This window comes from Aquarana catesbeiana, linkage group LG02 (assembly GCF_042186555.1).
Source record: "Aquarana catesbeiana isolate 2022-GZ linkage group LG02, ASM4218655v1, whole genome shotgun sequence".
Lineage (NCBI taxonomy): Eukaryota > Metazoa > Chordata > Amphibia > Anura > Ranidae > Aquarana > Aquarana catesbeiana.
This window is the reverse complement of record NC_133325.1, coordinates 10,197,542-10,341,720: the sequence shown is the minus strand read 5'-3', so window position 1 is coordinate 10,341,720 and position 144,179 is coordinate 10,197,542. Positions and strand designations below refer to the sequence as shown.

Below are 144,179 nucleotides of genomic sequence, written 5' to 3'. Positions count from 1 at the left end.
GTTACTCCACTGACCGACAGCTTCTGCAGATCATGCATTATCTGCACCAAATGTAACCCAGGATGCACAGAAGATGCACAGAAGAAGCACAGAAGAAGCACCTGGCAAAAGCCCTATACCCCATTCCAGAGGATGTAAATTGATCATTCTCAAGTGCCAAGAAGTGGCAGATTCGAATACGCCCTAGTGGAAGTGGTCATGACTGCCAGGACCACAGCTAAGAAACTACTGAGTGAGATAGTATGTAGATTTGGGGTCCCAGAGGTGATATTGAGAGATCAGGGACCAGCCTTAACAACAACCCTTACTAAAGAGATTTGGGCAGCACTGGGGGTTCAGTTGGCACTACACATCCCATACCACCCTCAAAGTAGCGGGAAGGTAGAAAGGATGAATGGGACACTAAAAACAGGATGTTAAAGATGGCCCAAGAGACTAACATGAGTTGGCCAGACAGTTAGCCCATTGCCCTGTTCAGTGTCAGACACACCCCCGGGGGAAACATGCCCTATCCCCTTATGAAATTTTGTTTGGTTCAGCTCCCAGACTTGGTTGTTACTTTCCACAACAGTTACAGTTACAGTCTGATGTGTTGACTAATTATGTAACCACATTATCACGAGAATTAACCTGAATGCATGTCCAGGTGTTTTCTTCCATTCCAGATCCTGAATTAGATACAGGAACACACCAACTACTGTCTGGAGATCCTTGAGCCAAGTTATGATGGTCCATTCCAAGTTTTGGTGACCACAGCCACCTCAGTCAAGTTGGCCAGGAAGAACACCTGAATGCACGCTTATCACTGCAGGAGAGCGTGTTTTCGGGTGCTGCATATCCTTTTTCTGTTTGATCTAGGGGGGAGGGGCCCAGGAGGTGGCCATCACAAAAATGATAACATAATTACGTTTTGGTGTAACTCTTCAGGTACACATGTGACCACCTTTACCTTAGATTACTGTGACATAGTACCTTGTCCGTTTGACCCTTCATGGTGATGCCATTGGTACAGTGATATCCCTGACGGTAAGGACATATATGTATGCCACACAGACAGTTACTGGGGACAGAGTTGTGGTTTCTGTGGGGGCCAGTGGGTTGGAACACAGGGCCAGACTGGGCGACCACAGAGTGCATTAGACAAAAAAGATGAAAATAGAAAGCCCCCATATCCTAACCAAAGATACCCCTGATACATGTACTGACCCAGCACACAGTCAGAGGAGGAAGCGAGCAGCTCTCTCCGGAAGCTTTGATCCTCATGTATACATACATGTCATAGGGGTTACAAGGGGGGTCCCTGATGAATTTAAAGCCAGGGACCAGGTAAAAGCTGGTTTTGAGTCTTTGATCCCCATAACAACTGTCAGCAAGAATGTAGATTGGATTAACTACATGTCATGGTTATGCAATAGAGTTTGTCGATCAGCATACCTGTCTCCATGTGTTCATCTCTAGAGACCAGCTGACCCTCACCTGACAGCTTTTGTAACCTCTCCTCTAAGCATGGCCCCACCCCAGGCCCTATCAGGGAACCCTATATTAACCTGTGCACTGTAAGCCAGCAGTGCTGATCAACCACTGTGTGTTAGCCTCTGTGTGTACTTGCTGTGTTTCCTACATCTGATTCCTGTTACCGACCTTGGCTTGTACCTTACTTTCCTTGTTGTTCCAGCCTGCTGCCTCCTTCCTCTTCTCCTGTAGTCTACCGTGAGCGTGAGCTGTGAGACCCTGGGGGCCGCGACCTGGAGCCAGACTGCAGCGCAGTCCATCCTTACCTTTAAAGGCTCTGGTGAACACCTGCTGGCTCTTAGACTCCGCACCCTGGGGAATCTATGCTCTAGCTCCCAGTGGGATCTGTGTCAGTGATCCAGTAGACCTGCTTCCTGAACCTCCCAGGGTACAATCCACAACAGTCACCCGTAGGGTCCACTACCTTGCGGTGCACTCTTGATCCCAACGGTGTGCATCTGTCACCCAGCCTCTAGGTGACCTGACACTACACATATTATAACCAACAGAGATTTGTAAATTACTCTAAAGATGCCCTCCAGCGAATTGCTGACCAGTTATCCCCCACTTCCTACATGACATTCCAGGACCGGATGGCCTTAGACATGGTGCTAGTTGGGAAAGGAGGTGTTTTGTAAAATCATAGGAAAAAACGGGAACCTGTTGTACATACATTCCTGATAATATTGGCCCAAATGGTAAGGTTACTCTAGCTATAAAGAAATGAGAAGATCTGTCATTGGAGTTGAAGAACTCAGGTATCACAGACCCATGGGACCAATATTTTAGCTGGATGAGTGGGTGGCAGAAGGTGTTCGCCCAGATACGGGTAACGGTATTAATAATCCTGGTTCTTTTAGCCCTGATTTTATGCTGTATTCTACCTTTCGTAAAAAGTTAATGAGCAAGGCTGTAGACAATAGCACACCTACATTTCTCCACCAAGAAGAAGAGGACCCCCTTATGATGGAAGATGACAAACCCTTCACTCTTCTACAGTCACTCCCTGTCCATAATCTCACAATCCTTTAGGGTTTTAGGGATAGATAGCGCCTGACTGCACCTCTCCAGCTGTATCGAGGAGGGAAGTGAACAGTTGCTGCCCAATTCTATATACAGCCTAAAAGAGTTGCTGAGGAGAAGGGCCAGGCTAAAAGTAGGACCTTTAGTATTAGGGACAGAAAAAAGAAAATAGTCATTTTAGGGGGGATTGTGAAGGAATGTGATGTAGATAATAATAATAATAATCTGAAAATGTCTATTTTCTTATGTGCATACATATTTTTCTCCTTACTCATTATAGAAGTATACAGGTTTGCTCTGTTCCTATATTTTCTCAAGATGGCGGGTACCCCCTACATCCCACACATCAGAAGAACGCGGAACTGAAGATAAAACCAAGATCAGCCAGACCTCGTTATGAAGATTCTCCATTTTCTTTTTCTATCTTAACCAATGAGATGTACCTATTAGACTAACATAGCAATGACGTATTTGTGTGTATAAAACATTAACACCACCTTGAATAAATTAGAAGTGTAAGAAGTAACGGAGCTGAGCGTGTCTCAGAGTGTTTACTTTATATGCATGCATATCAACACTTTCAATTAGAGACAGCAGCAGATAACCTTGGGCTCGATTGGAGCTCTTAATCATTTCCATAACAGCAGGACCAGTATGAATGGACTTCATATTTTTTCTTTTGTCAGTTTAAGTGCAGAAAAGAATTTCTCGCACGGTGACAGGTTTACACATAATTAGACAGGCATGGGATAGATTTGGTTTGCTGGCAATGAATAGGCCGGCCTACAATAAATTCCACAAGTCATCAGAAAAAAATGTCTGAAAGAAATGAACTGACTTAATATTACGTTACTTTCCGAGGGCCGGGCAGAAGAGGAGATTGCAGGTTCTGCAAAATTAGCGGGCAGGCACGCTGGACATAAAAGCTCCTCTGGGAGGCCAGTATGGGCCCTACTTCTTTCCGGTGGACGTGACACCCCGCTACTAGTACCGGTCCTATCATCTGAGTGTACTGCACTGCTGGTGATCACCACTTCTCCAGGATGTACAGCGCTGCTGGTGGTTGCCTGCTCCTCCTCAGATCACCTCATTCTCTTTGTTGGGACCCTCTCCTCCTCAGATCACCTCATTCTCTTTGTTGGGACCCTCTCCTCCTCAGATCACCTCATTCTCTTTGTTGGGACCCTCTCCTCCTCAGATCACCTCATTCTCTTTGTTGGGACCCTCTCCTCCTCAGATCACCTCATTCTCTTTGTTGGGACCCTCTCCTCCTCAGATCACCTCATTCTCTTTGTTGGACCCTCTCCTCCTCAGATCACCTCATTCTCTTTGTTGGGACCCTCTCCTCCTCAGATCACCTCATTCTCTTTGTTGGGACCCTCTCCTCCTCAGATCACCTCATTCTCTTTGTTGGACCCTCTCCTTCTCAGATCACCTCAGAGGAGGACAGTGGGCAATATGTACAGGAGAGGAGTGTGGAGGGTATGACAGTGGGTGGTATGTACAGGAGAGGAGTGTGGAGGGTATGACAGTGGGCGGTATGTACAGGAGAGGAGTGTGGAGGATATGACAGTGAGCGGTATGTACAGGAGAGGAGTGTGGAGGATATGACAGTGGGCGGTATGTACAGGAGAGGAGTGTGGAGGATATGACAGTGGGTGGTATGTACAGGAGAGGAGTGTGGAGGATATGACAGTGGGCGGTATGTACAGGAGAGGAGTGTGGAGGATATGACAGTGGGCGGTATGTACAGGAGAGGAGTGTGGAGGATATGACAGTGGGTGGTATGTACAGGAGAGGAGTGTGGAGGGTATGACAGTGGGTGGTATGTACAGGAGAGGAGTGTGGAGGATATGACAGTGGGTGGTATGTACAGGAGAGGAGTGTGGGGGGTATGACAGTGAGCGGTATGTACAGGAGAGGAGTGTGGAGGGTATGACAGTGGGCAGTATGTACAGGAGAGGAGTGTGGAGGGTATGACAGTGGGCAGTATGTACAGGAGAGGAGTGTGGAGGATATGACAGTGAGTGGTATGTACAGGAGAGGAGTGTGGAGGATATGACAGTGGGCAGTATGTACAGGAGAGGAGTGTGGAGGATATGACAGTGGGCAGTATGTACAGGAGAGGAGTGTGGAGGGTATGACAGTGGTTGGTATGTACAGGAGAGGAGTGTGGAGGATATGACAGTGAGCGGTATGTACAGGAGAGGAGTGTGGAGGATATGACAGTGGGTGGTATGTACAGGAGAGGAGTGTGGAGGATATGACAGTGGGTGGTATGTACAGGAGAGGAGTGTGGAGGGTATGACAGTGGTTGGTATGTACAGGAGAGGAGTGTGGAGGATATGACAGTGGGCAGTATGTACAGGAGAGGAGTGTGGAGGGTATGACAGTGGGTGGTATGTACAGGAGAGGAGTGTGGAGGATATGACAGTGGGTGGTATGTACAGGAGAGGAGTGTGGAGGGTATGACAGTGGGTGGTATGTACAGGAGAGGAGTGTGGAGGATATGACAGTGAGCGGTATGTACAGGAGAGGAGTGTGGAGGATATGACAGTGGGCAGTATGTACAGGAGAGGAGTGTGGAGGGTATGACAGTGGGTGGTATGTACAGGAGAGGAGTGTGGAGGGTATGACAGTGGGTGGTATGTACAGGAGAGGAGTGTGGAGGGTATGACAGTGGGTGGTATGTACAGGAGAGGAGTGTGGAGGGTATGACAGTGGGTGGTATGTACAGGAGAGGAGTGTGGAGGGTATGACAGTGGGCAGTATGTACAGGAGAGGAGTGTGGGGGATATGACAGTGGGTGGTATGTACAGGAGAGGAGTGTGGAGGATATGACAGTGGGTGGTATGTACAGGAGAGGAGTGTGGAGGATATGACAGTGGATGGTATGTACAGGAGAGGAGTGTGGAGGATATGACAGTGGGTGGTATGTACAGGAGAGGAGTGTGGAGGATATGACAGTGGGTGGTATGTACAGGAGAGGAGTGTGGAGGATATGACAGTGGATGGTATGTACAGGAGAGGAGTGTGGAGGATATGACAGTGGGTGGTATGTACAGGAGAGGAGTGTGGAGGGTATGACAGTGGTTGGTATGTACAGGAGAGGAGTGTGGAGGATATGACAGTGAGCGGTATGTACAGGAGAGGAGTGTGGAGGATATGACAGTGAGCGGTATGTACAGGAGAGGAGTGTGGAGGATATGACAGTGGGTGGTATGTACAGGAGAGGAGTGTGGAGGATATGACAGTGGGTGGTATGTACAGGAGAGGAGTGTGGAGGATATGACAGTGAGCAGTATGTACAGGAGAGGAGTGTGGAGGATATGACAGTGGGTGGTATGTACAGGAGAGGAGTGTGGAGGATATGACAGTGAGCGGTATGTACAGGAGAGGAGTGTGGAGGATATGACAGTGAGCGGTATGTACAGGAGAGGAGTGTGGAGGATATGACAGTGAGCGGTATGTACAGGAGAGGAGTGTGGAGGATATGACAGTGGGTGGTATGTACAGGAGAGGAGTGTGGAGGGTATGACAGTGGGTGGTATGTACAGGAGAGGAGTGTGGAGGGTATGACAGTGGGCGGTATGTACAGGAGAGGAGTGTGGAGGGTATGACAGTGGGTGGTATGTACAGGAGAGGAGTGTGGAGGGTATGACAGTGGGTGGTATGTACAGGAGAGGAGTGTGGAGGGTATGACAGTGGGTGGTATGTACAGGAGAGGAGTGTGGAGGGTATGACAGTGGGCAGTATGTACAGGAGAGGAGTGTGGAGGATATGACAGTGGGTAGTACAATGGCCCCAGGAAGGAGTATCGGCATTCTGATGACATTTGGGGTCTATTCTCCACCATAAACCTGAATTCTTGGGGTGTCAGAACCCAGCGGGTTCTCCGGATGTTTCCCCCCTTATTTTGTCTCAGACACATCAGAGAACATGGTGGGAGATGAGTCTGAATGTCCTTCCTTGGAGGTAATATCAGATCCATTCTGAGGAACATTTAATGGTCAGCAATGAAGAGGAAACCAACACCGAGAAGAAGATTCTGAAGTCGGAGTTACTGAAGTCCCAGATCAGCAGAGAAGTTCCTCCAACATTTAGAGAGTGCGGAGACCTTCTTTATTAATGTGACCGACAGAGACAAAGTGTGAGAATACAATCCATATAGAGATATATATATATATATATATATATATACAGATGATTGATCACACGGAGGGGGAAGAGCCGGTCACTAGGGTTGCCTCCTCATCCCTTTAATCCAGGACACATATGAATTACACGAGTTCTGAGGCTGATTTAATGCAGATAAGGCACCAAGTGAGTTTAATTACCACCTTAATCAGCCACAGAACCTGTGTAATTAATGTGCGTCCTGGATTAAAGGGATGAGGAGGTAACCCTACCGGTCACAAATGATTGATATGTCTATAGAAGGGACAGGAGCCCTGTACCATGAATAGGACACTTACCTGTGTGGTGGGACATGGAGAACATCCCATGCTGTCCCTATGGTGGCCGTGTGTTCAGGACAGAGAATCGGATCTAAAATGGCTGAAAACAGGAAACGTGTTCCATGGACAGGAAGTGACATTTCGCACACGCTCAGTCCGGGATTTGTCCCATCAGGAGGATCTCTAGAATAACGGGACTGATATTACAGAGGGTGCAGTATGGAGAGCAGACACTAGATGGAGCCAGTCCACAGAGAGGAAAAAGGAAACAAGACGGAGACAATGGAGACATTTCTTCTAATCTATGAAACATTGTATCATCACATGGAGACCAATCACCGAGCTACAAGAAAATGGAAGACATCCCTCCCCCTTCCTGAGCTCCAAAAAAATGGAGGACACCCCTCCCCCTTCCTGAGCTCCAAAAAAATGGAGGACACCCCTCCCCCCTTCCTGAGCTACAAGAAAATGGAGGACACCCCTCCCCCTTCCTGAGCTCCAAAAAAATGGAGGACACCCCTCCCCCCTTCCTGAGCTACAAAAAAATGGAGGACACCCCTCCGTCTACGTGAGCTACAAGTAAATAAGAAAAAACCTCCCCCTTCCTGAGCTACAAGAAAAATGGAGGACATCTCCCCCTCCTCCTCCCTACATGGAGCTGAAGCCAGGCACAGAGGAGAGACTGAAGGAGAAATGTCCGGGGAGATGGGGGAGGGGTTCGGGAGAAGAGGACAGAGGAGTGCGGACAATGAGGAGTATGAAGGAGAAATGTCCGGGGAGATGGGGGAGGGGTTCGGGAGAAGAGGACAGAGGAGTGCGGACAATGAGGAGTATGAAGGAGAAATGTCCGGGGAGATGGGGGAGGGGTTCGGGAGAAGAGGACAGAGGAGTGCGGACAATGAGGAGTATGAAGGAGAAATGTCCGGGGAGATGGGGGAGGGGTTCGGGAGAAGAGGACAGAGGAGTGCGGACAATGAGGAGTATGAAGATCCTTCATACATTGTAGTCATCACCTGTAGATATGGTGGCCACCTCATCCCTTTAAACCCGAACACATATGAATTACTCGGGTTCTGTGGCTGATTAAGGTGATAATTAAACTCACTTGGTGCCTCATCTGCATTAAATCAGCCTCAGAACTCGTGTAATTCAGATGTGTTCGGGTTTAAAGGGATGAGGTGGCCACTCTACCTGTAGATGGAGAGAATTTCTCAGAACACGGAATGTCGGTGGAAAGATTGTGTTTAGTTTTAGGATTTGATTTTGGGATGAATGGAATTTACTGAACAAACCTCCCAACTTTTTTGGGATGGGAACGAGGGACCTATAAGGAGAAGTATGCAGGAATAGGACACGCCCCCTTGTCATGTTAAACCCACAAGGGCTTTATATTTTACCACAACTATTCCTTTATATCGGCTTCTGGAATTTACAAATGCAGCAATTTAGAAATCAGATGAAAGGTTTATCACTGGGAGACACTTTATGAAAGATAAATAGTGAATTTTATATACAAGTATAGAGATCAGACCAACATGAGGAGGAAAGAGGGACAGAGGGACATTTCTCCAAATCAGGGACAGTAGGGAGCTATGAATCTCCCCCAATCACGGGAAGACATTCCCCACCCCCCTCCTTCCAATCCCTCCACTCACTGCAACCAAATCCAACATCACCCCCCCACACAATGATCACCTTCCCCTCCCCACAAATATCACCTTCATCCCCTGAATCTCTAGGGATGGTCCCGATGTTCGACTCAAACATCGGGAATTTGTTTGTTCACAGAAGAACCGAGCATTATGGGGCGTTCGCGGCAAATTCAAACTCTGCGGAGCGACCCATAATGCAGTGCGTGATTGCAGTGCACTGACGGCTGCTGATTGGCCAAAGCATGCACCTGACCTGCATGGCCAATCACAGCGCCCTCTGCTAAGAGAGCCATAATTGGCCAAAGGCAGGGTGCCATTGGCCAATCATGGCTCAGGGGGCTAAGTCCACACCCCACACTATATAAGGCTGCCAACAGGGCGGCTGTATGTAGTGTGATAACGTGGAGAACGGGAGATCGATTAGGCAGGTTACTTAGTGGCATGCAAGCAGTTTACACTGTATGTATATATATATATATACACACACTAGTCAGTGTAGAATATATGTACAGTGCAGGCAGTCTAGCACATACAGTATATACAGTGCAGGCAGTGTACAGTATATAATACAGTATGTACAGTATTTAATACAGTATATAATACACTTCAGGCGGTGTACAGTATATAATACAGTATGTACAGTATATAATATACAGTGGAGTCGGTGTATAGTATATAATACAGTATGTACAGTATATAATATACAGTGCAGTCGGTGTACACAGTATATAATACAGTATGTACAGTATATATTACAGAGCAGGCAGTGTACAGTATATAATACAGTATATAATACACTTCAGGCAGTGTACAGTATATAATACACTTCAGGCGGTGTATAGTATATAGTACAGTGCAGGTGTACAGTATATAATACAGTATGTACAGTATATAATACAGTGTAGTGTGGTGTACAGTATATATAATACAGTGTAGTGTGGTGTACAGTATATATAATACAATGTAGTGTGGTGTACAGTATATATAATACAGTGTAGTGTGGTGTACAGTATATAATACAGTGCAGGCGGTGTACAGTATATAATACAGTGTAGTGTGGTGTACAGTATATAATACAGTGTAGTGTGGTGTACAGTATATAATACAGTGTAGTGCGGTGTACAGTATATATAATACAGTGTAGTGCGGTGTACAGTATATAATACATTGTAGGTGGTGTACAGTATATAATACACTTCAGGCGGTGTATAGTATATAGTACAGTGCAGGTGTACAGTATATAATACAGTATGTACAGTATATACAGTGTAGTGTGGTGTACAGTATATATAATACAGTGTAGTGTGGTGTACAGTATATAATACAGTGCAGGCGGTGTACAGTATATAATACAGTGTAGTGTGGTGTACAGTATATAATACAGTGTAGTGTGGTGTACAGTATATATAATACAGTGTAGTGCGGTGTACAGTATATATAATACAGTGTAGTGCGGTGTACAGTATATACAGTGTAGTGCGGTGTACAGTATATAATACAGTGTAGTGCGGTGTACAGTATATATAATACAGTGTAGTGTGGTGTACAGTATATAATACAGTGTAGTGTGGTGTACAGTATATATAATACAGTGTAGTGTGGTGTACAGTATATAATACAGTGTAGTGCGGTGTACAGTATATATAATACAATGTAGTGTGGTGTACAGTATATATATATACAGTGTAGTGCGGTGTACAGTATATATATATACAGTGTAGTGCGGTGTACAGTATATATAATACAGTGTAGTGCGGTGTACAGTATATATAATACAATGTAGTGTGGTGTACAGTATATATAATACAGTGTAGTGCGGTGTACAGTATATAATACAGTGTAGTGTGGTGTACAGTATATATAATACAGTGTAGTGTGGTGTACAGTATATAATACAGTGTAGTGTGGTGTACAGTATATATAATACAGTGTAGTGTGGTGTACAATATATATAATACAGTGTAGTGTGGTGTGCAGTATATATAATACAGTGTAGTGTGGTGTACAGTATATAATACAGTGTAGTGTGGTGTACAATATATATAATACAGTGTAGTGTGGTGTACAGTATATAATACAGTGTAGTGTGGTGTACAGTATATAATACAGTGTAGTGTGGTGTACAATATATATAATACAGTGTAGTGTGGTGTACAGTATATAATACAGTGTAGTGTGGTGTACAGTATATATAATACAGTGTAGTGTGGTGTACAATATATATAATACAGTGTAGTGTGGTGTACAGTATATATAATACAGTGTAGTGTACAGTATATATAATACAGTGTAGTGTACAGTATATATAATACAGTGTAGTGTGGTGTACAGTATATATAATACAGTGTAGTGTACAGTATATATAATACAGTGTGGTGTACAGTATATAATACAGTGTAGTGTGGTGTACAGTATATAATACAGTGTAGTGTGGTGTACAGTATATATAATACAGTGTAGTGTGGTGTACAATATATATAATACAGTGTAGTGCGGTGTACAGTATATATAATACAGTGTAGTGTGGTGTACAGTATATAATACAGTGCAGGCGGTGTACAGTATATAATACAGTGCAGGCGGTGTACAGTATATAATACAGTGCAGGCGGTGTACAGTATATAATACAGTGCAGTCGGTGTACAGTATATAGTACAGTGCAGTCTGTGTACAGTATATAATACAGTGCAGGTGGTGTGAAAAAAAATCCCCATCATATCCGGAAACCCACCAAGGAGAGGCAGACACTCACAGGCCACTAAAAGAGGGCAAGCAAGCTCTGTGTCTACAGTGAAAAGTGGTGGTCCCGGCCATGGTGCATTCTCTGTAGGTGGGGCACGCTTGTTTTTTTTTTGCTGCTGGCCGTGTTATTGTGTCAGATCATGCAGAAGAGTTGGTGGAGTGGATAACTAAGCCGTCCTCATCCTCCTTATTCTCTGTCACTCAGGCTCATGCTAGTTTGTCTTCCAATGTAGCTGCCAAAGCGGACTATTCCACCGGCTCCTTGTCCACAGTCACTCCTTCCATAGCCCCACCATCATGCATGGAGGAGTCCCCAGAATTATTCATCCACAGTGATGATTACATGCGGCTGGAGGATGCGCAGCAATTTTAAGGCTCCGATGTTGGTTTCCAGGTTGAGAAAGGGAGTAACATGAGCCTAGAGAGAGGGGGTGCCCAAGAAGGACAAGAAACTGACAGTCATGTTCCCCCAGCTGCAGCATACTGCCAAGTTTTCTCCAGTGATGAGGAGGGAGGGGATGATGAGGTCACTGACTCTACTTGGGTGTCTGAGAGAATAGAGGAGGAAAGTGAGGAGGAGGCACAACTCCAATGAAGCAGGATGTCCTCAAGGGGGCAGTTTAAGGGCAGCCACCCTATTGCATCACACCGCAGAGCTAAGCAGGTGCAGGGCGCTGCTGACTTCCCGCTGACTTCCAAAAGTTACTTGGTGTGGGCTTTTTTCAACACACGTACAGGAGATCGGACCATTGCTGTTTGCAATCTATGAAGCGGATCAAGCATGGCCAGAACACCAGCCGCTTGGGCACCACATGTTTGACCAGACATATGACCGTTGGCAACAGCACCTGAAAGACCCACATCATAAAAAAAGGCAGACTTCTCCCTGCTTCTCATCTGGGATCTCAACCCTACTATACCTCCAGTCCTCTCAAAAACCTGCACTGAGAGGAATTAAGGTATAGCAATAGGTGCCACATGTACTTGCAGCCAATCTGCTAGCAGTACACCACCAGTTGATTTCAGCAGGCAAATTTCGCTACCCCAGTTGCTGAACCGTCAAAAAAAATAATGTCCCAGCCATCCACATGCTCAGCGCCTAAATGCTAGCTTGGCCAAATTGCTAGCACTACAACTGCTGCCTTTTCAGCTGGTAGACTCTGCCCCCTTTTGTGAATTTGTGAAATGTGCTTTACCACTGTAGCAGGTTACAAAAAGAAATGTATTTTCACGGAAGGCCATTCAGGCTCTCTACCGTCATGTGGAAGGCAATGTTTTGGCCTTGTTGGAGAGGGTGGTCAGCAGCAAGGTTCATGTTACCGCTGACTCATGGTCCAGCAGGCATGGTCAGGGACATTACCTTTCCTTCATGGCGCACTGGGTAAGCCTGCTGGCAGCTGGGAAGGATGCAGGACAGAGTTCCGCCACCACACCTCCAAAATGCTGGTGGTGATTCTGCCGCCACATCTGTCTGCTCCACCCCCCTCCACTTCTACTTCGTCTATGGCCTCTTCTGCTGAATTGTCCTTTGAACCAACAGTGCTCCCTAAGCATTCAAGGGGCTAAAAGATGCAGTCAGGCTAAAAGATGCCATGCAGTGCTTCAGTTGGTCTGTCTAGGGGACAGGAGCCACACCGGGGTTTTGGGGCAGAGATTCTGTCAGCTCTGAAGGGGCAAGTTTAGAGGTGGTTGACACCACGCCATCTTGAGCCAGGAATGGTTGTATGCCGCAATGGCACCAACCTCCTCTCCGCCCTCCAACAGGGACACTTGACACATGTTCCATGCTTGGCACACATCCTGAATTTGGTGGTGCAGCGTTTCTTGACCAGGTACTCAGGCTTACAAAATCTTCTGAGGAAGGCCAGAAAAGTCTGTGGACATTTCTGGTGGTCATACAATGCCAGTGCTCAGCTAGGCTGACATTCAATGGGAATTCAACCTGTCCACCAACCGCCTCATTTGTGACATGCCCACTAGGAGGAACTCAACATTGGCAATGCTGCAGCAGCTGCACACACAGCAGAGGGCCCTAAATGAGTGGAATCATGGACAGGGCACTTGAGGCAGAACAGTGGGAGGAAGAGGAGGACTTCCTTTCCTCTCAACGCCCCCTTTATGCAGATAGCATTCCTGCGGGGCCATCAAACACACAGGAAAAAGAGAATTGTGTCAGCATGGATGTAGAGGATAACACGCAGCAGTCTTCAAGGGATGGTTTTTAGTCCCCAGAAACCCAAGGAGTTGTACGTGGCTGAGATGAGGTAGTTCCTGACAATGTCATTCTTAGTGACCCAGAGGACTCAAAATCTCCTGCCTCTGCAAACTTATGCTGCATGGGCTCCCTGATGCTGCAAAGCCTATGAAAGGACCCTAGGATTTGTGGTATCAAGGAGAGGGATCATTACTGGCTGGCAACCCTTTTTGATTCACGTTACAAGGGTAAGGTTGCAGAACTCGTCCTGCTTTCGCAGAGGGAGCTGAGGATGAAACATCTTCAGGAGGCCTTTGAAGAAAAGTTTGTGTAACACCTTTCCAGACCCTGGAAATTTCCTGGTGCTGGACAACGTGTTTCTGAGGCTTCGTTCGGTCAGAGGAAGGGCGGTGGAGAAGGTGGCCGGCTGACCGATGCTTTTAAACAATTCTTTAGTTCTCAGTGCCCATGGCTGTTAGGTTTAAGCAACCATCACCAGCGTCTGCATTATATGGTGCAGGAATATCTAGGGGCAAGAGCAAACTTGGAGATCTTTCTAACAGAGCATCCACTGGGTTACTGGGTCTTGAGGATGGACCACTGGCCAGAACTATATCAATATGCAATCAAGCTACTGGCCTGTCCTGCATCCAGCGTGCTTTCTGAACGGACGCTCAGTGTTGCTGGATGGTTTGTAACGGATCAAAGAGTGCGCCAGTCCACAGACTCCGTTGATAGGCTTACATTTGTAAAAATGAATCAGTCCAGGATCAGCAGCTATCAAGCTCCTGATGCTGATGTAACTGATTGAATTTGCTATATATCTGGGATCCCTTGAAGACTGCCTATGCTGCCTATCCTATGCCTGAATCTTTATGATGCTAGCTTCCAACAATATTTTTGTGTTGGTTTAGGGCACCACCAACACCCAAGGCCCTATTTTTCTGCCCCTGTTTAACAGGGGCATGTAATTAAAATGTTTGAAGTAATTTTTTAAAAGCAGGGCCCGTTCCTGCGCCCAACAGGAGTAACTGTGAGGGGTTAAAGTGTTGTGGCACCACCAACACCCAAGGCCCAATTTTTCTTCAGAGTATATAGTGCAGTCTGTATAGTATATATACTGCAGTTCAGAGTATATAGTGCAGTCAGTGTAGTATATATAATACAGTGCAGGGTATATAGTGCAGCGCAGAGTATATAATACAGTGTATTGAAGTAGTTAAAGGGAACCCTATGATAGATTTAGACAAAAAAAATGGCATGGGCACCCCCCACAATCCATACCAGACCCTTATTAGAGCAAGCAACATGGCAGGCCAGGAAAGGGGGGGGGAAGCAAGCACCCCCGCTCCTGAACCATACCAGGCTGCTTGCCCCCAACATGGGGGTGGGTGCTTTGGGTGCCCCCCAAAGCAGCTTGTCCCCATGTTTATGGAGACAAGAGCTTCTTCCCAACAATCCTGGCCATTTATTGTTGGGGTCTGTGAGCGGGGGGCTTATCGGAATCTGGAAGCCCCCTTTAATAAGGGGGCCCCCTGATTCCGGCCCCCCCTTTCTGAATGGGTAGGTTTACAATGTACCTGATACCCATTCACCAAAAAAGTGTCAAAAGTAAAAACCACAACAGACAGTTTTTGACAATTCCTTCATTAAAAAAAAAAGTGTCCCCCGATGTCCGCCTCGATGGGAGGCCTCCCGGCGACTGCTGCCTCTTGGCTGTGACAGCTGTCATATAGGCAAGGGCGGGGCCACCCGGTGAGGTAACTGAGTGACCTCGCCCCTTGGACATCAAATGGGGTCATCTGGTTACGTCAGCGGGTGGCCCCGACCTTGCCTATATAAGAGCTGTCAAAGGGAAAAGACAGCTGTTGGCGGGAGCCCTCCCATGGAGGCGGAGTTTTTTCGTTTTTTTTTTTCTATTTTTCGGGTCCGTCGGGTGATGTGATTAAAGATGGATGGACATCGCGGGACACTTTTTTTTTTTATAAAGGAATTGTCAAAAACTGTCTGTTGTGGCTCTTACTATTTGACACTTTTTTTGGTGAATGTGTAAGGGTACAATGTACCCGATACCCAGTCACATGGGATGGTCTGGGATCTGGGGTCCCCTTGTTAAAGGGGGCTTCCAGATTCTGATAAGCCCCCCACCCGAAGACCCCGACAACCAATAGCCAGGGTTGTCGGGAAGAGGCTCTTATCCCCATCAACATGGGGACAAGGTACTTTGGGGGGGACCCCAAAACACCCTCCACATGTTGAGGGCCTGGTATGGTTCAGGGGGGGGTGCTCGCTCACCCCCTCATCTTGTCCTCCAGGCTGCTTGCTCGGATAAGGGTCCAAGCAAGTATGGATTTTGGGGGGGACCCCAACGCCTTTTTTTTTTAATATTGGTGTGGAGTTCCCCTTAAAATCCATACCAGACCCAAAGGGCCTAGTATGGACTGGGGAGGACCCTACGTCGTTTTTTTCCCCTTGATTTTTCATCTATATTGCCGGGAGCCGGCGATACATTACAGACGCAAGCAAGTTTAAATTACATTTTTTCCTTTAGAAATGTAATTTTGCTGCGGGACTGTAAAACACATCACACAGATGCACCACTTTACAGGCAGACTAAGGGGACCCCCAGGCACGATATTTAAAGGAATATTTCATTTTTATCGTTTCACTTTAAGAATTATTAAAATCACTGCTCCCGAAAAAACAGCCGTTTTGAAAACTTCTTTTTGCATTGATCCATGTCCCCCTGGGGCAGGACCCGGGTCCCCAAACACTTTCTATGGCATATAAGCCTTTAAAATGAACTTTAAGCCTTTAAAATGATTTTTCACGTTTGTGTCCCATAGACTTTAAAGGTGTTCACTAGAACTTTTTGCCTGTTCGAGGTGTTCTGGTGCGAACCGAACCGGGGGGTGTTCGGCCCATCCCTACCAATCCCTGTGAAAAATTCCCCATAGCTCTATTTCCAATCTCCCCAATCACAGCAAGAAACTACCCATCCCCCTCCTTCCAATACCCCCACACCAGTCACAGTGTCTCCAATCACCTCCACACCAGTCCTAGTGTCTCCAATCACCTCCACACCAGTCACAGTGTCTCCAATCACCTCCACACCAGTCCCAGTGTCTCCAATCACCTCCACACCAGTCCCAGTGTCTCCAATCACCTCCACACCAGTCCCAGTGTCTCCAATCAGCACCACACCAGTCCCACTGTCTCCAATCACCTCCACACCAGTCCCAGTGTCTCCAATCACCTCCACACCAGTCCCAGTGTCTCCAATCAGCACCACACCAGTCCCAGTGTCTCCAATCACCTCCACACCAGTCCCAGTGTCTCCAATCACCTCCACACCAGTCCCAGTGTCTCCAATCAGCACCACACCAGTCCCAGTGTCTCCAATCACCACCACACCAGTCCCAGTGTCTCCAATCACCTCCACACCAGTCCCAGTGTCTCCAATCACCGCCACACCAGTCCCAGTGTCTCCAATCACCTCCACACCAGTCCCAGTGTCTCCAATCAGCACCACACCAGTCCCAGTGTCTCCAATCACCACCACACCAGTCCCAGTGTCTCCAATCACCACCACACCAGTCCCAGTGTCTCCAATCACCTCCACACCAGTCCCAGTGTCTCCAATCACCGCCACACCAGTCCCAGTGTCTCCAATCACCTCCACACCAGTCCCAGTGTCTCCAATCACCTCCACACCAGTTCCAGTGTCTCCAATCACCTCCACACCAGTCCCAGTGTCTCCAATCACCTCCACACCAGTCCCAGTGTCTCCAATCACCACCACACCAGTCCCAGTGTCTCCAATCACCTCCACACCAGTCCCAGTGTCTCCAATCACTACCACACCAGTCCCAGTGTCTCCAATCACCTCCACACCAGTCCCAGTGTCTCCAATCAGCACCACACCAGTTCCAGTGTCTCCAATCACCTCCACACCAGTCCCAGTGTCTCCAATCACCACCACACCAGTCCCAGTGTCTCCAATCACCTCCACACCAGTCCCAGTGTCTCCAATCACCTCCACACCAGTCCCAGTGTCTCCAATCACCTCCACACCAGTCCCAGTGTCTCCAATCACCACCACACCAGTTCCAGTGTCTCCAATCATCTCCACACCAGTCCCAGTGTCTCCAATCACCACCACACCAGTCCCAGTGTCTCCAATCACCTCCACACCAGTCCCAGTGTCTCCAATCACCTCCACACCAGTCCCAGTGTCTCCAATCACCTCCACACCAGTCCCAGTGTCTCCAATCAGCACCACACCAGTCCCAGTGTGTCTCCAATCACCTCCACACCAGTCCCAGTGTCTCCAATCACAGCCCCACCAATCCCAGTGTCTCCAATCAGCACCACACCAGTCCCAGTGTCTCCAATCACATCCACACCAGTCCCAGTGTCTCCAATCACCTCTACACCAATCCCACTGTCTCCAATCACCTCCACACCAGTCCCAATGTCTCCAATCACCGCCACACCAGTCCCAGTGTCTCCAATCACCTCCACACCAGTCCCAGTGTCTCCAATCACCTCCACACCAGTCCCAGTGTCTCCAATCACCTCCACACCAGTCCCAGTGTCTCCAATCACCTCCACACCAGTCCCAGTGTCTCCAATCACCTCCACACCAGTCCCACTGTCTCCAATCACCTCCACACCAGTCCCAATGTCTCCAATCACCGCCCCACCAGTCCCAGTGTCTCCAATCACCTCCACACCAGTCCCAGTGTCTCCAATCACCTCCACACCAGTCCCAGTGTCTCCAATCACCTCCACACCAGTCCCAGTGTCTCCAATCACCTCCACACCAGTCCCAGTGTCTCCAATCACCTCCACACCAGTCTCAGTGTCTCCAATCACCGCCACACCAGTCCCAGTGTCTCCAATCACCTCCACACCAGTCCCAGTGTCTCCAATCACCTCCACACCAGTCCCAGTGTCTCCAATCATCTCCACACCAGTCCCAGTGTCTCCAATCACCTCTACACCAGTCCCAGTGTCTCCAACCACCTCCACACCAGTCCCAGTGTCTCCAATCACCTCCACACCAGTCCCAGTGTCTCCAATCACCGCCACACCAGTCCCAGTGTCTCCAATCACCTCCACACCAGTCCCAGTGTCTCCAATCACCTCCACACCAGTCCCAGTGTCTCCAATCACCTCCACACCAGTCCCACTGTCTCCAATCACCTCCACACCAGTCCCAGTGTCTCCAATCACAACCCCACCAGTCCCAATGTCTCCAATCAGCACCACACCAGTCCCAGTGTCTCCAATCACCGCCACACCTGTCCCAGTGTCTCCAATCACCTCCACACCAGTCCCAGTGTCTCCAATCAGCACCACACCAGTCCCAGTGTCTCCAATCACCTCCACACCAGTCACAGTGTTTCCAATCATCTCCACACCAGTACCAGTGTCTCCAATCACCACCACACCAGTCCCAGTGTCTCTAATCACCTCCACACCAGTCCCAGTGTCTCCAATCACCTTCACACCAGTCCCAGTGTCTCCAATCATCACCACACCAGTCCCAGTGTCTCCAATCACCTCCACACCAGTCCCAGTGTCTCCAATCATCACCACACCAGTCCCAGTGTCTCCAATCACCGCCACACCAGTCCCAGTCTCTCCAATCACCTCCACACCAGTCCCAATATCTCCAATCACCTCCACACCAGTCCCAGTGTCTCCAATCACCTCCACACCAGTCCCAGTGTCTCCAATCACCTCCACACCAGTCCCAGTGTCTCCAATCACCTCCACACCAGTCCCAGTGTCTCCAATCATCACCACACCAGTCCCAGTGTCTCTAATCATCACCACACCAGTCCAAGTGTCTCCAATCACCTCCACACCAGTCCCAGTGTCTCCAATCACCGCCACACAAGTCCCAGTGTCTCCAATCACCTCCACACCAGTCACAGTGTGTCCAATCACCGCCACACCAGTCCCAGTGTCTCCAATAACCACCACACCAGTCCCAGTGTCTCCAATCATCACCACACCAGTCCCAGTGTCTCCAATCATCACCACACCAGTCCCAGTGTCTCCAATCACCTCCACACCAGCCCCAGTGTCTCCAATCACCTCCACACCAGTCCCAGTGTCTCCAATCACCACCACACCTGTCCCAGTGTCTCCAATTACCACCACACCAGTCCCAGTGTCTCTAATCACCACCACACCAGTCCCGGTGTCTCCAATCATCACCACACCGGTCCCAGTGTCTCCAATCACCACCACACCAGTCCCAGTGTCTCCAATAACCACCACACCAGTCCCAGTGTCTCCAATCATCACCACACCAGTCCCAGTGTCTCCAATCATCACCACACCAGTCCCAGTGTCTCCAATCATCACCACACCAGTCCCAGTGTCTCCAGTCACCACCACACCAGTCCCAGGGTCTCCAATCACCTCCACACCAGTCCCAATGTCTCCAATCACCTCCACACCAGTCCCAGTGTCTCTAATCACCTCCACACCAGTCCCAGTGTCTCTAATCACCTCCACACCAGTCCCAGTGTCTCCAATCATCACCACACCAGTCCCAGTGTCTCCAATCACCTCCACACCAGTCCCAGTGTCTCCAATCATCACCACACCAGTCCCAGTGTCTCCAATTACCACCACACCAGTCCCAGTGTCTCCAATAACCACCACACCAGTCCCAGTGTCTCTAATCACCACCACACCAGTCCCAGTGTCTCCAATCACAACCCCACCAATCCCAGTGTCTCCAATCACCTCCACACCAGTCCCAGTGTCTCCAATCACCACCACACCAGTCCCAGTGTCTCCAATTACCACCACACCAGTCCCAGTGTCTCCAATAACCACCACACCAGTCCCAGTGTCTCCAATCATCACCACACCAGTCCCAGTGTCTCCAATCATCACCACACCAGTCCCAGTGTCTCCAATCACCACCACACCAGTCCCAGTGTCTCCAATCATCACCACACCAGTCCCAGTGTCTCCAATCACCGCCATACCAATCACAGTGTCTCCAATCACCTCCACACCAGTCCCAGTGTCTCCAATCACCTCCACACCAGTCACAGTGTCTCCAGTCACCGCCACACCAGTCCCAGTGTCTCCAATAACCACCACACCAGTCCCAGTGTCTCCAATCATCACCACACCAGTCCCAGTGTCTCCAATCATCACCACACCAGTCCCAGTGTCTCCAATCATCACCACACCAGTCCCAGTGTCTCCAATCACCACCACACCAGTCCCAGTGTCTCCAATCATCACCACACCAGCCCCAGTGTCTCCAATCACCGCCATACCAATCACAGTGTCTCCAATCACCTCCACACCAGCCCCAGTGTCTCCAATCACCTCCACACCAGTCCCAGTGTCTCCAATCACCGCCACACCAGTCCCAGTGTCTCCAATAACCACCACACCAGTCCCAGTGTCTCCAATCACTTCCACACCAGTCACAGTGTCTCCAATCACCTCCACACCAGTCCCAGTGTCTCCAATCACCTCCACACCAGTCACAGTGTCTCCAATCACCGCCACACCAGTCCCAGTGTCTCCAATAACCACCACACCAGTCCCAGTGTCTCCAATCACTTCCACACCAGTCACAGTGTCTCCAATCATCTCCACACCAGTCCCAGTGTCTCCAATCACCACCACACCAGTCCAAGTGTCTCCAATCATCACCACACCAGTCCCAGTGTCTCCAATCATCACCACACCAGTCCCAGTGTCTCCAATCATCACCACACCAGTCCCGGTGTCTCCAATCACCACCACACCAGTCCCAGTGTCTCCAATCACAACCCCACCAATTCCAGTGTCTCCAATCACCTCCACACCAGCCCCAGTGTCTCCAATCACCTCCACACCAGTCCCAGTGTCTCCAATCACCACCACACCAGTCCCAGTGTCTCCAATCACCACCACACCAGTCCCAGTGTCTCTAATCACCACCACACCAGTCCCAGTGTCTCCAATCACCGCCATACCAACCACAGTGTCTCCAATCACCGCCATACCAATCACAGTGTCTCCAATCACCACCACACCAGTCCCAGTGTCTCCAATCACCTCCACACCAGTCCCAGTGTCTCCAATCATCACCACACCAGTCCCAGTGTCTCCAATCATCACCACACCAGTCCCAGTGTCTCCAATCACCACCACACCAGTCCCAGTGTCTCCAATCACCTCCACACCAGTCCCAGTGTCTCCAATCACTACCACACCAGCCCCAGTGTCTCCAATCACCGCCATACCAATCACAGTGTCTCCAATCACCTCCACACCAGCCCCAGTGTCTCCAATCACCTCCACACCAGTCCCAGTGTCTCCAATCACCGCCACACCAGTCCCAGTGTCTCCAATAACCACCACACCAGTCCCAGTGTCTCCAATCACTTCCACACCAGTCACAGTGTCTCCAATCACCTCCACACCAGTCCCAGTGTCTCCAATCACCTCCACACCAGTCACAGTGTCTCCAATCACCGCCACACCAGTCCCAGTGTCTCCAATAACCACCACACCAGTCCCAGTGTCTCCAATCACTTCCACACCAGTCACAGTGTCTCCAATCATCTCCACACCAGTCCCAGTGTCTCCAATCACCACCACACCAGTCCAAGTGTCTCCAATCATCACCACACCAGTCCCAGTGTCTCCAATCATCACCACACCAGTCCCAGTGTCTCCAATCATCACCACACCAGTCCCGGTGTCTCCAATCACCACCACACCAGTCCCAGTGTCTCCAATCACAACCCCACCAATTCCAGTGTCTCCAATCACCTCCACACCAGCCCCAGTGTCTCCAATCACCTCCACACCAGTCCCAGTGTCTCCAATCACCACCACACCAGTCCCAGTGTCTCTAATCACCACCACACCAGTCCCAGTGTCTCCAATCACCGCCATACCAACCACAGTGTCTCCAATCACCACCATACCAATCACAGTGTCTCCAATCACCACCACACCAGTCCCAGTGTCTCCAATCACCTCCACACCAGTCCCAGTGTCTCCAATCATCACCACACCAGTCCCAGTGTCTCCAATCATCACCACACCAGTCCCAGTGTCTCCAATCACCACCACACCAGTCCCAGTGTCTGCAATCTTTCTTGATCTACCTGACCTTGGCTTGGTATCAATAGATCCCCAAATTTTCCACTTTTTATTAGGTGATTGAACAGAACTGACTGGCATATTCAAGACTTTGGATAACTTTTTATATCCTTTTCCATCTTTGTAAAGTTTCATTATCTTGTTACGCAGGTCTGGATTTTGCAAAAGCATTTGACACAGTTCCCCATAAACGTTTACTGTACAAAATAAGTTCCGTTGGCATGGACCATAGGGTGAGTACATGGATTAAAAACTGGCTACAAGGGCGTGTTCAGAGGGTGGTGATAAATGGGGAGTACTCAGAATGGTCAGGGGTGGGTAGTGGGGTTCCCCAGGGTTCTGTGCTGGGACCAATCCTATTTAATTTGTTTATAAACGACCTGGAGGATGGGATAAACAGTTCAATCTCTGTATTTGCAGACGATACTAAGCTAAGCAGGGCAATAACTTCTCCGCAGGATGTGGAAATCTTGCAGGAAGATCTGAACAAATGAATGGGGGAGGGGCGACTACATGGCAAATGAGGTTCAATGTAGAAAAATGTAAAATAATGCATTTGGGTGGCAAAAATCTGAAGTCAATCTATACACTGGGGGGAGAACCTCTGGGGGAATCTAGAATGGAAAAGGACCTGGTGGTCCTAGTAGATGATAGGCTCAGCAATGACATGCAATGCCAAGCTGCTGCTAACAAAGCAAACAGAATATTGGCATTAAAAAGGGGATCAACTCCAGAGATAAAACGATAATTCTCCCGCTCTACAAGACTCTGGTCCGGCCGCACCTGGAGTATGCTGTCCAGTTCTGGGCACCAGTCCTCAGGAAGGATGTACTGGAAATGGAGCGACTACAAAGAAGGGCAACAAAGCTAATAAAGGGTCTGGAGGATCTTAGTTATGAGGAAAGGTTGTGAGCTCTGAACTTATTCTCTCTGGAGAAGAGACGCTTGAGAGGGGATATGATTTCAATTTACAAATACCGGACTGGTGACCCCACAATATATAAATACCGGACTGGTGACCCCACAATATATAAATACCGGACTGGTGACCCCACAATATACAAATACCGGACTGGTGACCCCACAATATATAAATACCGGACTGGTGACCCCACAATATATAAATACCGGACTGGTGACCCCACAATATACAAATACCGGACTGGTGACCTCACAATATATAAATACCGGACTGGTGACCCCACAATATATAAATACCGGACTGGTGACCCCACAATATATAAATACCGGACTGGTGACCCCACAATATATAAATACCGGACTGGTGACCCCACAATATATAAATACTGTACTGGTGACCCCACAATAGGGATAAAACTTTTTCGCAGAAGAGAGTTTACCAAGACTCGTGGCCACTCATTACAATTAGAAGAAAAGAGGTTTAACCTTAAACTACGTAGAGGGTTCTTTACTGTAAGAGCGGCAAGGATGTGGAATTCCCTTCCACAGGCGGTGGTCTCAGCGGGGAGCATTGATAGCTTCAAGAAACTATTAGATAATCACCTGAATGACCGCAACATACAGGGATATATAATGTAATACTGACACATAATCACACACATAGGTTGGACTTGATGGACTTGTGTCTTTTTTCAACCTCACCTACTATGTAACTATGTAACGAAGGTCTTTTGACTGTTCTTTTCTACCTCCTCATGGCTCAGTGTCTAGTCTGCTTAGTGCATCCATGTGAGAGATAACAAACTCATTGACTATTTATACACAGACACTAATTGTGATTTAAAAAGCCACAAATGTGGGAAAATAATCCTTTAATTGCCATCCGTGTGTGCCACCTTCTATGTCTGTACCAAGACCAAACATTCTGGGGTATGTAAACTTTTTATCAAAGGCATTTGGGTGATTTATGTTATTATTATGATTTAAAAAGGATCCAAAAAACTGATAATAAATGGCTTCATGTGATCGCTATCCTTAAATAATTTTTGGCACGATCGTCATATTTTCAATATCGATGCCAAAATTTCACAATTTCTGCCAGGGTATGCAAACTTTTGATGACAGACATCTCCCAGGAGCACTAGCGAGCACGGGCGCCGAGGGAAATGACATCAGGCGCCTTGGAGAGGAAGAGGCAGATTACAAGGGACCCCTAACAGGCCTGAAGAGGTGAGTACAAAAAAATTTTTTCCAAAGGTTTTCTTAGGTATTGAATGGAGTTGAATAATGTAAAAAACTGTATAATAATGTAAATCTTTTCTTCTATCTTTTCATGTGACAACACTGAAGAAATGACACTTGTCTACAATGTAAAGTAGTGAGTGTACAGCTTGTATAACAGTGTAAATTTGCTGTCCCCTCAAAATAACTCAACACACAGCATTAATGTCTAAACCGCTGGCAACAAAAGTCAGTACACCCCTAAGTGAAAATCTCCAAATTGGGCCCAAAGTGTCAATATTTTGTGTGGCCACCATTATTTTCCAGCACTGCCTTAACCCTCTTGGGCATGGAGGTCACCAGAGCTTCACAGGTTGTCACTGGAGTCCTCTTCCCCTCCCCCATGATGACATCACAGTGCTGGTGGATGTTAGAGACCTTGCGCTCCTCCACCTTCCATTTGAGGATGTCCCACAGATGATCAATAGGGTTTAGGTCTGGAGACATGCTTGGCCAGTCCATCACCTTTACCCTCAGCTTCTTTAGCAAGGCAGTGGTGGTCTTGGAGGTGTGTTTGGGGTGGTTATCATGTTGGAATACTGCCCTGCGGTCCAGTCTCTGAAGGGAGGGGATCATGCTCTGCTTCAGTAGGTCACAGTACATGTTGGCATTCATGGTTCCCTCAATGATCTGTAGCCCCCCAGTGCCGGCAGCACTCATGCAGCCCCAGACCATGACACTCCCACCACCATGCTTGACTGTAGACAAGACACACCTGTCTTTGTACTCCTCACCTGGTTTCCACCACACACGCTTGTCACCATCTGAACCAAATACGTTTATCTTGGTCTCATCAGACCACAGGACATGGTTCCAGTAATCCATCTCCTTAGTCTGCTTGTCTTCAGCAAACTGTGGACTTTCTTGTCCATCATCTTTAGAAGAGGCTTCCTTCTGGGATGACAGCCATGCAGACCAATTTGATGCAGTGTGCGGCGTATAGTCTGAGCACTGACAGGCTGACCCCCCCCCCACCCCTACAACCTCTGCAGCAATGCTGGCAGCACTCATACGTCTATTTCCCAAAGACAACCTCTGGATATGACGCTGAACACGTGAACTCAACTTCTTTGGTGGACCATGGCGAGGCCTGTTCTGAGTGGAACCTGTCCTGTTATACCGCTGTATGGTCTTGGCCACCGTGCTGCAGCTCAGTTTCAGGGTCTTGGCAATCTTCTTATAGCCTAGGCCATCTTTATGTAGAGTAACAATTCTTCTTATCAGATCCTCAGAGAGTTCTTTGCCATGAGGTGCCATGTTGTACTTCCAGTGACCAGTATGAGAGAGTGAGAGCGATAACACCAAAGGGAGGGAAAATGGCTAATTGGGCCCAATTTGGAGATTTTCACTTAGGGGTGTACTGACTTTTGTTGCCAGCGGTTTAGACATTAATGGCTGTGTGTTGAGTTATTTTGAGGGGACAGTAAATTTACACTGTTATACAAGCTGTACACTCACTACTTTACATTGTAGACAAGTGTCATTTCTTCAGTGTTGTCACATGAAAAGAGAGAAGAAAAGATTTACACAAATGTCACCGAGGGGTGTACTTACTTTTGTCAGATACTGTATATATATATATTACACACACACACAGTGACAGTCCACTCCACAACATGTTTTAGGGCCTTTCTGTCCACTTTTATTTAAGAAGTTAAAGATTCACACAAGAATAATTTCCCTGGCAGAGGTTCTCACCATCAGTATGTCAAAACAAACAGTAGGGCACCTCGTGGCTCTTCTCAGGCCTTCTGCCTTGGTTCTCCGGACACACACAGTCCCAGTGCTCCAACCATTGAACCTTCCTGAGCTCTGACTGTTTCTCCTGCTGCCACATCTTTACAGGCCCGGCCTTTCACTGTCCCACCATGGACAGTACAGAGCAATGCTCTTCCTTGCACAGACGGACCCCCTCGGGAGGGTGGGCCCACTAACCTCTACTCCCACCTCTAACATAAGCCCGGTGCTCACCATGGTTGTTATACACTAAAGAGGAATGAAATATCCTACAAGAAACATGGACAAAATTACCAACGACTTGCACAGGAGACGGGAGGGGGCGGGGCTCGGGGAACGGACATTTCCTGAAGAAATATTTGCTAGAAAAGTTCAGAATTACCAGTCAATAAAAGAATCATTTGTGGAATAGAAAAATAGTCAAGTAAGCATTAAAAATACCGAACGATTCTGCGCTTTTACCACTGAATGACGGCTACGGTGCGGTAGATGTCCTCCCAGAACTCCGCCCTCTGCGGCCCACATCGGGCATGCTCTGTGACCCCTGTGTCCTTCGGACAAAGCTGGAAACAGATCTGGCTAGAGAGTCAATCACAGCGGCCCTTTACCATATGGTCAACTGTGTCCAATCACAACTGGTCACATGTAAACATACTTGCCACTTATCGCCATTCCTTTCCGTGGGAGAAAAGGAAAAGGAGAGCCCCTAACTAGCAAACCTGTCAGCACATCGTACACACTGTTCAACAGTGCAGCCTATGAGTGCCCCCATCAGTGGAGATTATCAGTGCAGTCTATGAGTGCCCCATCAGTGGAGATTATCAGTGCAGTCTATGAGTGCCCCATCAGTGGAGATTATCAGTGCAGTCTATGAGTGCCCCATCAGTGGAGATTATCAGTGCAGTCTATGAGTGCCCCATCAGTGGAGATTATCAGTGCAGTCTATGAGTGCCCCATCAGTGGAGATTATCAGTGCAGTCTATGAGTGCCCCATCAGTGGAGATTATCAGTGCAGTCTATGAGTGCCCCATCAGTGGAGATTATCAGTGCAGTCTATGAGTGCCCCATCAGTGGAGATTATCAGTGCAGTCTATGAGTGCCCCATCAGTGGAGATTATCAGTGCAGTCTATGAGTGCCCCATCAGTGGAGATTATCAGTGCAGTCTATGAGTGCCCCATCAGTGGAGATTATCAGTGCAGTCTATGAGTGCCCCCATCAGTGGAGATTATCAGTGCAGTCTATGAGTGCCCCATCAGTGGAGATTATCAGTGCAGTCTATGAGTGCCCCATCAGTGGAGATTATCAGTGCAGTCTATGAGTGCCCCATCAGTGGAGATTATCAGTGCAGTCTATGAGTGCCCCATCAGTGGAGATTATCAGTGCAGTCTATGAGTGCCCCATCAGTGGAGATTATCAGTGCAGTCTATGAGTGCCCCCATCAGTGGAGATTATCAGTGCAGTCTATGAGTGCCCCATCAGTGGAGATTATCAGTGCAGTCTATGAGTGCCCCCATCAGTGGAGATTATCAGTGCATCCTCATCTGTGCCACCTCTTCAGCACAGCCCGTCAGCGTCCCCCTATATCAGCGCAGCCCGTCAGCATCCCCCTATATCAGCGCAGCCCGTCAGCGTCCCCCTATATCAGTGCAGCCCGTCAGCGTCCCCCTATATCAGCGCAGCCCGTCGGCGCCCCCCTATATCAGCACAGCCCATCAGCGTCCGCGGTCGGCATCCCCCTATATCAGAGCAGCCCGTCAGCATCCCCCTATATCAGCGAAGCCCGTCAGCTTCCCCCTATCAGCGCAGTTCGTCAGCGTCCCCCTATCAGCGCAGCTCGTCAGCGTCCCCCTATCAGCGCAGCTCGTCAGCGTCCCCCTATCAGCGCAGCTCGTCAGCGTCCCCCTATCAGCGCAGCTCGTCAGCGTCCCCCTATCAGCGCAGCTCGTCAGCATTCCCCTATATCAGCGCAGCCTGTCAGCAAAGAACACTTACTTATTTGATAAACCAAAACGCGTTTTTTTTTCCAAAATTTTCCCTCTTTTTTTTTTTTGCTAAAAAACATACCCTCATTGGTGATTAAATACCACCAAAAGAAATCTCTATCTGTGTGAAAAGAATTATAAAAATTCAATTTGGCTACAGTGTTCCACGAACGCGCAATTGTCATTCAAAGTGCAACAGCGCTAGAAACTGAATATCATCCTGGGCCGGAAGGGGGGGGGGGTCCAGTAGGCAAGTGGTTAAGCAGTGGATTCTGAGCAATAACTGGGAAGGTAATAAGGACATCCAGTCTTTTGTACCTGATGGAATGCCCAGACTTGTGGCCAGTTGGGCTTAAAAGTCATTGTCAAAAGCAACCTTCTCAATCGTTTCAACGCAGATGAATCCTTGAAATAACTTTCTGGTCTCATGGAACCCGCTGCTAATAATTTCTATATCTACAACTCATGATACATTAGTGTGATGGTCAGTGGGAAGAATGTTCCTTACATTGGTGGTCAGTGAGAAGAATGTTCCTTACATTGGTGATCAGTGAGAAGAATGTTCCTTACATTGGTGATCAGTGGGAAGAATGTTCCTTACATTGGTGATCAGTGGGAAGAATGTTCCTTACATTGGTGATCAGTGAGAAGAATGTTCCTTACATTGGTGATCAGTGAGAAGAATGTTCCTTACATTGGTGATCAGTGAGAAGAATGTTCCTTATATTGGTGATCAGTGAGAAGAATGTTCCTTACATTGGTGGTCAGTGAGAAGAATGCTCCTTACATTGGTGATCAGTGAGAAGAATGTTCCTTACATTGGTGATCAGTGAGAAGAATGTTCCTTACATTGGTGGTCAGTGAGAAGAATGTTCCTTACATTGGTGATCAGTGAGAAGAATGTTCCTTACATTGGTGATCAGTGAGAAGAATGTTCCTTACATTGGTGATCAGTGAGAAGAATGTTCCTTACATTGGTGATCAGTGAGAAGAATGTTCCTTACATTGGTGATCAGTGAGAAGAATGTTCCTTACATTGGTGATCAGTGAGAAGAATGTTCCTTACATTGGTGATCAGTGAGAAGAATGTTCCTTACATTGGTGGTCAGTGAGAAGAATGTTCCTTACATTGGTGATCAGTGGGAAGAATGTTCCTTACATTGGTGATCAGTGAGAAGAATGTTCCTTACATTGGTGATCAGTGAGAAGAATGTTCCTTACATTGGTGATCAGTGAGAAGAATGTTCCTTACATTGGTGATCAGTGAGAAGAATGTTCCTTACATTGGTGATCAGTGAGAAGAATGTTCCTTACATTGGTGATCAGTGAGAAGAATGTTCCTTACATTGGTGATCAGTGAGAAGAATGTTCCTTACATTGGTGATCAGTGAGAAGAATGTTCCTTACATTGGTGATCAGTGGGAAGAATGTCCCTTACATTGGTGATCAGTGAGAAGAATGTTCCTTACATTGGTGGTCAGTGAGAAGAATGTTCCTTACATTGGTGATCAGTGGGAAGAATGTTCCTTACATTGGTGATCAGTGAGAAGAACGTTCCTTACATTGGTGATCAGTGAGAAGAATGTCCCTTACATTGGTGATCAGTGGGAAGAATGTTCCTTACATTGGTGGTCAGTGAGAAGAATGTTCCTTACATTGGTGATCAGTGGGAAGAATGTTCCTTACATTGGTGATCAGTGAGAAGAATGTTCCTTACATTGGTGATCAGTGAGAAGAATGTTCCTTACATTGGTGATCAGTGAGAAGAATGTTCCTTACATTGGTGATCAGTGAGAAGAATGTTTCTTACATTGGTGATCAGTGAGAAGAATGTTCCTTACATTGGTGATCAGTGAGAAGGATGTTCCTTACATTGGTGATCAGTGAGAAGAATGTTCCTTACATTGGTGATCAGTGAGAAGAATGTTCCTTACATTGGTGATCAGTGAGAAGAATGCTCCTTACATTGGTGATCAGTGAGAAGAATGTTCCTTACATTGGTGATCAGTGAGAAGAATGTCCCTTACATTGGTGATCAGTGGGAAGAATGTTCCTTACATTGGTGATCAGTGAGAAGAATGTTCCTTACATTGGTGATCAGTGAGAAGAATGTTCCTTACATTGGTGATCAGTGAGAAGAATGTTCCTTACATTGGTGATCAGTGAGAAGAATGTTCCTTACATTGGTGATCAGTGAGAAGAATGTTCCTTACATTGGTGATCAGTGAGAAGAATGCTCCTTACATTGGTGATCAGTGAGAAGAATGTTCCTTACATTGGTGATCAGTGAGAAGAATGTTCCTTACATTGGTGATCAGTGAGAAGAATGTCCCTTACATTGGTGATCAGTGAGAAGAATGTTCCTTCCATTGGTGATCAGTGGGAAGAATGTCCCTTACATTGGTGATCAGTGAGAAGAATGTTCCTTACATTGGTGGTCAGTGAGAAGAATGTTCCTTACATTGGTGATCAGTGGGAAGAATGTTCCTTACATTGGTGATCAGTGAGAAGAATGTTCCTTACATTGGTGATCAGTGAGAAGAATGTTCCTTACATTGGTGATCAGTGAGAAGAATGTTCCTTACATTGGTGATCAGTGAGAAGAATGTTCCTTACATTGGGGATCAGTGGGAAGAATGTTCCTTACATTGGTGATCAGTGAGAAGAATGCTCCTTACATTGGTGATCAGTGAGAAGAATGTTCCTTACATTGGTGATCAGTGAGAAGAATGTCCCTTACATTGGTGATCAGTGAGAAGAATGTTCCTTACATTGGTGATCAGTGAGAAGAATGTTCCTTACATTGGTGATCAGTGAGAAGAATGTTCCTTACATTGGTGGTCAGTGGAAAGAATTCCCCTTACATTTGAGGTCATTGAGAAGAATTCCCTCCTTACCGATAGCTAAAAGATCAATGGTGTCAGTAGGAACTTATCTGAGAAGTAGAAATTACTCAAGAAAATGCTAGCAACCTCTGGAGGAACCCTGGTGAGGCGATAGGGAACCATCTTAAAAAAGGAGATGTGGGTTTAGATGGGTTTACCTGGAACACTCAAGCGCCAATGATGTAGCAATAGTCATCAGAACCTGGGAAGATCTCTTCCAACAAGACTACGGAGACTTGGCAACAGACCACTTGACTACTACCAAGTCTGCGGTACTGAGGCAAGATCTGACAATGAAGGAAACACTTGGGGGTTAAAGGTCTATTTGTGTATGATGCAAATATAATACATATTCAGTCATAAACAAAGGATGAGAGCATAGTTCAGTCTTTGATGATCAAAAAGACTTGGCAAAGGCGTGTGTCTGGTAGACATAAATGGTAAACTCTATACAACCATCCATTTTATTCCAGTTTCCAAAGATTGTAGCAAGTCCCAAAGTATGATAATATAGTTTAATTTTCCCATTAGCTTAGAACATGAGAGGGGTGAGACAACCCAAACCCTATCAGAAATGTTTATCTGCTACCTTAATAACATTACTCTACTTTCTCCCAGAGTTTCAGCTTTGTAGCCAAAAAGTAAGACTGTGACTCCCTTGGTGTTTGATAAGCTCTGACTTCACTCTAAAAGATTTAAATCGCCTTCATAACACGGATGTGGCTGCTCTCTGGTGTGACCTCCTTTGGTGTCTCAGAAGATGAGTCTTCACTGCAAAAGCTTTGTCACAGTCAGGACACGGATACGGCCGCTCTCCGGTGTGAAACCTCTGGTGTACCAAAAGATCTGACTTTGTTGCAAAGCCTTTATAACATTCAGAACAAGCGTAAGGCTTCGCTCCAGTGTGGACTATCTGGTGTGCTTTAAGGCTTTTCTTCGCTTTGAAAGCTTTGCTGCATTCAGAACATGGATACAGTTTCTTTCCAGTGTGACATTTCTGGTGTTGGATAGAATCTTCCCTCCTTGTAAAAGTTTTATCACACTCACAACACTGATACGGCTTCTGTCCCGTATGAATCCTCTGGTGTATGGTAAGATTTGACTTGTCTGTAAAAGCTTTATCACATTCGGAGCATTGATATGGCTTCTCTCCGGTGTGAACCCTCTGGTGTTTGGTCAGCGCCTCCTTCCTTTGAAACGTTTTGTTACACTCGCTACACTGAAATGGTTTCTTTCCCGTGTGAACCGTCTGGTGCGCTATAAGCTGGGCCTTCACGCCAAAAGATTCGTCACATTCACTGCACTGAAAGGGCTTCTCCCCGGTGTGGACCCTCTCATGTATGAGAAGATGTGCCTTCAGTCTAAAAGATTTGTCACATTCAGAACACTGATACGGCTTCACTCCAGTGTGAACCATCTTGTGTTTGAGAAGATTGCCCGTCAATGCAAAAGATTTACCACATTCAGAACACGGATATGGTTTCTCTCCAGTGTGACTCCTCTCATGTCTCACAAGATGTGACTTTACGCTAAAAGATTTGCCACATTCAGGGCACCGATATGGCTTTTCTTTTGTGTGAACCTTCTGGTGCCCGGTAAGATTTGCTTCCATTGTAAAAACGTTACAATCCAAAGAAGATATATCTTCTCTTGTAAAAGCTTTTTAACTCTCACAACACTGATATGGCTTCTGTCCCATATGAATCCTCTGGTGTATGGTAAGATATGACTTGTCTGTAAAAGCTTTATCACAGTCAGGGCACTGATATGGCTTCTCTCCAGTGTGAATCCTCTGGTGTATGGTAAGATATGACTTGTCTGTAAAAGCTTTATCACAGTCGGAGCACTGATATGGCTTCTCTCCGGTGTGAATCCTCTGGTGTTTGGTCAGCGCCTCCTTCCTTCGAAACGTTTTGTTACACTCGCTACACTGAAATGGTTTCTTGCTGGTGTGAACCGTCTGGTGCGCTATAAGCTGGGCCTAAAAGATTTGCCACATTCAGGGCACTGATATGGCTTTTCTTTTGTGTGAACCTTCTGGTGCCCGGTAAGATTTGCTTCTATTGTAAAAACGTTGTTACAATCCAAACAAGATATATCTTCTCTATTGTGCGACGTCTCTTGGGTATGTATGGGTCTGACGTTATTGTAAAGCCATTGTCACTTCCAAGGAAGACTTCTCTCTTGTCCTCTGAGGTTGGATCAATGAGGGGGGTCTTCAAAACATTTATGTGAATCCTCCGGTGATCTGGAGTAAAGCCTTTCAGTCTCTCAGAACATCCATATAACTCGTCTCCAATGTGACTTGGTTGTGCTTACGAAGACCAACAAACCTGTCAATCCACCTATATAGAGATAAAAAATAAATGAAAAGTCAGAATTATATCAATATGACTAAACTAAAAGTTACTTCTTATGTTTTAAACTTCCATTACTGAATATATTTAATACATAGACTATCGGTCTTGAGAAAGATGGACTAAACTTCATCGAAACATTGACAATGAAAAAAAAAAAGCTTCTGCTTGGATCTACCTCCTCTGAAAGACCCACAAGTGCCTCTATACTAGTTTTGGATTAATACATAGACCATGTACTGTACATGGTCATCTTTGTATCGGATTGTGGACACCATATTCTTCCCATTAGCTGGTGTGGTAAAGCGCCTATTACAATGTTCTGCAGGAGAATCTCATCTTTGGTCTCAGAGCATTGTGCTGTATTTCTAGCACAGGGCAGGAGAAATCAGATGCACCAAGTTTTACCCCCCCCCCCCCTCCGTGATATCAGCATTGTGAGGGTTTGGCTGTTCTTTGAAGATGACTTAAAGTGTTAAAACCCCTATATTTATAGCAACTTTCCTCAGTACTTACCTTGTGCGCTCCTCCTACTTCAAAACCAGACCAATTTTGACATTTCTCACATATATCTCAAATGTTAGTGTACACAAACAATATATTACTCACTTTTTTTGGTAATATATAAATGATGATGTTGCACCGAGTAAACAGATACCCAGCGTGTCACGATTTAAAATTGTGGACGCCCCGTGGAATGGAAACAAACTACGGTACCTAAAAAAACCAAAAAACTCCATAGGCCACGCTTTAAAGTCTTGCCAGTTCCCAGTTTTTGGGTGGCTCTGTTGCTTTCCCGGGTCCCACAGCACCACCCTTACATGCGTGCTCCTGGAAGAGTGGGATTCCAAGCTATGCCGCCGCCTGCAGAGACCGACGGGGCATGTGTTGTTGCCATGGTGGCAGTTGAATTATGAGACATGCGGTCCTGAGGAGGAGAAACCAGGTGACTTTCTCTGAAGTGATGAGTGTTCACTACCCTACCGGAAGTTCAGGAAAACCACGCACAGGAACACAGAGAACAAAATAAAACACATGTCTCTGGACACTTCTTAAAGAAAGCACAAGACTGGTTCAGACCGATGGGTTATGCTCTACTTCTAGGTGATTGGACGCTGGCAAAATAGCAAAGCTGTAACCCAGCCCTGCATAACCCCTCCCAATCCCAGCATGCCCTCAGTTTTTTACAGTGTCCATAGGTAATGGACAGATTTCTCCCTGCTGAGAAATTGATCTTCTAGTATGTTTGTTGTCCTGCTGATACCCCTGAAGGCTCTTTTCACAGCCGCATTTATCTAGATCAGCCTCACAGCACTTTGATGGACTGTACTCTGACCCCGCAGGTTGGTGGACAAGGCCTGTAAGGTTACTGGTACTGGACCCCACGAGAAGCACTCACCCTAGAACACCACTGCAGCAACATGAGAGAGTTTATGGGGGGGATACAAGTCCAGGACAGTAGTCCACTGTGGTGGAGCCAAGATCCTGAAGACACTTGCTGTAGTGACCAGGACCTGAGGAAAAGATTGAGCTGGGTTTTTAGGACATGCAGCTTTACGTCTGAAGACTGCATTAGTAAGTGCCCCTTCTTTGAGTCCCAGTGTGCTTTTCACTTGCCCTTGGGCAGTGGGAGATGAGTGGCTGGTATAGGCACCTTGTTCAGTTTCAAAATTGACACACATTTTTACACTGGGACTTTGCACTTTTGTGGGCAGTCCCTTTCCCTTACACATGCGTAGGTCCACTTTTGGATCATACTGCACATGCGCACACCATCTTGCTGGTGATGTTTTTTCCACCCAGACACTGGCCACACAAGACACCACTAAAGAAGCTCCCTCTAAATGCTAACAGCACATGAGGTTCTTCTGCTTTTGGGACCCAAGGCCTCCAGACAATGGGACACCAAGAGGCCTCCATCTCCAGGTCTAGATCACAAGTACCCTTGGTAAATAGTTTAGCTAAGCCCATGGAGGAGGTTATACATGAGTGAGTGGGGGGCACCTGTGTACGATAAAGGAAAACATGGCCTGTTGGGAGTACTTGAGGACAGGGTTGATAACCACTGGTCTAGAACAGGGGTATTGAATTAAAATTTCAGTCAGTCATTAAAATTTTCTTCCAGCTGAGGTCCAAATATCATGTCGGTACCGTTGCGCATTTTCGTATGTGCCTGCAGCACCATATGGCTTGGTGCGACATGATCAAAAAAAAAAAAAAAAAAAAAAGGGAAGAAGGGGGAGGGGGGTCAAGGACTTCTTTCTCCATGTTTCTTACAGGTAGTGCTGACCTACCCACGATGTGTGCACCCAATACACATTCACAGATCTGAACCCATTCACACATCACATCAAGATCCCCTCAGCTCCCACTTTACATCACCCCTGCACCCCTTTTCACACTTCCTTGACATCAACCCCCAACAGTACTGTCCTCTGCCCCCATTTACATCAGCCCCCACATTATTGTCCTCAGCCCCCATTCCACCCCCCCCCACACACACTATTGTCCTTAGTCCCCAATTCCACTCCTCCCCCACAATACTGTCCTCATTGCTCCCCACAATACATTTCTCAGGCCTCTCCACATTACAGTCCTCACCCCCCCCCCCCACATTAGTGTCCTCACCCCCCTGTAACTTCGCCCCCTCCCTCACTGTCTTACCTTACAGACCGTAGATCTGCACAGCATGTTTGGATGGAGGGCGGAAGTTGCAAGATAGAGCTTACAATCTAGAAGGGAATCACTAATGATCGGGGCCCTCTGATCCCTCCTGTATTGAATTGTATTGTAATTGTACTGTCTTCCCCGATGTTGTAAAGCGCTGTGCAAACTGTTGGCGCTATATAAATCCTGTATAATAATAACAATTATAATAGTGATTGGTTGCTAGGACTGCCCTTCATCCTAGCAGCCAATCAACTGCTTGCTAACCTCAGGCAGCTCCACCCTCTATCCAGACCTGTCCTGCCTCCTGCGGTCGGCTCTCTGAGTGACGGCAGGGAGAAGAAATGGCTGCTAAATGGAGGAACCGGGGCAGTCTGAATGTGAATGCGACGCAGTCTGCATTTGGCCCACCATTTAGTGATGCCCGGTCTAAAAAGGTACAGATGATGGGATACGAGCCTGTTTGGCTGGGGAAATTCCCTATTGGTTCAGGAGACATGGTTATAGGAGGAAACTTAGCTGCCAATCAGTGTTTTGGAGCTCAGGGTGATTAGACTGTCCTTTCAGCACTGGACCCCCTTGTGCTTCAGGGTTACCCAACCAGGGTGCAGTCTGACAAAACCACTGCAGTGGTGGACATCAACTACCAGGGCAGCAGAAACTCTCTCAAAAGAAACAGAACTCATTCTGGCCTGGGCAGAACTTTATGTTATGGGCCTTGTCCAGGCAGCAGGCCGAGGCATTGTCATACAGGAAGAGGCAGGTAGCGGACACTGGAGAAATATCGACATTTATGGTAGATATGGAAGCACTTTTCTATACAGAGGCCAGGCTGGGAGGGACATTGAGGACAATAGTATTGGGTGTCACGTGGAATTCTGTTATTGGTGAATATACAACATTTCTGGGTTGTGGCCTGTTTGGGTAGGAGGGATGATAATCAGAGAAATATCTTTCATGTAGTCTACTTAGTTGGGCGAACAGTTCAAGTTGAGCAAAAGTTCAGCCTGAACATCGCCTGTTCGCCCATTCAGTGAACACCGAATATGCAGGGTGCTCGGTGGTATATGTGCCCCGAGTGCTGCACAGTGCATTCTAAGCCCTGATTGGGCAAAGCCTTGCCCAATCAGGGCACAGTGAAAAGCTGGTTGTTAAGGAGCGGGCCAGGAAGCCAGACGCGGCGTCCTTAACAACGGATAAGTCAGTAGCTATCAATGGGCTAACCCGTTAACAGCTGAATGAAAATAAAAAAAAACCGACATTGGGGTCCCCCCAATCCAGGTCAGGCCCATTGCGTCTGATATGGATTTTTAAGGTAAACCCCATGGCAAGTTTAAATAAAATAAAAAAGGAACAAATGGTGTGGGGCCCCCCCACCCCCAAAATACATACCAGACCTTTATCTGAGCATGCAGCCTGGCAGGTCAGGAAAGGGGGAGGTCACATGCCCTCAACATGGGGGGGGGGTGCTTTGGGGTAGGGCCTCTTACCCACAACCCTGGGTGGAGGTTGTGGGGGTCTGCAAGCAGAGGACTTTTTGGAATCTGGAAGCCCCCTTCGAGCCACACCAGAAAGGCAGAGGGAGATTAGGTAAGTAAACAAGTGGCTGAAGAGCTGGTGTAGTAAGGAGGGGTTTGGGTTCCTGGAGGACTGGGCCCACTTCTCAGTCGGTAACCGGTACTATAGAAGGGACGGACTGCACCTAAATGAGGAGGGTGCAGATCTGCTGGTAAGGAAGATGGCCAAAAAGTTAGAGGGGTTTTTAAACTAGGCGATGGGGGGGGGAGGGTCCAGAGGTAGAGATAGCCAGCGCGGAAGATATTCCAGAGGGTAGTATTGGGGGCATTAGTGGTAGGTTGACCAAAGCACAAAAACACAAGGTGAGTATAGTAGCAAGTCCTAGTTGCAATCTCAAAACACCCAATACGAGGACAATATGCGACCGGTCTAAACTATGTGGCATGTTCACCAATGCCAGGAGCCTGGCGGACAAGATGGGTGAACTAGAGATACTGTTATACAAGGAGGATTTGGATTTTGTGGGAATTTCAGAGACCTGGTTCAACAGCTCTCATGATTGGCTGGCAAACATTCAAGGGTATACCCTATACCGCAAGGATAGAGAGGGTAAAAAAGGGGGAGGGGTATGCCTATATATCAAGAATAATGTACATGCGAATGTGAGAGATGACATCACTGAGGGGGCTAGGGAGGAGGTGGAATCCTTATGGGTAGAGCTCCAAAGGGATGAAGCTAAGGGGAAAATAATACTGGGCCCCCTAACCTGAGGGAGGAAGTGGAGACGGATCTCCTATCACAATTTGGATTAGCAGCAAGGATGGGAAGTGTTATCATAATGGGGGATTTTAATTATCCAGACATAGACTGGGCGGAGGGAACCGCGCATTTATTTAAGGCTCGCCAGTTCCTTAATGTCTTGCAGGACAATTTTATGGGTCAGATGGTAGACGCACCAACTAGAAATAAAACATTACTAGATCTACTGATTACCAACAATACAGACCTGATCACAGATGTGGAAATACGGGGCAATTTAGGTAACAGCGATCACAGGTCAATTAGTTTCAGTATAAATCACACAAATAGGAAACATGAAGGGAACACAAAGACACTGAATTTCAAAAGAGCCAACTTCCCTAAACTACAAACCTTGCTAAAAGGCATAAATTGGGATAAAATATTAGGAACAAAGAATACGGAGGAGAGATGGGTTTGCTTTAAGAGCATATTAAATAAGGGCATTAGCCAATGTATCCCATTGGGAAATAAATTTAAAAGAGCGAACAAAAGTCCTGGATGGCTTAACTCCAATGTAAAAATGCATATAAAAGCAAAGGAGAAGGCCTTCAAAAAATACAAGGTTGAGGGATCATCCACAGCATTCAGAATTTATAAAGAATGCAATAAGAAATGTAAGGGTGCAATTAGGACGGCTAAGATATAACATGAAAGACACATAGCGAAGGAGAGCAAAAAAATCCCAAGAAATTCTTTAAGTATGTAAACAGTAAAAAAGGGAGGACAGACCATATTGGCCCCATAAAGAATGAGGAAGGACATCTGGTTACAAAGGATGGGGAGATGGCGAAGGTATTGAATTTATTCTTCTCCTCAGTCTTCACGAGTGAATCGGGGGGCTTCAGTAACCAAAACTGCAGTGTTTATCCTCATGACACAACACAGGAAGCACCTACATGGCTAACAGAGGACAGAATTAAAATTAGACTTGAGAAACTTCACATTAATAAATCACCGGGACCAGATGGCTTGCATCCGAGGGTACTTAGGGAACTCAGTCAGGTGATTGCCAGACCATTGTTCCTAATTTTTACTGACAGTCTACTGACTGGAATGGTACCAGCTGATTGGAGAAAAGCCAATGTAGCACCAATATTTAAAAAGAGCCCAAAAAACATCCCTAGGAATTACAGACCAGTTAGCCTAACATCAATAGTATGTAAACTCTTGGAGGGGATGATAAGGGACTATATACAAGATTTTAGTAATAAGAACGGTATCATTAGCAGTAATCAGCATGGATTCATGAAGAATCGTTCTTGCCAAACCAATCTATTAACCTTCTATGAGGAGGTGAGTTGCCATCTAGATAAAGGAAGGCCCGTAGACGTGGTGTATCTGGATTTTGCAAAAGCATTTGACACAGTTCCCCATAAACGTTTACTGTACAAAATAAGGTGCGTTGGCATGGACCATAGGGTGAGTACATGGATTGAAAACTGGCTACAAGGGCGTGTTCAGAGGGTGGTGATAAATGGGGAGTACTCAGAATGGTCAGGGGTGGGTAGTGGGGTTCTCCAGGGTTCTGTGCTGGGACCAATCCTATTTAATTTGTTCATAAACGATCTGGAGGATGGGATAAACAGTTCAATCTCTGTATTTGTGGACGATACTAAGCTAAGCAGGGCAATAACTTCTCTGCAGGATGTGGAAATCTTGCAAGAAGATCTGAACAAATGAATGGGGGAGGGGCAACTACATGGCAAATGAGGTTCAATGTAGAAAAATGTAAAATAATGCATTTGGGTGGCAAAAATATGAATGCAATCTATAGACTGGGGGGAGAACCTCTGGGGGAATCTAGGATGGAAAAGGACCTGGGGGTCCTAGTAGATGATAGGCTCAGCAATGACATGCAATGCCAAGCTGCTGCTAACAAAGCAAACAGAATATTGACATTAAAAAGGGGATCAACTCCAGAGATAAAACGATAATTCTCCCGCTCTACAAGACTCTGGTCCGGCCGCACCTGGAGTATGCTGTTCAGTTCTGGGCACCAGTCCTCAGGAAGGATGTACTGGAAATGGAGCGAGTACAAAGAAGGGCAACAAAGCTAATAAAGGGTCTGGAGGATCTTAGTTATGAGGAAAGGTTGTGAGCTCTGAACTTATTCTCTCTGGAGAAGAGACGCTTGAGAGGGGATATGATTTCAATTTACAAATACCGGACTGGTGACCCCACAATATACAAATACCGGACTGGTGACCCCACAATATATAAATACGGGACTGGTAACCCCACAATATACAAATACCGGACTGGTGACCCCACAATATACAAATACCGGACTGGTGACCCCACAATATACAAATACCGGACTGGTGACCCCACAATATATAAATACCGGACTGGTGACCCCACAATATACAAGAACCGGACTGGTGACCCCACTATATACAAATACCGGACTGGTGACCCCACTATATACAAATACCGGACTGGTGACCCCACAATATACAAATACCGGACTGGTGACCCCACAATATACAAATACCGGACTGGTGACCCCACAATATACAAATACCGGACTGGTGACCCCACTATATACAAATACCGGACTGGTGACCCCACAATAGGGATAAAACTTTTTCGCAGAAGAGAGTTTAATAAGACTCGTGGCCACTCATTACAATTAGAAGAAAAGAGGTTTAACCTTAAACTACGTAGAGGGTTCTTTACTGTAAGAGCGGTAAGGATGTGGAATTCCCTTCCACAGGCGGTGGTCTCAGCGGGGAGCATTGATAGCTTCAAGAAACTATTAAATAATCACCTGAATGACCACAATATACAGGGATATACAATGTAATACTGACATATAATCACACACATAGGTTGGACTTGTGTCTTTTTTCAACCTTACGTACTATGTAACTATGTAACTATGTAACATGGGGGCCCCCCAGATCCCATCCCTCCCATGTGAATGAGCATGGGGTACCTACCCCTACACAGAAAAAAAAAAGGTAAAAAATAAAGACAGGGGGCAGTTTTTGACAATTCCTTTGTTTTTTTTAATAATGTGCCAGTGTGGATCCATTGTCAATCACCATACCCGCCACCAAAAAAAAAAAAAAGGGGGCTTCCAGATTCCAATAAGCCCCTTGCCTGCAGACCCCCACAACCAAAGCCCAGGGTTTTCACGACGAGGCAGAGCCCCCCACCCCCAAACCACCCTCCCCATGTTGAGGGCATGTGGCCTAGTATGGTTAAGAAGGGTGGCGCTCACTCATCCCCCCTTTCCTGACCTGCATGCTTGGATAAGGGTCTTGTATGGATTGGGGGCAGCATGGAGTCCCCCCCCAATCCATACCTGGCCCGTCTGGTATGGATTTTTATGGAAACCCCACGCAAAAAAAAAAAGTTTAAACATTTTTGTATTGCCAGCAATTTAAAATGTCATTAAAAAAAATAATCAGTTTTTCTGCAGCAGGTTCTATACATGGTACAGATGTGCCCCTTTACATGCAGACTATGGGGACCCCCAGGCACTATATTTAAAATAATTTTTCAATTTTATTTTTTCACTTTAATCATCATAAAAATAAATAAAATAAAATAATTACTGCTCCTGAACAAAAACAATCTTTAAAAAAAACAAAACATTTTTGCATTGATACATGTCCCACAGGGCAGTACCCGGACCCCCATACCATTTTTATAGCCAATAACTTGCAAATAAGCCCTCAAAATGGGGGTTCCATAGACTTCAATGGGGTTGGAGGTTTGGGTCCGAACTTTTGCGATGTTCGAGAGTTCTGGCGTGAACCAAGGGGGAGGGGTTTCGGCCAACTTTACTTACTAAATCAGAAGGAATTTGATCAAGGCCATGGCCACCTGGACAGAGGAGTGCTGTGCGATAAAACGAGGCTCTGCCATGGTGTGAGATCACAAAATGGTTGGGAAAAGGGACCCTGGGATTGCATGTGTGCAGCGTGTGCGACTCTAGAAAATATATCATGGAGCAGATAAAAAACTTTTTTTACAGCTTGCTCTGCATTTTTGCAACCCTGGATGTGGCTCCAAAGTTTAGAAATTTCAAAGTGTCTTGGGAGGGAATATATTCCAAATCCAGTGTTGCTCTCCCAGACTTCCTCCAGGCACCTTGGACTCGCTAGCAAACTCAGCATCCTCAACCTCCCAGACCCTCGCTTGGTCTTCCAGGTCCATGTAGCTGTCCTGATTTTAAAAAGGCCTTTGGCAGAAGTCCCCCCCCACACAAAGGATGCAGTTGCTGCTGTGTGCCCTGTCAGGGAGACCTGGTTGTTCCCATCAGAGACTGCATTGCTTGTGTGGGGGACCTATGCCCAAATAGGCTAGTTGGGGCAGATATGTGGGCCTGGGAAAACTATGAGAGGGTCTGGGAGGTTGAGAAAGCAGAGGTGGCTAGCGAGTCCAGGGTGCTGGGGAAAGTCTAAAAGTCTCAGGAGAGAGAGTAAACCCAGGGGGGCTGGAGGAACCCTATTTGAGGGCCAGGAGTGGGCCCGTGCAGCGAGGTAATGCAATCCAGGCTGACAGAGCCTAAATATCCTTAACAGAGCAGAAGTACTGCTGAGAAATTTGTGCTGGGGCATATGGGGAGTGAGAAGATTTGAACTGGGAGGGCAAAGATTTGTGTCAGGGGGAGGGATTTCAGCAGGGGGGGGGCGTGGATTTGTACTAGGAGGGAGGAAAGGGGATTTGTGCTTAGGGGAAAGCATGCAGATTAGTGCCCCCATTTTTTGGGGGGAGTTTTGATGACACATAATCATACATTTTGGGGGGGCCATTCCTGGTTCCAGCTGGCGTGGTGTGAACCACCTCTGGGCCTGTCCTTGCAGAGCTGCAAGAATCTCTGCTCCGGTGTGGTTCCTGTCCCCCAAACACACCAGCTGAAGCACTGCATGGCACCTTTTAGCCGGACTCATTGACAAGGCCTTTGAACGCTTAGGGGGTACCTGATGTTCATAGGACAATTCTGCAGAGGAGGGCATGGAGGTGGCAGAGGAGGAGGAAGAGAGGGTAGAGCTCACAGGTCTGGTATCATCACCACCAGCTGTATGGAGACGTGGGAGCACAACAAGCTGCAGCACTGAGCCCTGTCCTGCATCCTTTCGAGTTGCAAGCAGCGTTACCCAGTGTGCTGTGAACAAAATATATAATCTCTGCCCATGCTTGCTGGACCACGTGTCAGCAGTAAGGTGGATTTTACGGCTGACTGCATTGCCCAACGATGCCAGAACATTCCCTTCCACGTGATGGTAGAGAGATGGAACGGTCTTACGTGAAAAGTAGTAGCGACTGGGAACCTGCCATTGTGGTACAGCACATTGTGCAAATTCACGGAAGGGGGCAGAATCCACCAGGCTGAGAGGCAGAAGTTGGAGAGCCAACAGCTTTGACAAGCTTGCATTCAGGCGCTGGGCATATGGGTGGCAGGGACTGTATTTTTTTTCTGCTGCAGAAGATGGGGCAGAGAAATTTGCCGGCTACAGTCTACTGCTGGTGGTGTGCTGCTGGTAGATGTGCCGCTAGGACCTTGGACACCCTGTGCTATACCATCATCCCTGTCAGTGGAGGCTGCTGAGAGGTAATGACTCTGTATAGCAGGGGCAGACTGAATTGGGTAAGGAGGATGAGGGACAGATTTTTGCCCCTTTTGTGTGGCTTTTAGTTGCTCTTGCCAATGGGCTGAGTGGTTGGACATTAAAGGCCTTGTTAGGCATGTGGTACCCAAATGGTTGGTTTTTTGCCATGTTTGATGTGCCTGTGACACAGTTTGCAGATAGCAACAGTGCGATCTGCTGTAGATGTGCTGAAAAAGGCCCAGACAGCTGAGCTGTGGGGGATGGGCCGGGAGATAACAGCTGCAGAATGTGATGGAATAGGGTGGCTGCTCTCTACTCTTTCTTGATGCCGACCTCCTTGGGACTGTGCCGCCTCACCTTCAGTTTCCTCCTCTGCTCTGTCACCCAAGTCTCATCAGTGACCTCATCATCATCTCCTCCATCATCATTACCTCTGGAGACAACTTGGCAATATGCTGTGGCTTGGGGAACATGAATGCCAATTTGTCTACCAGTGTTCCTCCCTCTCTCTAGGCTCATGTAACTGTCATCCTCAACCTCAGAAGCAGCATCTGAATCCAGTAATGGCTGAGCATCATCAAGAAGCAAGTGGCTGACGCTGTGGTCAAATAACTCAGCTGACTCCTCAATGGCTGATGTTGGGGCTATGGCAGGAATAGATGTGGACAAGGAGGCAGGTTTATCCACTCTGGCAACTGCAGGGGACTGCACACTTGTCTCTGCTTGTGTGACAGAGGATGAGGAGGATGAGGAAGGTTTAGTAAGCCAGTCCACCACCTCCTCTGCATGCTGTGGCTGGATAGCACGGGCAAACTCACTAAACAGAGGAAATGATGCCCTGCCTGAGGACCGACCACCACGTCCACCTTTGCCTGTGGACACATTTGTTGCTGGCCCCCTTACAGTGCCAAGGGAACGTCTGCCTCTCCTTGTTGTCCTCCCAGACATTATTGGGAGGGAGGAGGCGGTGCTTATAAGCAAATGTAAAGAAGAAGTTGAAATCTGTACATAGATTCACTTTAATCAATGTAAAGAGGTGTTTGGTGCCCTTTAATTTGAGTACTCACACTACACAGACACACTCCACGGATACAATATAATATACTGCAATATAATGCGCCAAACTTACAGTGACACACAGAACTATATGGCGTTAAACTGGCAGTAACGCAATCAAATAGACTTTGTTCAACCGTTACTACAGTGAAACTATCTGAACTGTCCCTACTCTAGCTGCACACTATGCAAAGCTGAATGATGGTCCTCCTCACTACACTCACACTATTCCTAGACTGACACTAAACTAATATTCTACACTGACAATTGAAGTAAAATAGCACAGTATAGCACACTAACTAACTAATAGCACTGAACAGAGCCCTGTTCTATCTCTCTCCACCCCAAAATCACACTGAAAATGGCTGCCATTGAAAGAATACTTTTATACTGTGGGGAGGGAATGAGCCATGATTGGATAAAGTCATGATGACAGTGTCCAATCATGACTCTGACAGATTGATCACACGGAGGGGGAAGAGCCTTTCACAGATGATTGATCACAGGGAGGGGGAGGAGCCGATCACAGATGATTGCTCACACGGAGGGGGAGGAGCCGATCACAGATGATTGATCACACGGAGGGGGAGGAGCTGATCACAGATGATTGATCACATGGAGGGTGAGGAGCCGATCACAGATGATTGATCACATGGAGGGTGAGGAGCCGATCACAGATGATTGATCACACGGAGGGGGAGGAGCTGATCACAGATGATTGATCACATGGAGGGTGAGGAGCCGATCACAGATGATTGATCACACGGAGGGTGAGGAGCCGATCACAGATGATTGATCACACGGAGGGGGAGGAGCCGGTCACAGATGATTGATCACACGGAGGGGGAGGAGCCGATCACAGATGATTGATCACAGGGAGGGGGAGGAGCCGGTCACAGATGATTGATCACACGGAGGGAGAGGAGCCGGTCACAGATGATTGATCACACAGAGGGGGAGGAGCCGATCACAGATGATTGATCACAGGGAGGGGGAGGAGCCGGTCACAGATGATTGATCACACGGAGGGGGAGGCTCCGGTCACAGATGATTGATCACACGGAGGGGGAGGCTCCGGTCACAGATGATTGATCACACGGAGGGGGAGGCGCCGGTCACAGATGATTGATATGTCTATAGGAGGGACAGGAGCCCTGTACCATGAATAGGACACTTACCTGTGTGGTGGGACATGGAGAACATCCCATGCTGTCCCTATGGTGGCCGTGTGTTCAGGACAGAGAATCGGATCTAAAATGTCTGAAAACAGGAAACGTGTTCCATGGACAGGAAGTGACATTTCGCACACGCTCAGTCCGGGATTCGTCCCATCAGGAGGATCACTAGAATAACGGGACTGATAATACAGAGGGTGCAGTGTGGAGAGCAGACACTAGATGGAGCCGGTCCACAGAGAGGAAAAAGAGGAAACAAGACGGAGACAATGGAGACATTTCTTCTAATCTATGAAACATTCTATCATCACATGGAGACTGATCATCGAGCTACAAGAAAATGGAGGACATCCCTTCCCTTCCTGAGCTGCAAGAAAATGGAGGACACCCCTCCCCCTTCCTGAGCTACAAGAACATGGAGGACACCCCTCCCCCTTCCTGAACTACAAGAAAATGGAGGACATCCCTTCCCTTCCTGAGCTACAAGAACATGGAGGACACCCCCTCCCCCTTCCTGAGCTATAAGAACATGGAGGACACCCCTCCCCCTTCCTGAGCTACAAGAAAATGGAGGACATCCCTTCCCTTCCTGAGCTACAAGAACATGGAGGACACCCCCTCCCCCTTCCTGAGCTATAAGAACATGGAGGACACCCCTCCCCCTTCCTGAGCTACAAAAAAATGGAGGACATCCCTTCCCTTCCTGAGCTACAAGAACATGGAGGACACCCCCTCCCCCTTCCTGAGCTACAAGAACATGGAGGACACCCCCTCCCTGAGCTACAAGAAAATGGAGGACACCCCTACCCCCTCGTGAGTATTGTCCGTGATATTTTTTTATTTGCACTAATAGACAATTGTTCAAGACAAGATTTCGGGGTGTGTACCCCTTCTTCAAAGTCCCAGCAGTATTAATACTCAAAGTTTTAGCAGAATGTTAAAAAAAAACAATCTCTGAGGGAAAGAAATGAAAAGAAAACAAAGAGCTACAAGAAAATGGAGGACAAATTCTTCCCTTCCTGAGCTACAAGAAAATGGAGGGCAAATTCTTCCCTTCCTGAGCTACAAGAAAATGGAGGGCAAATTCTTCCCTTCCTGAGCTACAAGAAAATGGAGGACACCTTCTCCCCATCTCACAGCTGCAGACAGAGACAGACGAGAGAACGAATAAGAAACTTCTGATGAGATGGGAAGGATGGGGGAGGGGATCCAGAAGAATGTGTGTATGATGATCCCTCCACCACGTTGTATGTAGAAAGAAGGAGAGAATTTCTGTTATTATTTCCAACAATTTCGATAGTTGGGAAGATTTCATTTTAGGTTTTGATTTTGGAGAACGGAGTTCACCGAACAAATGCCCCCAATCACTGCGAGAAATTCCCCATCCCCCGGGTTGTCCCCATGAATGAAAAATTCCTTTCAATATAGTGCCTGGGGGGGTCCCCTTAATCCACCTGTAAAGTGGGACATCTGTACCATGTATAGAACCTGCTGCAGCAATAATTGCATTTAAAAAGCCAAAAAAGGATATTTTCTCTGCAAGCTTTCTTTATTTTGCTCAGCAACAGCTGGAGAGCCAGAAGTGTGTATGATGAGGTCATAATGTAGTGCGCTGGGAACAAGATTAGAGATATTTTGCATACATTCTGGTGTCTCTTCCACAGACTTTGGATTTCTACTTCTGTAACGGGTGCAGAAAGATTGGTCTTTGGGTGTCGGTGGCGCCTTCACGCTAGAGTTGCCACCTCATCCCTTTAAACCCGAACACCTTTGAATTACACAGGTTCTGAGGCTGATTTAATGCAGATGAGGCACCAAGTTAGTTTAATTACCACCTTAATCAGCCACAGAACCCGAGTAATTAATATGTGTTCAGTTTTAAAGGGATGAGGTGGTAACTCTACTTCACACCGTAACCCTATAGAGGTAATCTTGATGAAAGCAAGAATTGGCCTTGCTGTCAAAAATTGCAATGATATGCACCTGTCAGGCAGGTGTGGAAAAATAGTTTAAGAGTACATGCCCAGCGTAGGGTTGCCACCTGTACGGGATTCACCCGTACAGTCTGGGTTTTGAATGATGTGCCCGGGTTTTGTGCCCCTCCGAAAACGGGACACATTATTCAGACCGGATCGTGGCTCATAGCTGGAGAGAGGATTAGGTGTTCTCCTCCCTCCAGCCTGCAGGTGGCAATAGAGAGCCGGCACAGACTGAAAAGTCTCAGCAGCACTGCCGAGGAACGAACACCGAGTGTGTGAAGTCTGAAAGGGAAACCAGGAACTTCTTTGCAGTCAGTGAGTGAGTACCGGGGGGAAAGGGGCTGTCATGTGGACTTTTCCCCCGGATTACCTGATGTTGCATTCGCCCACTGCGGCTCTAAGGTGTAGTGCTTCCCACCCGGGTTCCTGTGTGGTCTTCAGAGACCCCGCATTCTTGTACAACGTTCTTCGTGCAGGTATAGTCACCAGGGGATCCATCATTTTCGGGGGGTATTGGTTGCAGCTGCACTGTCTCAGCTCCTCGGGGAGGTCCTGGCGTGTTGGTCCATAGAATTAGGAGATAGGGGAATTAGTGGGTGTGGGGGTTCTTAGCTTTTAGGGGGGGGGTGTCAGTAATGGAATTCTTGTATATTTTGTGCATTTGTTGTTATTCCCCTTTTATAATAAACTACATTAGGAGGTAGCCTTTGGCTGTGTTGTGGAAATGTTATGAAGATGTTTGTTGTCAGATGTCCCCCGGTGTCAGTTTTGCTGTAATGCGCTCATGTGAGGGTATTCACACATACAGACGTTGGTGGAAGACCAATGGATGTGGAAACCTTCCCGTGGACATGGCAGATCTGTTTGCTCTTTTAAGGATGTTTGTTTATGTCTCACCAAGGGACTGGCCACTCCATGACGATCGCATCTAAACTCCTATGTAAGAAGATCTGCGTACATGGGAACCATAGTATAACCATACAAAATGATGGCCCACTGAGCCATGATAGAGTACGGCTCGCGTCATTGGTAGCGGTGGGAACGTGCACACGATCGTGTTCAGAGCCATGTGCTTGCCACATGGTTTTGCACACGTCACTACTGCATTCCTATTTGAATATACACATGTGTGTGCGATTGGTTCTTTCGAATGAATACAAGTGTCTGATTGGCTGATTCTGAAGCCACCACCTTCTTTTGTTATCCATGTGTTTAGTATAAATAAAAAGGAGCCTGACTATTCTCTGGAGGATTCGGCTGAGCTCCACGTGATAACAGCGTCTGTGTTCCCGGCATTATATAAGAGCTGTATTTGTGCTTTTAAGCGCAAAGAAATGATCTGCTTATAGGGAGAAGCTTAGATTTGAGCATTATTTTCTTTTTCTATAGGGGAGAGGATCTGTACTAGAAGCATTATTTTGTTTTTCTATGGTATATGCTGTGTTTACACCCTGTCCGTATTTATGGGCGGCACCCCTAATTATCTATTCAATCAGGTTCCCAGGCTTTTCTTTTTTGCCCCGGTTCACACTACTACGACCAGAGACGTCGCATGTGATTCGCATCCGCACCTGCGGTGCCGATCGCATTCGATGTCTGAGGGATGGGAGTTCAGCCATACAGTTGTATACAGTTATATGGCTGAACTTGCATTAGATTGGCAGGAAAAAAAGTACAGGCCCCCCCCCCCACTGAAACCAGATGACATGGGTGTTTCCTGTGCGAGTTCAAAGTTTGCACTGCGATCTGTGAACCGATCTGGGGGTGTCATTAACATTGTAATGAAACCCGCAGCGGTTTGCAGAGGGCTGAAGTGCACTGCCTGCGGGAGAGATGCGATGCGGGAACCCGCACTGATTCCCGCATCGCATCACTGGGAACCTAGGCTTAATGACAGACCCACCCTCCCCCCCCAAGCACAAATCCTCCAACCCAAATCCCCCTTCCCCAGGATAGATTTTCCTCCACCACCCCCAAATCACCCCTCCCAGCACCACCTTTCTTTCCCATCTCAGCACAAATCCCCACCCACCTCAGTCCCACCCCCTCCCAGAACAAATCCCCACCCACTTCAGTCCCACCCACTTCCAGAACAAATCCCACCCACCTCAGTCCCCAACCCCCAAAACAAATCTCCACCCACCTCAGTCCCACCCCCTCCCAGAACAAATCCCCACCCACCTCAGTCCCCAACCCGCAAAACAAATCCCCACTCACCTCAGTCCCACCCCCTCCCAGAACAAATCCCCCACCCACCTCAGTCCCACCCCCTCCCAGAACAAATCCCCACCCACCTCAGTCCCCAACCCCCAAAACAAATCCCCACCCACCTCAGTCCCACCCCCTCCCAAATCAAATCCCCACCCACCTCAGTCCCCAACCCCCAAAACAAATCCCCACTCACCTCAGTCCCACCCCCTCCCAGAACAAATCCCCACCCACCTCAGTCCCACCCCCTCCCAGAACAAATCCCCACCCACCTCAGTTCCACCCCCTCCCAGAACAAATCCCCACCCACTTCAGTCCCACCCACTTCCAGAACAAATCCCACCCACCTCAGTCCCCAACCCCCAAAACAAATCTCCACCCACCTCAGTCCCACACCCTCCCAGAACAAATCCCCACCCACCTCAGTCCCCAACCCGCAAAACAAATCCCCACTCACCTCAGTCCCACCCCCTCCCAGAACAAATCCCCACCCACCTCAGTCCCACCCCCTCCCAGAACAAATCCCCACCCACCTCAGTCCCACCCCCTCCCAGAACAAATCCCCACCCACCTCAGTCCCCAACCCCCAAAACAAATCCCCACCCACCTCAGTCCCACCCCCTCCCAAAACAAATCCCCACCCACCTCAGTCCCCAACCCCCAAAACAAATCCCCACTCACCTCAGTCCCACCCCCTCCCAGAACAAATCCCCACCCACCTCAGTCCCACCCCCTCCCAGAACAAATCCCCACCCACCTCAGTCTCCACCCCCAGAACAAATCCTTTACCCCTCCAATCCCCCCCAGCACAAATCCTCTTCTACCTCAGCAACTCTCCCTCACAACATAGCCCCCCATTCCAGTAACCTCCCACCCCCCCAAAAAAAACCCCTAGCACAAATCCTCCTTACCGCCAGTCACCATTCCAACCAAATTTCTCTCTCCCCCATCAAAGCACAATTCCCCCCATCTCAATTTCTAGAAAAAATCCTCTCCCCCACCCCACTACTCTGTTCCCACTGTCACTGTCCCCCCCCATTAGTGTGACTCCTGTCATTGTGCTCCCCCTTGTCACTGTGTGTCCTCATCACTGTCCTGCACTGTTTACCAAGGCTATTACCAGGTGGAAGCCGCTGACAGGTAAGAAGCTGGAGCCGGAGGCGGAGCTGTCTTTCCCTGGAGGTGGGGCGGAGCTATCTTTCCTCTGAGGCAGGGGCGGAGTTGTATTTCCCCAGAGGTAGGGGCGGAGCTGTCTTTCCCGGAAAAGGGGGCGGAGCTGTCTTTCCCAAAGGTGGGGGGTGAAGCTGTCATTCCCCGGAGGTGGGGGGCCGAGCTGTACTTTATTGGAGGCAGGGCAGAGCTGTCCTGCATTGGAGCCAGAGACAGGGGGGCGGAGCTGTCCTGCACAGTTACCAAGGCTACCAAGGCTCCTCTTACCAGAGGGAGCTGCTGACAGACATCAAACCAGAGAGGAAGGTGGGGGTGGAGCTGTCCTCCACTAGAACCGGAGGCGGTGGGGGGGCAGAGCTGTGAAGAGCTGAGATTCCTGGGACTCCAACCCAGATCCGCGGGACCCTGTGACTTACTTTAAATCGCGGGACAGTCTCGTGGAATCCGGGACAGTTGGGAGGTATGCTAAAAACACTGCACACGTACCACAGATAATGAACAAAGAACAAATGGACATTCCCATTACCATCCCCCCATACATTTTTTCATCTAATCTGCCAACAGTTGTTGGCGAATGTAAGTCTGGAATCTCTTAGATTCCCACCTGCCAATCCTTTTTACTGCCGCCTCATCCAACCCACATTGGGCGGCTTCCGTGGCCGCCCCGATGCGGAAGGAGCGCGAGACGTATTGTGTGTAGTTCAAACCCGCTGCCCAAAGGCTTTTCCGAAAAACAGCTACAAACTGAAATGCCAATAAATAAGACCCATCCCCGTGTAACAAGAATGGCCCTTCCATGACCGGGCAAACTGCCAATAACTCCCTCACCGCCCCACCGTGCAAACCGGGGAACCCAGCAGGGGAAACAGCTGCACACTCACTTCTTTCCCCCCTTGGTCCGTCTTTGACCTGCGCAGCCTTAACAGCACCCTGGCTTCCTTGCAACTCATGTCCCGTGCCGTAAATCCACCTGCTACCCTCTTAGATGGACTTACTAACACCCCAATACAAAATGCCCTGAAAACGCTACCTTAAATAGGGAGACCTCGTAACCCAATGTACACAAGGACCCCAAATGATTACAAATGGCCTGAAGATTCGAAAAGGACACGGGACGCCTAGTATCCTTGTGCTTTGTGTAGCTTCCGATACCCCTTAACTGACTGGCAGACCCAAAAATCCTTTGTTAAATCTGCCATGCCCTGTAGTTTGAAGAATAAAGCTAAGCCAGCCAGCTTCTGTTCAATGGCAGACACTGACCCACCTCATTCCATGTTCCTGCACATGAAATACAGCACCAGCAGCCTCACCTCCACACCCTCCTGGTCCGCCCCGGCTTGCCCAACCAAACCCAACCATTCCTGCCATACCCTGGAGTAAGGCCGCCCACATGGACTCACTCGCCAACCGTCTGATCCATCCAGCGGTGACTCCAAGGCAATCTCCCATAGCCAACCCGGACAAGGAACCCCCTCCTTCTCTGCCGACGGAGCCAACTCTATGAACCTGTTCCACTGAAACCGAGATAAGGAGTCAGCCAAAGTGTTGTCGACACCCGGCAGATGAACGGCATATAGAAAGATGTTTAATTGCAAGCACTGCAGCACTAAGTGGCGCAGCAGCCGTATTACTGGCTGTGACGACGCTGAGATGCGGTTGATGACTTGCACCACTCCCATGTTGTCACAGTTCAACCTAATCTTCAAGTTCTGACAAGACTCACCCCATATCTCCATAGCCAGAACCACCGGAAAAAGTTCCAGGAGCACTATGTTACGAAGGAAACTCGCTTCCACCCAGAACCTTGGCCAAGGTTCCGCGCTCCAATGTCCCTGATAATAGGCCCCATACCCAGTAGACCCCGCTGCGTCTGTAACTAGCTCCAAGTCAAAATTACTCACCGATTCCCATGACAGTTGAGGTATGCCTACTGCATCTGGTGGAACCCCTAGCTACTACCAGGGCTATTAGAACTCTTCTTACTCTATTGTTGTTTTATGCCAAAAAGAGGATTATTCTCTCCTGGAAGAGTTCCTCAGCCCCAACCTTGGAGTCCTGGAAGGCATTGGTTAATAAGGCAGTACCATTTTATAAAGCCACTTATTTAAGTAGGGGGGGCACTGACCAAATTTGACAAGGTGTGGGGTGGTTGGATGGCATCGGTGGATACGGCGTCAGACTAATTACAGATAACATATCGCTATTGATATTGGTGTATGAGGCCGCAAAGGAGGATGTATATGACTAACATACAGGAGAAATATTGATAACTCTGCATTAGGACAACTGGTCGCTTGTAGGGGGGAGAGTTACCTATTCATACAAAATTCTTAGTGCTGGGGGGGGGGTGGGTCATGCTTTCTGTATTTAGCACCACGACCCAAGCTGTTAGACAGAGAGGGTGCAGTGTCTCCTAGTGCCTTCCTCCAGTCTGGAGGCCAACTTGGACAGTATATATCTGGGCAAAAGCTTAGTTGTTTGGGGGGGAGGGAGGGAGGAGTTCTCAACTTATGTTTGTGTTTTTGTATGTAAATGTCCACCGGCAATTGTGTTATAGTCGGTGGCTGTCGGCCGTATGTGGCCTGTTGTTATCTGTATGCCTTAAAAAATTAATAAAAAAGAATTTCCAAAAAAAAAATTACTCACCAGGCCGGACATCCAGACCGATTGACCGTTATATAATTCCAAAAACGTGTGCCACACTTTCAAATCCTCTCGATGTTCCTTATTAAGACGAATAACATGGGTCGGGGCCTTAATCCCTGCTGTAGCCGCCGACAGCTGTCGGAAAAAAACCATACCAATCGGGATAATGCGATAGGCAAAATTAAACTTCCCCAGCAATGACTGTAACTTCCGAAGCTGAACTTTGTGCTGTCCCAAGATCCCACAAATCTTCAACTTGAGCGCCAATAATTTATCCTCCGGCAGGCGGCATTCCATGGAGTCTAGAACTATGCCCAAGAAACTGATCTCTGTAGTCGGGCCTTCAGTTTTATCCCTCGACAATGGGATACTGAACCTTCCCGCGATGTGCTGCAATGTGGAGAATCGCACACATATTGGATGAAGGCGGCCCCACGCAAAGGAAATCATCCAAATAATGGATAACGGAATCCAGGTCCGACACGTCTCTAACCACCCATTCCAAAAAAAGCTGAACATTTCAAACTTGACACATGAAATGGAGCAGCCCATGGGCAGGCAGCGATCCACATAAAACTCCTCTTGCCAGCAGCCAAGAACTGTCCGGATGTCCTGGAAGCAAGCGAAAAGCGGATTCAATGTCAGATTTCGCCCTCAGCGCCCCCTGCCCATATCGCCTAACCCACCTAACAGCTGCGTCAAAAGAGGTATAGGACACCGTACAAGCTTCGGGGTCTATCGAATCATTAACCGAACACCCTTTGGCAAAAGACAGATGGTGAATAAGGCGAAACTTGTGCGGTTCCTTCTTAGGCACTACCCCCAGAGGTGAAACAACCAGATCCTGCAAAGGCTTCACCGAGAACGGCCCGCCCACGCGACCCAGTGCCACTTCCTTTGCCAACTTCTCTGAAACTACCCCCAGATACTGCAGAGCAGATCGCAAATTCCTTGCCATAGGCGGGACATTTGACAGGCAACATGGGATCCTAAAACCCTCCAAGAATCCCACGGCCGAAAGTTTTGCCACTCCTCGTCCAGGGTATCTATTTAGAAAAGGTTGCATCCTTTCCCTCCTCACCGGTGTCATCCCTCTTGTTAGCAAACTCAGCGGCACGGACACCTTTTTTGAAGCATCAGGACACGGGGTGTGAACCCCCACAGCTGGCGCACTCATGCTTGAAACGGCAGGACACCCCCAAACTTACAGGAGCCCTCGTTATACTGCCAGCAGATCCCCCATTTTTTCCCAGCCGGTAGTCCCGAGGAAGGTGCACCCCCGGCCCCCCCCCCTGAAAAAACTGACTTGGGGCCCCAGCCGAGGACATCAAGCGCATCCAGAGGCTGATGTCTTTATGATCCCATCGAAGCGACGTCCGGACTGCCCTGCGCTGCCTAAACTGTTCATCATACCGTAACCAGGCCGACCCCCCCATATACCCGACGAGCCTCGCTGATGGCGTCCATGTAACAGAAAAAAGCCGAACAATGTTCCGGGTTCCTTTCACCTATAACGCTCACCATAATGGCAAATGCCTGTACCCAGTAAGTGAGAGTCCGCGGAATCAATCTGTACGTCCATTTCTCCTCATCCTCCTTCTTGGAGCCATCGGGCTTGACCCTATCCAAATAAAATGTTTCCAGAGACAGTAAGGAGAAGATCTCCACATACTCACCCTTGCAAATTTTGTCCCGGACCTCCTGCCCCCAACGGTCCTTCAAAGCACACGTACACTTCACAATTTGCGGCATTTGCAATCCTAACCACATCCTTCCTGCCCATGACCTCCTGCAACGCTCCCGCTTCATCCCCAGCTTTTGAACTCACTGACACTGCTTCCAAGGGGGGCGCCGGAGGCTCCGCAGGGGCCAGCGGGACAACCGTGACCTGGGATGGGGTAGGTGGGGGCCCCTACATTCTGGCCCGTCCCCCTGCCATCTGCACTACCCCCTACAACCAGTTGTACCCAAGGTGACACCTGAGGGAGCTGACCCGTTCCCCCGCAAAACACTGGACTAAATCCTGCAACCCTCCCAGCAAATCTAGCAGCTGCACCTCTGTCCCAGAACTAGCAGGAGGAGCGTGGGCCAGCTGCCGCGGCCGCAGGTGACTGTGACGTCGCTGTACTTGCCACAGCCGCACTCCCATCCCTCACTTCCAACAAACCACACAGTGCAGCATTTAAGGAAACATTAGCACCAGCTCGGAGAAAACCCCCTTCCCACAGTGCAACCATTACCGTATTGCAGCTAACCGTTCTAACTGGAATACACCATAGGGGCACATATTACCGATGAGCCCCCCAACACTTCCATCTCGTATGTTTTCTGACACCATCAAAGACCATAAACCCTGCCATTACTCCACTGCTATGGCGAAACCGATTTCACTTCACCTGAGATTAAACAAAAACAAACAAACAAACCAACACCACAGGCATGGTGGGTGGGAAACTGCTTCCTCCTTTCTGCCCCTTCCTCTGCTGCCCAGAAGTCCCGCCTCCCCCTTAATAAACACTGCTCCTCCCACTCTGTCTTCTTCAAGCCGTACCATCCCCTTCCTTTCACACTTTCCTGCATAACCATTTGTTGTCTCCCCTCTACACTTTCATGCCCGGCCCTGCACTACATTCTTCTTTCTCTTTTTGTTCCGGGCCTCACTTTAAGCACCTCCCGGGTGACACTGGGTTCACCTTTCATCGAGGTAATAGTCAGAGTAGAATAGATAGGTTTTTTTTTAAGGAGACCTCTGCTTTCTCACCCCCAGTGGTGCAGGCAGTAGAGTTCTCTGATCACTGTATGCTATCTGTGGTCCTGAATGCTTCAGACGCCCCTCAGAGGGGCAAGGGCATCTGGAGATTGAATTTGACTCTACTCAAGGAAGAACATGTTAGACAATCCTTTGAGGAATTCTTTCAGGCACAGGTGACCATCCTGGACTTTTGTAGCAGCAAGGCTGAGTGGTGGGAGCTGACCAAAAAGAGGATTGCTGGATTCTTCAGGGGCCTAGCCAATAGAAAGCAGTTTAATAAATACATGACCTACCAACGTTTACGGAGGAAGCTGGATATTCTTGTCTCGAGAGGAGGAGATCCTGGGGCAATCTCCGAAGTGAAACTCCTTCTCAGGAAGTGTCAATATGACCGGCATGCCTCTTTGGTTCTGGAGAGGGACTATGGGAAGTACCACTCGCCTGACCCTTACCAGAACTGCAAACAAGGTGTAGCAGTTAAAACAGTCGTTGGCCTTAAGGACAGTACAGGTTCCTTGACAAAGTCCAGGTCAGGGATTCTGGAGGTCGTGAGGTCCTTTTATGCTGACCTTCTTGGGAGGAAAGAGCTTGACCGTGACAGGATGGAAAGCTTTTTGGACTCTACTCCAGGTCTAAATGATGAAGATGTTCCATTGATGAATTTGACAGAGGAGATCACAGTTGAAGAGGTGATGAGGGCAATTGAACAGCTTGCCATCAAAAAGTCACCTGGACCGGATGGCTTGATGGCTGAGTTTTACAAAGCCTTTAAGTCTATTCTGGCCCCACATTTGGTAGAGGTTTTTAACAGTTGCCTTGCTGAGGGGGTGCTTCCCCCTTCCATGAGGCACTCAGCTGTGATTCTTCTTTCAAAGGGTAAAGATCCTTCGATGATTGAGAATTGGCGCCCCATCAGCCTTCTTAATGTCGATAGAAAGATACTGGCAAAGATATTTTTCTGGCGCCTATCGTCAGTAGCAGAGTCTTTGCTTTCTCGCCATCAGCACTGTTCGGTCCAGGGTAGGTGCACCTTCACAGCAGTTTTAGCTGTCCGGGAGGCCTTGGAGTGGTGCAGGGCTGCAGGCTGGGGAAAGTATTTGCTGACATTGGATCAGGCAAAGGCTTGTGATCGCGTTAACCATGAGTACCTGTGGTTGCTCCTTAGTAAGTACGGTCTGCCGGGTGGTTTTGTCGATTGGTTGAGAGTCTTGTATAAGGGGGCAGAAAGCTTTCCTCTTGTTAATGGTTGGGTTGGGCAGTCCTTTGAGGTTAGCTCTGGAGTGCGTCAAGGTTGTCCCCTGAGTCCAGTGCTCTATGTGTTTGCAATCGACCCTTTCATCAGGAGGCTAGAGAGCGGCATGTTGTGTGGGGTGCCAGTGGGGCTCCCAGGTGAGCCGCCTTTGAGGGTTGTTGCCTATGCGGATGATGTGTCGGTGATTGTCACCGGGGCGGATGAAGCAGAGGAGGTGGTCTCTCTGACATCACGGTATTCTGAAGCATCAGGCTCCAAGATCAATCAGGAAAAGAGTGAAGTTTTCTGGATGGGAAAGGAAGGTGAGGGGTTTGATCTCCCGGACACCTTTCCAGTGCCCCAGGAAAGAATTAAGATTCTAGGCATTGAATTTGGACCCGGCGATTATGGCCTCAAAAGCTGGGAAGGCAGACTGGAAATTGCCAATACTAAGGTGGTCAGTTGGAAGAGATGGAAGTTATCTATGAGGGAAAGGGTTGATCTGATTAAGACTTACCTGATTCCGATCTTCTTGTATGTCAGCTTTGTCTGCATCTTGCCAGTGTCTCTCTATGCTAGGGTCAGTAGTGTGTTCTTCCAGATGTTGTGGGGGAACAGACTGAACCCCATCAAGAGGAATGTCACCTATCTATCCAGGAGGGAGGGTGGCTTAGGTATGGTCAACCCAGTTCTTTTCTTTTCGCTGCTATTTCTCAAATTTAACATTGGTAATATGCTTGCAGTGGAACCTCCTGGATGGGTAGGCATTTTTAGATCTTGGTTTAGGCCTTTTCTGCGACTTTGGGAAGAAGGTGGCCAAGTGAAGAATCTCAGGGGTCATCGTGGTCAGCTACCAGCCTATGTCGCTCCGTGCCTGAAGTTGCTGCGGCAGTGGCGGCGATTGTCGGCTGAAGATCTCAGATAGTTTCCGAGGAAAGTCCTTATGAGTCGAGTCTTGAGCGAAGTCTTTCATGACCCACTGGTCTTAAGGGATTGCCCAGGCCCAGTTTTAAGGGCAGGGTTAAGACTTATTAATTTGGACAGAGTACCCCCTAAATTCAGCAATCTGGCCTGGTTGTGCTTCCATGGGAGGCTCTATGTTAGGGGCAATTTGAAATTCCGCAGTGGGATGGATCGTAGCTGTCCTCGGGAGGAGTGTGCAGGTGAGGAGGAGACTATGGACCATTTTCTGCTTCATTGCCCTTTTAACATAGAGGTGTACAAACAGGTGGGGCGGGCCCTCGGTGTTCCTTTCCTCTCCAGGCTGGGTTATGCTGAGTGGGTGTACGGAGCATTCAATACTGGTGGGGTTTTTTGTTTAGATACACTTTTTCTAGTTAGCCTAGTAGTCCGTTATTTCACTTGGAACGCACGGTGTCAGGTCAGCATTCGGCATAAAATCCTTCCTGTTCAGGTGGTGGTGTATGACATTCTGCATGAGGTGGAGAAGATTCGGGTACTTGAGAGAGACAAGCGGAGTCAGGGGGCTTGGTTGAAGGCGTGGAGGGGTTTCAAGCCTCCCTGACTGCCAGGAGTCTCTTTCCCGGGTGTGGCTGTCTGTCTCTTATCACCCTAGATTATTATTTTTTGGATTAATTTTTGATAAATGGCTGCGTACATAGGTGATGGGTTGTGCCTCTTAGGCCCTCTCTGCTGCTTTATGTAAATAATTTTGGTAGTGGATTATGTATATATTGTATATATTCTGAACATGGATGTGTATTCCTTGGATTTCTGTTGACGTTTTATACTATGGTTTTGTTTTTTACTTTTGTATAAAATTGGTTGCTTGATTCTTTTAATAAAAGATCAATAGTGTCCCATCATTGGTGTCAGTGGGAGGAATAGTGTCCCATCATTGGTGTCAGTGGGAGGAATAGTGCCCCATCATTGGTGTCAGTGGGAGGAATAGTGTCACATCATTGATGTCAGTGGGAGGAATAGTGTCCCATCATTGGTGTCAGTGGGAGGAATAGTGCCCCATCATTGGTGTCAGTGGGAGGAATAGTGTCACATCATTGATGTCAGTGGGAGGAATAGTGTCCCATCATTGATGTCAGTGGGAGGAATAGTGCCCCATTGTTGGTGTTATTGAGAGAAATTGGTATCAGTGGAGGGAATTATGCCCAAAAGGGTCAAGAAAAACCAAGGGATTGAGCTTCATAATCCCCCCTCCAGTCAGCCTTCAAATGCTTCCTACAGGACAGATTCTGACCACATTCCCCTACATTTAGAGAGGCACACAGATAATGACCACATTCCCCTACATTCAGAGAGGCACACAGATAATGACCACATTCCCCTACATTTAGAGAGGCACACAGATAATGACCACATTCCCCTACATTCAGAGAGGCACACAGATACTGACCACTGTAATGATTTTTCATTAACAATTTTTATTGAAGGTGAACAGAAATAAACAATACATATAAAGAGAGAAGCAAATGATGCAGCATGGACCTCTGGAGGCGAGAACATCGGAGGTTGCACACCACACCTCCCCAGACACTTCCACCTTCATAGGAATTTCTGACCGCTATGTCCGCCATCTTCACAATTTAGCCTTCATGATCTGTAAGAAAAAGTAATTGTTACTGTAATGAACTGATCGCCCACTTGATTGCCCTCAGCCGATCTCCACCATGAGATAACACTCAAGTCTCCTACAGGATGTGAAAACTGCTTTCCCTTAAAGCACTGTCCTAAGAACCGTGGTAAATATTTTAAGCTGAGCCTGGGAACCGAGATAAGTATCTGAGGCTGAACCCGGAACCAGGAACAGTATCTGAGGCTGAGCCTGGGAACCAGGATGAATATCTGAAACCTGACCTAGGAACTGGGATCAGTATCTGAGGTCAAGCCCAGGAACCAGCATTAGTATCCCAGGCAGAACCTGGGAACCAGGATCATTATCCAAGGCTGGTCTTGAAAACCAGGATCAGTATCCAAGGCTGGGCCCAGGAACAAGATCAGTATATGAGTCTGGGCTCCGGTACTGGGACCAGCATGCAAGGCTGGGCTGAGGAACCAGTATCGGCATACAAGGTAGGTTCATGTTCAGTTGTGCACATGGAGTATTGTATACAAATCAACAACAGGTCACATGACTCTCCTTTTATCTATTATTGATTTGGTTTCAATGTTGTATCGTAGTGTCATTTCAGGTTTTTTGTTGTATTTGGTTTCTTGCCATTACTCAGAAACTGACTCCAGGTCCTTGGCCTGGCCTTGGATACTGATCCCATTTCCTGGGCCCAGCCTCAGATACTGATCTCCCTTTCTGGCCCCTGCCTCGGATACTGATCCCCCTTTCTGGGCCCGGCCTCGGATACTGACCAACCAAATTTACCTGTCTAACCGTATGTTAAAGGCAGGGGTTTAGTTAGCACACATTTGCAAACGCATGTGAAAGCTGCAAGGCCTCGTCAAGGCACCCTGTATTACTTGCAGTCCTAACACTAAATTTATAAGTGTCTCCACAGTGGAAGCATATGCATTGAATGGATAGGTGTGAGACAGGTGAGCCAGGAGGCCGCCCTAGCCCCCTTAAAGGGACAGGACACACACTGGACACCCAGCAAAAGCAGCAGAGGCGTCCAGTGTGTCCCCGACCCAGATATACAAACTGTAACAAGACACTGGTCACCGCCCACACCCATAACTGGCCTTCACAGTAAGGAGCACATGGAGGGCATATACATACAAGAAAAAGACAATTCCATAGCTCAACTCACCAACCAGTCTGCTGACCAACCAAATTTACCTGTCTAACCGTATGTTAAAGGCAGGGGTTTAGTTAGCACACATTTGCAAACGCATGTGAAAGCTGCAAGGCCTCGTCAAGGCACCCTGTATTACTTGCAGTCCTAACACTAATTGCCTCCTGGCTCACCTGTCTCACACCTATCCATTCAATGCATGTGCTTCCACTGTGGAGACACTTATAAATTTAGTGTTAGGACTGCAAGTAATACAGGGTGCCTTGACGAGGCCTTGCAGCTTTCACATGCGTTTGCAAATGTGTGCTAACTAAACCCCTGCCTTTAACATACGGTTAGACAGGTAAATTTGGTTGGTCAGCAGACTGGTTGGTGAGTTGAGCTATGGAATTGTCTTTTTCTTGTATGTATATGCCCTCCATGTGCTCCTTACTGTGAAGGCCAGTTATGGGTGTGGGCGGTGACCAGTGTCTTGTTACCGGCCTCGGATACTGATCCCCCTTTCTGGGCCCAACCTCAGATACTGATCCTCCTTTCTGGGCCCAACCTCAGATACTGATCCCCCTTTCTGGGCCCAGCCTCGAATACTGATCCCACTTCCTGGGCCCGGCCTTGAATACTGATTCTACTTCCTGGGCCCAGCCTTGGATACTGATCCTGCTTCCTGGGCCTGGCCTTGGATACTGATCCTGCTTCCTGGGCCTGGCCTTGGATACTGATCCTGCTTCCTGGGCCTGGCCTTGGATACTGATCCTGCTTCCTGGGCCCGGCCTCGGATACTGATCCCCCTTTCTGGGCCTGGCCTCGGATACTGATCCCACTTCCTGGGCCTGGCCTCAGATACTGATCCCACTTCCTGGGCCCGGCCTTGAATACTGATTCTACTTCCTGGGCCCAGCCTTGGATACTGATCCTGCTTCCTGGGCCTGGCCTTGGATACTGATCCTGCTTCCTGGGCCTGGCCTTGGATACTGATCCTGCTTCCTGGGCCCGGCCTCGGATACTGATCCCCCTTTCTGGGCCCGGCCTCGGATACTGATCCCCCTTTCTGGGCCTGGCCTCGGATACTGATCCCACTTCCTGGGCCTGGCCTCAGATACTGATCCCACTTCCTGGGCCCAGCCTTGGATACTGATCCTGCTTCCTGGGCCCGGCCTCGGATACTGATCCTGCTTCCTGGGCCCGGCCTCGGATACTGATCCTGCTTCCTGGGCCCGGCCTCGGATACTGATCCTGCTTCCTGGGCCCAACCTCGGATACTGATCCTGCTTCCTGGGCCTGGTCTCAGATACTGATCCTGCTTCCTGGGCCTGGTCTCAGATACTGATCCTGCTTCCTGGGCCCAACCTCGGATACTGATCCCGCTTCCTGGGACCGGTCTCAGATACTGATCCTGCTTCCTGGGCCTGTCCTTGGATACTGATCCTGCTTCCTGGGCCTGGTCTCGGATACTGATCCCCCTTTCTGGGCCCGGCCTCGGATACTGATCCTGCTTCCTGGGCCTGGTCTCGGATACTGATCCCCCTTTCTGGGCCCGGCCTCGGATACTGATCCCACTTCCTGGGCCCGGCCTTGAATACTGATTCTATTTCCTGGGCCTAGCCTTGGATACTGATCCTGCTTCATGGGCCTGGCCTTGGATACTGATCCTGCTTCCTGGGCCCGGCCTCGGATACTGATCCCCCCTTTTTGGGCCTGGCCTCGGATACTGATCCTGCTTCCTGGGCCTGGCCTTGGATACTGATCCTGCTTCCTGGGCCCGGCCTCGGATACTGATCCCCCCTTTCTGGGCCTGGCCTCGGATACTGATCCTGCTTCCTGGGCCTGGCCTTGGATACTGATCCTGCTTCCTGGGCCTGGCCTTGGATACTGATCTCCCTTTCTGGGCCCGGCCTCGGATACTGATCCTTTTCATAGGCCCGGCCTCGGATACTGATCCCCTTTCTAGGTCTGGCCTCAGATACTGATCCTTTTTATAGGCCCGGCCTCGGATACTGATCCCCTTTCTAGGTCCGGCCTCGGATACTGATCCCCTTTCTAGGTCCGGCCTCGGATACTGATCCTTTTTATAGGCCCGGCCTCGGATACTGATCCCCTTTCTAGGCCCGGCCTCGAATGCTGATCCTGCCTTCTGGGTCCGGCCTCGGATACTGATCCCCTTTCTAGGTCTGGCCTCAGATACTGATCCTTTTTATAGGTCCGGCCTCGGATACTGATCCCCTTTCTAGGTCCGGCCTCGGATACTGATCCCCTTTCTAGGTCCGGCCTCGGATACTGATCCTTTTTATAGGCCTGGTCTCGGATACTGATCCCCCTTTCTGGGCCCGGCCTCGGATACTGATCCCACTTCCTGGGCCCGGCCTTGAATACTGATTCTATTTCCTGGGCCCGGCCTTGAATACTGATTCTATTTCCTGGGCCTAGCCTTGGATACTGATCCTGCTTCATGGGCCTGGCCTTGGATACTGATCCTGCTTCCTGGGCCCGGCCTCGGATACTGATCCCCCCTTTTTGGGCCTGGCCTCGGATACTGATCCTGCTTCCTGGGCCTGGCCTTGGATACTGATCCTGCTTCCTGGGCCCGGCCTCGGATACTGATCCCCCCTTTCTGGGCCTGGCCTCGGATACTGATCCTGCTTCCTGGGCCTGGCCTTGGATACTGATCCTGCTTCCTGGGCCTGGCCTTGGATACTGATCTCCCTTTCTGGGCCCGGCCTCGGATACTGATCCTTTTCATAGGCCCGGCCTCGGATACTAAACCCCTTTCTAGGTCTGGCCTCAGATACTGATCCTTTTTATAGGCCCGGCCTCGGATACTGATCCCCTTTCTAGGTCCGGCCTCGGATACTGATCCCCTTTCTAGGTCCGGCCTCGGATACTGATCCTTTTTATAGGCCCGGCCTCGGATACTGATCCCCTTTCTAGGCCCGGCCTCGAATGCTGATCCTGCCTTCTGGGTCCGGCCTCGGATACTATCAGCAATGCAGTACATTTTTTTAACTATTTTTTTACATACTTTATCTTCTTTTTTTTATGAACACTGTAACAGCAATCTTTTGAACAATTAAGAAAGGTTTTCTATTGGCATGCTGTGATTGGCTACAGCTCATCACATGGTACAGGGTGCAGTGATTGGCCCAGGTACCATGTGATATCTGTGGGCCAATCACAGCATTGCTACAGAAAGCACAGCTGTTATGAATGAAAGTCATTCATAACAGTTGTGTATACGTTGTGGTCATGTGATCGCATAGCGATCACGTGGAGCAGCTGGGTACCAGGAACTGTAATCCGCTGTGTCCACCAGTTACGGGAGCGGCGTGCTGCGCGCCCTAGCGCGCACGTGCAAAGCAATGTATAGAGAGTTGTATACAAGGTCTCCAGGGTTTGGGTCTCATTTACTTCTGTCCTGTAGAACCATCTGCTCTGATGACCCAACTAGAAGATCCAAGGTGGAAACGAAGGAGGAGATGGAGCAGAAACATGACAGGCAAAACAAGACAATGACACTTTACACCCCCTCACCTTCATCTGGGTTCGTCCTCTCAGCCTCTGAACTTTCCGGTAAGACAGATGTTGCCTCAGACGTGGCAGGTATGTTTTCTGATGTTTCAACAGAAGGAGGAGCCTCTTCGGATAGAATTTCTGACTGATTGGTCAAGGTGATGGACTCTGGGGGTGCCTCAGAATCCTCTGCCACAGCCGGCTCTCCAACCACTGCAAGAAAAAGAGACATACTGAGAGATACGGGTCCATCTCTGAGGTCAGATGATTCAGAACCCTCTGTTAAAACCGGCTCTCCTACCATTGCAAGAAGAAGAGACATACTGAGAGATACAGGTCCATCTCTGAGGTCAGATGACTCAGAACCCCCTGCCACACCCAGCTATCCAACCACAGCAAGAAGAAGAGACATACTGGTCCATCTCTGAGGTAAGATGACTCAGAACCCTCTGCTAAAGCTGGCTCTCCTACCATTGCAAGAAGAAGAGACATACTGAGAGATACGGGTCCATCTCTGAGGTCAGATGACTCAGAACCCTCTGCTAAAGCTGGCTCTCCTACCATTGCAAGAAGAAGAGACATTCTGAGAGACATGGGATCCATCTCTGAGGTCAGATGACTCAGAACCCTCTGCCACCGCCAACTCTCCAACCACAGCAAGAAGAGACATATTGAGAGATACAGGTCCATCTCTGAGGTCAGATGACTCAGAACCCTCTGTTAAAACCGGCTCTCCTACCATTGCAAGAAGAAGAGACATACTGAGAGATGCAGGTCCATCTCTGAGGTCAGATGACTCAGAACCCCCTGCCACACCCAGCTATCCAACCACAGCAAGAAGAGACATATTGAGAGATACAGGTCCATCTCTGAGGTCAGATGACTCAGAACCCCCTGCCACACCCAGCTATCCAACCACAGCAAGAAGAGACATATTGAGAGATACAGGTCCATCTCTGAGGTCAGATGACTCAGAACCCTCTGCCACACCCAGCTATCCAACCACAGCAAGAAGAAGAGACATACTGAGAGATACAGGTCCATCTCTGAGGTCAGATGACTCAGAACCCCCTGCCACACCCAGCTATCCAACCACAGCAAGAAGAAGAGATATACTGGTCCATCTCTGAGGTAAGATGACTCAGAACCCTCTGCTAAAGCTGGCTCTCCTACCATTGCAAGAAGAAGAGACATTCTGAGAGACATGGGATCCATCTCTGAGGTCAGATGACACAGAACCCCCTGCCACAGCCAACTCTCCAACCACAGCAAGAAGAAGAGACATACTGAGAGATACTGGTCCATCTCTGAGGTCAGATGAATCAGAACCCTCTGCTAAAGCCGGCTCTCCTACCATTGCAAGGAGAAGACATACTGAGAGATATGGGTCCATCTCTGAGGTCAGATGACTCAGGACCCTCTGCCACAGACAGCTCTCCAACCACAGCAAGAAGAAGAGACATACTGGTCCATCTCTGAGGTAAGATGATTCAGAACCCTCTGCTAAAGCCGTCTCTCCTACCATTGCAAGAAGAAGAGACATACTGAGAGATAATGGGTCCAACTCTGAGGGCAGATGACTCAGAACCCTCTGCCACACCCAGCTATCCAACCACAGCAAGAAGAAGAGACATACTGAGAGATACAGGTCCATCTCTGAGGTAAGATGACTCAGAACCCTCTGCTAAAGCCGGCTCTCCTACCATTGCAAGAAGAAGAGACATACTGAAAGATAATGGGTCCATCTCTGAGGTCAAGGCCAAAAGAGACCCCTGAGCCTCCTAGAGAAGAATTTAAGGATGCAACCAAAACTTCTTCTCAGACACCATTGCTCAGCCAATGAAAGCAATGCTAGTTCTGGGGGCGGAGCGCACCTTGGTTAGTGTTAGCAATGCAATGTACCTGCCCCAGAACAAAGCCCCGCCTCCAGGAGTCAGGAAGTAAAAGCCTCGGCTGTGCCACATAACATTTGGAGATAGGGTGACATCATACCTGGAGCTGGGGGCGGTACCACTTCTGTGGGGGACCAGATGGTCAGGCCGGTGATCCTCTCCGCGTTCCATTGTGTTGCCGTCACTGCCAGGGGCTCCTCCTCTTCCTCCTCCTCCTTTTCCTGGTGCAAGAGAAATGAGATTTGTATCACTGAGCTCACTGACCCCCTCCCCCCATCCTATTATACCAGAAATAATGTCCGGTGTTAGGTTGTACCTACAGGGGGTGCACTGAGCGCCAATGTCCCGGGGCCCATGAGAGCAGGGGGTCCTACCAAGATGACTCCTCCCCTTTATTTCCTAGCTCACATGACAATATCTACCAGTCCTTAGATATGATGGTCGCATTCGTTTTCTTTTTTCATATTCCTGTCATCACAAGGGTGACAACCTTCACTCACTGTACTGTAACTATGAAGGGTTGTCACCCTAAGACAGGACTACAGAATGCACCCCCTGTCCCTGGGACTTCTGTCAGCTCTTGTGTGATTGGCTCACTACCCCTCCTGGAAGTCTGCACAGAGCTGCAATACCAATAATAAGCATCCCCTGAATTGTGTTCACATTCACCATCACTGGGGTTCCTGTATTTACACCTCACACTGACCTAGGCATAAATCTGAAGGACAGCCCACTTGTGTGCAAGCCCCGCCCCCTTGTGTCATGTGATTATTTTAGTAAAACTACAGCTGGACACTACTGGAGGAAGCAAGCCGACTGCTACCGATCAACGGTTGAGGATTCCTGGACTATAGAGAGTCTTCTGACTCCTCTCACCATCTCCTCTGCCTGATGAAGGGGGAATGGTGAGCTCCTGATGAAGGGGGGGATGGTGATCTCCTGATGAAGGGGGGGATGGTGAGCTCCTGATGAAGGGGGGGATGGTGAGCTCCCGATGAAGGGGGGGGATGGTGAGCTCCTGATGAAGGGGGAATGGTGAGCTCCTGATGAAGGGGGGGATGGTGAGCTCCTAATGAAGAGGGGGAATGGTGAGCTCCTGATGAAGGGTGGAATGGTGAGCTCCTGATGAAGGGTGGAATGGTGAGCTCCTGATGAAGGGGGGGGGGGGGGTGAGCTCCTGATAAAGTGGGGAATGGTGAGCTCCCGATGAAGGGGGGAATGGTGAGCTCCCGATGAAGGGGGGGGGAATGGTGAGCTCCGATGAGGGGGGGGAATGGTGAGCTCCTGATGAAGGGGGGGGGGATGGTGAGCTCCTGATGAAGAGGGGGAATGGTGAGCTCCTGATGAAGGGGGGGATGGTGAGCTCCCGATGAAGGGGGGAATGGTGAGCTACCGATGAAGGGGGGAATGGTGAGCTCCTGATAAAGTGGGGAATGGTGAGCTCCCGATGAAGGGGGGGAATGGTGAGCTCCCGATGAAGGGGGGGGAATGGTGAGCTCCGATGAAGGGGGGGAATGGTGAGCTCCCGATGAGGGGGGGGGAATGGTGAGCTCCCGATGAGGGGGGGGGGAATGGTGAGCTCCTGATGAAGGGGGGGGAATGGTGAGCTCCCGATGAAGGGGGGAATGGTGAGCTCCTGATGAAGGGGGGAATGGTGAGCTCCCGATGAAGGGGGGAATGGTGAGCTCCCGATGAAGAGTGGGAATGGTGAGCTCCCGATGAAGGGGGAATGGTGAGCTCCCGATGAAGGGGGGGAATGGTGAGCTCCCGATGAAGGGGGGGAATGGTGAGCTCCTGATGAAGGGGGGGAATGGTGAGCTCCTGATGAAGGGGGGGGAATGGTGAGCTCCTGATGAAGGGGGGGTTGGTGAGCTCCTGATGAAGGGGGGAATGGTGAGCTCCCGATGAAGGTGGGAATGGTGTCTCCTGATGAAGGTGGATGGGGGGGAATGGTGAGCTCCTGATGAAGGGGGGGGATGGTGAGCTCCAGATGAAGGGGGGACTGGTGAGCTCCTGATGAAGGGGGGGTGGTGAGCTCCTGATGAAGGGTGGAATGGTGAGCTCCTGATGAAGGGGGAGAATGGTGAGGCTCCTGATGAAGGGGGGGTTGGGTTGGTGAGCTCCTGATGAAGGGGGGGGTGGTGAGCTCCTGATGAAGGGGGGGGGGGGTTGGTGAGCTCCTGATGAAGGAGGGGTGGTGAGCTCCTGATGAAAGGGGGGGGGGGGGGGTTGGTGAGCTCCTGATGAAGGGGGGGATGGTAAGCTCCTGATGAAGGAGGGGGGTTGGTGAGCTCCTGATGAAGGAGGGGGGTTGGTGAGCTCCCGATGAAGGGGGGGGGGTGGTGAGCTCCTGATGAAGGGTGGAATAGTGAGCTCCTGATGAAGGGGGATGGTGAGCTCCTGATGAAGGGGGAGAATGGTGAGCTCCTGATGAAGGGGGGGGGGGGTTGTGAGCTCCTGATGAAGTGGGAATGATGAGCTCCTGATAAAGTGGGGAATGGTGAGCTCCCGATGAAGGTGGGAATGGTGTCTCCTGATGAAGGTGGATGGGGGGGAATGTGAGCTCCCGATGAAGGGGGGAATGGTGAGCTCCTGATGAAGGGGGGAATGGTGAGCTCCTGATGAAGGGGGGGATGGTGAGCTCCTGATGAAGAGGGGGATGGTGAGCTCCTGATGAAGGGGGGGGTGGTGAGCTCCTGATGAAGAGGGGGAATGGTGAGCTCCTGATGAAGGGAGGGGATGGTGAGCTCCCGATGAAGGGGGGAATGGTGAGCTCCTGATGAAGGGGGGGGGATGGTGAGCTCCCGATGAAGGGGGGAATGGTGAGCTCCCGATGAAGGGGGGAATGGTGAGCTCCCGATGAAGGGGGGGTGGTGAGCTCCTGATGAAGGGGGGGGGGGAATGGTGAGCTCCTGATGAAAGGGGGGGGGGATGGTGAGCTCCTGATGAAGAGGGGGAATGGTGAGCTCCTGATGAAGGGGGGGGGAATGGTGAGCTCCTGATGAAGGGGGGGGGGATGGTGAGCTCCTGATGAAGAGGGGGAATGGTGAGCTCCTGATGAAGGGGGGGGGTGGTGAGCTCCTGATGAAGGGGGGGGGGGTTGGTGAGCTCCTGATAAAGTGGGGAATGGTGAGCTCCCGATGAAGGTGGGAATGGTGTCTCCTGATGAAGGTGGATGGGGGGGAATGGTGAGCTCCTGATGAAGGGGGGGATGGTGAGCTCCCGATGAAGGGGGGAATGGTGAGCTCCTGATGAAGGGGGGACTGGTGAGCTCCTGATGAAGGGGGGGATGGTGAGCTCCTGATGAAGAGGGGGAATGGTGAGCTCCTGATGAAGGGGGGGGGATGGTGAGCTCCTGATGAAGGGGGGGATGGTGAGCTCCTGATGAAGGAGGGGGATGGTGAGCTCCTGATGAAGAGGGGGAATGGTGAGCTCCTGATGAAGAGGGGGAATGGTGAGCTCCCGATGAAGGGGGGGTGGTGAGCTCCTGATGAAGGGGGGGGAATGGTGAGCTCCTGATGAAGGGGGGGGGGATGGTGAGCTCCTGATGAAGGGGGGGGGGATGGTGAGCTCCTGATGAAGGGGGGAATGGTGAGCTCCTGATGAAGGGGGGGGATGGTGAGCTCCTGATGAAGGGGGGGATGGTGAGCTCCTGATGAAGGAGGGGGATGGTGAGCTCCTGATGAAGAGGGGGAATGGTGAGCTCCTGATGAAGAGGGGGAATGGTGAGCTCCTGATGAAGAGGGGGAATGGTGAGCTCCTGATGAAGGGGGGGAATGGTGAGCTCCTGGTGAAGTGGGGGAATGGTGAGCTCCCGATGAAGGGGGGTGGTGAGCTCCTTATGAAGGGGGGGAATGGTGAGCTCCTGATGAAGGGGGGGGGGGATGGTGAGCTCCTGATGAAGAGGGGAATGGTGAGCTCCTGATGAAGGGGGGGTGGTGAGCTCCTGATGAAGGGGGGGAATGGTGAGCTCCTGATGAAGAGGGGGGATGGTGAGCTCCTGATGAAGTGGGGGGGAATGGTGAGCTCCTGATGAAGAGGGGGAATGGTGAGCTCCGATGAAGGGGGGGTGGTGAGCTCCTGATGAAGGGGGGGGAATGGTGAGCTCCTGATGAAGGGGGGGGGATGGTGAGCTCCTGATGAAGAGGGGGAATGGTGAGCTCCTGATGAAGGGGGGGTGGTGAGCTCCTGATGAAGGGGGGGGGGGTTGGTGAGCTCCTGATGAAGTGGGGAATGATGAGCTCCCGATGAAGGTGGGAATGGTGTCTCCTGATGAAGGTGGATGGGGGGGAATGGTGAGCTCCTGATGAAGGGGGGGGATGGTGAGCTCCCGATGAAGGGGGGAATGGTGAGCTCCTGATGAAGGGGGGACTGGTGAGCTCCTGATGAAGGGGGGGATGGTGAGCTCCTGATGAAGAGGGGACTGGTGAGCTCCTGATGAAGGGGGGAATGGTGAGCTCCTGATGAAGAGGGGGAATGGTGAGCTCCTGATGAAGGGGGGGATGGTGAGCTCCCGATGAAGGGGGGAATGGTGAGCTCCTGATAAAGTGGGGAATGGTGAGCTCCCGATGAAGGGGGGGAATGGTGAGCTCCCGATGAAGAGTGGGAATGGTGAGCTCCCGATGAAGGGGGGAATGGTGAGCTCCCGATGAAGGGGGGGAATGGTGAGCTCCCGATGAAGGGGGGAATGGTGAGCTCCTGATGAAGGGGGGGAATGGTGAGCTCCTGATGAAGGGGGGGTTGGTGAGCTCCTGATGAAGGGGGGAATGGTGAGCTCCCGATGAAGGTGGGAATGGTGTCTCCTGATGAAGGTGGATGGGGGGGAATGGTGAGCTCCTGATAAAGGGGGGGATGGTGAGCTCCAGATGAAGGGGGGACTGGTGAGCTCCTGATGAAGGGGGGGTGGTGAGCTCCTGATGAAGGGTGGAATGGTGAGCTCCTGATGAAGGGGGAGAATGGTGAGCTCCTGATGAAGGGGGAATGGTGAGCTCCTGATGAAGGGGGGGTTGGGTTGGTGAGCTCCTGATGAAGGGGGGGGTGGTGAGCTCCTGATGAAGGGGGGGGGGTTGGTGAGCTCCTGATGAAGGAGGGGTGGTGAGCTCCTGATGAAAGGGGGGGGGGGTTGGTGAGCTCCTGATGAAGGGGGGGATGGTAAGCTCCTGATGAAGGAGGGGGGTTGGTGAGCTCCTGATGAAGGAGGGGGGTTGGTGAGCTCCCGTTGAAGGGGGGGGGTGGTGAGCTCCTGATGAAGGGTGGAATAGTGAGCTCCTGATGAAGGGGGGATGGTGAGCTCCTGATGAAGGGGGAGAATGGTGAGCTCCTGATGAAGGGGGGGGGGGGTTGGTGAGCTCCTGATGAAGGGGGGGGTGGTGAGCTCCTGATGAGGGGGGGGGGGGTTGGTGAGCTCCTGATGAAGTGGGGAATGATGAGCTCCTGATAAAGTGGGGAATGGTGAGCTCCCGATGAAGGTGGGAATGGTGTCTCCTGATGAAGGTGGATGGGGGGGAATGGTGAGCTCCCGATGAAGGGGGGAATGGTGAGCTCCTGATGAAGGGGGGAATGGTGAGCTCCTGATGAAGGGGGGACTGGTGAGCTCCTGATGAAGGGGGGGGTGGTGAGCTCCTGATGAAGAGGGGGAATGGTGAGCTCCTGATGAAGGGAGGGGATGGTGAGCTCCCGATGAAGGGGGGAATGGTGAGCTCCTGATGAAGGGGGGGGATGGTGAGCTCCCGATGAAGGGGGGAATGGTGAGCTCCTGATGAAGGGGGGAATGGTGAGCTCCCGATGAAGGGGGGGTGGTGAGCTCCTGATGAAGGGGGGGGGGAATGGTGAGCTCCTGATGAAGGGGGGGGGGATGGTGAGCTCCTGATGAAGAGGGGGAATGGTGAGCTCCTGATGAAGGGGGGGGGGTGGTGAGCTCCTGATGAAGGGGGGGGGGGATGGTGAGCTCCTGATGAAGAGGGGGAATGGTGAGCTCCTGATGAAGGGGGGGGTGGTGAGCTCCTGATAAAGTGGGGAATGGTGAGCTCCCGATGAAGGTGGGAATGGTGTCTCCTGATGAAGGTGGATGGGGGGGAATGGTGAGCTCCTGATGAAGGGGGGGGATGCTGAGCTCCCGATGAAGGGGGGAATGGTGAGCTCCTGATGAAGGGGGGACTGGTGAGCTCCTGATGAAGGGGGGGATGGTGAGCTCCTGATGAAGAGGGGGAATGGTGAGCTCCTGATGAAGGGGGGGGGGATGGTGAGCTCCTGATGAAGGGGGGGATGGTGAGCACCTGATGAAGAGGGGGAATGGTGAGCTCCTGATGAAGAGGGGGAATGGTGAGCTCCTGATGAAGAGGGGGAATGGTGAGCTCCCGATGAAGGGGGGGTGGTGAGCTCCTGATGAAGGGGGGGGGAATGGTGAGCTCCTGATGAAGGGGGGGGGGATGGTGAGCTCCTGATGAAGAGGGGGAATGGTGAGCTCCCGATGAAGGGGGGGTGGTGAGCTCCTGATGAAGGAGGGGGAATGGTGAGCTCCTGATGAAGGGGGGGGGGATGGTGAGCTCCTGATGAAGGGGGGAATGGTGAGCTCCTGATGAAGGGGGGGGATGGTGAGCTCCTGATGAAGGGGGGGATGGTGAGCTCCTGATGAAGGAGGGGGATGGTGAGCTCCTGATGAAGAGGGGGAATGGTGAGCTCCTGATGAAGGGGGGGTGGTGAGCTCCTGATGAAGGGGGGGGGGATGGTGAGCTCCTGATAAAGAGGGGGAATGGTGAGCTCCTGATGAAGAGGGGGAATGGTGAGCTCCCGATGAAGGGGGGGTGGTGAGCTCCTGATGAAGGGGGGGGAATGGTGAGCTCCTGATGAAGGGGGGGGGGGGATGGTGAGCTCCTGATGAAGAGGGGGAATGGTGAGCTCCTGATGAAGGGGGGGTGGTGAGCTCCTGATGAAGGGGGGGAATGGTGAGCTCCTGATGAAGGGGGGGTGGTGAGCTCCTGATGAAGGGGGGGAATGGTGAGCTCCTGATGAAGAGGGGGGATGGTGAGCTCCTGATGAAGTGGGGGGAATGGTGAGCTCCTGATGAAGAGGGGGAATGGTGAGCTCCCGATGAAGGGGGGGTGGTGAGCTCCTGATGAAGGGGGGGGAATGGTGAGCTCCTGATGAAGGGGGGGGATGGTGAGCTCCTGATGAAGAGGGGGAATGGTGAGCTCCTGATGAAGGGGGGGTGGTGAGCTCCTGATGAAGGGGGGGAGGGGGATTGGTGAGCTCCTGATGAAGTGGGGAATGATGAGCTCCCGATGAAGGTGGGAATGGTGTCTCCTGATGAAGGTGGATGGGGGGGAATGGTGAGCTCCTGATGAAGGGGGGGGATGGTGAGCTCCCGATGAAGGGGGGAATGGTGAGCTCCTGATGAAGGGGGGACTGGTGAGCTCCTGATGAAGGGGGGGATGGTGAGCTCCTGATGAAGAGGGGACTGGTGAGCTCCTGATGAAGGGGGGAATGGTGAGCTCCTGATGAAGAGGGGGAATGGTGAGCTCCTGATGAAGGGGGGGAATGGTGAGCTCCTGATGAAGGGGGGGGTGGTAAACTCCTGATGAAGGGGGGAATGGTGAGCTCCTGATGAAGGGGGGGGTGGTGAGCTCCTGATGAAGAGGGGGAATGGTGAGCTCCTGATGAAGGGGGGGGGGATGGTGAGCTCCCGATGAAGGGGGGAATGGTGAGCTCCTGATGAAGGGGGGACTGGTGAGCTCCTGATGAAGGGGGGAATGGTGAGCTCCTGATGAAGAGGGGGAATGGTGAGCTCCTGATGAAGGGGGGGAATGGTGAGCTCCTGATGAAGGGGGGGGTGGTGAGCTCCTGATGAAGGGGGGAATGGTGAGCTCCTGATGAAGGGGGGGGTGGTGAGCTCCTGATGAAGAGGGGGAATGGTGAGCTCCTGATGAAGGGGGGGGGATGGTGAGCTCCCGATGAAGGGGGGAATGGTGAGCTCCTGATGAAGGGGGGGGGAATGCTGAGCTCCCGATGAAGGGGGGGGTGGTGAGCTCCTGATGAAGGGGGGGGGGGAATGGTGAGCTCCTGATGAAGGGGGGGGAATGGTGAGCTCCTGATGAAGAGGGGGAATGGTGAGCTCCTGATGAAGGGGGGGGTGGTGAGCTCCTGATGAAGTGGGGAATGGTGAGCTCCCGATGAAGGTGGGAATGGTGTCTCCTGATGAAGGTGGATGGGGGGGAATGGTGAGCTCCTGATGAAGGGGGGGATGGTGAGCTCCTGATGAAGAGGGGGAATGGTGATCTCCTGATGAAGAGGGGGAATGGTGAGCTCCTGATGAAGAGGGGGAATGGTGATCTCCTGATGAAGAGGGGGAATGGTAAGCTCCTGATGAAGGGGGGGATGGTGAGCTCCTGATGAAGAGGGGGAATGGTGATCTCCTGATGAAGGGGGGAATGGTGAGCTCCTGATGAAGGGGGGGGTGGTGAGCTCCTGATGAAGAGGGGGAATGGTGAGCTCCTGATAAAGGGGGGGGATGGTGAGCTCCCGATGAAGGGGGGAATGGTGAGCTCCTGATGAAGGGGGGGATGGTGAGCTCCTGATGAAGAGGGGGAATGGTGAGCTCCTGATGAAGGGGGGGTGGTGAGCTCCTGATGAAGAGGGGGAATGGTGAGCTCCTGATGAAGGGGGGAATGGTGAGCTCCTGATGAAGGGGGGGGTGGTGAGCTCCTGATGAAGGGGGGAATGGTGAGCTCCTGATGAAGGGGGGGGTGGTGAGCTCCTGATGAAGAGGGGGAATGGTGAGCTCCTGATGAAGGGGGGGGGGTTGGTGAGCTCCCGATGAAGGGGGGGATGGTGAGCTCCTGATGCAGGGGGGGGAATGGTGAGCTCCTGATGAAGGGGGGGGGGAATGGTGAGCTCCTGATGAAGAGGGGGAATGGTGAGCTCCTGATGAAGGGGGGGTGGTGAGCTCCTGATGAGGGGGGGGGGGGTTGGTGAGCTCCTGATGAAGTGGGGAATGATGAGCTCCTGATAAAGTGGGGAATGGTGAGCTCCCGATGAAGGTGGGAATGGTGTCTCCTGATGAAGGTGGATGGGGGGGAATGGTGAGCTCCTGATGAAGGGGGGGGATGGTGAGCTCCCGATGAAGGGGGGAATGGTGAGCTCCTGATGAAGGGGGGGCTGGTGAGCTCCTGATGAAGGGGGGGATGGTGAGCTCCTGATGAAGAGGGGGAATGGTGAGCTCCTGATGAAGGGGGGAATGGTGAGCTCCTGATGAAGGGGGGGCTGGTGAGCTCCTGATGAAGGGGGGGATGGTGAGCTCCTGATGAAGGGGGGAATGGTGAGCTCCTGATGAAGAGGGGGAATGGTGAGCTCCTGATGAAGTGGGGGGAATGGTGAGCTCCTGATGAAGAGGGGGAATGGTGAGCTCCTGATGAAGGGGGGAATGGTGAGCTCCTGATGAAGAGGGGGAATGGTGAGCTCCTGATGAAGGGGGGAATGGTGAGCTCCTGATGAAGGGGGGGTGGTGAGCTCCTGATGAAGAGGGGGAATGGTGAGCTCCTGATGAAGGGGGGGGATGGTAAGCTCCCGATGAAGGGGGGAATGGTGAGCTCCTGATGAAGGGGGGGGGGAATGGTGAGCTCCCGATGAAGGGGGGGGGGGTGGTGAGCTCCTGATGAAGGGGGGGGGAATGGTGAGCTCCTGATGAAGGGGGGGGAATGGTGAGCTCCTGATGAAGAGGGAGAATGGTGAGCTCCTGATGAAGAGGGGGAATGGTGAGCTCCTGATGAAGGGGGGGGTGGTGAGCTCCTGATGAGGGGGGGGGGGGTTGGTGAGCTCCTGATGAAGTGGGGAATGATGAGCTCCTGATAAAGTGGGGAATGGTGAGCTCCCGATGAAGGTGGGAATGGTGTCTCCTGATGAAGGTGGATGGGGGGGAATGGTGAGCTCCTGATGAAGGGGGGGGATGGTGAGCTCCCGATGAAGGTGGGAATGGTGTCTCCTGATGAAGGTGGATGGGGGGGAATGGTGAGCTCCTGATGAAGGGGGGGGATGGTGAGCTCCTGATGAAGGGGGGAATGGTGAGCTCCTGATGAAGGGGGGGCTGGTGAGCTCCTGATGAAGGGGGGGATGGTGAGCTCCTGATGAAGAGGGGGAATGGTGAGCTCCTGATGAAGGGGGGGATGGTGAGCTCCTGATGAAGAGGGGGAATGGTGAGCTCCTGATGAAGTGGGGGGAATGGTGAGCTCCTGATGAAGTGGGGGGAATGGTGAGCTCCTGATGAAGGGGGGAATGGTGAGCTCCTGATGAAGGGGGGGGTGGTGAGCTCCTGATGAAGAGGGGGAATGGTGAGCTCCTGATGAAGGGGGGAATGGTGAGCTCCCGATGAAGGGGGGAATGGTGAGCTCCTGATGAAGGGGGGGATGGTGAGCTCCTAATGAAGAGGGGGAATGGTGAGCTCCTGATGAAGGGTGGAATGGTGAGCTCCTGATGAAGGGTGGAATGGTGAGCTCCTGATGAAGGGGGGGTGGTGAGCTCCCGATGAAGGGGGGAATGGTGAGCTCCTGATGAAGGGTGGAATGGTGAGCTCCTGATGAAGGGGGGGTGGTGAGCTCCCGATGAAGGGGGGAATGGTGAGCTCCCGATGAAGGGGGGAATGGTGAGCTCCTGATGAAGGGGGGGATGGTGAGCTCCTAATGAAGAGGGGGAATGGTGAGCTCCTGATGAAGGGTGGAATGGTGAGCTCCTGATGAAGGGTGGAATGGTGAGCTCCTGATGAAGGGGGGGTGGTGAGCTCCTGATGAAGGGGGGGGGGATGGTGAGCTCCTGATGAAGAGGGGGAATGGTGAGCTCCTGATGAAGGGGGGGTGGTGAGCTCCTGATGAAGGGGGAGGGGAGGGGGGGGGGTTGGTGAGCTCCTGATGAAGTGGGGAATGATGAGCTCCTGATAAAGTGGGGAATGGTGAGCTCCCGATGAAGGTGGGAATGGTGTCTCCTGATGAAGGTGGATGGGGGGGAATGGTGAGCTCCTGATGAAGGGGGGGGATGGTGAGCTCCCGATGAAGGGGGGAATGGTGAGCTCCTGATGAAGGGGGGGCTGGTGAGCTCCTGATGAAGGGGGGGATGGTGAGCTCCTGATGAAGAGGGGGAATGGTGAGCTCCTGATGAAGAGGGGGAATGGTGAGCTCCTGATGAAGGGGGGAATGGTGAGCTCCTGATGAAGGGGGGGGTGGTGAGCTCCTGATGAAGAGGGGGAATGGTGAGCTCCTGATGAAGGGGGGGGATGGTGAGCTCCCGATGAAGGGGGGAATGGTGAGCTCCTGATGAAGGGGGGGGATGGTGAGCTCCCGATGAAGGGGGGAATGGTGAGCTCCTGATGAAGGGGGGGGAATGGTGAGCTCCCGATGAAGGGGGGGGTGGTGAGCTCCTGATGAAGGGGGGGGGGAATGGTGAGCTCCTGATGAAGGGGGGGGGAATGGTGAGCTCCTGATGAAGAGGGGGAATGGTGAGCTCCTGATGAAGGGGGGGGTGGTGAGCTCCTGATGAAGGGGGGGGGGGGGTTGGTGAGCTCCTGATGAAGTGGGGAATGATGAGCTCCTGATAAAGTGGGGAATGGTGAGCTCCCGATGAAGGTGGGAATGGTGTCTCCTGATGAAGGTGGATGGGGGGGGAATGGTGAGCTCCTGATGAAGGGGGGGTGGTGAGCTCCTGATGAAGAGGGGGAATGGTGAGCTCCTGATGAAGGGGGGGATGGTGAGCTCCTGATGAAGAGGGGGAATGGTGAGCTCCTGATGAAGTGGGGGGAATGGTGAGCTCCTGATGAAGTGGGGGGAATGGTGAGCTCCTGATGAAGGGGGGGGTGGTGAGCTCCTGATGAAGGGGGGAATGGTAAGCTCCTGATGAAGGGGGGGGTGGTGAGCTCCTGATGAAGAGGGGGAATGGTGAGCTCCTGATGAAGGGGGGGGATGGTGAGCTCCCGATGAAGGGGGGAATGGTGAGCTCCTGATGAAGGGGGGGGGAATGGTGAGCTCCCGATGAAGGGGGGGTGGTGAGCTCCTGATGAAGGGGGGGGAATGGTGAGCTCCTGATGAAGGGGGGGAATGGTGAGCTCCTGATGAAGAGGGGGAATGGTGAGCTCCTGATGAAGAGGGGGAATGGTGAGCTCCTGATGAAGGGGGGGGTGGTGAGCTCCTGATGAGGGGGGGGGGGTTGGTGAGCTCCTGATGAAGTGGGGAATGATGAGCTCCTGATAAAGTGGGGAATGGTGAGCTCCCGATGAAGGTGGGAATGGTGTCTCCTGATGAAGGTGGATGGGGGGGAATGGTGAGCTCCTGATGAAGGGGGGGGGATGGTGAGCTCCCGATGAAGGGGGGAATGGTGAGCTCCTGATGAAGGGGGGGCTGGAGAGCTCCTGATGAAGGGGGGGATGGTGAGCTCCTGATGAAGAGGGGGAATGGTGAGCTCCTGATGAAGGGGGGGATGGTGAGCTCCTGATGAAGAGGGGGAATGGTGAGCTCCTGATGAAGTGGGGGGAATGGTGAGCTCCTGATGAAGGGGGGAATGGTGAGCTCCTGATGAAGGGGGGGGGTGGTGAGCTCCTGATGAAGAGGGGGAATGGTGAGCTCCTGATGAAGGGGGGGGGGTGGTGAGCTCCCGATGAAGGGGGGAATGGTGAGCTCCTGATGAAGGGGGGAATGGTGAGCTCCTGATGAAGGGGGGGATGGTGAGCTCCTAATGAAGAGGGGGAATGGTGAGCTCCTGATGAAGGGTGGAATGGTGAGCTCCTGATGAAGGGTGGAATGGTGAGCTCCTGATGAAGGGGGGGTGGTGAGCTCCTGATGAAGGGGGGGGGGGATGGTGAGCTCCTGATGAAGAGGGGGAATGGTGAGCTCCTGATGAAGGGGGGGTGGTGAGCTCCTGATGAAGGGGGGGGGGAGGGGGGGGGTTGGTGAGCTCCTGATGAAGTGGGGAATGATGAGCTCCTGATAAAGTGGGGAATGGTGAGCTCCCGATGAAGGTGGGAATGGTGTCTCCTGATGAAGGTGGATGGGGGGGAATGGTGAGCTCCTGATGAAGGGGGGGGATGGTGAGCTCCTGATGAAGGGGGGAATGGTGAGCTCCTGATGAAGGGGGGGCTGGTGAGCTCCTGATGAAGGGGGGGATGGTGAGCTCCTGATGAAGAGGGGGAATGGTGAGCTCCTGATGAAGTGGGGGGAATGGTGAGCTCCTGATGAAGTGGGGGGAATGGTGAGCTCCTGATGAAGAGGGGGAATGGTGAGCTCCTGATGAAGGGGGGAATGGTGAGCTCCTGATGAAGGGGGGGGGTGGTGAGCTCCTGATGAAGAGGGGGAATGGTGAGCTCCTGATGAAGTGGGGGGAATGGTGAGCTCCTGATGAAGTGGGGGGAATGGTGAGCTCCTGATGAAGTGGGGGGGAATGGTGAGCTCCTGATGAAGAGGGGGAATGGTGAGCTCCTGATGAAGGGGGGAATGGTGAGCTCCTGATGAAGGGGGGGGTGGTGAGCTCCTGATGAAGAGGGGGAATGGTGAGCTCCTGATGAAGGGGGGGGATGGTGAGCTCCTGATGAAGGGGGAATGGTGAGCTCCTGATGAAGGGGGGGGAATGGTGAGCTCCCGATGAAGGGGGGGTGGTGAGCTCCTGATGAAGGGGGGGGGGGAATGGTGAGCTCCTGATGAAGGGGGGGGAATGGTGAGCTCCTGATGAAGAGGGGGAATGGTGAGCTCCTGATGAAGGGGGGGGAATGGTGAGCTCCCGATGAAGGGGGGGTGGTGAGCTCCTGATGAAGGGGGGGGGGGGAATGGTGAGCTCCTAAAGAAGGGGGGGGAATGGTGATCTCCTGATGAAGAGGGGGAATGGTGAGCTCCTGATGAAGGGGGGGATGGTGAGCTCCTGATGAAGGGGGGGGAATGGTGAGCTCCTGATGAAGGGGGGGGGGGGTTGGTGAGCTCCTGATGAAGTGGGGAATGATGAGCTCCTGATAAAGTGGGGAATGGTGAGCTCCCGATGAAGGTGGGAATGGTGTCTCCTGATGAAGGTGGATGGGGGGGGGGAATGGTGAGCTCCTGATGAAGGGGGGGATGGTGAGCTCCTGATGAAGAGGGGGAATGGTGAGCTCCTGATGAAGGGGGGGATGGTGAGCTCCTGATGAAGAGGGGGAATGGTGAGCTCCTGATGAAGTGGGGGGAATGGTGAGCTCCTGATGAAGTGGGGGGAATGGTGAGCTCCTGATGAAGAGGGGGAATGGTGAGCTCCTGATGAAGGGGGGAATGGTGAGCTCCTGATGAAGGGGGGAATGGTGAGCTCCTGATGAAGGGGGGAATGGTGAGCTCCTGATGAAGAGGGGGAATGGTGAGCTCCTGATGAAGGGGGGGTGGTGAGCTCCTGATGAAGGGGGGAATGGTAAGCTCCTGATGAAGGGGGGGGGGGATGGTGAGCTCCTGATGAAGGGGGGGGAATGGTGAGCTCCTGATGAAGAGGGGGAATGGTGAGCTCCTGATGAAGGGGGGGGTGGTGAGCTCCTGATGAAGGGTGGAATGGTGAGCTCCTGATGAAGGGTGGAATGGTGAGCTCCTGATGAAGGGTGGAATGGTGAGCTCCTGATGAAGGGGGGGGGTGGTGAGCTCCTGATGAAGGGTGGAATGGTGAGCTCCTGATGAAGGGGGGGGGGGTGGTGAGCTCCTGAAGAAGGGTGGAATGGTGAGCTCCTGATGAAGGGGGGGGTGGTGAGCTCCTGATGAAGTGGGGAGGAAGTGAGGGTAAATATCCCCAGTGGGGGGACATAGACAGCTACAAAACCCTGACAGAGGCTCTAACCCCTCACCACTCCATCCAAAGTTAAATAAGACATTTTGTCCGGAGTTTGGCATTCATTGGCTGGTAACCGTGTCCACCTCTACAGGTCGGGGACCCTCCCCCACCACTGCAAACACGGCACAGCAATACCTAGAGCACCCCCCACCCCCACCCCCCATGTCATGCACCATCCCGGGAACACAGCACACCACTCCACCCACATCCGGTGTCACCGTGTCCTCCGCCATCACAGATACTTCAATGGGGTTCCTTCCCCCGGAGCGGACACTGGACCGACTGCTCGGCACTTTCCCGGGACGAGGCGGCTAAACAAACCAACCAGATCAGGGGGTTACCTTATCTAAAGGGTGACTCCGCCCACAAATCGGGTCTCTGAGCTATCCATCATCCACCCCTCCTCTATTCATAGAAGGGACACAGGATCTATGGAGGGGGCGGAGCTATCCATCATTCACCCCTCCTCCATTCATTGAAGGGACACCAGATCTATGAATGGAGGGGGCGGAGCTATCCATCATCCACCCCTCCTCCATTCATTGAAGGAACACGGGATCTATGAATGGAGGGGGCGGAGCTATCCACCATCCACCCCTCCTCCATTAATTGAAGGAACACAGGATCTATGAATGGAGGGAGCGGAGCTATCCATCATCCACCCCTCCTCCATTCATAGAAGGGACACAGGATCTATAGAGGGGGCGGAGCTATCCATCATCCACCCCTCCTCCATTCATAGAAGGGACACAGGATCTATAGAGGGGGCAGAGCTATCCATCATTCACCCCTCTACCATTCATTGAAGGGACACCGGATCTATAGAGGGGGCGGAGCTATCCATCATTCACCCCTCTACCATTCATTGAAGGGACACCGGATCTATGAATGGAGGGGGCGGAGCTATCCATCATCCACCCCTCCTCCATTCATTGAAGGGACACAGGATCTATGAATGGAGGGGGTGGAGCTATCCATCATCCACCCCTCCTCCATTCATTGGACACAGGATCTATGAATGGAGGGGGTGGAGCTATCCATCATCCACCCCTCCTCCATTCATTGGACACAGGATCTATGAATGGAGGGGGCGGAGCTATCCATCTACCCCTCCTCCATTAAGTGAAGGGACACAGGATCTATGAATGGAGGGGGCGGAGCTATCCATCTACCCCTCCTCCATTCATTGAAGGGACACAGAATCTATGAATGGAGGGGGCGGAGCTATCCATAATACACCCCTCCTCTATTCATTGAAGGGACACAGGATCTATGGAGGGGGCGGAGCTATCCATCATCCACCCCTCCTCCATTCATTGAAGGGACACGGGATCCAAGAATGGAGGGGGCGGAGCTATCCATCATCCACCCCTCCTCCATTCATTGAAGAGACACAGGATCTATGAATGGAGGGGCGGAGCTATCCATCATTCACCCCTCCTCTATTCATTGAAGGGACACAGGATCTATGAATGGAGGGGCGGAGCTATCCATCATCCACCCCTCCTCTATTCATTGAAGGGACACAGGATCTATGAATGGAGGGGCGGAGCTATCCATCATTCACCCCTCCTCTATTCATTGAAGGGACACAGGATCTATGAATGGAGGGGCGGAGCTATCCATCATCCACCCCTCCTCCATTCATTGAAGGGACACGGGATCTATGAATGGAGGGGGCGGAGCTATCCATCATCCACCCCTCCTCCATTCATAGAAGCTGTAGTACGACTTCAGTAAATGGCATTGCTGGGAAGAAAGGGGGGGGCAGAGTCAGGCTCTCCTTATGATTGGTTGTCTCTGCTCTCCCGGGGAGGGGGAGGGGTATCAGCACAAGGGACTCATCACACTAATTCTAAGTTATGTCCCTTGTGCTGATCTTTTAGGATTAAATCTCCCAGACAGTCTCTCACCTCGAACAGCCACAAGAGGGGAAATATGGAACAGCAAATACATAAAAGTCTGAAGAGCCATCATGGCGGATTACCTGTTCCACCTGGACGTAGGTTCCGTGCTGCTCACAGCCGATGTCAAAGATGTACTTCCCAGGACCGAGCATCTGAGGAGAGACACAGCGCTGTGATTGGACAGGATTGATACCTCGGGGGAGGGGTAGAACTGATTATATCTCATCCTCCTCTCTACAATCCTCAGTCCTGATTCAAGCAGTGGGAGGAGTTATGCAAATATCTAAATCCTTAGATGAGTGGATGGCAATCCGGAGGAGTGGGCGGTCCTAGGCAGGCTGTATTTACAAAGGTAACGCCCACATATGATGCTGAGTCTCCATTATTGGAAGAACTGACCTCCAATGAATGAAAGGGGCGGGGCCAGAGACAGTCAGGCTGGGAAGAAGGAAAGAGCTGGATGATATTGGACGTCTTCCAGCCAGGAAAGGAGGCGGGGCTCTATCTGACTGGCTGCAGCTTCTGATGCACATGGTGAGAAGCTCACAGTGTGCAGAGATATCAGAGGAAGACGTTTCAGTCCAGGGGGAGGAGCTGGTGCAACAGAAGGGGAGGAGCCGGAGAGGATTAAAGATGGAAAATAAAATAAATTAAAACAAAAAAATCTTCAAAAAGGTAACTGTATAGAAGAGAGTGCTGTATGAGGAGCTGGGCCAGCACTGGCAGAGACATTCACCGTACTATAGGAAGGATCTATCTGGTGAATGCTCAGATCTCCGTCATGATGGATAATTTACTTTAAAACAAAACAAATAAAACTGTGATGTCACTGGTCCAATGGGAAGAAGGGGAGGAGTTAAGCCCCTGCAGACGGGGCCCTCCCACACACTGTAATGTTTCGGGAAGGAGGCGGAGTTACTCACCGTGGTGTTGGAGAACTTCCCCTGGTATCGGTGATTCAGGTGAACGAGTTCTCCGGCTCCATCCTGCTTACCGTTCACCCAGGTGCCAACATACTTCGATCCCGTGTCCGTGTACGTGTACACGCCTTGTCCGTGCCTGCGGGGGAGGGGGACACGGAATATAGGACAACAGACAAGACACTGAGAAGTCCCTCCATACTAAAGGAGAGCCAGGAACATACACAGCAGGGGCCAGCAGAGGGGGTAGAGACAAAGAGGTGCCAGCAGGGGGCAGCACAGAGGGGGTGGAGACAAAGAGGTGCCAGCAGGGGGCAGCACAGAGGAGAGTGGAGACAAAGAGGTGCCAGCAGGGGGCAGCAAAGAGGGGGTGGAGACAAAGAGGTGCCAGCAGGGGGCAGCACAGAGGGGGTGGAGACAAAGAGGTGCCAGCAGGGGGCAGCACAGAGGGGGTGGAGACAAAGAGGTGCCGACAGGGGGCAGCACAGAGGGGGTAGAGACAAAGAGGTGCCAGCACAGAGGGGGTGGAGACAAAGAGGTGCCGACAGGGGGCAGCACAGAGGGGGTGGAGACAAAGAGGTGCCGACAGGGGGCAGCACAGAGGGGGTGGAGACAAAGAGGTGCCGACAGGGGGCAGCACAGAGGCGGGTGGAGACAAAGAGGTGCCAGCAGGGGCCAGCACAGAGGGGGTGGAGACAAAGAGGTGCCGACAGGGGGCAGCACAGAGGCGGGTGGAGACAAAGAGGTGCCAGCAGGGGCCAGCACAGAGGGGGTGGAGACAAAGAGATGCCGGTAGGGGCCAGCACAGAGGCGGGTGGAGACAAAGAGGTGCCAGCAGGGGCCAGCACAGAGGGGGTGGAGACAAAGAGATGCCGGTAGGGGCCAGCACAGAGGCGGGTGGAGACAAAGAGGTGCCAGCAGGGGGCAGCACAGAGGAGAGTGGAGACAAAGAGGTGCCAGCAGGGGGCAGCACAGAGGGGGTGGAGACAAAGAGGTGCCAGCAGGGGGCAGCACAGAGGGGGTGGAGACAAAGAGGTGCCAGCAGGGGGCAGCACAGAGGGGGTGGAGACAAAGAGGTGCCGACAGGGGGCAGCACAGAGGCGGGTGGAGACAAAGAGGTGCCAGCAGGGGCCAGCACAGAGGGGGTGGAGACAAAGAGGTGCCGACAGGGGGCAGCACAGAGGCGGGTGGAGACAAAGAGGTGCCAGCAGGGGCCAGCACAGAGGGGGTGGAGACAAAGAGATGCCGGTAGGGGCCAGCACAGAGGCGGGTGGAGACAAAGAGGTGCCAGCAGGGGCCAGCACAGAGGGGGTGGAGACAAAGAGATGCCGGTAGGGGCCAGCACAGAGGCGGGTGGAGACAAAGAGGTGCCAGCAGGGGCCAGCACAGAGGGGGTGGAGACAAAGAGGTGCCAGCACAGAGGGGGTGGAGACAAAGAGATGCCGGCAGGGGGAGAGTGCTCCTCTGAATACACTGTGTAGGATAGTCATTGAAGGACATTACCTCTGATGGGAGAACCAGTCTCCGCTGTAGGTGTCTCCATTGGGGTAGGTGTAGACTCCTTGTCCCTGCCGCTGGTCATCCACCCAATCACCTGCAGGGAGAGGAAAGGACGGCGGTTTTTATGGTAACCGGCTGAGGACTGAGATTATTTTAGAGAAATGCTCAGAGTTGGTCATCAACTCCAAGCTTTTATTGCAGAAGAAGACAGTGAAAGGGGTCCCCAATCTTCTGCAGTTACCTTCATACTTGGATCCATCAGGATACATGAAGGTCCCCACACCGTGTTTCCGGTTCTGGTAATACTCTCCTATGTACCGGGAGCCGTTCTTGAATCGGTAAGTTCCCTGTCAATGGAAATATTGATTACTGTTCTACACATACACAACAGGCCTCATCTATGGGGTCCCTTACCCCTCCGGGGCTCTGCCACCTGTGTTGTGCCAGGCATGCCAGCAGTGAGTGGAGGACAGGAGACCTCAGTTTCCCTCTACCACCTTTTAGATATACAGTATGTGGGCCAGATGTGACACTGCGTTCCCCTAAGTGACTGGAAACCAATGGGGGGTACCCAACTTCCCGACCTCTGATCCACCACCATGGGGTCCACAATCTCCCATACCTCTGTTTCCACCAGTGATTGGTCCCCAATATCTCCTACCTTAGATTCCACCACTGGAGGGGTCTTCTATTTCCCATCCCCCCAGGTCATGAATTGCCCATATCTAAAATTCCCCCACCATGAGGGACCCCACCGTGGGGTCTCTAATCTATCCTGCCTCTGATTCTACAATGGTGGGGTCCCCAATCTCTCCTACCTCTGAATGCACAACTGTTGAGTCTCCCAGGGTCCCCAATCTTTTCTGCCTTCAATCCTGCCACCATGAGGGTACCCAATCTCTCCTACCTCCAATCCCACCGCCATGGGATCCTCCATTTCCCCTCACTCTCATGCCACCATTGTGGGTTCTCCTACATTCCCCACCTCTGATCCTACCACTGTGGGGTCACCAATCTCTTCTACTTCCGATCCTACCACCATGTGATCTTCAATCTCTCATGTCTTGGATGCCACCATTGTGGGGTCTCCTACATTCTCCACCTCTAATCCCACCACTGTGGGATCCCCATTATCCTCTACCTCCAAACCTACCACCATGGGATCCCCAATCTCTCCTGGCTGTGATGCCACCACTGTGGAGTCACTTGCCTTCCTCACCTCTGATCCCACCTCTGTTGTATTGCCAATCTTTCTTGACTCTGATCTCATCTCTATGCAATCTCCTACCTCCCCTACCTCTTATCACACAACTGTTGGGTCAACAATCTCTCCTACCTACCCCACCTCTGATCACATCACTGCGGGGTCAACAATCTCTCCTACCTCCCCCACCTCTGATCACATCACTGTGGGGTCAACAATCTCTCCTACCTCCCCCACCTCCGATCACACCACTGCAGGGCTCAACAATCTCTCCTACCTCCCCCACCTCTTATCACACAACTGTGGGGTCAACAATCTCTCCTACCTCCCCCACCTCCGATCACACCACTGCAGGGCTCAACAATCTCTCCTACCTGTCATCGCAACACTGCAGGGATCCCTAATTTCCCAAACATCCTATCCCCCTACCGTGGGGTACCTTCAATCCCACCACCATGAGGGTTTCCAAACTCCTCTACCTCCAATCCCACCACCGTGGGATCCACAATCTTCCCCAACTCTGATCCCACCTCCATGGGGCATTCAACCTCTTCCCCTTCCAATCCTACCACTGACGGGTATCAAATCTCTCCTTTCTCCCATCCCACCACCGTGGGGTCCCCAATTTCTTCTGGCTCTGTTGCCACCACTGTGGGGTTTCTTACCTCCTCCACCTCTGATCACACCACTAAGGGGTCCGCAATCACCTCTGCTTCAGATCTAACCACCATAGGGTCCCCAATCTTTCCTGCCTTGGATCCCACCACCATGAGGTTCCCAATCTCTTCTACCTCCAATGTGGAGTCTCTTAGCTTCCCTACCTCTGTTGCGTTGACATTATTTCTGAACTCTGATCCCATCACTATGGAATCTCCTACAACCCCCACCTCCGATCCCACCACTGCGGGGTCAACAATCCCTTCTACCACCCCTATCTCCCATCCCAACACTGCAGGGGTTTCTAAGAAACCAAACTTCCCATCCCCTCACTGTTGGGTGAGGAGGCGTGTGGGAGGAATGTGATGGCCCATAGAGGTCACTTCCCATCAGATGGTGTAAGAGGACTTCAGGATCACCCCTTGTATGGAGGGATTGCTGCATGAGAGTGGACGGAAGATGTATGGAGGAATGAGCACTCACCTGGCCATGTCTCTTCCCTTTCTCATATAACCCTTCATAGGTGTCACCGTTCGGCAACCGTGCTTTACCCTGACCATGTCGCTCCTCCACTTCATTCCGCTCCCCTTCATATTCCTGGAAGAGAAAGAGACATAGAGGTGAGACCCCAACACCTGGAGAGACATAGGGGTGAGACCCCGACACCTGGAGAAACATAGAGGTAAGACCCCGACACCTGGAGAGAGACATAGAGGTGAGATCCCGACACCTGGAGAGAGACATAGAGGTGAGACCCCGACACCTGGAGAGAGACATAGAGGTGAGACCCCGACACCTGGAGAGACATAGTGGTAAGACCCCGACACCTGGAGAGACATAGAGGTGAGACCCCGACACCTGGAGAGACATAGAGGTGAGACCCCGACACCTGGAGAGAGACATAGAGGTGAGATCCCGACACCTGGAGAGAGACATAGAGGTGAGACCCCGACACCTGGAGAGAGACATAGAGGTGAGACCCCGACACCTGGAGAGACATAGTGGTAAGACCCCGACACCTGGAGAGACATAGAGGTGAGACCCCGACACCTGGAGAGACATAGAGGTGAGATCCCGACACCTGGAGAGAGACATAGAGGTGAGACACCGACACCTGGAGAGAGACATAGAGGTGAGACCCCGACACCTGGAGAGACATAGAGGTGAGACCCCGACACCTGGAGAGAGACATAGGAGGTGAGACCCCGACACCTGGAGAGAGACATAGAGGTGAGACCCCGACACCTGGAGAGACATAGAGGTGAGACCCCGACACCTGGAGAGAGACATAGAGGTGGGACCCCAACACCTGGAGAGACATAGGGGTGAGACCCCGACACCTGGAGAGAGACATAGAGGTGAGACCCCAACACCTGGAGAGAGACATAGAGGTGAGACCCCGACACCTGGAGAGAGACATAGAGGTGAGACCCCGACACCTGGAGAGAGACATAGAGGTGAGACCCCGACACCTGGAGAGACATAGAGGTGAGACCCCGACACCTGGAGAGAGACATAGAGGTGAGACCCCAACACCTGGAGAGAGACATAGAGGTGAGACCCCGACACCTGGAGAGAGACATAGAGGTGAGACCCCGACACCTGGAGAGACATAGAGGTAAGACCCCGACACCTGGAGAGAGACATAGAGGTGAGACCCCAACACCTGGAGAGAGACTTAGAGGTGAGACCCCGACACCTGGAGAGAGACATAGTGGTGAGACCCCGACACCTGGAGAGAGACATAGAGGTGAGACCCCGACACCTGGAGAGAGACATAGAGGTGAGACCCCGACACCTGGAGAGAGACATAGAGGTGAGACCCCGACACCTGGAGAGAGACATAGAGGTGAGACCCCGACACCTGGAGAGAGACATAGTGGTGAGACCCCGACACCTGGAGAGACATAGAGGTGAGACCCCGACACCTGGAGAGACATAGAGGTGAGACCCCGACACCTGGAGAGAGACATAGAGGTGAGACCCCGACACCTGGAGAGAGACATAGAGGTGAGACCCCGACACCTGGAGAGAGACATAGTGGTGAGACCCCGACACCTGGAGAGACATAGAGGTGAGACCCCGACACCTGGAGAGACATAGAGGTGAGACCCCGACACCTGGAGAGAGACATAGAGGTGAGACCCCGACACCTGGAGAGACATAGAGGTGAGACCCCGACACCTGGAGAGACATAGAGGTGAGACCCCGACACCTGGAGAGACATAGAGGTGAGACCCCGACACCTGGAGAGAGACATAGAGGTGAGACCCCGACACCTGGAGAGAGACATAGAGGTGAGACCCCCGACACCTGGAGAGAGACATAGAGGTGAGACCCCGACATCTGGAGAGAGACATAGAGGTGAGACCCCGACACCTGGAGAGAGACATAGAGGTGAGACCCCGACACCTGGAGAGAGACATAGAGGTGAGACTCCGACACCTGGAGAGAGACATAGAGGTGAGACCCCGACACCTGGAGAGAGACATAGAGGTGAGACCCCGACACCTGGAGAGAGACATAGAGGTGAGACCCCGACACCTGGAGAGAGACATAGAGGTGAGACCCCGACACCTGGAGAGACATAGAGGTGAGACCCCGACACCTGGAGAGAGACATAGAGGTGAGACCCCGACACCTGGAGAGAGACAGAGGTGAGACCCCGACACCTGGAGAGAGACATAGAGGTGAGACTCCGACACCTGGAGAGAGACTTAGAGGTGAGACCCCGACACCTGGAGAGAGACATAGAGGTGAGACCCCGACACCTGGAGAGAGACATAGAGGTGAGACCCCGACACCTGGAGAGAGACATAGAGGTGAGACCCCGACACCTGGAGAGAGACATAGAGGTGAGACCCCGACACCTGGAGAGAGACATAGAGGTGAGACCCCGACACCTGGAGAGACATAGGGGTGAGACCCCGACACCTGGAGAGACATAGAGGTGAGACCCCGACACCTGGAGAGAGACATAGAGGTGAGACCCCGACACCTGGAGAGAGACATAGAGGTGAGACCCCGACACCTGGAGAGAGACATAGAGGTGAGACCCCGACACCTGGAGAGACATAGGGGTGAGACCCCGACACCTGGAGAGACATAGAGGTGAGACCCCGACACCTGGAGAAAGACATAGAGGTGAGACCCCGACACCTGGAGAGACATAGAGGTGAGACCCCGACACCTGGAGAGAGATATAGAGGTGAGACCCCGACACCTGGAGAGACATAGAGGTGAGACCCCGACACCTGGAGAGAGACATAGAGGTGAGACCCCGACACCTGGAGAGAGACATAGAGGTGAGACCCCGACACCTGGAGAGAGACACCTGTAGCAATAGACCAATCCCAGTAACAATAGATTACCCCCCCAGGTGACACCACAGTGTGGGGGGTTTCCTGTCCGTGAATGGATAGAGGGGATGACGCTGCATAACGGGGGGCAAACACAGGGGGGTCCCTCACCTCCCCCTCTATCCATAAATCCAACACTCTCTCCTTCTATGAAGAGTTGATCTGGATACATCACAGATAAGAATACAGGAGACTGATACATATATATATATATTGTAGAGTATATAGGACATTACACCCCTCCCCCTTCCCTCTGTATATGAGGATCTCACTGATGACATTTTATACACACAGTATTTGACAAAAGTCAGTACACCCCTAAGTGAAAATCTCCAAATTGGGCCCAAAGTGTCAATATTTTGTGTGGCCTCCATTATTTTCCAGCACTGCCTTAACCCTCTTGGACATGGAGGTCACCAGAGCTTCACAGGTTGTCACTGGAGTCCTCTTCCCCTCCTCCATGATGACATCACAGAGCTGGTGGATGTTAGAGACCTTGTACTCCTCCACCTTCCGTTTGAGGATGTCCCACAGATGCTCCACAGGGTTTAGGTCTGGAGACATGCTTGGCCAGTCCATCACCTTTACCCTCAGCTTCTTTAGCAAGGCAGTGGTGGTCTTGGAGGTATGTTTGGGGTGGTTATCATGTTGGAATACTGCCCTGCGGTCCAGTCTCTGAAGGGAGGGGATCATGCTCTGCTTCAGTATATCACAGTACATGTTGGCATTCATGGTTCCCTCAATGATCTGTAGCCCCCCAGTGCCGGCAGCACTCATGCAGCCCCAGACCATGACACTCCCACCACCATGCTTGACTGTAGACAAGACACACTTGTCTTTGTCCTCCTCACCTGGTTGCCCCCACACACGCTTGTCACCATCTGAACCAAATACGTTTATCTTGGTCTCATCAGACCACAGGACATGGTTCCAGTAATCCATGTCCTTAGTCTGCTTGTCTTCAGAAAACTGTTTGTGGTCTTTCTTGTACATCATCTTTAGAAGAGGCTTCCTTCTGGGATGACAGCCATGCAGACCAATTTGATGCAGTGTGCAGCGTATGGTCTGAGCACTGACAGGCTGACCCCCCACCCCTACAACCTCTGCAGCAATGCTGGCAGCACTCATACGTCTATTTCCCAAAGACAACCTCTGGATATGACGCTGATCACGTGACCTCAACTTCTTTGGTGGACCATGGCGAGGCCTGTTCTGAGTGGAACCTGTCCTGTTATACCGCTGTATGGTCTTGGCCACCGTGCTGCAGATCAGTTTCAGGGTCTTGGCAATCTTCTTATAGCCTAGGCCATCTTTATGTAGAGCAACTATTCTTTTTTTCAGATCCTCAGAGAGTTCTTTGTCATGAGGTGCCATGTTGTACTTCCAGTGACCAGTATGAGAGAGTGAGAGCGATAACACCAAATTTAACACACCTGCTCCCCATTCACACCTCTGTGATGACGTACACACTGTGTGTATATAGAGAGAGTATATAGGATATTACACCCCTCCCCCTCCCCTCTGTATAGGAGGACCTCACTGACAACATTTTATATCATATATATATATATAGAGAGTATACAGTATATTCTATGAGGTGTGTATATATATATATATACAGTATATAGGATATTATATATAGATTATATATGAGGATTTTATATATATATATATAGTATAGAGTATGTAGTATATTATATATATATATATATATATATAGCGTATATATAAGGATATATTCTCTGTCTCTCACCCCGATGTCGGCCTCATGCTCCTCCTCGAACTCCTCTGATCCCAGGTCAGACATCTCTTCTCCTCTCCTCTCCCTTGTACTCTCTGTGTACTTCTGTCTCCATGGACACCGGGCCCCGCCCACAAGCCGCTTCGCTTCACCATGGAGACGCGGACTTCCGGTGTTCTGTTAATTTCTCCAACCCACCGGAAACTCCCAACACGTCACTTCCGGTTTATTTAAAACCCGCCAGTCATTGGGGATTTTGACGAATTGGCGGTTGGACACAAAAGCGGCAACAGAATACATTCCGGTACAGGAAGACTGAGCTGTTTTGGCAGCACAGCGACTAAGGATGACAAAGTTGTCGCCGCCTCGGTGGCGGCCATTTTGTTGGTTAGTATAGGAGCGGAGTTATTCTGAATCTCCGTTCAGAATATCGCATTCCGGCATGGGTCGCAGGAATTTTTACAACGCCGGACTGTATTTGGATGCCGGCGTTGTGTCCAACCACCAATTTGTCAAAAACTCAAATTACTGCGAGAGGGGCGTGGCTGCGGAGTGGAGGCCACGTGCTTCCGGTCATCGGTGGAGCTCCAATCTGCAGCCACGCCCCCTTGGGAGGAGGCGCGGCGGGAGGGAGATGAGTAATGGCGGGAAAGGGGGCGGGTCACGTGACTGTTACCTCGTAGGCCAGGGCATCCTTTTCTTAGTAGAGGGGGCGTTATTGTATTAAATACTGGGCGCTGATAGGTTGAAACACGGTGGGGGGCGGGTTCAAAGCTTTTACCTCAAGCTTTCCGTTGCCATGTGCGCAATGATTGGTTGGGGGGGGGGCGGTAGTTTCGCACATCCTACACACATGATTGGTGGAGCTCTTCAGAGCGGGTTCTCACCTTATTACTGTGGGATACTGTTCAGTGATTGGTTGGTGGGCGGGTTTTCATACGGCTGATTGGTAGATGTTTTAGGAGGCGTGTTTTAATAAGCTCGCTCGTTATCTATGACGAGTGATTGGTCTGTGGGCGGGATTTACCTGAATACTGAGTGCCTATTGGTTGACAGTATTGGGGCGTGTTTTACTGTGCCTCCCGTTCTTCCGTATGGGGATGGGGGCGGAGCTCGTGCTAAAGTGCCCGCCCATTTGATATAATTTAATAGGTGACGCCCCTTCTGCCTGTGTCCCCGCCCTCCTGCACTTTGATTTAAATGTTGTATATAGCTGGAGGGCGGAGCCACCTATCACAGCCAATCACAGCACGCCATTGTGGGAAACAATTTTTGATATAAAATATTATCTTATTAAATAAATAAAAAAGAATACACTTTAAATAACGACCCATCCCCCATCATAGATATGTATGTAAGGAAATGCTGAATATGACGCACACATATACTGTAGCGCACCCCCTACAGATCCACCAACCAACACAGAGGAAAAAAAAACAACATAAAAATAATAATAATAAATAAAGTAGAAAAAAAACAAACAATAAAACAGAAAAAAAGAAAAAAAACGTAAAAAAAAGACCCCCCCCCCCCCCCCAAAAAAAAGGAAAAGTGAACGGTAAAGCAAAACCTGAAAACAATAAAAAATAGAAAAGAAAAAATACCCCCCCTCCCCCTCCCAAATAAAAAAAAGGGAAACGTTTAGAAAAGGTAAACAAAAACTGAGATGAAAAATAATAATAATAACACAAAACAAAATTAATAAAAAATGAACACCACTTAAAAAAAAAAAAAATAATAATAAGGAAATGGGGGGAAAAAAGGAAAAAAAAAAAGTACAAAATAAATAAATTTAAAAAAAAAAAAAAATAAATAAAAACAAAAAATAAAAAATACCACCCCCCCCCCAAAAAAAAAAAATAGAAAAGAAAAACTAAAAAAGAAGCGTAAAAAGATAATGAAAACACACAAAAAATACAAATAAAAAAAAGAAAAGAAAAATACCCCCCCCCCCCAAAATAAAGATAGAAGAAAAAAGGAAGACAAAAACTGAAATGAAAATTAATAATAATAAAACAAAACTTAAAAAAAATAATAAGGAAATGGGGAAAAAAGGAAAAAAAAATAAAATACAAAAAAGTACAAAATAAATAAATAAAAAAAAGAAACTTCGAGAAATAAATAATAACAAAAAATAATAAAATAAAAAATACCCCCCTCCCCCCAAAAAATAAAAAAAAAATAAATAAAAAAGAAGCGGAAAAAAATAATGAAAACACACAAAAAATACAAAAAAATAAATAAAGAACCCCCCCCACCCCCCAAAAAAATTGAAAAGAAAAAAAGCAAGGTCCATAAAGACATGGATGAGTGAGTTTGGGGTGGAGGAACTTGACTGACCTGCACAGAGTCCTGACCTCAACCTGAAAGAACACCTTTGGGATGAATTAGAGCAGAGACTGTGAGCCAGGCCTTCTCATCCAACATCAGTGCCTGACCTCACAAATGCTCTTCTGGAAGAATGGTCAAACATTCCCATAGACACCCTCCTAAACCTTGTGGACGGCCTTCCCAGAAGAGTTGAAGCTGTTATAGCTGCAAAGGGCGGAGCCAACTCAATATTGAACCCTACGGACTAAGACTGGGATGGCAAAAAGCCGGGGGGGGGGGGGGGGGGGGGTCCACCTATCTATCGTTTTTTTTTTTTTTTTTTGGAGTTCATTCACAAACTTTTCTTCTCGGGGCGTGGCTTGGCAATGGCGCGGTGAGGCTGCTTCCTCTGGGAGCTCGGTGCCTCGTTCAGGCTGAGAACCGGCTGTAGCGCACCTACCGCCTGAACAACTACATGTCCATGACGGACAGACCTTCCGGGATCACCCGCAGCCAACGGAACCGCGGACATTGCAGCCTATTCTCTCCGGAATTCGGCCACTCCGTTACATCTTCCTGGATCTCATCCTTGCAGATCTCGCACATGCTCAGTGCGGCACAAGCAGTGTAATAGGTTTCAGGTCAGGTTTCCATAGCAAGGGCAGTGTCAGAGGAAGTTGCCGCCCCTTTCCCAGAAGGCATTGCAAACAGGAAATGATGCGATGGGCCGCGGCCAGGGAGGAGGAAGTGAAAAATGAATACAGCAAATATACAGGAGGTGCTGAGAAAAAAAAAATAAAGAAAAATATCCAATTTGTTTACAGTGCAGAGTTTAGTGAGGGATGCTGAAGAGTTGTAAAAGCGGGTGGAGCTCCACTTTAAGCAGAGGATAGATACTGTAGACTCTAGAGTGTCTGAGGTGGAAACATCTACTTCTCTGCTAGAATCAAGAATGTCAGACATGGAAAAGGCTCATGTGGATTATAAAAGGCGCCTGATCCTGATGCAACTCTCCATAGATGATGGCGAAAATCGCAGCAGGAGAAACAACATCAGAGTGCGCGGCCTGCCTGAAGCCACATCAGGAGGTGATCTTAGAGCTACGATAGTGGCCATATTCAATCGATTATTGGGCAAACCACCCACAGATGAGTTGGAATTGGATCGAGTGCACCGCGTGCAGGGTCCTAGGGGAGGAGATGATCTCACACCGAGAGACGTATTGGCGAGAGTTCACTACTACACAATTAAGGAAGAAATACTGAGAAGGGCCCTTTGGACTTTGATGGTGCATCGGTGCAACTTTTCCCAGATTTATCGCGGCTCACCCTGCGCATGAGAGGCCAACTACGACCACTACTCGAAGCAATCAGAACGAACGGTGCCACCTACAGATGGGGTCACCCCTTCCATTTGATTGTGCTGAAAGGGAACAACTCTTTTGTGCTGCGTTGGCCGGACCAACTCCCGGATTAGTTTAGATTCCTGGCAATCTCTGGGTTTTCTGTACCCAACTGGCTGGACTTCCCGATCACCTTCAACAGCTCGCGATCTGCATCGCCAAGACCCCAAAGACCTAGCAGGCGACAATGGCGCTCAAGATCCAGGATATCCTCGAGAGACAACCCCACCTCGCCGGAGTCTTGAACGAACTTACCGGAGTTGAATGGTTCTTATCGTGAGACGAGAGGGGGACTCTTGAGGACCTCAGAGTCCCAGGTCACATTGATATCCTTTTTGAACTCACAACATACCCACACAGTTTCGTGTGTAGGTCATAAAATGTTTACAGGGCTTAATGTGTGTATGTTGCTGCAACTTTTTACCCCCAGGTGTAATGATACAGTGCCTAAAATGGATGTTTAGACTCAAATGATACTGGGGCCGTCTCGCCACGCCTCCCCCTCATTGTTCCACAGTGCTCCTAAGGGCATTTTTGTTACCCTTCGTTATATTTTTTCCTTTCATTTTTTGTTGGGGACATGAGGTGTCCTCCTTCTTCTCACTTCCAGTCTTTCCCGCTGTACCTAACCTTCCTCTTCTCTTTACACCTTCTTTCTCACCCCCTCTCTCTCTTGACTTAACCCCCCCTCCCCTTATCCCTTGCTTCATACCCCCTTGACCTTCTTTTACCTTCCCCGCTCTGATATTGGTGCACGACATGGCCCCCCCCCCCCCCGGGGGTACCCCCAGGTTTACGTTCCCGAGGGGAGATAAAATTTACCTCCCTCAATGTTAGGGGTCTGGCTACACCGGAAAAACGCTCCAGATTGCTCTCAGATCTCAAAAAAACACGCTCACAGGTGGCGTTCATCCAGGAAACGCATTTCAAGCAGTCGGCAGTCCCCAGACTATGTAATAGGGACTTTACCAATGTATACCATGCTCCCTCCCCTCTGTCAAAATCAAAGGGGGTCAGCATATCGATAGCCAGATCTCTACCATGGACGCTGCTGGAGGAGAGGGCAGACCCACTTGGGCGATATTTGCTCTTAAAAGGCAAAATTAGAAATACCACAGTGACCCTGGTTAACGTCTATTTCCCTAATTCTGACCACCTGTCTTTCATGCGATCACTCACTCCCTTAATCCTAGATTTCCGGGAGGGTTTGTTCCTGATGGGCGGAGATTTTAATTTTGCTCCAGAACCTCTATTAGACGTTTCGAGAGGGGCGTTGCACTTGTCTTTCTCATACCTGAAAAAACTCAAGGTAGAATTAGCCAATTTACAGTTAGTTGACCCCTGGAGGATCATGTACCCTGAGGAGAGGGATTATACCTTCTTCTCTGCGGTGCATGGTACATACTCGAGGATAGACTTCTTTCAGATCCAACATAAAGATCTCCCTTTTGTCACCTCATCCCAAATTGATCACATTTCCCTATCTGACCATGCTCCCACCCATGTCACCCTATGCTGGGATACAGAACACAGGTCCCCCCCCAACGTGGAAACTAAACAAATCACTCTTACAAATCCCGGAGGTACGTGAAGAGATAAGTAGGTCGCTAACTAATTATTTCTCAGAAAACATAGACCCCTCGCTGTCTCCAATGACAGTATGGGAGGCCCATAAATGTGTAATAAGAGGGGAATTAATTAGGATTGGGGCTGCAAAAAAAAGGGAAAGAACCAAACAGATTGATCTTTTGATATCCCAGGTGCGGGCTCTCGAGCTGCTACACAAGAAGTCTTTAGCAGAAACACATCTCAAGGCCTTATTGAAGGCTAGGGGTGAATTGAAAGACCTTTTGTACCAAAAAACAGTACAGAATCTGGCATGGGCCAGAAGGTACATGTTCGAATTCTCCAATAAGCCAGGCACCATGCTGGCCAGACTTCTACGTGGCCCGAGACAACGCACCTACATTCCCTCTATAGTGACCTCACAGGGGTCAAAAGTCCATACCTCCAGGGATATAGCCAACGAATTTGCTGCTTACTATCAACAATTATATAATTTACGCAGGGGGGAACCTGTTGGGTCTCTGACGGAGAGGGAGGTGGCAGCGGGTGAATACATCAGGTCTTCGGGTATGCCTACTTTGCCAGCTGATGTAGGTGACTCCTTGGAGGCGGACATCACACCTGAAGAACTCTTGCTAGCCTTGGCACAAACGAAGCCTAGAAAGGCGCCGGGGCCGGATGGCTTCACCCTGACCTACTACCAGACATTTGGGTCTAACTTATCGCCACACTTTCTGAGAGCATACAACACATTAAAAGAGGGCAGTACAAACATGGTAGACTCCCTACGGGCATATATATCCCTGATCCCAAAAGAAGGGAAAGATCCTAACTACTGCAGTAATTACCGTCCAATTGCGTTGCTAAACGTAGATCTTAAATTGTTTTCCAAAATTCTTGCTAACAGAATTCTACCGCATATCCCACATTTGATCCACCTGGACCAGGCAGGGTTCGTGCCGCTGAGGGAGTCGAGAGACAATACCATTCGGGTCCTCGACCTTATACATGAAGCGCGGTCGGTCAAGAAGCCTTTTCTGCTACTCTCTACAGACGCGGAAAAGGCTTTTGACAGAGTGGCCTGGCATTTTATGCGGGCCACTCTGGAACATATTGGTGTTGGCCCAAACATGAGAGGCTGGATATCGTCTCTATACTCGGCTCCCTCGGCGACGGTACGGGTGAACGAGTGGCGTTAGGACTTTTTTGACACCTCTAACGGGACGAGGCAGGGGTGTCCCCTGTCTCCACTAGTTTTTATTCTGACCCTTGAGCCGTTCATGTGTAGTGTCCGTGGGAATCCCAATATAACCGGGATCACAAAGTCCTCTGGGCACCACAAAATCGCGGCCTTCGCCGACGATCTGATTTTTTTCGTCTCCAACCCACGGATCACATTGCCCAACATCTTGTCAGCTCTGAAGTTATATGGGGAAGTTTCAAATTTCAAAGTCAATTGTGCCAAGTCTGCAGTGTTGAATATCACAATACCAGCCACGGAAGCAGCTAATATGAGCAAATCCTTCCCCTTCCGATGGGCGGAGAAATCTATCCGCTACCTGGGGGTGGACATCACTCCGGACTTGGCACACCTATATACCAGTAACTTCCTACCCTTACTTCAGAGACTTAAGATAGACCTCCAGACGTGGCACAAACTTACCTTGACCTGGTTTGGGCGGTGTAACGCCCTGAAAATGACGGCCTTACCCCGAATTTTATATATACTCCAAACATTACCGATCAAATTACCAACGACCTTCTTTAAGCAAATTCAGTCTACTGTGAGGGAGTTTATCTGGTCTCATAAATCCCCCAGAACAAAAATGCAAACATTGACCAGACCTAAGGAGAAGGGGGGCATCGGGCTCCCGGACGTCTTCCAGTACTACCAAGCTGTTCACCTGACTAGGATCGCCGATTGGCACTGCAACAGGGACTCCAAACAATGGGTGGGAATGGAAATTGAGGATTCCTCTATCCCCTTACTCTCGGCCCCGTGGCTCATGTCCCCACCTCCGGCGGACTTTAGAACCCACCCGCTGATAGGAGCCATCCTCCTGGTGACGAGAAAAATATTCCGAACCACGGACCTATCATCGTTACCCTCCCCCATGACACCTATCATAGGTAACCCGGATTTTACTCCCGGACTTACGAGTCGTAGATTGAGACAATTAATCACTATTGAGAAGCAGTCCCTAGGTGAGATTTGGCCCCGGGGAGAGTTCCCATCTGCCACCACTATCTCTAGACTAATTGAACCTCCGTTAGACAGTCTCAGCACTCTTCAGCTTAGACACTTTCTGAAGACTTTTCAGAAGGTCCCCTATGTCCCTCGTGGTCACACTCCTCTGGAATCCCTTTGTAAATCTGGGGAACCTATAAGACATACACTCTCATTTATATACAGTCTTCTCACCAGTCAAGGGGAGGACACGATCCCAGAGTTCCTACTGAAATGGGAAAGGGACCTGGAGATTCAGTTTTCCACACAACAAAGGGAGAAGGTCTTGGTTTTGGCACACAAGTCCTCGATTGCGAGCCAGTATCAAGAATCGGGATACAAAATCCTGACCAGATGGTACAGAGTCCCATACATGTTGCATAAAATGAACCCTTCGTTGTCGGATAGGTGTTGGAGATGTGACAGGGAGGTGGGAAGTATTTTACACATTTTTTGGTCGTGTCCGGTCCTGAGACCCTTCTGGGTGGAGGTGACTTCGACTATTCAAAGTTTGACCTCGGTCGAACTCAAAGATAACCCAGCTGCATGCCTTCTACACCTAACCACAAGACCGATCCGAAAGTACAAGAAAACACTGACCATGCAACTTCTGAATGCAGCGAGAGCATGTATTCCAGCGCTATGGCGAGATCCCCTTCCACCAACCAGGGTCCTTTGGTATTCAAAAGTAAACTGTATCCTGCGTATGGAGGAACTTACTGCAACTATACAAAACAAGGAGGAACAATTTAATGACAAATGGAGACCCTGGAGATATTTTGTTGGTACTAACACATATCTACAGGAATTGGCTCAAGCACAATCCCCGTCTACCTGAGATGAAAACCACGTAGATCCTATCAAAACAAATACCTGTACACACCCCTATGGGGTCTGGCAGACGGGGCCGATGGGGGGGCGGTGTCGCAGCCATTCCCTTCCAACCTCCTCTTTCTTGCCCTCTTCCCCTCCTTCCCTCCAAGCCTTCCTGGTCTTTCTTCTACCCCGCTTTCCCTCCTATTTCTATTCTTTCTTTCACTATAGGTTCTTCTGTATTGACCAGCTCACCAAGCAGCCGTGGAGACGGCGTTAATGAATTAAATGAGAAGATATTATTCATAGTGAGCAGGAAATATATACCTGTATAGCATAAAACATACCTGCCTTCAATGGTTTAAACATTGCATTTCATATCAAAATTGTTTAATTTCAGTTTAAGGTTTATGCAAGGAGGCCCAGTTGTAGGCAACCTTGATTTACCATATAAGGAAAAGTCATATGTTTGGCTAGAACATACTTATAGTACCACACCTGTTTGGTGGATAACCTGATTTTGGTTTACGGATTCAAGTTATATGACTCAAAACGTGTCAATGTATGAAAATGTATGACCTGTCGTATTCTGGACTATGTATCTATGCCTTCTGTACAAAATAAAGGAATTTAAAAAAAAAAAAACTTTTCTTCTCATGATTATCTACTCACATGTTCTGTGTAATAAGTCCGATTTCGTTGTAAAGAATAACTTATAAAATTCACTGTTTCCATCTTCATTGTGGGCATTTGAAGCCCACAAGCATGTATTTCCTGGATGTGGTGAATGCTGTGCTCCCAGCATTTACCGAGATGTTGTGATGACGCTGTTGCACAATGCATGCTGGGAAGCCTGAGACTAGCCCCCAGGGGACTGTGGGAGGTCTGGGAGAGGCTAGAAACACGCCTACTCCCACGAGAGGAAAACCAGGAAGTGCTAAGAAGATTAGAAAATAAAAGGTAATTACGGCAATTTAAATTTTTTTTACACAGCATGTCAGCATCTAGGCAAGGAAGAGAATGCATAGAGATAATGTTCAAAATTTGGGTGGAACCCCTCATGTAAAGGCAGGCATCCCAATACTTTTGTGAATATAATGTATGTGAGGGTTGTGTCCAAAAAGATCATTGTTGTCAGGCTACTGGCTTTGGTAAGTGGTGTTGGTCCTGGAACTATGGAGGCACCATAAGATGGGAGGTCATCAGCCACAGCTCAAGGAACCTCTGGCAACTTCTGGAGGAACCTTAGGGTTTTACAGCACCGTGGGTGAGAATATCTGATATATACGATTGTTGGGGGTATGACCTGTGTGCTGAGTGCCCCCTTTAAACATCCACCTATAGCAGAACATAGCAGACCAAGCCTGGTCACTGCTCTTTTCTATGGTCAGCCATCACATGGGTTGGTGAGTACCAGTACCATGGGGAAGACGGCTGACTAGTGGAAGAATCTTGCAGTGAGAAGAGTTAGGCAGGACCTCTATGCGGGGATGGTGTCTAAATAGGTTGTTGGGGGTCAGGCTGCTGGCTTTGGTAAGTGGTGTTGGTCCAGTAACCATGCAGTCACCATAACATGGGAGGTCATCAGCCACAGCTCAAGGAACCTCTGGCAACTTCTGAAGGAACCTTAGGGTTTTACAGCACCGTGGGTGAGAATATCTGATATATACGATTGTTGGGGGTATGACCTGTGTGCTGAGTGCCCCCTTTAAACATCCACCTATAGCAGAACATAGCAGACCAAGCCTGGTCACTGCTCTTTTCTATGGTCAGCCATCACATGGGTTGGTGAGTACCAGTACCATGGGGAAGACGGCAGACTAGTGGAAGAATCTTGCAGTGAGAAGAGTTAGGTAGGACCTCTATGCGGGGGATGGTGTCTAAATAGGTTGTTGGGGGTCAGGCTGCTGGCTTTGGTAAGTGGTGTTGGTCCAGTAACCATGCAGTCACCATAACATGGGAGGTCATCAGCCACAACTCAAGGAACCTCTGGCAGCTTCTGGAGGAACCCTAGGGATCCACAGCCTCCTGGTTGAAAATGGCTGATGTAGATGGATGTTGAGCTCAGAAATGCATCCTGAGTGCTTCCTTTCAACATCCACCTATACCAGAACATAGGAGGCTGAGTCCGGTCACCACTCCTTTCTGCGGTCAGCCATTAAATGGGTTGGTGAGCTCAAGGAACCCCTAGCAAATTCTGGAGGAACCCTAGGGATCCACAGCCTTCTGGTTGAGAATGTCTGATGTAGATGGTTGTTGGGGGTCCAACCTGCGTTCTGAGTGGCCCCCTGAGTGGCCCCCTTTACAGGTCCTCCTATACCAGAACTAGAACACCACTCTTTTCTTTGGTTAGCCACCATATGGGTTGGGGAGTACCAATACCATAGGGAGAAGGCTGACCGGTGGAATAATCTGGCAGTGTGAGGCATTAGTCGGGACTTCTATGTGAGGGTTGTGTCCAAAAAGATCATTGTTGTCAGGCTGCTGGCTTTGGTAAGTGGTGTTGGTTCTGGAAGTATGCAGGCACCATAAGATGAGTAGGTGAGCACCAGTAATAATGGGGAGAATCTGGTAGTGAGAAGAGTTTAGGCATGACATCTATGTGGGGATGGTGTTGCTGATCTGGAGTTGTATAATATTTCCTGCAAAGTAAAAAAAGAAGTAACATTTAAAATATGCAAAGAGGCCTTTGTCCTTGGGGATATGCCAAATATAGTCTTGTGGCAGCTGCAGAGTCGTTCTGTTCTATACATTGTTCACAGAGGAGAAACACCCAATTGAGGAGAAAGAAGACAAGGTAGAACTTTCCATTCCATAACACTGATGGTATATTGATGACTAATTAATGAAAGGAATAATCGTCTATATACCAATATTAGATATAGAGGACACTGAGGTCAGCCAATGGATTTACCTTGGTGATTTAGGTGGTTCTGAGAGATTTGGAGTGTACCTTCGGCATAGGTTTCATAGGATAAGTGGGTTGCAGTAGAAGGTCTGTGGCAGTATACAGGGGGTTAAGCACTGGCCACACCTTGTTCCCCACCTGGGGTATTTGTCTTTTTCCCGGGGGGGTGAATAAGTGTTGTTGGGGATGGGATGCATGATGGGACATATCTGCAGGTGTGAGCTGATCCAGGGTGGTCTCACTACTAGTCCGGAGGCTAAATAACATTCTGTTGGATTTTGGATTCTGGTTATTACCCCTACGAGTGTTAGGAGAGCGGTTGGGTAGATGTTGGCGCCAAGTTGTACAATCCCTCTGACCTGCCTGCCTGTAAGCAGGTGCCTCCAAAAGGGTTCTGAAGGTTCAAATGTTTTTTTTTTCTCTCTGTGTTCCGGTTCGTAAACCAAACATGTCGTCCAAGTGCAAATTGTTACAATGTCTTGATGATGCACTGTTGATGCGTCCCTTAGCTGAGGGTAACTGAGCAGGAATGGTCAACATTTTCCCGCTCTTTTTAGCAAGGTCACCACCCCCTGCAGATCATACCATATGAATAGGGCTCACTAAGTGCCCCAGGTGTTGCTTGGAGGAAATACTTCCAAAATGTAGCTATTACTCTGCCATAGTAATTACCACCTTGGGGAAGGGAGGGGGGTGATGGGAGCCCAGTCAGGGTTCCCCGGGGGAGGGGGAGGGGGTATGGAGCCTGTAGACTCTCATGAACTTTATTGCCTTTGTGTTGCCTTCGTGAATTATCACCAGATCATGGACTACTCGCAGCCTTGTGGATTTACTGCCTATTAGACTCTTGCCTTGAAAGGATTTTTCATGAACTTGCCACATTTAAGAGACTCTGTCCTGACCCCCCGAGGCACGTGCCCCACGCTACAGAACCTATAGAAGAGGGTCAGGAGTAGACAAGGTGACTCCAGCTAGTCTTCTCACTTAGACTCTGTCCTGACCCCCGGGGGACATGCCCCACACTACAGGACCTGCAGAAGAAGCTCTGGGGTAGACAAGGTGACTCCAGCTAGTCTGATCCTCTCCTGCCTCCCTCCTGCAGCCCTGCTGGCTTCACCTCCTCTTTATCCCTCCGGCTGCACTGCAGGGGGCTTAGTCCTAGCACATGTGCCCCTTCCATCTGCTCTCCAGGCCCCCTGTGTGCCCCTTCCCATCTGCTTTCTGCCCCCCCGTGTATCCCTGCCCCTTCGCATCTGCTCTCTGGGCCCCCCTTGTGTACTCCTTCCCATTCGATCTCCGGGCCCCCCCATGTGCCCCTTCCCATCTGCTCTCTGGGCCCCCCCATGTACCCCTTCCCATCTGCTCTCTGGGCCCCCCTGTGTGCCCCTTCCCATCTGCTCTCCAGGCCTCCCCATGTGCCCCTTCCCATCTGCTCTTCAGGCCCCCCTGTGTGCCCCTTCCCATCTGCTCTCCGGGCCCCCCCTGTGTACCCCTTCCCATCTGCTCTCCGGGCCCCCCTGTGTGCCCCTTCCCATCTGCTCTCTGGGGCCCCCCTGTGTGCCCCTTCCCATCTGCTCTCCGGGCCCCCCTTGTGTACCCCTTCCCATCTGTTTTCCGGGCCCCCCCTGTGTCCCTTCCCATCTGCTCTCCAGGCCCCCCTGTGTGCCCCTTCCCATCTGCTCTCCGGGCCCCCCTGTGTACCCCTTCCCATCTGCTCTCTGGGCCCCCCTGTGTACCCCTTCACATCTTCTCTCTGGGCCCCCCCTGTGTGCACCTTCCCATCTGCTCTCCGACCCCCCCCTGTGTACCCCTTCCCATCTGCTCTCCGGGCCCCCCTGTGTGCCTCTTCCCATCTGCTCTATGGGCCCCACTGTGTACCCCTTCCCATCTGCTCTCTGGGCCCCCCTGTGTACCCCTTCCCATCTGTTCTCCGGGCCTCCCCTGTGTGCCCCTTCCCATCTGCTCTCTGGGCCCCCCTGTGTGCCCCTTCCCATCTGCTCTCCGGGCCCCCCCTGTGTGCCCTTTCCCATCTGCTCTCTGGGCCCCCCTGTGTGCCCCTTCCCATCTGCTCTCCGGGCCTCCCCTGTGTGCCCCTTCCCATCTGCTCTCCGGGCCTCCCCTGTGTGCCCCTTCCCATCTGCTCTCCGGGCCCCCCTGTGTGCCCCTTCCCATCTGCTCTCTGGGCCCCCCTGTGTGCCCCTTCCCATCTGCTCTCTGGGCCCCCCTGTGTGCCCCTTCCCATCTGCTCTCCGGGCCCCCCCTGTGTGCCCCTATCCATCTGCTTTCTGGGCCCCCCCTGTGTACCCCTTCCCATCTGCTCTCCGGGCCCCCCCTGTGTGCCCCTTCCCATCTGCTCTCTGGGCCCCCCTGTGTGCCCCTTCCCATCTGCTCTCTGGGCCCCCCTGTGTGCCCCTTCCCATCTGCTCTCCGGGCCCCCCTGTGTGCCCCTTCCCATCTGCTCTCCGGGCCCCCCTGTATACCCCTTCCCATCTGTTCTCCGGGCCTCCCCTGTGTGCCCCTTCCCATCTGCTCTCTGGGCCCCCCTGTGTGCCCCTTCCCATCTGCTCTCCGGGCCCCCCCGTGTGCCCCTTCCCATCTGCTCTCCGGGCCCCCCCTGTGTGCCCCTATCCATCTGCTCTCCGGGCCCCCCCTGTGTACCCCTTCCCATCTGCTCTCTGGGCCCCCCTGTGTACCCCTTCCCATCTGCTCTCCGGGCCCCCCTGTGTACCCCTTCCCATCTGCTCTCCGGGCCCCCCCTGTGTGCCCCTTCCCATCTGCTCTCTGGGCCCCCATGTGTACCCCTTCCCATCTGCTCTCCGGGCCCCCCTGTGTACCCCTTCCCATCTGCTCTCTGGGCCCCCCCTGTGTGCCCCTTCCCATCTGCTCTCTGGGCTCCCCTGTGTAACCGTGAAACTGTGTTTTTATGGACATGCATGCACACGGGTGGTTGGAGGGGGGTGGGTGCTTTTATGTTTTATTATTTATTTTATTAAAGTTTATTTTATTTTTTTTACATTTTTTCTATTTAACTGTATTGCTATCACAAGGTGCTAACAAGCCCCCCGTTTGATAACATTCGGCAGGTGACAGATTCTCTTTATGAAGACAGGTCAGGCTGGGCGTCAGTGCAGGAGGTCGGGCTGGGGGTCAGTGCGGGAGGTCAGGCTGGGGGTCAGTGCAGGAGGTCAGGCTGGGGGTCAGTGTGGGAGGTCAGGCTGGGGGTCAGTGTGGGAGGTCAGGCTGGGGGTCAGTGCGGGAGGTCAGGCTGGGGGTCAGTGCGGGAGGTCAGGCTGGGGGTCAGTGCGGGAGGTCAGGCTGGGGGTCAGTGCGGGAGGTCAGGCTAGGGGTCAGTGCGGGAGGTCAGGCTGGGGGTCAGTGTGGGAGGTCAGGCTGGGGGTCAGTGCGGGAGGTCAGGCTGGGGGTCAGTGTGGGAGGTCAGGCTGGGGGTCAGTGAGGGAGGTCAGGCTGGGGGTCAGTGCGGGAGGTCAGGCTGGGGGTCAGTGCGGGAGGTCAGGCTGGGGGTCAGTGCGGGAGGTCAGGCTGGGGGTCAGTGTGGGAGGTCAGGCTGGGGGTCAGTGTGGGAGGTCAGGCTGGGGGTCAGTGTGGGAGGTCAGGCTAGGGGTCAGTGTGATAGGTCGGGCTGGGGGTCAGTGTGGGAGGTCGGGCTGGGGGTCAGTGTGGGAGGTCAGGCTGGGGGTCAGTGCGATAGGTCGGGCTGGGGGTCAGTGAGGGAGGTCAGGCTGGGGTTCAGTGCGGGAGGTCAGGCTGGGGGTCAGTGAGGAAGGTCAGGCTGGGGGTCAGTGAGGGAGGTCAGGCTGGGGGTCAGTGCGGGAGGTTAAGGCTGGGGGTCAGTGCGGGAGGTTAAGGCTGGGGATCAGTGCAGGAGGTCAGGCTAGGGGTCAGTGCGGGAGGTCAGGCTGGGGGTCAGTGCGGGAGGTCAGGCTAGGGGTCAGTGCGGGAGGTCAGGCTGGGGGTCAGTGCGGGAGGTCAGGCTGGGGGTCAGTGCAGGAGGTTAAGGCTGGGGATCAGTGCAGGAGGTCAGGCTAGGGGTCAGTGAGGGAGGTCAGGCTAGAGGTCAGTGCGGGAGGTCAGGCTGGGGGTCAGTGCGGGAGGTCAGGCTGGGCATCAGTGCCGGAGGTCAGGCTGGGCGTCAGTGCGGGAGGTCAGGCTGGGCGTCAGTGCGGGAGGTCAGGCTGGGGGTCAGTGCGGGAGGTCAGGCTGGGGGTCAGTGCGGGAGGTCAGGCTGGGGGTCAGTGCGGGAGGTCAGGCTAGGGGTCAGTGCGGGACATCAGGCTGGGGGTCAGTGTGGGAAGTCAGGCAGGGGGTCAGTGCGGGAGGTCAGGCTAGGGGTCAGTGCGGGACATCAGGCTGGGGGTCAGTGTGGGAGGTCAGGCTTAGGATCAGTGCGGGAGGTCAGACTGGGGGTCAGAGCGGGAGGTCAGGCTAGGGGTCAATGAGGGAGGTCAGGCTGGGGGTCAGTGCGGGAGGTCAGGCTAGGGGTCAGTGCAGGAGGTCAGGCTGGGGGTCAGTGAGGGAGGTCATGCTAGAGGTCAGTGCAGGAGGTCAGGCTGGGGGTCAGTGCGGGAGGTCAGGCTGGGCGTCAGTGCGGGAGGTCAGGCTGGGCGTCAGTGCGGGAGGTCAGGCTGGGCGTCAGTGCGGGTGGTCAGGCTGGGGGTCCGTGCGGGAGGTCAGGCTAGGGGTCAGTGCGGGAGGTCAGGCTGGGCGTCAGTGCAGGAGGTCAGGCTGGGGGTCAGTGCGGGAGGTCAGGCTAGGGGTCAGTGCGGGACGTCGGGCTGGGGGTCAGTGTGGGAGGTCAGGCAGGGGGTCAGTGAGGGAGGTCAGGCTAGGGGTCAGTGCGGGTGGTCAGGCTGGGGGTCAGTGAGGGACGTCAGGCTGGGGGTCAGTGCAGGAGGTCAGACTGGGGGTCAGTGCGGGAGGTCAGGCTGGGGGTCAGTGTGGGAGGTCATGCTAGGGGTCAGTGCGGGAGGTCAGGCTGGGGGTCAGTGCGGGAGGTCAGGCTGGGGGTCAGTGCGGGAGGTCAGGCTGGGGTTCAGTACAGGAGGTCAGGCTAGGGGTCAGTGCAGGAGGTCAGGCTAGGGGTCAGTGCAGGAGGTCAGGCTGGGGGTCAGTGCGGGAGGTCAGGCTAGGGGTCAGTGCGGGACGTCAGGCTGGGGGTCAGTGTGGGAGGTCAGGCAGGGGGTCAGTGAGGGAGGTCAGGCTAGGGGTCAGTGCGGGTGGTCAGGCTGGGGGTCAGTGAGGGAGGTCAGGCTGGGGGTCAGTGTGGGAGGTCAGGCTAGGGGTCAGTGTGATAGGTCGGGCTGGGGGTCAGTGTGGGAGGTCAGGCTGGGGGTCAGTGCGATAGGTCGGGCTGGGGGTCCGTGAGGGAGGTCAGGCTGGGGTTCAGTGCGGGAGGTCAGGCTGGGGGTCAGTGAGGAAGGTCAGGCTGGGGGTCAGTGCGGGAGGTTAAGGCTGGGGGTCAGTGCGGGAGGTTAAGGCTGGGGATCAGTGCAGGAGGTCAGGCTAGGGGTCAGTGCGGGAGGTCAGGCTGGGGGTCAGTGCAGGAGGTCAGGCTGGGGGTCAGTGCGGGAGGTTAAGGCTGGGGATCAGTGCAGGAGGTCAGGCTAGGGGTCAGTGAGGGAGGTCAGGCTAGAGGTCAGTGCGGGAGGTCAGGCTGGGGGTCAGTGCGGGAGGTCAGGCTGGGCGTCAGTGCTGGAGGTCAGGCTGGGCGTCAGTGCGGGAGGTCAGGCTGGGGGTCAGTGCGGGAGGTCAGGCTAGGGGTCAGTGCGGGACATCAGGCTGGGGGTCAGTGTGGGAGGTCAGGCTTAGGATCAGTGCGGGAGGTCAGACTGGGGGTCAGAGCGGGAGGTCAGGCTAGGGGTCAATGAGGGAGGTCAGGCTGGGGGTCAGTGCGGGAGGTCAGGCTAGGGGTCAGTGCAGGAGGTCAGGCTGGGGGTCAGTGAGGGAGGTCATGCTAGGGGTCAGTGCAGGAGGTCAGGCTAGAGGTCAGTGCGGGAGGTCAGGCTGGGGGTCAGTGCGGGAGGTCAGGCTGGGCATCAGTGCGGGAGGTCAGGCTGGGGGTCAGTGTGGGTGGTCAGGCAGGGGGTCAGTGAGGGAGGTCAGGCTGGGCGTCAGTGCGGGAGGTCAGGCTGGGCGTCAGTGCGGGATGTCAGGCTGGGCGTCAGTGTGGGTGGTCAGGCAGGGGGTCAGTGAGGGAGGTCAGGCTGGGGGTCAGTGTGGAAGGTCAGGCTGGGGGTCAGTGCAGGAGGTCAGGCTGGGGGTCAGTGTGGGAGGTCATGCTAGGGGTCAGTGCAGGAGGTCAGGCTGGGGGTCAGTGCGGGAGGTCAGGCTGGGGGTCAGTGCAGGAGTTCAGGCTGGGGGTCAGTGAGGGAGGTCAGGCTGGGGGTCAGTGCAGGAGGTCAGGCTGGGGGTCAGTGCGGGAGGTCAGGCTGGGGGTCAGTGTGGGAGGTCAGGCTGGGGGTCAGTGCGGGAGGTCAGGCTGGGGGTCAGTGTGGGAGGTCATGCTAGGGGTCAGTGCGGGAGGTCAGGCTGGGGGTCAGTGCGGGAGGTCAGGCTGGGGGTCAGTGCGGGAGGTCAGGCTAGGGGTCAGTGCGGGACGTCAGGCTGGGGGTCAGTGTGGGAGGTCAGGCAGGGGATCAGTGAGGGAGGTCAGGCTAGGGGTCAGTGTGGGTGGTCAGGCTGGGGGTCAGTGAGGGAGGTCAGACTGGGGGTCAGTGCAGGAGGTCAGGATAGGGGTCAGTGCGGGAGGTCAGGCTAGGGGTCAGTGCGGGACGTCAGGCTGGGGGTCAGTGTGGGAGGTCAGGCAGGGGATCAGTGAGGGAGGTCAGGCTAGGGGTCAGTGTGGGTGGTCAGGCTGGGGGTCAGTGAGGGAGGTCAGACTGGGGGTCAGTGTGGGAGGTCAGGCTGGGGGTCAGTGTGGGAGGTCAGGCTGGGGGTCAGTGTGGGAGGTCATGCTAGGGGTCAGTGCGGGAGGTCAGGCTGGGGGTCAGTGCGGGAAGTCAGGCTGGGGGTCAGTGTGGGAGGTCAGGCAGGGGGTCAGTGAGGGAGGTCAGGCTAGGGGTCAGTGCAGGTGGTCAGGCTGGGGGTCAGTGTGGGAGGTCAGGCTGGGGTTCAGTGCAGGAGGTCAGGCAGGGGGTCAGTGCGGGAGGTCAGGCTGGGGGTCAGTGCGGGAGGTCAGGCTGGGGGTCAGTGCGGGAGGTCAGGCTGGGGGTCAGTGTGGGAGGTCAGGCTGGGGTTCAGTGCAGGAGGTCAGGCAGGGGGTCAGTGCGGGAGGTCAGGCAGGGGGTCAGTGCGGGAGGTCAGGCTGGGGGTCAGTGCGGGAGGTCAGGCTGGGGGTCAGTGTGGGAGGTCAGGCTGGGGGTCAGTGTGGAAGGTCAGGCAGGGGGTCAGTGCGGGAGGTCAGTCTGGGGGTCAGTGTGGGAGGTCAGGCTGGGGGTCAGTGTGGAAGGTCAGGCTGGGGGTCAGTGTGGGAGGTCAGGCTGGGGGTCAGTGTGGGAGGTCAGGCTGGGGGTCAGTGCGGGAGGTCAGGCTGGGGGTCAGTGTGGAAGGTCAGGCTAGGGGTCAGTGTGGGAGGTCAGGCTGGGGGTCAGTGTGGGAGGTCAGGCTGGGGGTCAGTGTGGGAGGTCAGGCTGGGGGTCAGTGTGGGAGGTCAGGCTGGGGGTCAGTGTGGGAGGTCAGGCTAGGGGTCAGTGTGGGAGGTCAGGCTGGGGGTCAGTGTGGGAGGTCAGGCTAGGGGTCAGTGTGGGAGGTCAGGCTGGGGGTCAGTGCAGGAGGTCAGGCTGGGGGTCAGTGTGGGAGGTCAGGCTGGGGGTCAGTGTGGGAGGTCAGGCTGGGGGTCAGTGTGGGAGGTCAGGCTGGGGGTCAGTGCGGGAGGTCAGGCTGGGGGTCAGTGTGGGAGGTCATGCTAGGGGTCAGTGCGGGAGGTCAGGCTGGGGGTCAGTGCGGGAAGTCAGGCTGGGGGTCAGTGTGGGAGGTCAGGCTGGGGGTCAGTGTGGGAGGTCAGGCTGGGGGTCAGTGCGGGAGGTCAGGCAGGGGGTCAGTGAGGGAGGTCAGGCTAGGGGTCAGTGCAGGTGGTCAGGCTGGGGGTCAGTGTGGGAGGTCAGGCTGGGGTTCAGTGCAGGAGGTCAGGCTGGGGGTCAGTGTGGAAGGTCAGGCTGGGGGTCAGTGCAGGAGGTCAGGCTGGGGGTCAGTGTGGAAGGTCAGGCTGGGGGTCAGTGTGGGAGGTCAGGCTGGGGGTCAGTGTGGGAGGTCAGGCTGGGGGTCAGTGCGGGAGGTCAGGCTGGGGGGTCAATGCGGGAGGTCAGACTGGGGGTCAGTGTGGAAGGTCAGGCAGGGGGTCAGTGCGGGAGGTCAGGCTGGGGGGTCAATGCGGGAGGTCAGACTGGGGGTCAGTGCAGGAGGTCAGGCTAGGGGTCTCTGTGGAGGGAGGGGGGATTCCTCCAACAGCTCCCTCTGCTGATAAGACTTTTTACTGATGAGAAGTTTGAATACACCTGACCTGTGTGTCTTGTTATTGGAAGGTACAAAACATTTTACAGCGCACACATTACAGCGCACACATTACAGCGCACACATTACAGCGCACACATACAAGAATGACATTTCCTGCAGGGCTCGTTAAAAACACCTGAACATATTCAGAAAATACGGGGGTTTGGTCACACTATATGGTCATATAGTGCTAAGCCCACTTACTGCGACAAAGTACCCCGAATTAGTGGGTCCTACACTAGTAATAGAATGGAAGATCCTTTGTCTCAACCATGGGAGCCGAACTCCTCTATGTGGGAGAACTGAAGGGGATACATCCTAATCACTGGTGGACACTAAATAAGAGGTAATGAGGAGGGGGAGGGGTGCTCCAGCCCAAAAAAACCTGGTCAGGGCCTATTACAATATACAAGAACATATTTGGGGGGCACACCATACAATGCGTTTAAATTCAAGATGGTGCTGCTATAAGACCTACAGAGGATCTTCCATTCTATTACTAGTGTAGGACCCACTAATTCGGGGTACTTTGTAGCAGTAAGTGGGCTTAGCACTATATGACCATATAGTGTGACCAAACCTCCGTATTTTCTGAATATGTTCAGGAGTTTTTAACGAGCCCTGCAGGAAATGTCATTCTTGTATGTGTGCGCTGTAAAATATTTTGCACTGTTTGTAGGTCTTATAGCAGCACCATCTTGAATTTAAACGCATTGTAGGGTGTGCCCCCCAAATATGTACTTGTTATTGGACAGTTCACCCCGCCTTGAATCCAAGTGTGGGGGTGGGGTGGTGGGAGTGTCTCGGTATATCTGTTGTAACATGTGCTTGAATAAAGGAGAGTCTGCTATTTTCACCCTACACTGAGTTACGGCTGGTGACTGGGTGGGCTAAAGGGTCTTGGATAGCGCTGGTTCTGGACAGAGGAAGCATTTATGGCGGACATAGTCCTGTTGAGGATAGGGGTTCATCACAACTGGTTGGCAGTGGTGGGATCGTGCTTCCTGGAGGTGAAGACTTCCAAACCTCCACCTGGGTCTAAGATCAGGATAGCAGACTTCAGTCACCCCAGCGGAGATATGGACCTGGCATCAGAGTTCCCGGGGCTGCTGCGGATCTTCCTTTCAGCAATCCCCAGGACTGTGTCAGAGGATGAATACCTGGAGCTCAGGCAGCAAATTCGGGTGGAGCTCTGGATTGCAGCCCTCCGTCTCGCTGGTATAAAACAGGGCAAGTGCTTTCCAACCCAAGAGCAACGGGCCAGTGACCAACGGGCATTGCGGATGGCATTCCTGGGATGCCCCAGGAGCAATGGGTGACTGAGTTGGACAGGTTGGTCCAGCAGGAGATAGAGCTGAACAATCGTTATCGGGCTCTGCAATGGCACGCAGAGGAGGGATATTTAGGGGAGACAACAGAATGCTCTCCGGAGGGATATGACTTTGGAGGCCCTGGATTGCTGTGGGAGAGCCTTACAGATCATTTTGTGTTTGGCGATGAAGGGGAACCTGACCTTGAGGACCTGAGAGAATATAGAGAGTCTATGCTCGGTCTTGCAGGGGTTTCAGAGCTCAAACCTGATCTGGATTATTTGCTGAGGAAGGAACAGCATCTGGAAAGGGCATACAGGAAACTGCTAGAACAAGTTCAGCAGCATGCCAGAGAATCGGCAGTGGAAACTCCGGAGATTGCCGTCTCCAAAGCTGAAGCGCTGACAACAGGGAAGAGCTCTGCTAACCTCTGCCCAACACCAACAGCAGCTTCAGCATTCCTGAGAGAAGAGGCAGTTGGCCTTTCTCCCACAATACTGACAGAGACATGGGATTTTCTGCAGCAGCATTGGTGGAGTTACAAGAAACTTCTGCAGCTGAAGCGCTGACAACTGGACAGAGGGTCCAAGACCTCTGCCCTACACCTGTGGCGGTTGCGGAGGCCCAGGGTGAGAAGGAGATGGTCACTTCCAAGTAGGGATGAGCTTCGAGTTCGAGTCGAACCCATGTCTATGTCCACCGAATCGGTCGATCGGCTGACCTTCATAAAAATTAATCAGTCTTGGATCACCAGCTACCAAGCACCTGATGCTGATATAACTGATTGATTTTTTTGTTTTAATGTGAGATCCCTTCAAGACTGCCTATGCTGATGCTGAGTGACTGTCCTGTTTTGCTGAGTGACTATCCTCTTCCTCCTCAATCATCATGCTGATAGCTTGTAAGAACATTTTTGGTTCTGGACGCCGCCACCAGTGGCTAAGCCCCAATTTTTCAGCCCCTGTTTAACAGGGGTGTGTAATTAAAAACCCTAGGAGTCCATCTCCCCATCCCTGAGGAGCCTACATTGGCTAACGGTAAAGAATCGGATGACATTCAAGACGCTCTGCCTCACCCACAAATGCATACAAGGAAACGCCCCTCAATACCTCAGAGAGAAAATAAAACATTACTCATCGAATCGCAATCTGCGATCATCCAACCAAAACCTCCTCCTCATTCCCAAATACCGCTACAAAGCAAGGGGAGAAGGCAGATTCGCAGTCCAGGGACCTCGGCTATGGAATACGCTTCTGACTCACATCCGCATGGAAGAAAACCATCTGGCCTTCAGGAAAAAACTCAAAACCTTCCTCTTCTAAGAAGCTGTGCAACACTAAACACATTTAGCGCCCTGAGGCGATTCAGTTCGCATTTGCAGCGCTTTACAAATCATTCATTCAATTACAATTTTTGATGCAATATTTTGCAGCAGGGCTCGTTCCTGCATTCCAACTAGAGTATCTGTGGGGACTTACAGTGTTGTCGCACCAGCACCAGTGCCTAAGTCCCAATTTTTCTGCCCCTGTTCAACAGGGGCATGTAATTACAATTCTTGATCTAATATTTCACAGCAGGGCCCTGTGAGGGCTTACAGTGTTGTGGCCACAACAACACCTAAGGCCCATATTTCTGCTGAGTATATAGGGCAGGACCCTACTTTCAAACATCTAACTTACAAACGACTCCTACTTGCAAACGGAAGGAGACAACAGGAAGTGAGATGAAATCTACCCCTAGGAAGGGAAATTCTCTCCTGTAAGAGTTAATATGGGAAAACAATTTCTCCTTTACACTGATGCTTTCCAATCCTTGTTCCACAAAAAACCCAAATTTTCAAAAAAGATTTGTCATTGGGACAGAAAGTGAGGTGAAATCTTCTGAAGAGGAGGAAAGACAGCAAAACAAATGTCACAGGGGTGATAACCCTTCCCTATGTTTTCCAAAAAGCTTAAAATAGATTTTTTGGCTGGAGCTAAACACGTTAAAAATGTACCCGTTCAAAATTACAAACAGATTCTACTTAACAACAAACCTACAGTCCCTGTCTTGTTTGCACCGCCTGTATACTGCTGTTCAGAGTATATAGGGCCTGGTGGCCCCACACCTTTCCTTATTTTAATTTGGGTGCGGGGTTCCCCTTAATATCCATACAAGACCCAAAGGGCCTGGTAATGGACTGGGGGGTACCCATGCCGTTTGTCTCACTGATTTTCATCCATATTGCCAGGACCCGACATTACATTAAACCTGCAAGCAGTTTTAAATGAGATTTTTTCCTTTAAAAATGACATTTGGTGCAGGGACTGTTCTAAACACGGGAAACACGCGTCACTTTACAGGCATACTATAGACACCCCCCAGCTACGAAATTTAAAGGAATATTTCACTTTTTTTTCACTTTAAGCATCATTAAAATCACTGCTCCCGAAAAAACGGACATTTTTAAAACTTTTTTTTGCATTGATACATGTCCCCTGGGGTAGGACCCGGGTCCCCAAACCCTTTTTAGGACAATAACTTGCATATTAGCCTTTAAAATGAGCACTTTTGATTTCAAAATTTGAGTCCCATAGACGTCAATGGGGTTCTAAAGTTTGCGCAAACTTTCGGTGCGTTCGCAGGTTCTGGTGCGAACCTAACCGGGGGGGTGTTCGGCTCATCCCTACTTCCCAGTAGCAGATTAAGATCCAGGGGGAGAAGGGAGAGGAGGTGTTCGTCCTCTCTTCCCAACAGTTGGCCAGAGTGGAGGAAGCGATCTTTCCTCTCCAGCAAAGATCCGTGCACCTGGGAGACAGCACCAGAGACTTGTCATCCCAGCAGCCAGATGAGAGTAAGGGAGATGGAGCAGCCGGCTTCCCTTCCCAGCAGCAGAAGGCACCCCAGAATGATGCCACCAATCCAGCAGGAGAGCTGGCATCAGGGCCAGACATAACTAAGCTCTGCCCAGCACCAGTAACTTCTTCTTCGTTCTACGGACAGGAGATGGTGAATCTCTATCCCTAGACACCAGTTATTGAGATTGGGGATTTGATAGACTGTTCTGCTGAGGAAGAACAACCTGGTGAGCCTCCAGCAGAAGAGCTGATATCGGGGCCAAACTTCACTGAGCTCTGCCCAGCACCAACAGTAGTATCTGGAGATACAAGAGACTCCGCCAGCTGAAGTGCTGGCCACCGGACAGAGGGTCCAAGACCTTTGCCCCCCACCTGCTGCAGTTCCAGGGGCCCATTGTGAGAAGGTAACGGTCACTCCCCAACAGATAGCTGGAGTGGATGATGTGGGGTCCTCAGCTGAAGTGCTAACAGGGCAGAATGCTACTGGCCTCTACACACAACTGCAGCTTGAGCTGATATCGGTGAATAGCACTGCAGTCTCCACTCACAGCAACCCAGCAGAAGGGCTGGCAACAGGGCAGAATGCTGCTGGCCTCTTCCCTCAGATAACAGAGGAGGGAGTTCCTGTGGTAGTGGATGGGACTTCAGTCTCCACTAACACAACCCCAAAAATTGGTGCGGCACTGAGACAGGAGGATGTCAGCCACTGGGTGATTTTCACCTAACAAAAGTGGATGGGACTTCAGTCTCCACTTGTATACCCCAGGGATGGTGGGCAGTCAGCCCAGATCCCCAACAGCATGACAGAGTGAGCCCAGTCACTCCATCTTCTCTCCAGCGGCAGAAAGGACTCCAGGGAGAAGGGCCAGTCCAGGCCTCTCCCCAGTGGCGGGCGTGTTCTCTGAGAGAGGCAGAGGTTGGCTGGGTGAGTAATGCTTTGTTTGGGACAATTTATTTGGGGTACTGTGTGGATACCGGTATTGGGGGATTGGAACTACAGACTAACTTTGGATTCATCCCGTCTGGGGTCTCCTCCTGTGTTAGTCTACTACCGAAAGGGGAGATGTGTGATAGGAGCTACTTTGGGTGGGGGGTTTGTGGAACTCAGCTTACCTTGGAGAGCTCTGGAGACTCTGTGCTCAGCTCCCCCGGCCCCTCCTTTGTGTAAATCTCCCTGTGTCCACTAGAGGCGCAGGGTGACCGAGAAACCCACTATGATCTGTGCTTGTCGGACTCGCTGTACAGCCACACTGGAATGTTGTATATATGTACATATTGTGTGTTGTCTCATGCTGTTGGACTCTTAGCTGGGATCGTTTGGGGTGTGGTTGTATTCCATTGTTCTATTGTGTCTGTCTGCCTCAGAAGAAAGGTATATTATGGGATGTGTATCTCTGTGGGGGGGGGGGGGGAAGGATTCCTCCAATAGCTCCCCCTGCTGATAAGACAGTTTACCCAGCCCTGAATCCAAGCGTGGGGGGGGGGTGTCTCTGAGTTGCATATCTGTTGTAACATGTGCTTGCATAAATGGAGTTTGCTGTTTTTCACCCTAAACTGTGTTACGACTAGTGACTGGATGGGCTAAAGGGTCTTGGATAGTGCTGGTTCTGGACAAAGGAAGCATTGATGGCGGACATAGTCCTGTTGAGGACAAAGGTTCGTCACACTGCACATGGCCAATTATCAGCAGTTCTTCATTAGGGTTGGGTGAATGTCACAAGCTTTGAATTCTGCCCATATTTTGCTTATGTTGACTTCCTATGATTGTCAGCTCCATCTAGTGGTCATAATATACATATTTTCCTGAAATATCTCAATCAGGCAAATACTACATTATGGCCATTAGATGGAGTTGATGATCATAGGAAATCAGCATAAGCAAAATATGTTCAGAATTCGAGGGGGCTGGGTGAACGCTTGTGACATTCATCCAGCAAAAATTTTTATACACAGACCCCTAATGAAGGACCATTGATGATTGGCTATGTGCAGTAATCAGAATGTTCCTCTGTCAATGTTTGCTGCAAATTGGAGGAACAAAGAAACACATTCCACCATCAACAGCCCTAAAATGACCACTTCATGTGTTTCTCCTGATAGATCATCATTGCACCAACCAGGATGAGTCATCTCGGGAGAATTATAACCATCTTCTGCCTGTTCATCCTGAAGGTGAAGGCAGAGGTATGTATTATGGGATGTCTGGGCTATTTGTTTTTCTCACCTTCTTAAAGGGATTGTGCTCTCTGAGTCTCTCAAATCTTTCAGACTTGGCATAGCACTGGTATGGACATTATTGTCCTCCTAAAAAAACTGGTGTGTGGTTTGCTTTGGCACAGTCGTTACACCAACTCCAGATCTCAAATCAACCCCTAACCCGAAACCTTTGTCTAATCCTTTTAAATCCTATTCTAAATCCTAAATATCAGTGCAAACTGTTATCTATTATTCATAACACTAGCCCTACATAACCTCCAAACCCTGACCCTCAAGGTAACCTCAACCTTTACTCTAAACCACAATTTGATTGGAATCCCAGAAAATAAACCCAACACCTAATCTTTCATCTCCTCAATCCTAATCTTTATTTTTTAAATACCTAAATATAACTCTACACATCCCATAAAACCTTAACATATAATCTAACAAGACCAAACCCAACCCAAAACCAACCAAACCAAACCCAAACCAAAACCGACAAACCCAACCCAGACCAAAACCATCCAGACCAAACCAAACCCAAAAAACCCAACATAACCCAAAACTGACAAACCCAACACCGACCGACCAAACCCCAAAACCGACCCCTGGGAGAAACCTGTCTCTGCGCTGCTTGCTGGGGCACCTCTGACCCATGGGTGAAACCTCCTGTCTCCTGCTGGGGCACTTCTGACCCCCGGGTGAGACCTCCTGTCTCCTGGCTAGGGCATTTCTGACCCCTTGGTGAGAACTCCTGACTGCTAGTTGGGTCACTTCTGACCACTGGGTGAGACCTCCTGTCTCTTGAATCCTGGCTGGGGCATCTCTAACCCCTGGGTGAGACCTCCCGGCTTTTGACTCCTGACTGGGGCACCTCTGACCCCTGAGTTGGACCTCCTGTCTCTTGGCTCCTGGCTGGGGCACCTCTGGCCCTTGGGTGAGACCTTCTGCCTCCTAAACTGGGAGAGGTCTCCAAACTGGGAGCCCTAAGCTATCCTCAAACCTGAGTGTATAATTACCCTGCACACCTGTGTACTCAGACAGGTAAAATCCAGACACAGAATTGAAGGTTCCGATCCAGAACTACAGAATGCAGAGAAAACCAAAAACTCAGCTTTCTCCGCTCATAAACTATAGTCCGGTACCTCACATTAGTTCTCAATGTGAATGCTGCCTCAGATTCTCCTCCATTGTCACAGTGACAACGTCTCGCTCTGTCACACCTGTCAAACATTACTTTATAGCTAGCCCTACATAGGCCCTAGGCTCCAACCTGCAACCCAACACAAGCATAGCCAATGTTACTCACCATAACCACCTATACCTCATAACACAAACCCAATTCAACCGACCCCTAATACCAAACCCTAACATACTCTAAAACATAAACCTAACTAAAACCCCCAACCTAAGCCTAACCCTTCATTCCTATTAACCTAAACTCTAAATTTTAACCTGAACCCTTCACCTACTCTGTAAAGCTTAACCCCTAGCCATAACCATTGAAAAGAGACAATGCTGCATTTGTTGGAGGACTCAGAGAGATATAATTGCTAAAATGCTTTTTTGCTCATCAAAAGGAAGAAGTCCTTGAAGAGTTAGGCCTTGCAGAAAAAGCTTTCGATGACCAATACTTGGGCTGCCGCCAAGCCATGGAGGACCAGATTAAAACACAAAGCATTTTCAAGGCTGAAATGTCTGCCAACAAGGATTTCCGGAGAGCCTGGAATGAAGCGGAGAGGATATGGGATCAGAAAACGAAGGATTCGGATGACCTTCATCTCCCTGAAGGTTTCATTGACCTCCATGCAGTCGCTATAGTGGCCTACACGGGTTTTATTCGAACAAGGTTTAACGAGGCGGTGAAGTCCGCGGGGAAATCGTACAGAGCTTATATGGATGATTTCCACTTTAAATTCCTGCACTATTATCTGACGGTGGCTCTGCAGCTCTTATACAAAGACTGCGAGGGGAAACCCCAAATTACGTATCAAGGCTATGAAGACCTTCTGTACTGGTTGCCCAGTGGAACCACCAGGGTCAAGTTTGGTCACTTTCTCCATACGTCTTCCAGTCAGTCTGAAGCCTTCCAGGCAGGGAACACCTCGTTCTTTACTGTGCTGGGCTGCTCTGGGGTCCCCGTAGACAGGTTCTCAGAGTATCCGCATGAAGAGGAGGTGGTGTTCCCGGGTTATGAAGTTTTTACCGTCATGCAAATTCAGGAAGAACTTAATGAGTTCTATCTGCACAGCACAGGAAGGTGGTGCAGTAACTTCAACTGTGCACTTATTCAAGGTAGGTATCTGTGCCTCCACCACATACAACCCCAAATCTAGTAGTATGCTCATATTGTACCCAAGCCAATTAGGAACATTTGGAGTTCAAGATTTCTAGAACTAGGGTCCACTCCTGGTCCACCCCTTTTATTCATTGGGTTGCAGTTCTTTTACGATCATTGAGGCTCAACATGAGGGCGTTACCTTGGGTGGTCTGCATGCAAATACAGCCTAGGAATGCCCAGCAAGGATTGGCTGTCCCTTGCCAGCATGCTGTAGAGAAAAGAGAGTTCCAAACTTTCTAAACAGAGGTCCAGTTCACAGTCCTTAAGACTTTAGGGGGGCTGGACTGTAGCTAGTGGGAGTAGAAAATGTCCTGGCATAAGTGGGAGCAAACAATGCCCCATCATTAATGTCATTGGGAGGAATTGTGCCCCATTGTAGGTGTCAGTGGTAAGTATAGTGCCCCATCATTGGTATCAGTGGGATGAATAGTGCCCCATCATTGGTGTCAATGGAAGGAATAGCGCCCGGTGTTTGGGGTCAGTGGGAGGAATAGTGTCCCATCATTGGTGTCAATGGAAGGAATAGTATCCCATCATTGGTGTCAGTGGGGGAAATAATGCCCATCATTGGTGTCATTGGAAATAATTGTGCCCCATTGTTGGAGTCAGTAGAAGAAATAGTATGCTAAAGGCCAAATAAACAAGAAAAGCAAATGGCTGCATCCAGCCCCCAGGTTGTATTTGGAGACCATCTGTGTACTTAGCACAGGGATGGTGAGAACCCCTCATAATGGGCACAGCAGGTGTACAGACCCGGGAACTCAGCACAGGGATGGTGAGAACCCCTCATAATGGGCACAGCGGATGTACAGACCCGGGAACTCAGCACAGGGATGGTGAGAACCCCTCATAATGGGCACAGCGGGTGTACAGACCGGGGAACTCAGCACAGGGATGGTGGGAACCCCTCATAATGGGCACAGCGGGTGTACAGACCCGGGAACTCAGCACAGGGATGGTGAGAACCCCTCATAATGGGCACAGCGGATGTACAGACCCGGGAACTCAGCACAGGGATGGTGGGAACCCCTCATAATGGGCACAGCGGGTGTACAGACCAGGGAACTCAGCACAGGGATGGTGGGAACCCCTCATAATGGGCACAGCGGGTGTACAGACCCGGGAACTCAGCACAGGGATGGTGGGAACCCCTCATAATGGGCACAGCGGGTGTACAGACCAGGGAACTCAGCACAGGGATGGTGGGAACCCCTCATAATGGGCACAGCGGGTGTACAGACCCGGGAACTCAGCACAGGGATGGTGAGAACCCCTCATAATGGGCACAGCGGATGTACAGACCCGGGAACTCAGCACAGGGATGGTGGGAACCCCTCATAATGGGCACAGCGGGTGTACAGACCCGGGAACTCAGCACAGGGATGGTGGGAACCCCTCATAATGGGCACAGCGGGTGTACAGACCCGGGAACTCAGCACAGGGATGGTGGGAACCCCTCATAATGGGCACAGCGGGTGTACAGACCAGGGAACTCAGCACAGGGATGGTGAGAACCCCTCATAATGGGCACAGCAGGTGTACAGACCCGGGAACTCAGCACAGGGATGGTGAGAACCCCTCATAATGGGCACAGCGGATGTACAGACCCGGGAACTCAGCACAGGGATGGTGAGAACCCCTCATAATGGGCACAGCGGGTGTACAGACCGGGGAACTCAGCACAGGGATGGTGGGAACCCCTCATAATGGGCACAGCGGGTGTACAGACCCGGGAACTCAGCACAGGGATGGTGAGAACCCCTCATAATGGGCACAGCGGATGTACAGACCCGGGAACTCAGCACAGGGATGGTGGGAACCCCTCATAATGGGCACAGCGGGTGTACAGACCAGGGAACTCAGCACAGGGATGGTGGGAACCCCTCATAATGGGCACAGCGGGTGTACAGACCCGGGAACTCAGCACAGGGATGGTGGGAACCCCTCATAATGGGCACAGCGGGTGTACAGACCAGGGAACTCAGCACAGGGATGGTGGGAACCCCTCATAATGGGCACAGCGGGTGTACAGACCCGGGAACTCAGCACAGGGATGGTGAGAACCCCTCATAATGGGCACAGCGGATGTACAGACCCGGGAACTCAGCACAGGGATGGTGGGAACCCCTCATAATGGGCACAGCGGGTGTACAGACCCGGGAACTCAGCACAGGGATGGTGGGAACCCCTCATAATGGGCACAGCGGGTGTACAGACCCGGGAACTCAGCACAGGGATGGTGGGAACCCCTCATAATGGGCACAGCGGGTGTACAGACCAGGGAACTCAGCACAGGGATGGTGAGAACCCCTCATAATGGGTACAGCGGGTGTACAGACCCGGGAACTCAGCACAGGGATGGTGGGAACCCCCTCATAATGGGCACAGCAGATGTACAGACCCGGGAACTCAGCACAGGGATGGTGAGAACCCCTCATAATGGGTACAGCGGGTGTACAGACCAGGGAACTCAGCACAGGGATGGTGAGAACTCCTCATAATGGGCACAGCGGGTGTACAGACCCGGGAACTCAGCACAGGCATGGTGAGAACTCCTCATAATGGGCACAGTGGGTGTACAGACCCGGGAACTCAGCACAGGCATGGTGAGAACTCCTCATAATGGGCACAGCGGGTGTACAGACCCGGGAACTCAGCACAGGGATGGTGAGAACCCCTCATAATGGGCACAGCGGGTGTACAGACCCGGGAACTCAGCACAGGGATGGTGGGAACCCCTCATAATGGGCACAGCGGGTGTACAGACCCGGGAACTCAGCACAGGGATGGTGGGAACCTCTCATAATCGGCACAGTGGGTGTACAGACCCGGGAACTCAGCACAGGGATGGTGGGAACCCCTCATAATGGGCACAGCGGGTGTACAGACCCGGGAACTCAGCACAGGGATGGTGGGAACCCCCTCATAATGGGCACAGCGGGTGTACAGACCCGGGAACTCAGCACAGGGATGGTGAGAACCCCTCATAATTTGCACAGTGGGTCTACAGTCCCGGGAACTCAGCACAGGGATGGTGAGAACCCCTCATAATGGGTACAGCGGGTGTACAGACCAGGGAACTCAGCACAGGGATGGTGAGAACCCCTCATAATGGGTACAGCGGGTGTACAGACCCGGGAACTCAGCACAGGGATGGTGAGAACCCTTCATAATGGGCACAGCAGGTGTACAGACCCAGGAGCTCAGCACAGGGATGGTGGGAACCTCTCATAATGGGCACAGCAGAACAGGGATGGTGGGAACCCCTCATAATGGGCACAGCGGGTGTACAGACCCGGGAACTCAGCACAGGGATGGTGAGAACCCCTCATAATGGGCACAGCAAGTGTACAGACCTGGGAACTCAGTACAGGGATGGTGGTAACCCCTCATAATGGGCATAGACCAAGGAACTCAGCACCATCAGAGTACACTTCAGCAGTTGATCCAACCAATTTTAAATATTTTAATTTCTATTTGTTAAACACTAGGTGAGCACTCCAAAATTTCAGTGGATGATTGTATTAACTCAGGTAAGTGTTCTTTTATCCTTTTAGTATGGTGGTTTAACAAGCACCAACAGTTTTGGTGCAGGTTTATTTTTTTATTGGAGTTGAGTTGTGTTTTTGGAATAGTGTTGGGATTAGGTTGGGTTAAGGTTCAAATTAGGTTGAGGTTTATGGTTAGTGTCAAGGTTAGGTTGGTTTTGAGGTATGGAATAGGTTTAGTTAAAGTTGGGATTAGGGCTTCGTTTGGTTTAGATTGGGGTTGTGGTTAGGTTGAGTTTGGGTTAAGCTGAAGGTTTTGAGTTTGTGTTAGTTTAGGATTGAGGGAAAGTTGGTTAAGGTTACATTGAGGTTAGGATAGATTGGGTTAAGGTTGGGGTTATGACTCATGTTTATTTTGGATTAGGATAGGATTATTTTTAGGTTAAATTTGAGCTAGGTTGAGTGTAAGGGTTAGGTTGGTTCATGGTTGGGTTACGGTTGGAGTTAGAGCGTTTAATTTAGGTTAGGTTGAATTTGAGTTAGGCTGGGGGTTAGGTTGGTTTAGGGTTGAGGATAGGTTCAATTGAAGTTAGGTTGAGTTAAGATTGGGGTTAGGTAGAGTTAGGTTTGAGGTTTGGTTGGGATAGGGATATGGTAAGATTAGCTCAGTATTAAGAGTAGGTTGGGTTAAGATTTGTGTTAGGTTGATGGTTAGTCTTGAGGTTTTTTGAGGGTTAGGATGGGTTAGGATTAGGAATATGTTGGGTTAGGTTGGGACAGGAGTGAGCTAAGGTTGTGGTTAGGTTGGGGTTAGGGTTGGGGTTAGGTAGAGTTGGAGTTAGGTTGAGGTCTAAGGTTAGGTTGGGTTAGGATTAGATTGGTTAGGATTGGGGATGTGTTGGGTTAAGTTTGGGACAGGAGTGAGCTAAGGTCGAAGTTGAGGTTGGGTTAGGGTTGGAGTTAGGTGGAGTTGGAGTTAGGTTGAGGTCTAAGGTTAGGTTGGGTTAGGATTAGATTGGTTAGGATTGGGGTTATGTTGGGTTAAGTTTGGGACAGGAGTGAGCTAAGGTCGAAGTTGAGGTTGGGTTAGGGTTGGGGTTAGGTGGAGTTGGAGTTAGGTTGAGGTCTAAGGTTAGGTTGGGTTAGGATTAGATTGGTTAGGATTGGGGATGTGTTGGGTTAAGTTTGGGACAGGAATGAGCTAAGGTCGAAGTTGAGGTTGGGTTAGGGTTGGAGTTAGGTGGAGTTGGAGTTAGGTTGAGGTCTAAGGTTAGGTTGGGTTAGGATTAGATTGGTTAGGATTGGGGATATGTTGGGTTAAATTTGGGACAGGAGTGAGCTAAGGTTGAAGTTGAGGTTGGGTTAGGGTTGGGGTTAGGTGGAGTTGGAGTTAGGTTGAGGTCTAAGGTTAGGTTGGGTTAGGATTAGATTGGTTAGGATTGGGGATATGTTGGGTTAAGTTTGGGACAGGAGTGAGCTAAGGTCGAAGTTGAGGTTGGGTTAGGGTTGGGGTTAGGTGGAGTTGGAGTTAGGTTGAGGACTAAGGTTAGGTTGGGTTAGGATTAGATTGGTTAGGATTGGGGATATGTTGGGTTAAGTTTGGGACAGGAGTGAGCTAAGGTCGAAGTTGAGGTTGGGTTAGGGTTGGGGTTAGGTGGAGTTGGAATTAGGTTGAGGACTAAGGTTAGGTTGGGTTAGGATTAGGGTTAGGTTGGATTTGAGTTAGGCTGGGAGTTAGGTTGGTTTAGGGTTGGGGATGTGTTGGGTTGCGGTTGGGGTTGGGAAATAGTGGAAGTTTAGGGTTAATTTGAGAACACATGTACGTAAACTAGTATTTTATTTTTCAGTGCAATACATTTGTTTTTCTGTGAAAGTATCCCGTGTGATAGACCTTAGTAGGTGATGATCCACCGCTCATGTACAGATATTCGATACGGAAAATTCATATAACGGTACTAAAGTACCAAAACCATCCATGCCTGTGATGTGTAACAGAAGAACCTTGTCCTGGACATGTAGACATTCCAAGTGATTGGTGCAAATGCTGCTGCAGGATCCCATCAGTGCCATCCACATATCTGAAAGATTAAGTGTTCAGTCGATCTAAATTCTGAGAGCACATGACCTAGTGGCTGGGGTTTCACATATCTGGATGGAACTGGAGGAATCTTGGAGCAGCATTTTCTCCAGGAAAGATATTTTAGGTTATCCATCTCAGCAAGCTTGTTATTTTATTTTTTATTTTTTTATCATTTTCTAGCTATTTTAACATTTGGAGGCTTGCAGCAGAATTTGAACTCTTTCTTGACTAAGCCTATTTTTGACATTTGGTGTTTACAAGTTAAAATCCGTATTTTTTGCTAGAAAATTACTTAGAGCCCCCAAACATTATATATATATATATATATTTTTAGCAGAGAATCTATAGACTAAAATGGCGATTCTTGCAATATTTTATATCACACGGTATTTGTGCAGAGGTGTTTTAAACGCAACTTTTTGGGAAAAGGGACACTTTCATGAATTAAAAAAAAAACAAACAGTAAAGTGAGCCCAATTTTTTTTGTATAATGTGAAAGATGATATTACGCCGAGTAAATAGATACCAAACATGTCACGCTTTATAATTGCATGCATAATTCCACTGGAATGGCGACAAACTACGGTACCTAAAAAGCTCCATAGGCGACGCTTAAAATTTTTTTTTTACGGTTACCAGGTTAGAGTTACAGAGGCGGTCTGGTGCTAGAATTATTGCTCTCGCTCTGGCGATCGTGGCGATACCTCACTTGTGTGGTTTGAACACAGTTTACATATGCGGGCACAAATTCCGTATGCGTTTTCTTTGCTGCGCGAGCTCGCGGGGACGGGGGCGCTTTAAAAAACATTTTTTTTTTTTAAATTTATTTTATTTATTTTTATATTTATAAATTGTGTTTAAAAAAAAAATGTGATCACTTTTATTGCTGTCACAAGGAATGTAAACATCCCTTGTGACATTAAAAGGTGGTGGCAGGTCCTCTAAAAGACCCCCGACCCCTCCTCTGCACTTCAAAGTATTCAGATCTCCATTTTCGGCGATTCTGAATACTGTATATTTTTTTAAAACTGGCGCCATTGGCAGCTGAGTAAACGGGAAGTGATGTCATGACGTCGCTTCCGTGTTTACTATTAGGAGGCTGGAACAAAGCAGCTTACGGCTTCGTTCCAGACTGTCACTAGCCGCTGGAGGCGGCGGATTGGTGATCGGGTCTCCCGGTGGATCGGGAGGCCCGGTAAGAGCGGCGGGAGGGGGGGACGTCCCCTCCCGCTCCTCCGGTATAACAGCCGAGCGGCATTTAACCTAAAAAAACGCTTCTAAAAAACAGTACCGGGATGGTGCCTGTAGCTGTGGGCATCATCCCGGTATAACCCCCGAAAGCCGAGGCCGCACATCCGGGTAGGCTCGGCGGGAAGGGGTTAAAGTTCTGTTGAGGTTGTGTGTACCCCGTTTTCTGTTGGCACTCTCTCTTTCTGCTGATGAACTCATTACCTATATTGTGTTATTCTGTATTTTTGACATCCAGTTGGTAACCTCACGGGGCCTGACAGAGAGGTGTGGCTTCGAAACATGTCGGAGGTGGCTTTCAGTGCAGGTAAGGGGGTGTTACTATTACAAGATATAATCTATTTCTTACTCTAGCCCTAAACTTAACTTTAACCTGATCCCAAAGCCAACCTAGAAATGCAAACTAACACTTAAACTGAACCCAGGAACTCAACTTTACCCCTAAACCTAACTGAGAACCTCAACCTAACCCAGAACAACAACCTCACCATTGAACCCAACATATAACTTCAACTTTGCCCCTAAATCTAATTTGGGACCTCAACCTCAAGCTAAACCTAACCCAGAACCTCAACCTTACCCTTAAACCTAACATTAACCTTTCCCAAACCTAACCTAGACAATCAACTTAACTCCTAAACCTAACGCAGAAATTCAGCTTTACCCCTAAACCTAACTGAGAACCACAACCGCACCTAGTACATCACTCTCACCCCCTAAACCTAACCTAGAACTTCATCTTTACCCCTAAATGTATTCCGGAACCTCAACCTTATTCTAAACCTAACCCAGAACCTCAACTCTATGCCTAAACCTAACCCAGAACCTCAATCTTGCCCCCAAACCTAGCCTATGACCTCAACTATACCCCCTAAACCTCACCAAGAACCTCAGCTATACCCTAATCCTAACCTAAAACCTCAACCTTACCTCTAAATCTGAACCAGAACCTCACCTTTATCCTTAAACCTATAACCTGAAACCTATCCTTTAACCTAAACTTTTCCCCTAAATCTACTCCAGAACCTCACCCCTAAACTTAACCCAGAACATCAACTTTACCCTTAAACCTAACCCGGAACCTCGGCCTTTCCCTTAACATAACTTATAACATCAACCTTACCCCTAAACCTAGCCAAGAATTTAACTTTACCCCAAATGTTAACATAACCTCAACTTTACCTCTAAACCTAACCTATAACTTGAAACCTTACCCCCAAACCCAACCTAGAAATTCAACGTTACCCTTAAACCTAAAACAGAACTCAAACTTACCCCTAAATCGCAACCAGAACCTCAACTTTACCTTTAAACATATCCTATGACCTGAAACCCTACCCCCAAACCCAACCTAGAACTTCAAGGTTACCCCTAAATCTTAACCAGAACCTCAGCTTTACCTCTAAACCTAACTATCAACCTGAAACCTTACCCCCAAACCCAACCTAGAACCTCCAAGTTACCCTTAAACCTAAAACAGAACTCAAACTTACCCCTAAATCGTAACCAGAACCTCAACTTTACCTTTAAACATATCCTATGACCTGAAACCCTACCCCCAAACCCAACCTAGAACTTCAAGGTTACCCCTAAATCTTAACCAGAACTTCAGCTTTACCTCTAAACCTAACCTTTAACCTGAAACCCTACCCCCAAACCCAACCTAGAACCTCAAAGTTACCCTTAAATCTAAAATAGAACCTCAAACTTACCCCTAAATCATAACCAGAACCTCAACTTTACCTTTAAACCTTACCCATAACCTGAAACCCAACCTAGAACCTCAACGTTACCCCTAAATCTTAACCAGAACCTGAATCATACCCCTAAATCTTAACCAGAACCTCAACTTTACCTCTAAACCTAACCTATAACCTGAAACCCTACCCCCAAACCTAACCTATAACCCCAATGTTACCTCTAAATCTACACCAGAACCTCAACCTAACCCTGAGGTGACCCTGGAAATTCTCCATTGTGTAGAACATGCCAACCCAATATCCGGATCCCCCATGATCACACCGCCATCATACTACTGGATGATAACTATACAATGTATAAGTAGACTTCACAGTTCCAGCATCTTCAATCCACTTCCGTAAAGTAGAACCAAAGCCTAAACTTTCTTTTTTTTTCTTTTCATTTTGGATGGAGTAATGGAGGGTTATACACCCTGTCAGGTGTCCCCACTGGGGAGATTTCCCTTCACTTCCTGTTCCATATTCCCTTCACTTCCTGTCAGGTTTCATTGTTGCCATCTGTGTCCCCATTGGGGACATTTGCCTTCACTTCCTTTTCCAGAACTACAACAGGAAGTAAGAGGAAATCCTTCCAAGGTGAGTGTCAACAATAATAGTGTGCCCATTGGAAGATTTCCCCTCTATTCCTGCTTTGGGGACAACCCAAAATGTGGGATTTCCTTTCACTCATTTGATGTTGGTGGTCACCAGGATATATAGAGAGGGTGAATCTCCCTAACGGGGACACAGACAGCAATAAAAGACCCAACGGGGGGTCTAACCTCTCTCCCCTCCATCTGAAAGAATAATCTACTTTCTCAGGTCCCCCATAGTTTGTACCCGATTCTGGTGACACCGTCCCAGCTGTGACAATGCCATGTCTGTGACTCTCCAGAGATTCAGCTCTGAAGGATCGTGCGTTTTATTCCTGCAGGTCCCCCGGGGCCCTGGTTCCGCTCCGCCGCCGCCGGCCTCGCCTCACTGATTGCAGCTGTTGTCACTTTCTTCTTTTTTGTATAATGTGAAAGATGATATTACACCGAGTAAATAGATACCAAACATGTCACGCTTTATAATTGCACGCATAATTCCACTGGAATGGCGACAAACTACGGTACCTAAAAATCTCCATAGGCGACGCTTTAAATGTTTTTTTTTTACGGTTACCAGGTTAGAGTTACAGAGGCGGTCTGGTGCTAGAATTATTGCTCTCACTCTGACGATCGTGGCGATACCTCACAAGTGTGGTTTGAACACAGTTTACATATGCGGGCGCGACTTCCGTATGCGTTTTCTTTGCCGCGCGAGCTCGCGGGGACAGGGGCGCTTTAAAAAACATTTTTTTTCCTTATTTATTTTATTTATTTTTATATTTATAAATTGTGTTTAAAAAAAAAAAAAGATCACTTTTATTGCTGTCACAAGGAATGTAAACATCCCTTGTGACAGTAATAGGTGGTGACAGGTCCTCTAAAAGACCCCCGACCCCTCCTCTGCACTCCAAAGTATTCAGATCTCCATTTTTGGCGATTCTGAATACTGTATATTTTTTTAAAACCGGCGCCATTGGCAGCCGAGTAAATGGGAAGTGACGTCATGACGTCGCTTCCGTGTTTACTATTAGGAGGCTGGAACGAAGCCGTTGGCATTCTCTCTTTCTGCTGATGAACTCATTACCTATATTGTGTTATTCTGTATTTTTGACATCCAGTTGGTAACCTCACGGGGCCTGACAGAGAGGTGTGGCTTCGAAACATGTCGGAGGTGGCTTTCAGTGCAGGTAAGGGGGCGTTACTATTACAAGATATAATCTATTTCTTACTCTAGCCCTAAACTTAAATTTAACCTGACCCCAAAGCCAACCTAGAAACGCAACCTAACACTTAAACTGAACCCAGGAACTCAACTTTACCCCTAAACCTAACTGAGAACCTCAACCTAACCCAGAACAACAACCTCACCATTGAACCCAACATATAACTTCAACTTTGCCCCTAAATCTAATTTGGGACCTCAACCTCAAACTAAACCTAACCCAGAACCTCAACCTTACCCCTAAACCTAACATTAACCTTTCGAAAACCTAACCTAGACAATCAACTTAACTCCTAAACCTAATGCAGAAATTCAGCTTTACCCCTAAACCTTACTGAGAACCTCAACCTCACCTGGTACATCACTCTCACCCCCCTAAACCTAACCTAGAACTTCATCTTTACCCCTAAATGTATTCCGGAACCTCAACCTTATTCTAAACCTAACCCAGAACCTCAATCTTGCCCCCAAACCTAGCCTATGACCTCAACTATACCCCTAAACCTCACCAAGAACCTCAGCTATACCCTAATCCTAACTTAAAACCTCAACTTTACCTCTAAATCTGAACCAGAACCTCACCTTTATCCTTAAACCTATAACCTGAAACCTATCCTTAAACCTAAACTTTTCCCCTAAATCTACTCCAGAACCTCACCCCTAAACTGAACCCAGAACATCAACTTTACCCTTAAACCTAACCCGGAACCTCGGCCTTTCCCTTAAACATAACTTATAACATCAACCTTACCCCTAAACCTAGCCAAGAATTTAACTTTACCTCTAAATCTTAACATAACCTCAACTTTACCTCTAAACCTAACCTATAACTTGAAACCTTACCCCCAAACCCAACCTAGAACCTCAATGTTACCTCTAAACCTAACCTATAACTTGAAACCTTACCCCCAAACCCAACCTAGAAATTCAACGTTACCCTTAAACCTAAAATAGAACCTCAAACTTACCCACAAATCGTAACCAGAACCTCAACTTTACCTTTAAACATAACCTATAACCTGAAACCCTACCCCCAAACCCAACCTAGAAATTCAACGTTACCCTTAAACCTAAAATAGAACCTCAAACTTACCCCTAAATCTTAACCAGAACTTCAGCTTTACCTCTAAACCTAACCTATAACTTGAAACCTTACCCCCAAACCCAACCTAGAAATTCAACGTTACCCTTAAACCTAAAACAGAACTCAAACTTACCCCTAAATCGTAACCAGAACCTCAACTTTACCTTTAAACCTAACCTTTAACCTGAAACCCTACCCCCAAACCCAACCTAGAACCTCAAAGTTACCCTTAAATCTAAAATAGAACCTCAAACTTACCCCTAAATCATAACCAGAACCTCAACTTTACCTTTAAACCTAACCCATAACCTGAAACCCAACCTAGAACCTCAACGTTACCCCTAAATCTTAACCAGAACCTGAATCATACCCCTAAATCTTAACCAGAACCTCAACTTTACCTCTAAACCTAACCTATAACCTGAAACTTTACCCCCAAACCTAACCTAGAACCCCAATGTTACCTCTAAATCTACACCAGAACCTCAACCTAACCCTGAGGTGACCCTGGAAATTCTCCATTGTGTAGAACATGCCAACCCAATATCCGGATCCCCCGTAATCACACCGCCATCATACTACTGGATGATAACTATACAATGTATAAGTAGACTTCACAGTTCCAGCATCTTCAATCCACTTCCGTAAAGTAGAACCAAAGCCTAAACTTTCTTTTTTTTTCTTTTCATTTTGGATGGAGTAATGGAGGGTTATACACCCTGTCAGGTGTCCCCACTGGGGAGATTTCCCTTCACTTCCTGTTCCATATTCCCTTCACTTCCTATCAGGTTTCATTGTTGCCATCTGTGTCTCCATTGGGGACATTTGCCTTCACTTCCTTTTCCACAACTACAACAGGAAGTAAGAGGAAATGGTTCCAAGGTGAGTGTCAACAATAATAGTGTGCCCATTGGAAGATTTCCCCTCTATTCCTGCTTTGGGGACAACCCAAAATGTGGGATTTCCTTTCACTCGTTGATGTTGGTGGTCACCAGGATATATAGAGAGGGTGAATCTCCCTAACGAGGACACAGACAGCAATAAAAGACCCAACGGGGGGTCTAACCTCTCTCCCCTCCATCTGAAAGAATAATCTACTTTCTCAGGTCCCCCGTAGTTTGTACCCGATTCTGGTGACACCGTCCCAGCTGTGACAATGCCATGTCTGAGACTCTCCAGAGATTCAGCTCTGAACGATCGTGCGTTTTATTTCTGCAGGTCCCCCGGGGCCCGGGTTCCGCTCCGCCGCCGCCGGCCTCGCCTCACTGATTGCAGCTGTTGTCACTTTCCTCTTCTGATGACTTCCTCTACCGAAGCATCGAAAATGGTTGTGACCAAGAAGACCTGAAAGAGCAGCCTCACCACATGAAGACGTACCCAAGACCTTCGTAGATGAATGTTCACCAATCCCTGTGCCGGGGACACCAACCTTTCCCTGAACCTTCTATGTTTGTGAGGGTGAACCTTGGCACCCCAGATGTTTTGGAACTACATTTCCCATGATGCTCCACTACACTGCAGAGTGCATGAGCATCATGGGAAATGTAGTTCCCAAACATGTGGGGTGCCGAGGTTCTCCATCACTGGTCTGTGTTGTAGGATGAATGTCACTGAAGTGCCCGAGGGGGCCCCTGGTTCAAGGGGGCGGAGTTCTGCTTCACAGGGGGCGGGGTTACTGAAGGCAAACAGACCGTGAACTCTGCCGGCTTCCCAACAAACGCAAAACGTGCCGGAAAATGGAGACGGGAACATCGGAAAATGTTCTTTTATTTCCGATTCCTTTGTTAAGTTAATCATTTTGTTTCATCCTTTCCTGAGAATTATTCGTTTTCAGGATTACTTCTCTTATATTCCCGATTTTCTCAGCAATTCCAAATTAAAATTTTAACGACGGCTTTATTCATTTTATTCTATCTTTTTATTTTTTGCTCTATTTTGTTTCATTCTATTCTGTGATATCCTATTCCTTTATTTTCTTCTCCATTATTTTCTATTTTATTCCTTTCATTTCTATTCTATTATTTTTCCATTTTATATTATTCTATTCTGTTTTATTATATTCTATTATTTTCTATTCTATGGGTATTCCTTTATTTTATATTCTATTCTGTTTTATTTTATTCCATTATTTTTTTTATTTTACGTTCTGTATTATTCAATGCTGTTCTATTCTATTCTATTCCTTTATTTTATATTCTATTTTGTTTTATTCTGTTCTATTCTATTGTATTCCTTTATTTTCTATTATTTATTTAGTTTTATTCTATTCTATTCCTTCTTTTCTATTCATTTTTTTCTATTCTATTCCTTTATCTTCTATAATATTTTTTTCTATTGTATACATCTAGCCTATTCTATTCATTTTATATTCTATTCTTTACTTTTCTATAATTTTTTTCCATTCTATAGTATTTCATTCTATTATTTTCTATTCCTTTATTTTTTATTCTATTCGGTTTTATTCTATTATTTTTTTTTCTGTTATTTTCCATTCTATTTTACTTTATTGCTTCATTTTATATTCTATTTTATTCTGTTGTATTCTCTTGCAGAGCTCAAAATTTCAAGTCCTGAGCTACTAGCCAGGCCTTAAGGGTTACTCGCCACCAGTTGCCCCACCCAACCCCTGCCCTGCCCCGCCCCTAAACATGCCCTCATAAATTATCTCATGAAATGACACGTAAATGTTCTATGCAGAATTAACTTACAAAAATAAATATTAACAAAAACATTACCAGTGCTCATCAATGCAGCCTCACCTGTGCCCAACAATGCAGCTTCACCTGTGCCCAACAATGCAGCCTCACCTGTGCCCATCAGTGCAGCCTCACCTGAGCCCAACAATGCAGCCTCACCTGTGCCTATCAGTGCAGCCTCACCTGTGCCCAACAATGCAGCCTCACCTGTGCCTATCAGTGCAGCCTCACCTGTGCCCAACAATGCAGCCTCACCTGTGCCCTTCAGTGCAGCCTCACCTGTGCCCAACAATGCAGCTTCACCTGTGCCCAACAATTCAGCCTCACCTGTGTCCAACAATGCAGCCTCACCTGTGCCTATCAGTGCAGCCTCACCTGTGCCCAACAATGCAGCCTCACCTGTGCCCAACAATGCAGCCTCACCTGTGCCCATCAGTGCAGCCTCACCTGTGCCTATCAGTGCAGCCTCACCTGTGCCCAACAATGCAGCCTCACCTGTGCCTATCAGTGCAGCCTCACCTGTGCCCAACAATGCACCTCACCTGTGTCCAACAATGCAGCCTCACCTGTGCCCAACAATGCAGCCTCACCTGTGCCCAACAATGCAGCCTCACCTGTGCCCAACAATGCAGCCTCACCTGTGCCCATCAGTGCAGCCTCACCTGTGCCCATCAATGCAGCCTACCTGTGCCCATCAATGCAGCCTCACCTGTGTCCAACAATGCAGCCTCACCTGTGCCCATCAGTGCAGCCTCACCTGTGCCCAACAATGCAGCCTCACCTGTGTCCAACAATGCAGCCTCACCTGTGCCCATCAATGCAGCCTCACCTGTGCCCCTCAATGCAGCCTCACCTGTGCCCATCAATGCAGCCTCACCTGTGCCCATCAATGCAGCCTCACCTGTGTCCAACAATGCAGCCTCACCTGTGCCCATCAATGCAGCCTCACCTGTGCCCCTCAATGCAGCCTCATCTGTGCCAGGGAAGAGAGAGGAGAAGAAGAGGTTTGCCAGCCGGATCATCAGAGAGCGGGGAACATTGCTGTAACAGCTTTCATCTGCACAGTGTTCCCCGAGCTCGCCATCACACACAGCCCCGCCTCCTGGTCCGGGGACTTTGATACACGTCACACGGCCCGGCATTGGATGGGTGTTCTGTCTATCAAAGTCCCCGGAGGGGAACACTGTGCAATTCAGATGAAAGCTGTTACAGCCGTGTTCCCCGCTCTCTGATGATCCGCTCGGCTCTCTCTTCCCCAGGGCGATCGCTGGGAGAAGAGATCCTATTCAGCCCCGCCTACCGGAAGTGTTCTCCCCTCCCCCCTTTCCGAGGCAGCCCCACGCTTGCCAGCAATCGTTTTTCACTCGCAAAATCTGAGCAGGCGAGTGGAAATTTTAAGGGCTGTTCTATTGTATCCTTTTATTTTATTTTTATTTTATTTATGTAGTTGTATTCTGTTCTTTCTATTCTATTATGTTCTATTCTATCATTTTTTCCTATTCTATTCTATACCTTTATCTTCTATTTAATTCTATTCCTTTATTTTCCATTCTATACTATTATATTCTATTATTTTCTACTCTGTTTTATGCTATTATATTCTTTTCTGTCATTTTCTATTCTATTTTAGTCTATTGCTTTATTTTATATTCTAATTTATTCTATTCTGTACTGTTCTATTCTGTTCTAATCTAGTCTTTTTTTTCTATTCTATCCCTTTATGTTCTAATCAGTTCTGAGAAGTTTTTGTGTTTGAGGCTAGTGGACTTTAAAGGTACTGTAACAATTAGATTACACAAAAGTATAAAATACAACTAACAAAATGGTAGTACCAGTTCACCCTGTATGACGAAAATTGGCATGCTCAATTAAAAATTTCTAATCAGTTCTATTTTTTTATCTTCTATTCTATTCTTTTATTTTTCATTCTATTTTATTCTATTTCTTTATTTTCTACTTTCTGTTATTTTCCATTCTGTTTTCCTCTATTGCTTTATATTATATTTTATTCAATTTTGTTCTGTACTGTTCTATTCTGTTCTATTCCGGGGTCACACAAACACGCGGAATTTGTCACCTGAGTTTGGGGTACCACTAACAATACATTGGCGCCCCCATACAGATCGCAGCATTGACCTTCCACCTCTGCGTTCCGGTGTGAACCGACCGTAAATCTTTTGTAAATAAAGTTGCGATGATTTGTAGATCAATCTTCATTTTTGGGTCATTTTTAATCAGGAATAAAGATGGAAATAACAATGTGAATGTTTTACCTGCAGGAAGAATATTATGTTATAAAGGAATGCGGATCGATGGAGATAAACGTTTGTTTTGTTACATTTTTATGAATTCCATAAAAAATAAAATGGATTTATAAACGATCTCATCCTTCTTTATCCTAAATACTCGTCTCTGTGAGACTTTGTTATGTGATGTCATTGGAGAGATGTAGAAGAATGAAGAGCAGGAAATGATTGGCTGTATAGGGGGAGTACAGGGAGGGGGAGGGGGATGACATGAGTGTGTAATGTACAGAGTACAGGGGTCAGGAGTGTGTAATGTACAGAGTACAGGGGTCAGGAGTATGTAAAGTACAGAGTACAGGGATCAGGAGTATGTAATGTACATGGTACAGGGGACAGGAGTGTGTAATGTACAGAGTACAGGGGTGAGGAGTGTGTAATGTACAGAGTACAGGGGTCAGGAGTGTGTAATGTACAGAGTACAGGGGTCAGGAGTGTGTAATGTACAGAGTACAGGGGACAGGAGTGTGTAATGTACAGAGTACAGGGGTCAGGAGTGTGTAATGTACAGAGTACAGGGGTCAGGAGTGTGTAATGTACAGAGTACAGGGGACAGGAGTGTGTAATGTACAGAGTACAGGGGTCAGGAGTGTGTAATGTACAGAGTACATGTGTCAGAAGTGTGTAATGTACAGAGTACAGGGGACAGGAGTGTGTAATGTACAGAGTACAGGGGTCAGGAGTGTGTAATGTACAGAGTACAGTGGACAGGAGTGTGTAATGTACAGAGTACAGGGGTCAGGAGTGTGTAATGTACAGAGTACAGGGGTCAGGAGTCTGTAATGTACAGAGTACAGGGGTCAGGAGTGTGTAATGTACAGATTACAGGGGACAGGAGTGTGTAATGTACAGAGTACAGGGGTCAGGAGTGTGTAATGTACAGAGTACAGGGGTCAGGAGTGTGTAAAGTACAGAGTACAGGGATCAGGAGTATGTAATGTACAGGGTACAGGGGACAGGAGTGTGTAATGTACAGAGTACAGGGGTGAGGAGTGTGTAATGTACAGAGTACAGGGGTCAGGAGTGTGTAATGTACAGAGTACAGGGGACAGGAGTGTGTAATGTACAGAGTACATGTGTCAGAAGTGTGTAATGTACAGAGTACAGGGGACAGGAGTGTGTAATGTACAGAGTACAGGGGTCAGGAGTGTGTAATGTACAGAGTACAGTGGACAGGAGTGTGTAATGTACAGAGTACAGGGGTCAGGAGTGTGTAATGTACAGAGTACAGGGGTCAGGAGTCTGTAATGTACAGAGTACAGGGGTCAGGAGTGTGTAATGTACAGATTACAGGGGACAGGAGTGTGTAATGTACAGAGTACAGGGGTCAGGAGTGTGTAATGTACAGAGTACAGGGGTCAGGAGTGTGTAATGTACAGAGTACAGGGGACAGGAGTGTGTAATGTACAGAGTACATGTGTCAGAAGTGTGTAATATACAGAGTACAGGGGACAGGAGTGTGTTATGTACAGAGTACAGGGGTCAGGAGTGTGTAATGTACAGAGTACAGGGGTCAGGAGTGTGTAATGTACAGAGTACAGGGGTCAGGAGTGTGTAATGTACAGAGTACAGGGGTCAGGAGTGTGTAATGTACAGAGTACAGGGGTCAGGAGTGTGTAATGTACAGAGTACAGGGGTCAGGAGTGTGTAATGTACAGAGTACAGGGGTCAGGAGTATGTAATGTACAAAGTACAGGGGTCAGGAGTGTGTAATGTACAGAGTACAGGGGTCAGGAGTGTGTAATGTACAGGGGTCAGGAGTGTGTAATGTACAGAGTACAGGGGTCAGGAGTGTGTAATGTACAGAGCACAGGGGTCAGGAGTATGTAATGTACAAAGTACAGGGGTCAGGAGTGTGTAATGTACAGAGTACAGGGGTCAGGGGTGTGTAATGTACAGAATACAGGGGTCAGGAGTGTGTAATGTACAGGGAACATGTGTCAGAAGTGTGTAATGTACAGAGTACAGGGGTCAGGAGTGTGTAATGCACAGAGCACAGGGGACAGGAGTGTGTAATGTACAGAGTACAGGGGACAGGAGTGTGTAATGTACAGAGTACAGGGGTCAGGAGTGTGTAATGTACAGAGTACAGGGGTCAGGAGTGTGTAATGTACAGAGTACAGAGGTCAGGAGTGTGTAATGTACAGAGTACAGGGGTCAGGAGTGTGAAATGTACAGAGTACAGGGGTCAGGAGTGTGTAATGTACAGGGGTCAGGAGTGTGTAATGTACAGAGTACAGGGATCAGGAGTGTGTAATGTACAGAGTACAGGGGTCAGGAGTATGCAATGTACAAAGTACAGGGGTCAGGAGTATGTAATGTACAGAGTACAGGGGTCAGGAGTATGTAATGTACAAAGTACAGGGGTCAGGAGTGTGTAATGTACAGAGTACAGGGATCAGGAGTGTGTAATGTACAGAGTACAGGGGTCAGGAGTGTGTAATGTACAGAGTACAGGGATCAGGGGTGTGTAATGTACAGAGTACATGTGTCGGAAGTGTGTAATGTACAGAGTACAGGGGACAGGAGTGTGTTATGTACAGAGTACAGGGGTCAGGAGTGTGTAATGTACAGAGTACAGGGGTCAGGGGTGTGTAATGTACAGAGTACAGGGGTCAGGAGTGTGTAATGTACAGAGTACAGGGGACAGGAGTGTGTAATGTACAGAGTACAGGGGTCAGGAGTGTGTAATGTACAGAGTACAGGGGTCAGGAGTGTGTAATGTACAAAGTACAGGGGTCAGGAGTGTGTAATGTACAGAGTACAGGGGTCAGGAGTGTGTAATGTACAGAGTACAGGTGTTAGGAGTGTGTAATGTACAGAGTACATGTGTCAGAAGTGTGTAATGTACAGAGTACAGGGGTCAGGAATGTGTAATGTACAGAGTACAGGGGACAGGAGTGTGTAATGTACAGAGTACAGGGGTCAGGAGTGTGTAATGTACAGAGTACAGGGGTCAGGAGTGTGTAATGTACAGAGTACAGGGGTCAGGAGTGTGTAATGTACAGAGTACAGGGGTCAGGAGTGTGTAATGTACAGGGGTCAGGAGTGTGTAATGTACAGAGTACAGGGGTCAGGAGTGTGTAATGTACAGAGTACAGGGGTCAGGGGTGTGTAATGTACAGAATACAGGGGTCAGGAGTGTGTAATGTACAGAGTACATGTGTCAGAAGTGTGTAATGTACAGAGTACAGGGGACAGGAGTGTGTAATGTACAGAGTACAGGGGTCAGGAGTGTGTAATGTACAGAGTACAGGGGTCAGGAGTGTGTAATGTACAGAGTACAGGGGACAGGAGTGTGTAATGTACAGAGTACAGGGGACAGGAGTGTGTAATGTACAGAGTACAGGGGTCAGGAGTGTGTAATGTACAGAGTACAGGGGTCAGGAGTGTGTAATGTACAGAGCACAGGGGACAGGAGTGTGTAATGTACAGAGTACAGGGGACAGGAGTGTGTAATGTACAGAGTACAGGGGTCAGGAGTGTGTAATGTACAGAGTACAGGGGTCAGGAGTGTGTAATGTACAGTGTACAGGGGTCAGGAGTGTGTAATGTACAGAGTACAGGGGTCAGGAGTGTGTAATGTACAGGGGTCAGGAGTGTGTAATGTACAGAGTACAGGGGTCAGGAGTATGTAATGTACAAAGTACAGGGGTCAGGAGTATGTAATGTACAGAGTACAGGGGTCAGGAGTATGTAATGTACAAAGTACAGGGGTCAGGAATGTGTAATGTACAGAGTACAGGGGACAGGAGTGTGTAATGTACAGAGTAGAGGGGTCAGGAGTGTGTAATGTACAGAGTACAGGGGTCAGGAGTGTGTAATGTACAGAGTAGAGTGGACAGGAGTGTGTAATGTACAGAGTACAGGGGTCAGGAGTGTGTAATGTACAGAGTACAGGGGTCAGGAGTGTGTAATGTACAGAGTACAGGGGTCAGGAGTGTGTAATGTACAGAGTACAGGGGTCAGGAGTGTGTAAAGTACAGAGTACAGGGGTCAGGAGTGTGTAATGTACAGAGTACAGGGGTCAGGAGTATGTAATGTACAAAGTACAGGGGTCAGGAGTGTGTAATGTACAGAGTACAGGGGTCAGGAGTGTGTAATGCACAGAGTAGATGTGTCAGAAGTGTGTAATGTACAGAGTACAGGGGTCAGGAGTGTGTAATGTACAGAGTACAGGGGTCAGGAGTGTGTAATGTACAGGGGTCAGGAGTGTGTAATTTACAGAGTACAGGGGTCAGGAGTGTGTAATGTACAGAGTGCAGGGGTCAGGAGTATGTAATGTACAAAGTACAGGGGTCAGGAGTGTGTAATGTACAGAGTACAGGGGTCAGGGGTGTGTAATGTACAGAATACAGGGGTCAGGAGTGTGTAATGTACAGAGTACATGTGTCAGAAGTGTGTAATGTACAGAGTACAGGGGTCAGGAGTGTGTAATGTACAGAGCACAGGGGACAGGAGTGTGTAATGTACAAAGTACAGGGGACAGGAGTGTGTAATGTACAGAGTACAGGGGTCAGGAGTGTGTAATGTACAGAGTACAGGGGTCAGGAGTATGTAATGTACAGAGTACAGAGGTCAGGAGTGTGTAATGTACAGAGTACAGGGGACAGGAGTGTGTAATGTACAGAGTACAGGGGTCAGGAGTGTGTAATGTACAGAGTACAGGGGTCAGGAGTGCGTAATGTACAGAGTACAGGGGTCAGGAGTGTGTAATGTACAGAGTACAGGGGTCAGGAGTGTGTAAAGTACAGAGTACAGGGGTCAGGAGTATGTAATGTACAGAGTACAGGGGTCAGGAGTATGTAATGTACAAAGTACAGGGGTCAGGAGTGTGTAATGTGCAGAGTACAGGGGACAGGAGTGTGTAATGTACAGAGTACAGAGGTCAGGAGTGTGTAATGTACAGAGTACAGGGGTCAGGAGTGTGTAATGTACAGAGTACAGGGGTCAGGAGTGTTTAATGTACAGAGTACAGGGGTCAGGAGTGTTTAATGTACAGAGTACAGAGGTCAGGAGTGTGTAATGTACAGAGTACAGGGGTCAGGAGTGTGTAAAGTACAGAGTACAGGGATCAGGAGTATGTAATGTACAAAGTACAGGGGACAGGAGTGTGTAATGTACAGCGTACAGGGGTCAGGAGTGTGTAATGTACAGAGTACAGTGGACAGGAGTGTGTAATGTACAGAGTACAGGGGTCAGGAGTGTGTAATGTACAGAGTACTGGGGTCAGGAGTGTGTAATGTACAGAGTACAGGGGTCAGGAGTGTGTAATGTACAGATTACAGGGGACAGGAGTGTGTAATGTACAGAGTACAGGGGTCAGGAGTGTGTAATGTACAGAGTACAGGGGTCAGGAGTGTGTAATGTACAGAGTACAGGGGACAGGAGTGTGTAATGTACAGAGTACATGTGTCAGAAGTGTGTAATGTACAGAGTACA

General features: G+C 50.1%; 3 protein-coding genes and 1 pseudogene across 4 annotated transcripts in view; 1 reads left to right on the top strand and 3 right to left on the bottom strand.

Moving 5' to 3' along the window:
* LOC141126621 (uncharacterized) overlaps positions 1 to 7,249 on the bottom strand; it is a 25,507-nt gene extending 18,258 nt beyond the window's left edge. Inside the window, exon 1 of the mRNA XM_073612538.1 lies at positions 7,011 to 7,249. The gene's annotated coding sequence lies outside the window, so the exon portion shown is untranslated. The remainder of the gene's footprint in view (positions 1 to 7,010) is intronic.
* Positions 7,250 to 31,369: 24,120 nt separating this feature from the next.
* LOC141126408 (uncharacterized) lies at positions 31,370 to 56,424 on the bottom strand (annotated as a pseudogene).
* A 4,610-nt stretch (positions 56,425 to 61,034) lies between these two features.
* On the bottom strand, positions 61,035 to 94,033 carry RSPH1 (radial spoke head component 1). Its single transcript, XM_073612537.1, has 9 exons — positions 93,876 to 94,033; positions 89,247 to 89,360; positions 87,144 to 87,249; positions 86,906 to 86,996; positions 85,406 to 85,541; positions 84,563 to 84,634; positions 67,874 to 67,994; positions 65,903 to 66,094; positions 61,035 to 61,230 (listed from the first exon to the last, which is right to left on the bottom strand). The coding sequence occupies exons 1-9, from the start codon at positions 93,927 to 93,929 to the stop codon at positions 61,217 to 61,219; spliced, it is 900 nt and encodes a 299-aa protein (XP_073468638.1). The 5' UTR covers positions 93,930 to 94,033; the 3' UTR covers positions 61,035 to 61,216.
* A 9,005-nt stretch (positions 94,034 to 103,038) lies between these two features.
* LOC141126618 (T-cell ecto-ADP-ribosyltransferase 1-like) lies at positions 103,039 to 138,815 on the top strand. 2 transcript variants are annotated; one of them, XM_073612535.1, is made up of 7 exons: positions 103,039 to 103,141; positions 119,845 to 119,928; positions 121,524 to 122,238; positions 125,776 to 125,817; positions 129,339 to 129,407; positions 132,551 to 132,619; positions 134,957 to 138,815. In XM_073612535.1, the coding sequence occupies exons 2-7, from the start codon at positions 119,866 to 119,868 to the stop codon at positions 135,034 to 135,036; spliced, it is 1,038 nt and encodes a 345-aa protein (XP_073468636.1). In that variant the 5' UTR covers positions 103,039 to 103,141; positions 119,845 to 119,865; the 3' UTR covers positions 135,037 to 138,815. The 2 variants fall into 2 exon arrangements, with proteins under 2 accessions (XP_073468636.1, XP_073468637.1); XM_073612536.1 differs by lacking the exon at positions 103,039 to 103,141 and adding an exon at positions 104,879 to 104,978.
* Positions 138,816 to 144,179: the final 5,364 nt, after the last annotated feature.

Coding starts and splice junctions, on each gene's coding strand:
- RSPH1 (XM_073612537.1), bottom strand. CDS start 93,929: ATGTCTGACCTGGGATCAGAGGAGTTCGAGGAGGAGCATGAGGCCGAC. Junction 85,542..86,905: donor GACTGGTTCTCCCATCAGAG/GTAATGTCCTTC, acceptor CCTCCCCCGCAG/GCACGGACAAGGCGTGTACA. Junction 84,635..85,405: donor GGAAGTTCTCCAACACCACG/GTGAGTAACTCC, acceptor GTCTCTCCTCAG/ATGCTCGGTCCTGGGAAGTA.
- LOC141126618 (XM_073612535.1), top strand. CDS start 119,866: ATGAGTCATCTCGGGAGAATTATAACCATCTTCTGCCTGTTCATCCTG. Junction 129,408..132,550: donor GGAGGTGGCTTTCAGTGCAG/GTAAGGGGGTGT, acceptor TTTGACATCCAG/TTGGTAACCTCACGGGGCCT. Junction 132,620..134,956: donor GGAGGTGGCTTTCAGTGCAG/GTAAGGGGGCGT, acceptor TTATTTCTGCAG/GTCCCCCGGGGCCCGGGTTC.